Source organism: Myxine glutinosa, chromosome 9 (genome assembly GCF_964187855.1).
Source record: "Myxine glutinosa chromosome 9, kmMyxGlut1.1, whole genome shotgun sequence".
Lineage (NCBI taxonomy): Eukaryota > Metazoa > Chordata > Myxini > Myxiniformes > Myxinidae > Myxine > Myxine glutinosa.
The window spans coordinates 130,430,843-130,575,021 of NC_136269.1; the positions used below are offsets into that span (position 1 = coordinate 130,430,843).

The following is a 144,179-nucleotide window of genomic DNA, read 5'->3' on the forward strand; positions in this document are numbered from 1 at the left end:
ATGTAATTATTTTTTGGATTTCATGCTCTGTTTTATGCCCTTGGGGTGGGGACAGTCACAGGGATGAAAATGGCGAAATAAATTTCAAGTCAAAATTTGATATTCAGTCATTCATGATGGATCCTGGTGTTGGTGTAGCGGCTAGGGTGACAGCTTAGGATCCCAGGATCCTAGGTTCGAATCCCGGTCGATCGCTGAATTAACGCCAGGGGGGTTGACTCAGCCTGTCATCCTTCTGAGGTCGGCTAATTGAGTACCAGTTCACTGGTAATTCCCTGTGTGTCGTAAAAAGGCGACAAACAGGGTTGGCGGCAGGAAGGGCATCCGGCCGTAAAACATTGCTTCAAAAAGGGGACCAACAAAAACAACAACAACCACGGTGCCCGAAAAAGGCCAACCCCCGCTTTGCGGGGTAAAATGGCCTCTAAAGGTTTTTTTTTTTTTAGTCATTCATGATGGAACGTTTAAACCATCTACTATAAATTTTACTATAATTCACCAAATGTCCGTCCGTCCATTCCCAGGTACCGCAAAAACAGCTGAACCGATCGCAACAAAATTTTGGGTGGGTAATCCTGGAACCCCCTGGAGTAAAATAGGCGATATTGTTTTTCCAATTTCAGCTTTGGCCTCCAGCATTTTCAGGTTTGGACTCCCGCCTAATGTTATTGTCCCGGGTACCGCAAAAACGGCTGCACCGATCGCAACGATACACCTCCATACCCGTGGGATTCCCTCGGGTGACCCCACTAGTCTTTCAAATTTGCTTTCAGTGGCATCCATGGGGATTTGCGATGGCGCTCCACTCCAGCTTAATTTAATTTGCCGCATTCCAGGTGTTAGAAGTGCATTTTACCAGATCATTTGGAGCCATGAGAGAAGCGTTTTAGCCCCAACGGCACATCCGCACGAGAGGGTGCTTGGATAGTTCCACAAGAATCCCTCTATCGAGGATAATAGGGTTTTCACAACGGTGGTGCAATGTAAATACACCAAAGGGCAGTGGATTAAAGCAGCGAGTATTGGGAATAGAAGGGGACTGTAATATAATGAGAGGGGCTCACTGCAGCCCACAGCTCCTTTTCACAGAACGACATGAAACTCAAACCTTGATTTCTTGTATCTGTGCATCCAGCCCACCAACATCAGCATAAGACTCTTGTGGCGCTTTCTCCAGTTTCATCACAGTGACCAATGGGTCTGTGTCGTCACTTAGCACACCGACCACAGCGTGCACCTGCCGTTCAGGAACATCGCAGCCACAGTGTGCACCTTCTGCAAACTTTGTTTCAAGCCTCACTCTGACAAAACAAAACCAATTTGATGACACGTGGGGGTGAGTTTACCTTGTGATTAAGCAGCACGGAGCAGCCTGGCTCGAGCAGATCCTTGTCGACAAAGGACAGGATGCTCACGTAATGCTCGGAGCCCACGGAGGTGGACACAATGGCATGGTTGTCATCAATTATCTCTTCCAGTGTCCCCACGGACATGGGCGAGCCTCGTAGATCATCCACCTTTGAGCGCTCCTCCTGTCAGATGTGGACACAGTGTTGGTCACATGACGGAGTGGACCGCACCATTAAAAGATTGCCAAACCGCTTTGCTGCCATCATAACGATGATCTTATGTTACAGACCGAAACAATCTTTTCAAATTTTCCATCTTTTGTAATTTTCCATCCATATGACCTCCTGTTAATGACACACATTTTAAAAGGCTCCTGCTATTGGCAATTTTGCACTCTGTAAGCAACAACCCACCAATGGCACTCACACACACATCAACTCTCATTCAACTAGGCAAGCGGTTCAAGGGATGTCCAAACAGACCTCGTGCTTTTCTTCTTGGGGTTTAAGTCTCTCCTGGTTCCTGATGAATTCCTCCTCCATCAACAGGTAATCCTTAATCCTCTCCATCTTCAAGAGCTTAAGTCGACAGTAAGTGTGTGGAGTCACTGGGAGAAAGTTCGCTCAACGGTCAACAACCCTTGCACCTCCTCAAACACCATGAGTGTGAATTATTTATTCTCACAAAAGTTACAGCTGCATCGTTAATCCATTGCATGACCAACTCGAGATGCGTTTCACCAACTCGAGATGCGACAACATGACGCTTCAGGTTTAAATGGGTTAAGGGTTGAGGATGGTGTTTGTGTGGGTTGGGAAGAAGAAACGTTTGTTTTTGTTCTCAGGAAACCTATACTTTACCCATTGGCAGCTTGTTCGCAGCATCGGGGCCCTTAACCTTCTTCTTCTTCTTTCCGACACGTGTAGGTACGGGAGGTTCATACTTTTTCTTCTTTTCCTGAAGAACAGTTCGCTTGTCAGAAGGAAATGAACTCAATATCAAGTCAGCAACCTGAACTCACGGAAGCAAAATAGAATTGCGCATACTTAGGGTCTCGACAGATCACGTTACGGTCTCTCAATGGAGAATAAAATGCCGTCATCAAGGACCCTCGATACAATCCGAAAACGTAACGTTTCGAAATAATAAAAAGTCACGTTCTTTAGTCACACGGCTACAGGTACGCAATTCGTGTGCACAAGAGGAAGTTAAAGATATCCGGAGAATGCTTAACTCGTACCTTGTCATCCTTCTTTGAACCTCCAGCACCGGAACCTCCCGACTGGCTCTGCCCCTAAAAAACAGTGAACCATTGGTGTTTATATTGTCCGCAAGGAGGAAAGGGGTCGAGGTTAAATGCACAAGTCAGAAACATAGTTTGAAAAAGCCTAATGAATAATAAAAAAACAAAGGTGAAATATTTATTTTTGCTCGTCAAGCTTGTGCCACATCCTGGTCCTCACATTCCCACAATCACAAACCTCAGCAATGCTGAGAGATCCTGCAAAAGCCAATTGTATAAAAATTATGTGTACAAGGTAATGGAAAAAGAAAAAGAAATAAATATATATATATATCCACTGTGGCCGCTCGCTTGTAGCAACAGGAAATAAACACCTCTCAGTCTCATCCACGGATATCTCTCGTATTTCCTATGTTGTATTTCCGTGAGTCCGATTTGCATCCAGAAATGTGGTTATGGTTGACCATTTTGAAATTGCCACTCTTTTGTCTAAATGCTGAAAATTATATTGAAAAGATTATGTGAATTACAGATTTTGGGCAACATCTGGTTAAAAGTGCCCGTGAGCAGAACTGAGTCACATGTTTACGCGCATGTGCGAGAGAGTGGCCTCGTCAAGATTAATACGTCATTTCAAAAGTCACGAATTGATCAATCCGATGAAACCATCCTTAAACTAGGACATCACTCGGTAGAGAGCATACCTCCACCAGGCTGAACCGTTTACGCTTTGTATCCCATTGATAGGCCTCATCTGGATTCGGACCTGAACCAAAATCGAATTAGCTTGTTCTTGTCACCAAACCAACTCTTCCACCATGTTTTGTCATAACTCGTCCATAACTTTTGTCATAACTCGTCCATAACTTTTGTCATAACTCGTCCATAACGTTTTGAAATATCTTGCTATATGTCAGTTTTAGCCTAATCACACAATGGTGAAGAATCACTTAAATAATTATCCGATCCGGATTACAATCTTCATCAAAATTGAATCAATTCTTCCTCATGACACAACCTACGTGTCCACCAAGTTTCGTCCGAATATGTTCGCAACTTTTTGAGATATCGTAGCATTTTTAGCCTCATCTCTCAATGGCGAAGAATGACTTTTAAAATACTCAGATTCTGATCTGGATCTTCACCAAGATCGAGATCTGGATCTTCACCAACATCTAAATCAGGATATTCACCAAGATCTAGAGCTGGATATTCACCAAGATCTAGATCTGGATTTTCACCAAGATCTAGATCTGGATCTTCACCAATATCTAGATCATCACCAAGATCTAGACATGGATCTTCACCAAGATCTAGATCTGGATCATCACCAAGATCTAGATATGGATCTTCACCAAGATCTAGAGCTGGATATTCACCAAGATCTAGATCTGGATTTTCACCAAGATCTAGATCTGGATCTTCACCAAGATCTAGATCTGGATCTTCACCAAGATCTAGATCTGGATCTTCACCAAGATCTAATCATTTAGTCCGTGTCACAGATCCAACCTCGCCACCAAATATTGGCGGAATCCGTCCACAACCTTTTCAGATATCCTATTCACAGACAAACGGACAAACAGACAAAGGTGAAAACACAACCTCCATCCACCTTCGGTGGCACAGGTAACACACAACCACAGGTGATTGTGGAGATTTCCATCATAAGAGGGTTCTGTGCTCGCACGTGTATGGACTGTAAATGACTTTTCCTTCATTCTTCCACCACGACAGGTAACTCCCACCCTTCATTGCATTGGGTTCTTCCTGAACATTTCCCAGTTTTCTTCTCTCTCGAGTTTCCCTCAGGCTCATGGGTCCCTTTTCTACCAACCACGTTTTGATTCCCCCCGCCAACACCATAAGCTCCTCTACAAACCCTGAGAGGATCATCTTTTACTCAAACCATCGTGAGGCGCCAAAGGTAACTAAAGGGCTGACTCACGCTGCGGCCTTGTCCGATTCGTGACTGAATAAAAATCTCATTCACTCTCCACAACTACGTGCAGCATTCTCCCTGGAGGCCATCGGCAGTTAAAAGTCTTGTTTTATTAATCAAACGGACTCCAGTGGGCCAAATAAAGACCTCCAAACCATTGGAACAACTCACCATCGCGGCGTTTCCTCAACCTTTCTGTGCTGAATGACGTCACAGCCAAATCAACTTTTAATATTCACGACCAATGCTCATGTCATGTCAGCATTATAACACACTTTATAGTGCAATTATTTTTCATTTAATTCAAATTTAATTAGTCGCAAATGCAAATAGTGAGGGAACGATACAGAGAAGATAAACTCAGCCAATCGCGTAGAAGGAGAATGCCAGCCACGCTTGGCTTTTCCGTAACTATACACCTCAATAAATGAATGAAAAAGTAAATTTTTTGAGAATATTGGATATTATTTATTATTATTCAGATAAAAACATGGAATTTTTCCTTCCACCAGCCATTCGATTCAGTTCAAATAAAATGGTGCATCTCACCCTTTCCGCACTCGCATTAAACATGTGAATTTGGTGCAGAAGATATCGGCGAAAGCGGCACGAGAGGTAAGTGGTAAACAACGACTAATGCAAAAAGAACGGTGAAGTGGGTGTGATGGATGATGGATCTTGCATTATTCTGGAGACCTTCAACATGGCGCGCTTCTTGGACAAGGTACAAACTGACGGACGATCTGTTCGTATCACACGCTGGGAAATCTTCATGGGTCTTTCAGGTTTCTTCACATTTTCTTCAAACAAATTACCAAATGCACAAATTAAATTTAAACGAAGAATACTTTGTACCAAGGACTCATAAAAAATAATTAAAATGGTTTTATCGACATGAAACTCTTGAGGTTTCCTTTAAAAGTACAATCTTTGGTCAATGGGCAACACTCGGGAATTCAGACCATCGGCCCACACTTGGGAATTCAGACCATCGGCCCACACTTGGGAATTCGGGCAACACTCGGGAATTCAGACCATCGGCCCACACTTGGGAATTCGGGCAACACTCGGGAATTCAGACCATCGGCCCACACTTGGTAATTCGGGCAACACTTGGGAATTCAGACCATCGGCCCACACTTGGGAATTCGGGCAACACTTGGGAATTCAGACCATCGGCCCACACTTGGGAATTCGGGCAACACTTGGGAATTCAGACCATCGGCCCACACTTGGGAATTCGGACAACACTTGGGAATTCGGGCAACACTCGGGAATTCAGACCATCGGCCCACACTTGGGAATTCGGGCAACACTTGGGAATTCGGGCAACACTCGGGAATTCAGACCATCGGCCCACACTTGGGAATTCGGGCAACACTTGGGAATTCGGGCAACACTCGGGAATTCAGACCATCGGCCCACACTTGGGAATTCGGGCAACACTTGGGAATTCAGACCATTGGCCCACACTTGGGAATTCGGGCAACACTTGGGAATTCAGACCATCGGCCCACACTTGGGAATTCGGGCAACACTTGGGAATTCAGACCATCGGCCCACACTTGGGAATTCGGACAACACTTGGGAATTCGGGCAACACTCGGGAATTCAGACCATCGGCCCACACTTGGGAATTCGGGCAACACTTGGGAATTCAGACCATCGGCCCACACTTGGGAATTCGGACAACACTTGGGAATTCGGGCAACACTCGGGAATTCAGACCATCGGCCAACACTCGGGAATTCAGACCATCGGCCCACACTTGGGAATTCGGGCAACACTCGGGAATTCGGCCAACACTCGGGAATTCAGACCATCGGCCCACACTTGGGAATTCGGGCAACACTTGGGAATTCGGGCAACACTCGGGAATTCAGACCATCGGCCAACACTCGGGAATTCAGACCATCGGCCAACACTCGGGAATTCAGACCATCGGCCCACACTTGGGAATTCGGGCAACACTCGGGAATTCGGCCAACACTCGGGAATTCAGACCATCAGCCCACACTTGGGAATTCGGGCAACACTTGGGAATTCGGGCAACACTTGGGAATCCAGACCATTGGCCCACACTTGGGAATTCGGCCAACACTCGGGAATTCAGACCATCGGCCCACACTTGGGAATTCGGGCAACACTCGGGAATTCGGCCAACACTCGGGAATTCAGACCATCGGCCCATACTTGGGAATTCGGGCAACACTCGAGAATTCAGACCATCGGCCCACACTTGGGAATTCGGACAACACTTGGGAATTCGGGCAACACTCGGGAATTCAGACCATCGGCCCACACTTGGGAATTCGGGCAACACTTGGGAATTCAGACCATCGGCCCACACTTGGGAATTCAGACCATCGGCCCACACTTGGTAATTCGGGCAACACTTGGGAATTCAGACCATTGGCCCACACTTGTGAATTCGGGCAACACTCGGGAATTCGAAGTATATTCGGGAATTCAGACCTTTGGCCACACTTGGTAATTCGGGCAACACTTGGGAATTCAGACCATTGGCCCACACTTGTGAATTCAGGCAACACTCGGGAATTCGAAGTATATTCGGGAATTCAGACCTTTGGCCACACTTGGTAATTCGGGCAACACTTGGGAATTCGGCCCACACTTGTGAATTCGGGCAACACGACGTGATTCGGACTACACTTGGGAATTCGGCCTATCTTCGGCAATTCAGACCATTGGCCCACACTTGGTAATTCGGGCAACACTTGGGAATTCAGACCATTGGCCGACACTTGGGAATTCGGCCCACTTGTGAATTCAGGCAACACGACGTGATTCGGACTACACTTGGGAATTCGGCCAACACTCGGGAATTCGGCCTATATTCGGGAATTCAGACCATTGGCCCACACTTGGTAATTCGGGCAACACTTGGGAATTCAGACCATTGGCCGACACTTGGGAATTCGGGCAACACTCGGAAATTCGGCCTATATTCGGGATTTCAGACCATTGGCCCACACTTGGTAATTCGGGCAACACTTGGGAATTCAGACCATTGGCCCACACTTGGTAATTCGGGCAACACTCGGGAATTCGGCCTATATTCGGGAATTCAGACCATTGGCCCACACTTGGTAATCGAGCAACATTAGGTAATCCGGCCAACACTTGGGAATTTGGCGGTGTATGTTTGCCCTCCTTCAACTCACCCCAAAATATTTTTTTTGGGAGTCGATGCTCTGGGAAATGACTGATGTGACCCATCCATCTAAGTTGAGCAAATGTAATTAATGGTTCAACACGGTAGCCCAGCTCTCCTTTGGAATGTGGTATTAGGGACTCAGTCTTGCCCTTTGCTTCCCAGAAGCTGCCGCAGGTGTCTCAATTGCATGCTTGTGAGTTTCTTTATGTTGCTCCTGTAAGAATCATAGCTTCCACCAAGTACAGAAGCACGATCATCACCACGGGCTCAGACAACCCTAACGGCGATTACGTTTGTTTACACTAACCTCACGTGGTTTCTCAAACACACCGCTCAAGCTTCGCACACCACATTTTGAGCATTTAATTTTTAATGCCAAGCAAAGCCACCATAGCTTAATGTTTCTGGGACGAGATTTGGGGTGGTGGAGGAGTAAGGAAGGGACGAGAGGAGCAGCAGGAGAGGCAAAATCATATATGAATCTTGGATAAGTCATACAAAAGATGAAATATGTTACGTGCTATTTTCTCGCTTCATGCTCGGCACTTAAAAGGATAGAGCACAAAAACGAAATCAGGAAAAATCTTATCCATTGAAATCTCCACGCATGGCTGGCGGACTTCCTCTCTGGTCATAGACAACGTGTGGCCCTGAATGGGTTTCTCTCATCTCCTCTTCCTGTTCAGGCTGGAGTTCCCCAAGGTAGTGTTCTGGGCCCTGTGCTTTTTCTGGTCTTCATCAATGATCTCTCCGACTCTCTTGAAAATCCTCTCTATCTCTTTGCTGATGACCACTCTCTGCCGCTCCATTCCTCATCCCTCAGATCGGCAGTCTGCAGCCTCCTCACTCTACAGACTGGGCAAACAAGTGGAACACGTCTTTCCATCCTGACAAATCTCACACTCTTACAATGTCTCTCCGAAAAGACCGACTGGACAACCCTCTCATCTACTTTCTCAACAATCCTCTCCAAGAAGTTCTGTCATTCAAGCTTTTGGGTCTCACTATCTGCCATGATCTTTTTTGGGAAAATCACATTTCCAAGCTGGCCTCCAAAGCCAGTCGCCAATTGGGCATCCTCCGTCGTGCGAAGTCCTTCCTTGGCACACCTGAGCTCCTCACCACGTACAAGGCTTTCATCCGCAGCTCAATGGAATACTGCTCTCCCCTCTGGGATGGTGGTCCTGGCTTCACGCTGTTGAAACCAAAGCTTTCAGAATCATTGTAATCTCCCGCGATGAAGTTAACTCCGAGGGCCTTTCACTCACTCACCGCAGGCAGGTTGGTGGTCTTTGTCTTCTCCCGACTCCTCTCCTGCCTTGCTCCCCCAGCTCTCTCTGGGCTCTGTCCCCCAAGATCTGCCTGCAACCCTCTTATGGTGAAACTGCCAAAATCAACTCTCTGCTCACCTCCACTCGTTCATTCCTCTTTTCTTCTGCCTCTGCAACAAACTCCCTCACTCTCTTCAATCCCACTCCTCCCTCCAGGTCTTTAAAACAGCTGTTCACAACCATCTCTTATCTTCCCCCATCCAAAACCTTGATCTTTTCTACCCCCGCTAATTCACCCCAGATACACTTTTTTTGAAATACCGACTTCTTTCCTGGAAGTCCCTGCAGTGTCCATGTGTTTTATACCTCTCCCACCCTCCCACTCCTCCCCCCAAGCCCTCTCCCTCACATAGATCTCCTGATGTCCCTGCTCTCAAATGTTGTACTTGTGTGCTTCCCTCTGTCTCCCCATCTTGTCTCCCGCTCCCTTTATTACATGTTTTATGTGTCCGTTTGTTTTTTTGTGATTAATGTTAGCTCTTACACGAGCCTCGATCTTGCATACAAAAAACACAACAATAGCTTGGCAAGCATTGTGGAGGCTTGATGGGCCTATGGGACTCTTCCTGCATTGAAATTCCTTGTAAGTTAACTCATGTTATTAGAAGAATGTATGGTCCCTTGGCCAGGTAAAAGGCATTCAGTGCTGAAGCACGAAAGGATTGTCAATCATGAGCAGGGAAACTAACTGTGCTCCCTTGAGAGTGCACAGCAAGAAATTGAGGAAGGAGATCATGACCAACACTGCAGGATCCAGCGCATCTTCCAATGCTGTATCCCAGTGCAACCATATTGACGAGAATGGCACACGGTGGAGAGCATACCTCCGCCAGGCTGACCAGTATATGTTTTGCATCCCATTGATGAGCCGGATCTGGATTCGGACCTGAACCAAAATCTAATCAATTCGTCCTCGTCACACACCCAACCTGTCCACCGAATATCATCTGAATCCGTCCACAACTTTGAGATATCCTGCACACAAACAGACATCAGAGCTTGCTTAATGCGTTATACTTCCAAAAGTATTAGTTCAACATAAAATGTCTAATATCCGACTGACAAGACCTACTCGTGTGACAGACGTGTTCCAACACCGAGATGTAGATAACTTGTGAACAACGATTGGCAAAAGGCATGACGGGCACAGCTCGAGGAGCTACCAAATGCAGGAGTATTTAAATAAGGTCTTTATTAGAAACAATCCATAAACATTAAATCACATATTCTGGTAATATATTTGGGAGGGTAGGAAGGTTTGACAAACAGAGTTTAAAACAAAAACTTTCATAGGTCACATGACAATGCGATGTAAAGCACACAACATGATCAGTCATGTTACATCATCACGGAGGGAAAACCCAAGTGACGACAAACTCAATCATTTCGATTCAGAACCTGCATTTTTGCAGTCAATAAAACGTTAACACATGAATTTTATATACACAATGAACACAGATATACCATCTCCATGTTTATGAAGACAGCCATTGATGGGAGTGGAAGAAACCCAAAAATGTCACACATGTAATGAAAGGTGTCAAATGTATCAACAAGCTCAATTGCTGGTCGGATGGCAGGAGGGGCGAAAGGGAGGAGGGAAAAAATTATTGTGGGAGAGGGGACATTCCCACGGCACATTCTAACAACATCTGCAGCATGGACTGTGCCATGTATGACGTCATCATGAAGGCACCCACATGTTTCCATGAGAGTCAGGTGCGTGCATGTATGGTATGTTCCATATCCATGGGCGATCTGTTTGAGACATGAGTTTACTTTAAATATGCAAACTTCATAAAGCCTTAAAGGTTTGTTTCACCTACGACTAACCTGCAGCGTACCAATAATGATACACGGCAACAGCATGTGATGAAATCGCTCGTTAGGAAGGAATAATTATGCATAAACAACAAAAGGAATGCGATTTTAGGAGAACTAGTACACCCACTCCCTACGGGAGAGGCCGGAAGGTCATGTTATTATCCTCTCAGGGATACACAGATTACAGTAGATCTAGACTCAGGACCGTTAGTCTGTGGGGGACGCGATATGCTTGTAATGCCTCAAGAACAGTCAGGTTTCATCCCTTTCAGTTTAGAATTAAACAGCAGTAGCAACTGTTTCGAAACGTCAAACGTGTTTGTAGTTGTACACCGCACCTTTCGGCATCTCCAGGCTCTGCATGACGTCACTGCCGGGCACCTAGGAGGCCCGGCAATGACGCGTGCTGAAAGGGAGTACTCAGTTTTCACTCCGGTTTCTTGTTACTTGCCGGAAAAGATTTCGGCAAGTATGTTGGTTGGTTTGTCTGTCTGTCTGTCTGTCTGTCTGTCTGTCTGTCTGTCTGTGCGCAGTACTACGTCTCCACCGTTGCACATGGCATCGCCATAATTTACACACATATTTGTCTTGCCCTGGAATAGACTGTGCCCAATTTTTAACTCTCGGCCCAAGGCCTCCATTATGATGTCATAATTTGATAATTCGACAAGTACAAAACTTCATCCAATCAAGATGCAATTTCTTGAGTGACATGACGGCATAAACTGGTGGAGGGAAAAAAATAATGATTACGTCATTGGTCACGTGGTCCGGCCGCCATATTTGTCCAAAATGGCCGATAAAAAGAAAAAAGTACATTCTGGCAAGTCCTCGGTCTCTGAACGATTTTTCATTTGTTTGTTTGTTTGGGCGATATCTCGGCCATCTTTTCAGCACAATGGTGAGCAACTGCTTTGGCAAAAACGGTATTTTTTGTTTTTTGATTAATCAATTAATTCGTTAATTAATCGATAATAATTAAGTAACTAAGTACATTTTCTTTCTCATCTGGGCAATATCTCAGGCACCTTTTGAGCTAGGAAGTTGCTATTTGGACACAATAGTGACCAAGTGATTTGGCTATAAAGGCTATTTTTGATTTATTGATCGATCAATTAATCGATCAATTATGTAATTATTTGATTAATGCGTCAATTAATTTTTTTTTTTTAAGTTACAGATTCGGACGAAACGGTGGTGGTTTAGGTATTCTATTAGCAAATTGATTATTTTATGATGATTATTTATTTATTTTCATTATTAATCATTTATTTATTTTCTTTCTCATCTGGGCAATATCAAGCACCTTTTCAGCTCGGAAGCTGATATTTGGACATGGCAATGACCAAGCGATGTGGCTATAAAGGATATTAATCAAAAATAATTGATTAATCAATAAAAGATTAATTGATTAATCAATGATTTTTTTCCATTAATGACTTATTTAATTATTTTTCAAAAGGTTACAGCTTCGGATGAAGCACTGGTGGATTAGGTGTGCTATTAGCTATAATTGATTAAGAACATATTTTATGATCATTCTTTATCGATTTTAATTATGCAATTAATCAATTATTGTACATCTCTCCCTCCTAATGCAGTCTCGATGAGCCGCACTGGAGGATATTTATTTATTTGGCATGGTGCGGTGTACTTTGAATTTATCTGTACTTGTTTGTAATTTTTTTTACCCCCCTTGGGGAGAGGGGCAAATTAAGTCACTGCAACCTTCATCATGCGACCCTTAGTCCTCCTATCAACTTTGGTTGAGATTGAACAAGTAACGACTGAATGTATTACGGTCAGCCAGACACCAAATTGCACATCTTAGGATGAGGAGAATTAAACCTGTTCATATTTGTTGGCATGATGAATAATGTTGGCTGGTTATCAAACAACAACAGGCATTTTAAGGCCATTTTCCTTGTTAGAGCGGGGGTTAGCCTTGTGGGCCCCCCTGACAATCTTCTCCATTTTGCCCTATTTTCTGCAATCTATCTTTAAAAATTCAAATTTTCAAATTTACAATTCAGAAATTTCTTTCTGCAATGGTCATCAAACAATTGGCCTTTAAAAGATGAAACTAGCTTTAAGTAATTAATCATACGAGAAACCGCTGCTCCTTTCAGGAGCAGCCTGGGAAAAGGGTGGGTGGGCTCGTGGAAAGGGTGGGGCAAATATATTTTGTGCTGTGGCAAATAATCCCTCGTCTGCAGCAGGGGTCAGTAAACCACCTGCACTATATTATGGCAGGTGTAAAGGCATAAATTGTAAGTCGTCTCCCTGTTGCGACTATATTGTAATTTGATTAAATTTTGGTGACTATCTGAATCAGAATTTTGATGACTATAATAAAAAATTTTTTTTGTGATTATTCATCAATGAGAAATGGGGCCAAAAACGATGTACAGCACCAAACAGATGGGGCTAAAATGGGCAAAAACGTTATGGACAGATTATGACAATTAGATTTTGGTTCAGGTCCAGATCCAGTTCCGTCCTATCAGTGGGATACAAAATGTAAACTGTTCAGGCTGTCGGAGGTATGCACTCTACCAAGTGCCATTCCAGTTTGAGAGAAGTCATCAGAGATGGGAGAGCTGACCAAAGCTTTTGCTTCAGAGCAAAATGACCATGATAAAAAACTAGATGGTATTCATAGAATACTAACCCTGCACAGTCAACTTGGTGCGAGCCAACTCTTCTGTTTTTGAACGTTTTTTTCTTCTTCTTTGATCCAATATGGCTGCCAGACCATGTGAGCGATTACATCATAAATTTATATTCTCCAATATAATTGTTATGTAGATCACGCTCAATAAATTTCAAACTGATCAGACTAAGCATTGGCCCTGTCGAATGACATCATAATTAAGGCACGAATAACGTCATCGTTAGCACTTATTCCCCATGCGGAGTTCTTTACAATGAGCCACGTTTCAATATATTCCATGGAGCAGTTTTGGAGATTTAGAGGTGCAACGTTTTTCGGTTTTTCCAAGATGGCACCTGTACCACGTGACCTATGATGTCATAATTATTAAAATATTCTATAGGAGGAGGCACTCCTATGGTGAAAATTTCGAGCCCATCAGACCAACAGTTGCAGAGAAATAAAATTCAAACTGATCGGATGAAGTGTTATACTTGTCGAATTATGATGTCATAACAAAGGCACTGATGACATAATCATTAACATATCCTATTCCACATGGGGAGAACTTCACAATGGGCCTCGTTTCATTTTTCTCCTTTGAGCTGTTTTGGAGATATAGAGGTGTAACGTTTTTCCAAGATGGCATCCGTACCACATGATCTCTGACATCATAATTATCATTAAAATATTCCACAGGAGCAGGTGCTCCAATGGTGAAAATTTTGTGTCCATCAAACTAAATTTGCAGAGAAACTGTTTTTTTTCATACCGATTAGATGAAGCGTTATACTTGTCGAATTATGATGTCATAATGAAGGCACCGATGACATCATGACTACAACAACAACAACAACATGCATTTTAAGGCCATTTTCCCTGCTAGAGCGGGGGTTAGCCTTGCGGTCCCCATGACAATCTTCTCCATTTTGCCCTATTTTCTGCATCTCTCCTTGTTAACCCCCTTGCCCGCATTTCTTCTTCCACCATCTTTAGGCAAGTCTTTCTCGGTCTTCCCCGTCCTCGACTTCCTTCTACATTCATTTCCATCACTCTTCTCAACCAGTCACTTTCATCCTTCCTCAACACATGACCAAACCATCTCAACCTGTTCCTCTTCACAGCATCAATCACAGGCTCTATTCCCATCATCTTTCGCAATTCATCATTTGTCTTCCTCTCTCTCAACGATACTCCGCACATCCACCGAACCATTCACATTTCCACCCTTTCCAGCCTTCGTTGCTGCTCTACATTCATTACCCATGTCTCGCTTCCATAAATCATAACACTTCTCACACATGCAGCATACACCTTTCCCTTCAGCTTCAACGACACTCCCCTCCTCATCAGCACGCCACTCAGTTCCCGAAACTTCTTCCATGCACACCTCACTTGAGCAACCGTTGCCGAGTCTGATCCACCTTCTCCATTCAGCATGTCTCCGAGGTAGCAAAATATTTTCACACCTTCCAGCTTCACGCCGTCTCCAAGATCCAACTCAACATTTCCTCCATCTGCAGCTCCCTCTGTGCACGCCTTACATTTGAATGTAGCTGCCACACTGGTTAATGACCCTCTCAGACCACTACATTTTTGATGAACCCACTCAGCGCACATTGTACATTGAATGGAATTCACTCCGACACCCTTCCTGCACACAGCACATGGCCACGTCCCAGTTCTTTGCACCTCAGCACATGCTTTACCACTTGCCATCACTTTCGTCTTTCCGATATTCACCTTCAGACCTTTTGTCTCCATACATTCCTTCCACTTGTTCATCTTTTCCTTCAGTCCATCCATACTTTCCACAATCAACACCAGATCATCTGCATACAACAACTCCCATGGTAAACCCTCCTTTACGTTCTGAGCCAGCACCTCCATCACAGCCACAAATAGTAGTTGACTTAGTAACGACCCCTGATGCACTCCCACCTTCACCTCAAACTCACCACTGTTCCCGTCCTTCGTCCTTACAGCTGTGCGCGCTCTTTTGTACATTGCCATCACTACACTACTCTGATCAACCATTCCTAACTTCCTCAATGCCCATGTCAATACTTCGCGTGGAACCCTATCGAATGCTTTCTCCAGATCAACAAACCCAAGAAACAACTTCTTCCTCTTCTCCATGTACGTCTCCTGCAACTGCCTCACAATAAAGAGCATGTCTGTCGTTCCTCTTCCTGGCATAAATCCAAACTGCATTTCGTCAATCTTCACCTTCTTCCTTATCCTCCTCTCCAACACCCTTTCCAATACCTTCATTCCATGCGCCAATAACTTTATAGCTCGGTACGAGCCACACTCCAGAGGGTCACCTTTCCCCTTGTATAGAGAGAAGAGGGTACTCAGTTCCCAATCCACTGGAATGCAGCCTTCTTTCACCACCAGATTACAGATCTCTGTCATTCTCTTCACACCCCAACTTCCTGCTGCCTTCAACATATCTCCCACAACTCCCGTCGGCCCTCCCGCTTTTCGACTCTTCATTGCTTTTATCGCTTCCTCAACTTCCTTCTCAGTTATCTTCTCTGTCGGTCCTAAAACTGGGTTACTCTCTATGTTGCCATCCCATTCATTCTCTGTATTCAACAGCATTTCCATATATCTTTTCCATCTTCCTTTAATTCCATTTGGGTCCACAACGATTTGTCCCACTTCATCCTTCAAGCAACTCACCCCCATCACATCACACCTCTCTTTCGCTATCTGCTTTGCAATCCTGAATACCGCTCTCTGACCCTCTTCCAAATCCAAGCGTTCTCCGAACATCTTCCTACATGCCTCCTGCGCCTTTGCTACCTCTTTCTTTGCAGCCTTCTTGGCTGCCTCATAACTTTCATGCTCTGCTTTTTCTGCTCCCGTACCCTTCGCCTTCTGCCACTCCTTGAACTTCTTCCTCTTCTCGTCAATCATCTTTCCAACTTCATCATCCCACCACCATGATTCCGAGTGCCTCGGTGGTCCTTTTGTCCATCCACATACCTCACCAACGGCTGCCAACAGACTATCTTTCATTGACATCCAACCACTTTCAACCTCAACCACATCATCCTCTACCCTACTCAGCCTCTCTTTTAATGCCTCCCTTACTGTCACCTCTTTCAACCTCCACACCTTCATTCTCGGTTGGTACTTCACCCGCCGAGCTCACCTCGCACCTTTCACCCTTATGTCGCAGACAACCAAGAGGTGCTGTGAAACAGCCTCCTCCCCCGGGATCACCTTTGTGTCCCGGAGGTGCCCCCTATCTCGCCTACGCACCATCAGGTAGTCAACGGTTGTCGTCGACCCACCTGATGTGTATGTAACAAGCTTATTATCCCCTTTCTGGAACTGAGTGTTACAAATCAACAAATCAGCTCCATCAGCAAACTCCAAAGTCCTTTCATCTTCTTCATTTCTCACACCATATCCGTAACCCCCATGAACTCCCTCAAAACCGTCCATACTCCTTCCCACATGTCCATTTAGGTCTCCTCCTACCACAACAACTTCCTCATCTTTCACGTTTTCCATCAGCTTCTCTATCGCACACCAGAACTTGTCCTTCTCTTCATCGCTCCGACCAACCTGCGGAGCATATCCCAAGATGACGTTCACCAAGAGCTTTCCAATCATCATTTTCACCATCATCAACCTATCACTCACTCTAGTCACACTCACCACACTGTCTACAAACTCCTCAAAAAACAGGACACCAACACCATTCACGCCCTCCGGGCACCCTTGCCACACAAACTTGTATTTCTGTCCCTGCCTACCCTTCACCATTCTCACACCACTTCCCTTCCATCTCGTCTCTTGCACACAACATATGTCCACTCTTCTTCTGACCAATACTTCCACCACTTCTCCTGATCTCCCTGTGATTGTCCCTACATTCCATGTCCCAAACCTCAGAAACCGATCTCCACTTCGGGCTGTACCCTGCCCATATGTAGTTGTAATTGTCATGGTTCTCTTTTTGAGGCAATGTTTTTATGGCCGGATGCCCTTCCTGACGCCAACCCTCTTAGTCGCCTCTTCTGACACGCAGGGATACGGAGTACCTATTCTAAACCAGGGTACACACCGGGAGTTAGTGTGAACATAGGAAAAAATAAAAATAATAGGGACGCACAAGAGCCTTCAAGGAGACGAACCCTAAAAGCACACACTGGAGAGTTTTTTAACATTCTGGCAAAAAATGCACTTTTAAACACGTGATAAAATCTCAATTTTCTTCCACACTCAACCATCCCCCAGCCCCTCCATCCACCCACTCCCACCCCAGATCCCCACACAGTGCTAAAGTAAAATTATTCTCTCCCAACATCACTTAGAACTCATTAAAGTTATGATGAGCAACCATACTGTAATGAGTGACCCAAAGATTAAATGACATTATTACCTTTTTCCCAGTAACAATGGACAGGGATATCAAAGGGCACAGGAAATGCAAGGTTTTCGTTCACATGTGATGGTGCGTTTGAAGATCTGACGCAAAAGAAATGAGAGTGCTTTATCTGCACGCGAAGCAGGAAACAATTACAGGTGATGAGACACTGGTTTAGACCTGCTCGAGTCAAGGTGGAAACAAGATGTCAAGGTTCATGCAAAAAGTTAGCAAGTTTCATGCCAGGTAGCCAGAAAGTACCATGATTGCCTGTGTCGCATGAATATGCTTCCACCACCTTTGAAACAAGTGCGAGCCTGGTGCATTCTGGGGGTTTTGAGGGTTGTGCTCAATGTACAGTTACTTACAAACATTCGAGGCACAAACAAGACTCCGAGCTCGTATGATCGGATCATCAACTGAGTCCCATTCTTCTCCAGAGCACCCCAAGCGGCTTTGGACAGGTTAGCACTGCAAAAATAGAGGTGTATGCAAGGGCAGAAAGCACACGGGGGGGACAAGCACAGTTAGAAATAAAATGGCGAAATACAAGGACAAGAAAAGTTAACAAAGCGAGGAAACAAAAGTGTTCCATGTTCAGAGCAATGCCATGCACGGTGTGTGCTGATCTACCCAATCAAATAACGCCACAAATCATTATACTTGGAACTACAAGATGAAAATTAATTAATAAGCCAGGAAAAGGTTCACAAACGTGCTCCTGAGTCAAAGCATCGACGTTGTGCGTGAATGAAAAAAGGGAAACGATTTTGGCGACAAGTCTGCACAGTGTCTGAGCAATCTTTTCACTTTGGTGGAGCCATAACATTCCAAGCCTCCACCAATGTGACGACACACGTGTTCTCCTCCTCTTCCTTTTATAAGGGGTGAGGTGAGGTCCGATGACACCAAGATGGCATCGCATCGCACAGAATGATTGGTGGTTACGCTTCCTGGTGTGGGCATGATTGTGGAATCACACATTAGTGTTCATGTGGAATGTTCGTGTGGGTCTGGACACTGGACACGTATCTGCGAACCACTTTTCCAATGAAAGACACAATCCAGGTGGTCCGGTGCAGCGCTACCGTATCGACAAATAGATCTGAAGAAGAGTTTAGGGGACTTTCCAGTCATCAGGATTGCTCACTTGCATCCGATTTGCACAAACATCAATGTCATAAACAAATATAATTTGGGGACAGTCTCATTGCTCAGTTTCACAGCTTCGTGCCCCAAAGGAGGTAGTTAATGTAATGTAATGGTAGTTAATGTAATGGCAAAGCTGATTCGTAATCATCTTCAAAGGAACTTTGGGGGAACGGCATCATGAAGAACTACAGTAAGCCCTTAAGTATCGCGGTTTTTGGGCTTCGTTGTGACGTTTACCTCACACCACGAGGCTTTTGTTGTTTCTCGCACACCATTAATAATGGTGACGGAGCATAAAACGATGGACAATAGTAACTCTTATTACTTGCAAAATCGAAGATTTTTCAAGTATGTTGGTCGGTTGCGTTTGTTATTGTCTGTCTGTCTGTCTGTCACTCGCCTATAGGTCACAATTCTAAACTGATCGTCATGAAACCAAGTTGTAGAGGTCGTCACAATTGAGAAGCCTATCGATTTTGAGGTCAAATGTCATCTGGAGGTCTAATTTCTAAAATTGCCATTTTTCATCCGATTGACTTGAAAATTGAACAGCATTTGTATATCGAGTCACTAAATTGGGTGTGATGCTCATGAAGAAGAAGATGATTTTTATTTGACGCCATCTGTGCTTGGCTTGGAGGTGTATTTAAGGCACGCCTGCTTGGCTGCAGTGAGGGATTCTAGATGCTGTGAGCAACAGCTTAGAGTTAGACGATGGCTCATTAATGGGTAAGGAGGGTCCTTTTGGTGTAATATTATATCATACGTATAATCTCACATATGAAATGTAATCGATTCGTAACAAGATATATTCATGATTGTATTTGCATGTATGCGTGTTTTTCTTGGATAAGTGCAGTATCAGTTTGAGTGAAATAAAGCCTACCTTTGATCACAAGAGGCATCTATCAATTCATTACATTGGTAAAGCAACTATTTTTGAGTTCAAAAGATCAAAGTTCAACTCAAGGTCAAACTTTAAAAAACCATCAATTTTCCTCTGACAAACCGTCAATTTTCATCCGATTTACTTGAAAAGTGAACACATTTGCACATTGCGTCACTAAATAGGGAACCCAACTGTCGTTGAGGTCAAAAGGTCAACTCAAGGTCAAACTTCCAAAAAACATCAATTTTCATCTGAAAAATCATCAATTTTCATCCGATCGACTTTGAAAATTTAACAGCATTTCCATAGTGCCTCACTGAATGGGGAAACCAAATATTTGAGATCAACGGTCAACTCTAGGTCAAACTTCTGAAATCATCAATTTTCATCTGAAAAATCGTGACTTTTCATCCAATTGACCCGAGTTTGATCAAGATCGTCAATTTTAATCTTGATGAAATGGACAATTTGATGGATTAATTACAACCTTTTTCTTTGGGGTGGGGGTGGATTTTGCCAAGTATCATGCTCTGCATGACATCTTGTTTTATTTATTGGCTGGTTTAGGAGCGGATGATTTATAAAGTAAATGCATTAACAGGTTACAAAGGAAAACGATGTAAGAGATTAATAGGACACAATAGGAGACTTCATCATAAACAACAACAACAACATGCATTTTAAGGCCATGTTCCCTGCTAGAGCGGGGGTTAGCCTTGCGGTCCCCATGACAATCTTCTCCATTTTACCCTATTTTCTGCATCTCCCCTTGTTAACCCCCTTGCCCGCATTTCTTCTTCCTCCATCTTTAGCCAAGTCTTTCTCGGTCTTCCCCGTCCTCTACTTCCTTCTACATTAACTTCCATCACTCTTCTCAACCAGTCACTTTCATCCTTCCTCAATACATGACCAATATGACCTCAATACAAGACTTCATCATAAAGCCGATTTATATTTATTTTACATGTTCATTTCAATATTAACATACTTTATATAATTATTATTCTCCTGCCGGTATCACTGCAGGTGGGACTATAGGTTTGCTCTCTGTCTGTCCATCCGTCCCACCTGTGGCGTTCCAGACTTTCCACCCTTACCTTTTGACATATTCAACTGAAACTTCGTACATGGCTTCATTATAAGTTACAGAACAAGAAGTTCGAGCTTCAGGGCGTTTCCCCAATTTTTCACAAGAGTTGTACTCTTTTTGGACTTGTGAAAAAAAAAAAAGGTCTCGCTGAACTCACACCACATACAAGGTTTGATGTCATATTCTGTTAGAGCAACCCTTCTGGGGCATTTCTAGGGTGGGTGTAACTCCAGATTGTGGTAGAACCTTTTTTTCTATAGTCAATGTCTGTAGTGGGGGTTGGCTCTCAAAAAGAGTCAGAAATAGGGGGCGATGACATCATAAAGGTGCGATTTAATACATTATTTGCAATATTGCTGGCAAGTCAGATTGTGGGCTCTCACTCCACGATTATAGGATTTTCCATGATGGATACAAGTTGTAGTACTGCTACCATAGACACCACATTCCATCAGAACATCTTCCATGGCCAAGTTCTGATACTCTTTACCAAGAAGAGCAAGGAAATACTCCCATGCAAATGAAAATATCTGAGAACTCGTCTGGCATTCTCCACTACATTTCCTTGGCCTTTATCTTGGTGGCAAGGTCAAATGTAAGGCAATAACCCACCAGTGTTGCATGGCCTGGGCAAATGAAACCATTGCATGGAAACCACTCCAACCAGGCACGCTTTGTTGGCTGGAATCTATCAGCTGGTTTGGCGAGATGTTTAACGTTTAATAATTCAGTGGGACTGCCTGATTATTTCTAAGTGCTCTAAACACTGTAACCAGACTTTACATGCCTTGCCACCAAAATTTGTAATGCTGGGTCTTCTGCCATGGTTGCTGAACTCGAGGAAAGAGGTCCTCACAATAATTTATTACATGCAAGAGATGTCTCCATCACAATGAACCTGCATTGTGTGACTGAATCGTATGGGGGGAGGGCGGGAAGGAGAGGGGGCGGGGATCATTGGGATGCCAGGTAAGCAGCAGTAGCATTGCATGGGGGCATCATTGGGATGCCAGCTAAGCAGCAGTATGGTTCATCGAGTCCTGCATACTAAAAGAATACCAGGGAGAATCAGCTGTACACGGGAATTCCCCAGTGCAGTCATTGCATGGTACAGCTATTCGTTTTAGCGAATGTGGTTGAAGGTAACGGAAGTGCAACACATTTCCGAGCTGTGATGAGACAGAATGAGACGCTCATCACCATCAGGAATGAATCGTACTCTCTATAGAGTGGTTGTGTTGCCAAATACGTTCCTGGGCAAGGGGTAGCAGGGTTATGGTTATGTTGGGTGCTTTGTTACTGCCTTCACAGAAGTCAGTCAAAGCAGGAACTCGTATTTTGTTCAAGTTTCTGGTGATAACTCGCCTACACTTCGATAAGGACACCATGGAATCTTTAACATCCACCAACTACTGCTAGAACATGGGATACCTAGTTTGACGTCCATCCGCGGGACGACACACACATTGATGCCTGTGATCCCGCTGCCTGCGAAACACCAGGATGACAGTTTATAGCTTGCCTGAGATTTGAATATATCTAGGCTATCATGCCAGCTCTAACGAGACTCTACAGCAAAATCTAAGATCGTCCTCACCTGGTCACCATGAACCAGGCGATCTCGCTGCTGTCAGGCCTCATGCGCAAGTACGTCTTGATGTGAGGCATAGCGCGGGTTCGGCCACTCACATCAGCCTGCCACCGGCTGCAGGACAAATGAAAGGACAAACCAAGGACAGATGTTCCAGGTGCGCGGGATCGGAATGCAGAACCAATGTACAACTGAAAATGATGCAACGTGATAACGAGTCTAGGAGAACGTGTATAAAATAAGAAAAACAAAATAAAACCAATAACCGATTTGTACATTACTTTTAACAACTTGTAGGATTGTCCATGTAATTAGTTGGTGAGAAAATGAGGCCTATCGTAAATATATGAGCAAAACCAGATTGGCTCTCATTTGAAAGTGCCCTTAGCAGGACAGTTGATGCGATCAAAACAATTGATAATCCCTCAAAAGACACTTTGTAAATACAAATTAATCTCACAGGGAACAAGTCAAAGTTCAAGGCCTTTCATATTTGGGAATGTGTGCACACACACTTCCTCAATAATTTTCCTTTTCTCCCATTAATGCAACTATAAGCACCCGCTCCCGAAGAGAGTGCCTAGTGGGATCATGTTATCATCTTTATGAATACTAGGACGTGCCCGTACGTGGGTGCCCGTACGTGCGTGCAAAAAAACATGCGTGCAAACAACAACAACAAAAAAAAAAACTTTGAAACCACGTGGCAGTAACGACCACAGAACCCCCCCCTCTATTTACATGAAATGGTTTGGTCCATTCGCAACGACCACAGACCCCCCCCCCCCCCTCTATTTACATGAAATGGTTTGGTCCATTCGCAAACCCAAAGCGAACGGCGAACGGCTAAATCGCCATAGCTCGGTAACTACTTCTCCGATTAATATGAAACCTTGAAAAGGCACATCCTCGGGTCCCCAGCAATATACCTGGCAAGTTTCAAGTATATCGGACCCGTGGTTGTCGAGAAACAGCGGTCACAGACAGACATACAGAGATTACTGGAATTATAGATAGATTAATAGCATGGCAGAGTACATGCTCGACGGGCGATCATGTTCCAAGCGTGCAACATGTTCTTCTGACACACCCCTTTATTTGGCTGGTGTATAGGCAACAGGCCGTTGCCTCGATCGCTCCCCAAAAAATAAAAATAACGACTTGTGTAGATGAAGCAAAAACACGTGGACGGCTTATGTGCATATATAATACATCGTGATTATATACCTGGGATAATTCCAATTGCACCCCCTCTCCCCATTGAAAGAAAATGGCAAGTTGGGGAAAAAGTTTTTTTTTTTGGTTTACAAAACTTAAAACTTAATGGAATCGAACAAAACTTGCACAGGCACAAAACTTCAGAGCGTTTGGATGATAACGATCACGTGCAAGAAGCTTCTGGAACGAAGACACGGGCTAAAATGATCCGCACAAACACGGGATTGTGCGATTGGCTCCCATTTCTGTGATGTCATCGCAGAAATCCATTGGTATCGACTCAAAATGGAAGTCTGAATTTAACTCCCGGTGGTTATTGCAACCGGAGGCACAGGGACTCTTGGGCAAAGGTTGTGCATTGAATCAATTTGAGGCTTTTGTGCAACCTGCTAGGATCTGAAAACAGAGTCTACCACTGGCTACCAGTGCCTACCAATGCCAACCCTAAAACAGTGTCAAGTGACAGTGATGATACCTTATGACCTTGGCCTATATGTCATGTGTGTATGAGCTAGCTCCACGAGGCCTTTCATTTGAACAGAATCCATGTAACACATTGCAAGCAAGAACAACTTGTGGTACGAATTCTCACGGATAACTTCAGGATGGGATTATTCACAGAGGCACGGGCAAACAAGCCATGTCGTGAGAATATAATATGAAGCCGATTACAAATGTCGAGAGAAAACGTTTCGATGAAACAGGACACTTACTGGAGGTAAGACCGGAGCCACGGCTGCTTTTGAGCTGTCTGTTGACCATAAGGAAAAGACCCTCCAGCTGGACAGCCAAAAGGTGAAAAGCAGCATTAATGTCAAAAGTGAGGACGTTAAGTATCTGTTTAGGAGAAAATGACTTCACAAACATCCTCCATTGCTGCAGAAAACAAACCACACACTTCGTGTTCGATTTTGGAAAAATTTCAGTTACTCTGCCTCCTTTGGCACACTTACCTGGATAGCCCTCCAGGCTCGTCCTGACATTGTCCACCGATGGGTACACCTGGAACCGGGAGGGTGGGAAATGCACAACAGACATTTCACTATGAATAGGAGACGAGAAATTAAACATGAATCCGTCACCAATGACCAAAATCGACACGCAGTTGTTAAAAAGCGCTCCATCATGGAATCATTGCAAAGACAGATGAGATTTATACGAAAGATGGAACAATAGTTAAAAATAAAAAGCCAGATTATGGACAAGACGTTTCAGGAAAATGGATTACGTACAAGACGAGGAAGGAAAAGGCCAATCACCATTCACCTAAATGGCCACGAGCATGACTCTGCCTTCGATGACACAGATTACGGAGGTTATTAAAGTAACAAAGACTGACAAATTGTGGACGAAGTTAAACCAATTAGCATCGAGGAAAATGGCTGCAATCACAATAGAGGTCACGCACAACATGGTTGGAGAGGATCATTGTTCAGGGCAATTCCACGTCGGATCCAAAACCCAAGCGAACGTACCAAATGCAGATGCGGCCGCTCAAGCAAGGCCTCATGTCTAGATATGTATATGGCCGACAGACTGTCAAGCAGTTCGCCGGTCAACCATTTCCCACTCTCAGCACCCAGAGAGCCAATGCTGGAAAACTGGGCCACGACAGGCCAGGTTGAGGGGTTGATCACAGGGCCGGTACATTCACGCAGAATCTGAAATTACGAGCACACAAAGCAAAATCAGGCTAAGCGAAGGCCTAGGAATGCGCATGAGTATTCAATGGAACATTTCCACCACACAAAGTTACAACGATGCATGGTTATTGGATTGTTCCCACGACAAACTCACCTTCTTGGGACGATGGAAATAAGAGGCGTCCACCATCCAATAACGATCGATCGTCTCCGATACTATAACCCCTTAATGGCCATTAATGGCGTGCATTTTAAACATCGAGTATAGATTTTCCTCAGTCACATCACCTCCAAAACTACACAGAATTTCCTTCTTACACTGATCAATGATCACACTAAACTATGCAGCTATTTCTTCATCATGATTGACAACTAGAATGGCAACAACTATCAGGGATGCATCTTTGCAGTGGTTGTACCCCCCTCCCCCCCCACCCCCTCCCCCCCAGCCCCCCCTCCCCCCCACCCCCCAGCCCCCCCTCCCCCCCCCCCCAACGCAGGTCGTGGGCCAAATCTTCCCTATTTTTCCCCGCTGCCCCGTTTTGTCAGGGAGGTTATTGTAAGAATTACAGTATTTTGGGATTGTTCATGTCCAGAATAATTGATCGAACATTGATCATTTTCAAACCTCCTTTGTGGCTCGTTAAACTCAATCACAACAGATCAACAATAAAGTTCATTGGATTTTTTTCCCCTCTACGAGAGCACCATAGATATCATGGACAAACATCCTGTGAAACTGCTAAAGTGGTTGTGCAGGTGGCACACACTGACCTTCCTGAGATGTAGATGTCCCCATCTGTGTTTGCTGCTCCCAATATGCCTACCAGGAACAGAGGCCACCAAGAACACCCTGGATAAGATTAGGAACCAGAGAAGAAAAGATCAGGTGACTCATTACAAACTCAGAATGTCAACTATCCAGCAAATAATGGTAGGGTGTGGCGAAATGTGGGAACAAACCGCATAATCTGTATATCCACTAGTGTTTTTTTTTTTTTTTTTTGTATACAAGATCGAGGCTCGTGAAAGAGCTAACATTAATCACACAAAAAGACAAACCGACACACAAAACAAAAAAAACAAGGGGAGCGGTAGACAAGATGGGGAGAGAGGGGGAAGGACACAAAAGAGAGGGGGAAGGACACAAAAGAGAGGGGGAAGGACACAAACACAACATTTGAGAGCAGGGACATCGGGAGGACTTGGGGGGAGGTGGGAGAGGATTAAAACATATGAACACTGCAAGGACTCTGGGGTGAATTACCGGGGGTAGAAAAGATAAAGGTTTTCGATGGGGGAAGATAAGAGATGGTGGTGAACAGCTGTTTTAAAGACCTGGAGGGAGGAGTGGGATTGAAGGGAGTGGGGGAGTTTGTTCCAGAGGCGGGAGAAAAGGGGAATGACAGAGTGAAGGTGAGCAGAGAGCCTAGAATTTGGCAGTTTAACCAGAAGAGGGTTGCAGGCAGATCTTGTGCGACCTGAAGGAATATTGGGGGGACAGAGCACAGAGAGAGCTGGGGGAGCAAGGCCGGAGAGGAGTCAGTAGAAGACAGAAAGACCACCAACCTGCCTGCGGTGAGTGAGTGAAAGGCCCTCGGCGTTGACTACATCGCAGGAGATTCGTTGACTACATCGTTGTAAGAAAAAGCTAAAATACAACACCACAATAATAATCTATCTATAATTCCAGTAATCTCTGTGTGTATGTATGTATGTATGTATGTATGTATGTATGTATGTATGTATGTATGTTTGTATGTTTGTCTGTGACCGCTGTTTCTCGACAACCACGGGTCCGATATACTTGAAACTTGCCAGGTATATTGCTGGGGACCCGAGGATGTGCCTTTTCAAGGTTTTAAATTAATCGCAGAAGTAGTTACCGAGCTATGTCCAAAAAACGATTCAACCAATCAGAGAGCAGCGAGCTATCACGTGTGCCGAACGTGGCGAACAGACTCTGCCTCGGACGGCACATTTGAGAGCGTATTCATTTATTTCCCGTCGGCAAACTATGTTGGCGCTATGTTGGCGTTAAACTATGTTTTAAAACTAATTAAAACTAATTTGCGAATTCTTTCGGTTTGCGATGCGATTTGCGATTGCGTTAAACTCGCTCGGGCGTTAAACTATGTTTTAAAACTAATTAAAACTAATTTGCGATTCTTTCGCTTTCCTGCGCGTTTGTGCACGATATGGCGATTTCTTAATTCTTTACCAAACTCCGCAAGCCGTTCGCTTTGGACCAAACCATTTCATGTAAATAGAGGGGGGGGGGGGGGGGGGGGATTGTCACCGTACTCGCAAGCCGTTCGCTTTGGCTTTGCGAATGGACCAAACCATTTCATGGACCAAACCATTTCATGTAAATAGAGGGGGGGGGGGGGATTGTCACCGTACTCGCACCCACGTACCCACGTACGGGCATTGCACCCACGTACGGGCATGCCCTAGTAATAATAATAATAATACATATGCGCATTTACACAGCAAGGCAAATGTTTAAAATAAAAAATTCAAAAACATTTTTAGCAAAAAAAAAGAAACATCGTTCGATTACGGTAACGACAACCACGGCAAGACATCACATATCATCACAAAAGGCAAGATTGAACAGAAACAATTCAAGGGAAGTTCTGAGAAGGTCCTCTACTTGCCTGGCCTCTGACAAGTCGTGTTCCTCAATAATTGTAGCCCATGCGGTCACAGACGAAAAGTGATAGGCGAACAAGTATGCGAGGAGATCTGCCTTGAAGCCCGTGGGGGACTCGCCTTCACTGGTTTTGGAGTCAGGTTGTAGACGGGGAAACAGTGGACTGATCCAGATACTACCAAGGAGGAAGGGTTGACAAGGAGCGGAAAATCAAGTAGAATAAACTAAATAAATAAAAGCCATGCCTTACTTGACAAGTACATTGTTACCCTCACAAGGACAGCAGTGTCCTGAGCTGGTTTGCACTACACAGAGAGGTGCCAACGTCAGTGCATCTACAATAATTCGGGGTTCTCACCATCAGACCGGCAGACATGAGCGGGACGTGGTGAACAGCTCTTTAAAGAAGGGAAATTTATATAATTAGAGATGGAGTTTGCGTGGTGAAGCAGCACATAGAGCTTGCTGCCGAAAGATCGAGTTCGGCAAGACTAAGAATGTCCGTGGACCTTTATTCTGCGATATGTCAAACGTCACTTTCCTCACGTTTGTAAGGAAAACAAATAAAATAAATAAATAAATAAGAAATATGTCGTGCACAGCACATTACTTGCGAAATCTCAAAAATAAGTTGTTGACCTTTGGCCCATGTTGACCTTTTGGCCTATGTTGACCTCAAAAAGAATTGGTGGTTGAATTCAGTGATCTGACATGCAAATCCTCCTCAAATCCCCAGTCAATTGCATGAAAATTGAGGATTTTAGAAATTTCACCTAGGTTTTTGACCTATGGCCTATGTTGACCTTTTGGCCTATGTTGACCCAAACATATATTTGTGGTTGAATTCAATGATCAAGTATGCATATCCTCTTCAAATTTCAAGTCGATCAGAAAAAATTTACGATTTTATAAATTTGGCCCATGTTGACCTTTTCACCTTTAGACCACAAAACTATAATATAATTTTTGGTTTAATTAAGTGACTGGATATGCAAATCCTTTCAAATTTCAAGTCAATCTGACGAAAATTGAGGATTTTAGAAACTTCACCTAAGTTGTTTGATTTCGGCCGATGTTGGCCGTTTGGCCCAAGGTGACCTCAAAAATAATTGGTGGTTGAATCCAGTGACCTGATGTGCAAATCCTCTTCAAACTTCAAGTAAATCGGATGAAAGTTGAAGATTTTAGAAATTTGACATGGTTGTTGAACTTTGGCCTATATGTTGACCTTTTGACCTCGAAATCAAAAGGGTTCTTCCTTATGACCAATTTGGTGAAGTTTAGTAAAGATTGGTTTAAAATTGTGACCTGTAGGTGATTGACACAGACAAACAGACAGAATCGCACAAGATCAACCAACATTCTTGAACAACCGTCAATTTTCGCAAGTAATAAAATCATAAAAACGTTCAAGGCAGATTTTTCTATAAATGAGGCTAAAATAAGGTGACTTTAATGATAAACCCAAACTTCAGAAGCAAATCAAACAACTAAATTGAGAAATGTCCTCGGAGCAGTAAGTTGGACACGCTTTGTCAACATAACAACAACACAACATGCATTTTAAGGCCATGTTCCCTGCCAGAGCGGGGGTTAGCCTTGCGGTCCCCATAACAATCTTCTCCATTTTGCCCTATTTTCTGCATCTCTCCTTGTTAATCCCCTTGCCCGCATTTATTCTTCCACCATCTTTGGCCAAGTCTTTCTCGGTCTTCCCCGTCCTCGACTTCCTTCTACATTCATTTCCATCACTCTTCTCAACCAGTCACATTTCATTTCACTTTCACAACAAATTGATTTGCACTTGGTGGATGATGAGCGAGAAAACCTTCACTGTGAACCCCGATAAGAAGGCCTGACTTGGCTGAATGCCACTGCATGGACATGTCTCTCTATCTTTGGTGGGTTTACGACCTCGTGTTGTCAACTTTCCATTGGTGCATCCAACACCAGCCACCTGTTGGCAACAAGAGCGCAATAACTCAACGTACCCCTGAGTTTTCTGATGCCAATCTGCGGAAATGAGGTTCGCAGTGTGGATGACGACACGCAACCCTTCTTCATACAACAGCAACATCATTTTCCTACGGGACCACCCGGGGTGGAGAAGAAACGGTAACTTAGTCAACAGACTTGTCATTTTTGCAAACAAACACAGAAATAAATAAATAAAACATTTCAAGGACCAATCCCGTTTCCACTAATAATCACCGATTACAAGGGCAAGTGAATAAATAAAGACAATTATTGTATTGTGCCGAATAATTAATCCATGCTTATAATACAAATGCATTACGTCTGATGTGGCAGGAAGCAAGCAAGTCATTTGTTGACCGCTCAGTACCCGATTTGCCCTTGTGCGAGGCTAGTAATCGTGCTGCAAAGATGGCTGCCCGCCTACAAGAGTGACATTACGGAGCAGCAAAGAATCATCACGTTTCCGCTTTGTGAAGGGGTCAAACCTCGTGACCTTTTTTGGAGAACTCAATATGGTACGAATTGAATAGTGTGAACGGTTTGGAAAAGGAGGGACGAGTGTGTGCGAAGAACAACGGGCTGGGCGACTAGTGTCTTTGAAATGCATCTACTGAGGGACCGCACAAGGGTCATCGTAAATCCGTGTCGTGGTACGGTATACATCGTAATACACAATCGGTGGCGCAGGAATGGCTCCGGTACCAACCAATATCCTCGTGCTTCACGGTGGCAGAAGCGTGTGGATGTGCAGGAGGACAACGCTGAGAAATAAAAGTCTTCCCTACCGATGAAGGGTATTTGGTGGGCAATTCACCAATTCACTTTGCTTATTGACATACTCTGTCTCAAGCTTCACTAATTCACGAAACCAATGTTAAGCTTAAACAATTTCGAGTATGCTCTCCATTTTGAAAATGAAACATCTCTCCCACAGCAAATCTTTCCCGGTGAACGGAAACACTCCACGTACGTGTGATGTGTTCCAAAAGCGATGTCCAGCTTCGCCTGTGGTGCAAATAAATAAATAGGGAACATATCTGATCACTCAAAACCAAAAAGTGCACAAGTAATAGTTTAATGCAAATGTTAGAAAAGACAATGCCAAGGACAAGAACTCATTCATCACATTGTAGACAAAGCATATCGGCACAAACTCAACTTACACAACATTAACTAGAACGGCACTCAGTCGAGAGCAGACCTCCGCCAGGCTGAACAGTTTATGTTTTGTATCCGAATGATAGGCCGGATCTGGATTCGGACCTGAACCAAAACCTAATCGACTTGTTCTCGTCACCTAACAAACTCATCCACCAAGTTTAGTCATAAATCGTCCATAATTTTTTTATATATCATGTTGTATATCGCTTTTCACCTGATCTCTCAATGGTGAAGAATTACTTAAAAATTAAATAATCATCGTATGAATGAATGAATGAATGATCGTTTTAAAGGCCATTTTCCCCGCTAGAGCGGGGGGTTAGCCTTGCGGGCCCCATGACAATCATGGTTCCCTGTTTGAGGCAATGTTTTTATGGCCGGATGCCCTTCCTGACGCCAACCCTTAGTTGCCTCTTACGATGCGCAGGGATACGGTGTACCTATTCTAAACTGGGGTACACACCGGGATAAACTATCCCGGTTTCCGAAATGTTAGAATTCCCCACTATAACCGGTTTCCCCACCGGTTTCCCCACCGGTTTCCACACTATAAATAATCATCGTATCCGAATCCATATTCCAATCTTTACCAAAATCGAATCGATTTGTCTTTGTCACACACCCAACCTCTCCAACAAGTTTCGTCCAAATCCGTCCATAACGTTGAGATATCCTGCTGTTTATAGTGTTCCGGATCCGGGGGACAGCACTCCCGTTAGCAAGGGGGGGTTAATCCCCTTGTCCTGTTAAGCTGGCCATCCGACCGGCCCTGGGGGTATGACGTCACTTCCGGTCGATGGTAAGTAGGGTTGCAAGCCCAATTTGTCTTAATACCTAAGTACTACCACCTGCTGTAAGCGAGGAAATACTCCAACCCAGGCCGCAGCGTGATTGGATTGCGCCGAGCAAATTGAGCTGCGACTCCGGCCGTTACCAAGAGACTAAACCCGATTATAAAGCGGTTGACCAAATCGTGCCACGTATATTCAAATGAAAGAAGGGACGAAAACGATCGAATGAGAAAGAAACCAAAGGTAAGAAGGAACACGGGTTTATTACTATCTATAAGAGGAAAACGAAAGGGCGAGAATATACAGAAGTGGAAGAAGCAGACACAGCGCAAGCCTTAAAACAGTCTTAATTATTGAACCCCAGACAACAAAAAGGACAGACGACAGACTTACACGACAAAGGGAATTGCAGGCAGGAATGGCTGGACGGAGGTTCGGAGGAAAAGCTCAGGGAGGAGGTCCGCTTCAAATCCATGCTCTGGGCTGGAAAACGAGCAGCCGGCGGCGGCCCCACGTATACGATTTCAGCGGCGAAAACCCGGCAGGCAGCGCGGTTTATGTTGCCGCTGCATTGGCGACCCGAACGCACCGACTCTTGCACCCCAACGATGCTCGTGCTCAAACAGGTTGCTCGGTGCTCCTCTCTCCCTCCTCTCTCGGTTCTTCCTCCTCGGTCCTCTCTCATGAACCTCCTCACGCGTCTCTCTCTAAGCAGTCCCTCGCAGTTGCTTTTATTGCTGTCGGCCGTATCAAGCCGCCAGCCCTGAGAACACGCCTACCGGTTCGCTCACCGCGGTGCTGGTTGGCCGGTAAGGGCTTGCTGACTCCACCTCTGACGACGTGCCACGCCCGTTCTGGTGGCTCCTCCCCCTTCTCCGAGATGGAGCACATGGCAATGGCGTCTTGTGGGGATAGCAAACCACTCGCACCGCTTTTGAAGGGAACGAAACGGACCTATCTTATTTGATTAATGCAACGCAGATTCAACTATTGGAAACACAGCCTTACCTGAAACACATAATAATGAAATAACTACGAAGAGGGCCTATGGTTCGCTACGTGTTGTTCATGGACTAACTAGGGGACGACCTTTGACCTTAATGAAATGGAGGTATTTACACAGATAATTATTTACAAAGGGTATATTTACAACAATTTACTAAGTGCAGGGTTCTCAAAACCCCAACAATAGTTTTTGGTCCCATCACCCAAAGATGAAGAATCACTGAAAAAATTCTAATAGCCAGATCTGGATCTTCACCAATATTTTATCATTTCGTCCTCGTCACATACCCAACCTCTCCACAAAATTGCCTGAATCCGTCCACAACTTTTTTAAACATCTTTTTCACAGACAGACAAACAAACAGACAGATAGGGGCGAAAACATAACCTCCATCCACCTTTGGTGGCGGAGGTAACAAAAGTTCCTGGTAATGTCTAAATAAAATTGTTTGTGAGAGTATATGCGAGTGGACCCGATACATTATCCAAAATGCTTATTTCCTGGTGGCAGCTTTTAATGTCTCCCGTACAGTGCCTGAGACCGGTCAAATGATTCCAAATTGGTATTTTTACACAATCGCAGAAAAACCTCAATTTGGATCCGCCAGATTTAAACAGCTGGCCAAAGCAATTTCCACTCAAACAATGAAGATGGGCTTCCGTGGGATTTTATTTATTTGTTTATTTTTGAACAGGGATCGAAGCTCATGGAAGATCCGAAATGCACGCTAAGGGTTTGGAAAAGTGGGGAAGCACCTGACACAAGGTGATGTGCGGGAACGGACTTGTCTGCTTGACCAGCCGTAGGTTGTTCTCCCGATGCTCGCCGTGAACCAGCAGGACAGGCAAAGAACTGTAAAGGGTGAAAAGCTCGTTACGACTCTCCAAAAAAGGTAATAAACAATCAGGTATTTCACCGCAACATTGTAGCCGGGACTTGGGAATCTGATTTTGCATTTTGTTGCCCAAACCTTGATCTCTCAGATTAGCAAAAGTGTTAACAATGGACGTGAATTTGGTCAATTCACAATAAGCTCAAAATTCTCAAAAAGATTCATATCCACTAAACTTTGTATGCATTAGACAGAGTGAAACAGTCTTGGGGAATACAGGCTGCGGAATTTGTAAAGGTGTTCCAAAGATACGATGTCAATCAAAGAGGGTGGAAGAATAGCACGAGGGGCCGTCCACATAATACCTTACACATAGGCATAGTGATGGAGTGGATGGGAAGAGTGGGCGGGGAGTTTGCGGGGAGCCGGCGGACGGAGATCGGCCATAGGCACAAGAGGTGGCGGACGGACGGACGGACTTAATGTTGTGAGAGGTCAACAAGGGCATCAAATGTCAACTTCAAAATATGCCAAACTATAACGGCACTCGGTAGCGAGCATACCTCCACAAGTCTGAAGTTTGTTTTGTATCCCACTGATAGGCCGGATCTGGATTCGGACCTGAACCAAAATCTAATCGGCTTGTTCTCGTCACCAAACCAACTCGTCCACTAAATTTGGCCAGAACTCGTCCACAAAGTTTTGAAATGTCGTGCTATATATCGTTTTTGGCCTCATCTCTCAATGGCAAAGAATCACTTTCACAATTTAAAAAAATGCTCGGATTCAGATCTTCACCGAAATCGAATCATTTTGTCCTCGACACATGCACACACCAAATTTTGTCCGAATCCGTCCACTTTTGTGATATCCTGTTCACAGACAGACAGGCAGAGGTGAAAACAACCGCCATCCACCTTCGGTGGCCGAGGTAACAATATGCCCAACCAAGGCATGATGGGCAGACGTCCCCTCCTTGATGGTCAATCAGGAGCCAGTTGGGCTTTGAAAAAAAAGAAAAAAGAAAAAAAAAACCCAACAGTAGCATCGTGATTCTTCTGAGACCAGATCTTTCCCAATAGCCTTGGAATCAAATTCCTTAACTACCGTCTGCAATCGAGTTTCAACCAACAATCTTGGGGACGCTCACCAATAGGCCACCAATGACTACGTATGGGGCGAAAAAGAGGGAATTCCATAATCCCGCAATATTTACATATGGCCCCCCAAGAGGAAAATAAAAACAAGTGGAATAACTTGCATTCTCAACACCCAGAGGCTTACCGAAATTCGTGTGGGTATTGCCCCACAAACCACGGGACGTCGAAGCAATAGTTGAACTGAAAAATAAAAAGGACGGAGAAAAACGGAATGAAACTTTGATGGAGTTTGATCGTCGTAAGTTTGTTACATTTATAAACAGCACTGTCAATATCAATGAGACGGAATTCCATATATCAACAACACAACAACTGGGAGAATGACGTCACATGGGTGCACAGTCCTGGAAGGCCTCATCGAGGTCTCAAGCAAGAATTTGGTTTGTAATGGGCGTCTTTCCTCAGCGCAAGTCAACCATGCAGATCTTTACCAAAACGAGGAGAATTGCTTTGCAATACACGTCCCCTTCCGGTCCCAATGAATGTTCTTGTTCCAAGCAAAAAGGCCACAACTCCGTGAAAAATTGGTGAAACGGCCTCAAACTCAAACTTGTTCTGTAACTCATCATAATAAAGCCGGGTATCAAGTTTCGGTTCAATATGTTAATAGGTATGGAAAAAAGTGTAGAAAACCACAGGTGCGGATGGGCAGACGGAAGAGCAAACCTACAGTCCCCTCTGGGTGGCGGAATCATAAGAAGAGCTACAGCACACGTGCCCGAGGGAGAACAATGCACATACTGTATCTATTTAATCCGAAGGCCATGACACGTGCTGTAAAGAATTATTCAGGTTCTATCCATATATTACATATGCAAAGATGGTAATCGTTTTGACCCTTTTCTCAGGTTACAGTGACACCTCGACATTGCTGTATCACATCCTCCCAAACTCATGCTCTCCGTTTTCTCAAATCTCTTCCCTTTTTATCTTTTCAAATCATCATATTACCTTCATTTGCTTACATAATAGGTAAACTGCCTCCAATGTAAACCTCACCTGTGCAGACTGCCTCAAAGTCCCAAGTAAAGGAGAGAGAATATCTGAAAGACAGGTGCCAAACATAGTTATCGCGATTTTCACGTTACCTCAACATGGTCACACAAAGACCGTCAAAGGCGGCAAACACACACGGCTTCCTGGTATAACAGGAAGGCCTTTTTCAGAGTCATACCCAAAGGCTGCACCACCTTCTCCTAGACATTTGGCAAAATCTGGATCAGGTTGTCAATCAAAACGTCATCGATTAAACACCTTGAGGTTTCACAAGTTCACGCACCCCATGATACCAAAGGACATGCTACCAGATATTATAGCATGAAGTTTTTTTTTTGGTTTTTTTTGTATACAAGATCGAGGCTCGTGAAAGAGCCAACATTAATCACACAAAAAGTCAAACCGACACACAAAACACAAAAACAACAAGGGGAGCGGCAGACAAGATGGGGAGAGAGGGGGAAGGACACAAACACAACATTTGAGAGCAGGGACATCGGGAGAAATGTGGGAGGGGGAGGGCTTTGGGGGAGGTGGGAGAGGTATAAAACATATGAACAGTGAACACTGCAAGGACTTCCAGGAAAGAGGTTGGAATTTCAAAAAAAAAGTGTATCTGGGGTGAATTAGCGGGGGTAGAAAAGATCAAAGTTTTGGATGGGGGAAGATAAGAGATGGTGGTGAACACCTGTTTTAAAGACCTGGAGGGAGGAGTGGAATTGAAGGGAGTGGGGAGTTTGTTCCAGAGGCGGGAGAAAAGGGGAATGAAAGAGTGAAGGTGAGCAGAGCCTAGATTTTGGCAGTTTAACCATAAGAGGGTTGCAGGCAGATCTTGTGCGACCTGAAGGAATATTGGGGGGGACAGAGCACAGAGAGAGCTGGGGGAGCAAGGCCGGAGAGGAGTCGGGAGAAGACAGAAAGACCACCAACCTGCCTGCGGTGAGTGAGTGAAAGGCCCTCGGAGTTAACTTCATCGTAGGAGATTCCAATGATTCTGAAAGCTTTGGTTTCAACAGCATGAAGCCGAGCTAGGTGTGAGGCAGGAGCACCAGCCTAGAGGGGGGAACAGTATTCCATTGAGCTGCGGATGAAAGCCTTGTATGCGGTGAGGAGCTCAGGTGTGCCAAGGAAGGACTCCGCACGACGGAGGATGCCCAATCGGCGACTGGCTTTGGAGGCCAGCTTGGAAATGTGGTTTTCCCAAGAAAGATCATGGCAGATAGTGAGACCCAAAAGCTTGAGTGACAGAACTTCTTGGAGAGGATTGTTGAGGAAGTAGATGGGAGGGTTTTCCAGTCGGTCCTTTCGGAGAGACATTGTAAGAGTGTGCGATTTGTCAGGATTGAAAGACATGTTCCACTTGTTTGACCAGTCTGTGATTTTTTCCAGGTCTGCAGAGAGTGAGGAGGCTGCTGACTGCCGATCTGAGGGATGAGGAATGGAGCGGCAGATAGTTGAGTCATCAGCAAAGAGATAGAGAGGATTTTCCAGAGTGGAGAGATCATTGATGAAGACCAGAAATAGCACAGGGCCCAGAACACTACCTTGGGGAAGTCCAGCTAGAACAGGAAGGGGAGATGAGAGAAATCCATTCAGGGCCACACGTTGCCTTTGACCAGAGGGGAAGTCCGCAAGCCATGAGTGGAGATTTCCATTGATACCATAGGAGGAGAGTTTGGTGAGCAGAGCGTGGTGCCAGACCGTATCGAATGCACGTGATATGTCAAGTGAGACAGCTCTGATTTCCTGTTTGGCATTGAGGACCTCCATCCATTGTTGAGACAGCAGAAGCAGCATGTCCAGAGTAGAATGACCTGGTCTGAATCCAAATTGATGATCAGAGATCAAGCCATTGGAGAAGAGGAAGGATTTGATATCCGAAGCAATGATGGATTCCATGACTTTGCTGATAATTGGAAGCAGGCTCATTGGTCTGTAGTTGCAAGGATCTGTCTTTGCACCTTTTTTGTGTAAAGCGGTAATGTTTACTGATTTCCACGATGCTGGCAGATGACCTTGAGCAAAAGAGAGGGTGAAAAGAACAGCGAGAGGGTGAGATAGAGCGGCAGAGCATGATTTTAGGACCCGTGGGCTGATGCCGTCTGGTCCAGTTGCAGAATCAGAGTCGAGGTTTGACAAAAAGTTCTCCACCTTGTCAGAAGAGAAGGACACAGAGTCCAGGAGCATTTGGGTTCGACTGGGAAAGGTGGGAACAGAGAGAGATGGGTTTGGGACACAAGATTTTGAGGCCAACACAGAGTTGAGGCATTCCGCTTTGTCACGTGCGGTGTCAACTGTGTAGCCATTTGAGGTAAGGGAGGGGATGGAGGGAGAACAAACACCAGAAACGGATTTGACCAGACGCCACCAGGATTTGGAGGAAGGACACAGGTTTGAGAGTTCAATCTTGAGTGTGGCGAGATAGTGCTTCCTGGCACTCCTGAGGATAGACACACACTTGTTCCGAGCTTGGTGGAAGGAACAGAGATCGCCTTCAGTTGGATTAGCCTTCCAAGAGGCAAAGGCAAGTTGTTTCAGGGCAACTGCCTCACCACAAGATTCAGTGTACCAATGTACCATGGACGGGAGGAAGGGTAAGACAACTGAAGACGAGATGGGATAAATCTGTGCATGAGAGAGAGCAGTTTGCTTTGGAAGAATTCCCAGGAAGAATTTATGTCAGAGGCAGTGGAGATGGGAGACCAGTCCAGATGATTGAAGGCTGCTTGCAGACCATGCCAGTCAGCCTGAGTGAAATGCCAGACTCGTCGGCGCTGAGGAGGCTCTCTGAGAATGACCAGAGAGATGTCCACTTTAACAAGCACATGATCAGAAGAACCGATTGGAGCAGAAGAAGAGCAGCACACATTTGCAGGGAAGTTAGTCATAACCAAGTCCAGAAGAGAAGATACTCCATTGACTGAGATCTGGGTCGGGAAATTGACAGATTGTGTCAGTCCCAATGAGTCGCAGAAGTCCTTTGCTGAGGTGCCATGGCTGGTGAGAGAGGAACCCACACCCAGCCAGCTGGCATGATGACAGTTGAAGTCACCACATATGAGGAAGAGAGAGTTTGGATGAGTTGATAGAAGTTGGTCCATGTTGTCCGACAGCGAAATGTAAATAGAGTCGTCACTGTTTGGAGGACGGTACAGAACACATATGAACAAAAGGTGGGAGCGGAGAGGAAGCCGTAGCCAGAGGTACTCCTGGGGGTGGGGTGGAGAGAGGGCAGTGCAAGGACAGTGAGGAAGAGAGTTTTTGATAAAGATAGCCACCCCACCACCAGGACGAGGCTCAGGTCTATCATACCGGAGGAGGGAGTAACCAGGAAGAGATATTAAGGAATCAGAGACATGTTGAAGGAGGAAAGTTTCTGCTAAGTAGATCAAGTCTGGATTGTCAGAAGCAACCTGTATGGAGAGATCAATCAGGTTTGAGCGAAGGCCCCGGATGTTTGAGGTCCATACCGTTAATGAGGAGAGAGGGGGAGCATCGGGTGCAGGACAGGGGAGGGGTAGGGTCAGATGAAGGATGAGAGGGGGAGGTAGGAAGAGCAGTTGATAGTGTGGCAGAGATTACAGAAGAGTTACAAGAAAGGGAAGGATGAGGAGGACAAAAGGTTTGATGGTGATGGGATGAGGCACAGTGAGGGGTTGTTTGAGGGGGGGGGGGGGCAGAGGAAGGTCGAAGGTTGGGGGAGGTGGAGGTATGAGATAGAAGGGAGACGAAGTGGGGAGGAGGCAGCTTTGAGAGGGAGGTGGGAGGAGGGAGAATTTGGGAGGGGTGGTTGGGGGGTAGATTTGAAGGGGAGGGGCAAGGGGGGAGTTTAGGAGGGAAGGGGCAAGGGGGAAGATTTGAAAGGGATGGGTGATGGGGAAGATTTGGAGGGGAGGGGTGATGGGGAAGATTTGGAGGGGAGGGGTGATGGGGGAAGATTTGGAGGGGAGGGGTGATGGGGAAGATTTGGAGGGGAGGGGTGAGATTGGATTTTGGAAAGTGTACGATTAATGGGAAACGAACATTTATTGCAAAATGAGTTTCTTATGACCTACGAGTCAAAAATACGTTTGAGGATGCTGGAGGGGGGGTGGAGAGCAGGAGAGTTTAGGGAATGTATAAAAGAGGCACTGTAAGAGAAGGAATTTTTTTTTGGAATGAATAGATTTGGTGAGCAATTCGAAAGCAACCTTTTAAAGAAGAAGAAGAAAAAGGTGTTATAATACACGATAGAATACAGTTCTTCAGGGGAAAGTTTAAACATTTTAAAGTTTAACAGTGAAAACTATCTGGGGAAATGTGGGTGAAACACGTGGTTGAAGAACGAACGAACGAATAAGAAAAACGAATAAACGAATAAGAACAACGAATAAGAACAGAGAAGGAAATGTTTTTGTTTTTTGTTTTTTTTTGAGTTGAGATTTTAAATGTTAAACGGGTGTGTACCCCGATTTAGAATAGGTACACCGTATCCCTGCGCATCTTAAGAGCGTGACCAAGGGTTGGCGTCAGGAAGGGCATCCGGCCATAAAAACATTGCTTCAAACAGGGAACCATGATTGTCATGGGGCCCGCAAAGCTAACCCCCGCTTTAGCGGGGAAAATGGCCTCAAAACGATCATTCATTTATTATTTTAAACAGGGACGTATGGGGTGAAAAGACTGGGAAAAACAGAGAAACGAAAGTAGTTGGAGCACAATAGACGGACCGCTGAGAGAAAAACAAAGCCTCAAGGTCGGACACTGTACTAGGCCTCAAAAGACACGACACGAGTTAGCCGACGATATTTTATACAGGTATGAAAGATTAACACCGAGAATCTTCCCAGGGACACACTATACGTACACACACCATAAAATAAATAGTTTTGACGAAAATACAAATGGAAACAATTACTTAACTTCGATAGAGTGGAGAGCGTGCACAGCTTCGAAAAAACGAAAACCTCGCCGGCAAGACCGGAAGTGGAAGTGGATCTCTGATTGTGTTTGGATCATGGATCAATGAAATAAAGTTTGCTTACAATCGGAGGTGTTCCATTTTACTCCACCAAGAGGGCCCTGCCATAGCAACCTATTCACCTGCTACAAAATAACTCAACCTTGAGCTGCAAGTAATCTTCTTCTTCTTTCTTCAATGGCCACAATTATTCCACATTGATGAATCACCCTGCCTGTGAAACCGGGCCAAGATTCGAACTGGGATGGAATTGGGATGACAGATTAGATCTGGGCCGAGAATCAAGCCCAGGCTCGACCTCTAAGCAAACCTATCAAGCGTCAACCTCAGTTCGTTATCATGCTGAAATATGCAATTTGGTGTCTGTCTGCGGCCGATGCATTCAGTCCATACCCATCGAATCTCAACTTGCCAGGGTGGCTAAGGGTCATGAGGTAAAGGGGTTAAGCCCCACCCTCCTCCAGGGTTCCAAAGGTGGGGCCAATGGAATTTATCGATGTAAGCGTGTGACACGAGTCACACGAGTGACAATTCAGAGGCCTTAATTGTATCACTCGCAGGAAGCCTTGGCCATATCTTCACAGTCGCTCAGCCTACATCGCTTTAGACTTCACTGCAAAAAATCCGGAAGAATTCCCAGGTTTATTTCCTTTTTCCGCCTTGAGCGTCGTTCCACATTTTTGTGGCGTTGTTCCAAGGCCGCTTCCAAAAACAAAAGCAACAACACCAACTAGAACGCCACTCAGTAGAGCGCATACTCCCGCCGTGGGTTTAGTTGGAATAATACGTTTTGTTTAACATCCTCTCTCCCCAAAACAATAAATGAAAAAGAAAGTAAGCTCTAACTGTCAAATAATATATTTTGATATATCTCGGAATTAGAGGAGAAAAACATCATTTAAGAATAAGAATAAAAGCTTTAATTCAGCAAAACAGAAAAAATCTTTCCCAAAAAAATTCCCCAAAAAATTTCCTGGATCCAGAATAATATCCCGAGCTTCACCAAAAACTAATCAATTCTTCCTTTTCCCAAGGGCAATCATCCCACCAACTTTCATCCAAATCCGTTCAGAACTTTTCCAGATATCTTGTTCACAAACACATGAACACACACACACATGGACAGACACGATCGAATGCGTTACTCGTAATAAACCTGAAAATCGCAGAGCCAGATCCAGAATTATTTATTTGGTCTGGGAAGCCCATGCGAGGTTTCTTCTTCTTCAGCCTCTCACAACCCTGGGTGAATATGCGATCTTTATTTTAAAAAGTTGGAATTTTGCCAAATCTGTTTTATTCGTTTGTTAATATACCTCAGCCATTGACAAATCTGGAACTAAGTCTTTATAAGTTCATCAAATACTGACACCGCAAATGACATTCGCTGAGCTAAATGTTGATATCTCTTCTGAGGTTAAAAAAGAAAAAAGTTTTAAAGCATTATACGTATCAAACGATACATTTTATGAAATGGAGAAACCTAATACACACTTTGGTGGTTTTAAAATGACAGAATATGTCTTTTTTAGAAAAAAAAATGAACATTGGAGACGACACTGCTAACAAAATACACCGCTCTAACGCATAACCACGAGTTTAAACTATATTTACAACAAATATGAAAACTATTTTCATATCACAATGTTAAATATAGAATATATAGAAGATAATGTTAAAAAAAATAAGCGCTATCTTCCAATGGTAAAAATATCCTTCAAAAAATTCCTGGATCCGGAATAATATCCTGAGCTTCACCAAAAACTAATCAATTCTTCCTTATCCCAAGCGAAATCATCCCACCAACTTTCATCCAAATCCGTTCAGAACTTTTCCAGATATCTTGTTCATGAACACACACACACACACACACACACACACACACACACACACACACACACACACACACACACACACACACACACACACACACACACACACACACACACACACACACACACACACACACACACACACACACACACACACACACACACACACACACACACACACACACACACACACACACACACACACCTGGCGGGAGTAACAATAGCACAATAAGATAAACAATCATATTTTTAACAATAATAAGGATAATAACACGCCTCCGCCCTGGCCGCAGGTGTTTTTAGTTTTAGCAAAAGCAAGTAAAAGAAAACGTCAGTAAAGGTAAACATCCAATGCAGACAAAACGCTCATAGATCATCCTGATACGCCGAGTAAACGGACAAATGCACAAAAGAGTGTGCCCGTACCTGTGAGGTGCAACGCTTGTGAGTTGAAGAACCCTGCGATTCCCTCTACCCTGGTGAGGAAGAAGTTGAACGGTGCACCACGTTGTAAAACGCCACAAACGTCCTCGCAGGGGGGATGCAGAAAAGAGTCTTCGTGTCGACGTTTCACAGAATCCATCCTCGTTGCCTTGGGCTCCTTTTGTTTTTCCCTGCTCTGCTGCGAGTTTCCTACCGTCACGGGAGGCTCCACGTCAGACTCGTCGCTGGCACACAGGCTCCACTGGGAGTCTGCCCGTCGATGCCGCTTGCGTGACCCCCTCGTTTGAGCAGATCCCGACTTGCCATCCTTCTCTTTTATCGCACCAGACGCAGTCTTGGACGCCGTGGCAGGGTCCGTCTCATCTTCATCAACGAGCGTTTCGTCCGAATCTGAGACTTCAGACTTCATTTTGGGCCTCTCAAGTCTGCAAAAAAAACAAACAAGCAGACAACGACCTCTTCACCTGAACGAGGAGGAAAAGCAGACACGTTTTCTTGGACACATTTCGTTCATTACCACCTTTAAAACTCAACACTTTCTTGAGGAAATAGGAAATGTTCAAGGGGGTAACGCTTGTGAAGCCACGTACAAGCTTCGGATCTTTGAGCTAGAGTTTTTGTCCCACAGAGGGTAACAAGGACATGCAGGTAAGACCCCGCTTCGAGGACAATTACTTACTTGTCAATGGGAGGTCGTTTACTGGAGGTCAATGAGACATCTGCTTCATCTTCACTGCTCGAGACGGACCACTTGGCTTGGGCAGAAGCCATTTCTCATCACAGATCACACGTCCCCTGCAGGGGCAGCAGATTTAATAAGAAATGTTAAATGAAGTGGGGGGTGGGGGTGGGGGTGGGGGTGAAGGGCTTCTAATGAGGGTGAGACATGTAAAGTTTGGGACAGGGTGTGTGGGAGGGGGGGGGGGGGGGGGGTTAGTGATGGTGAGACATGCAAAGTTCGGGACGGGTTGGGGAGGGGGGTGTAGTGAGGGTGGGACATGTAAAGTTTGGGACAGGGTGGGGGGGGGGGGGTAGCGAGGGCGAGACATGTAAAGTTCGAGGGGGTGTAGTGAGGGTGAGACATGTAAAGTTCGGGATGGGTTGGGACGGGGGGGGGTGGTGTCATGAGGAGAGACATGTAAAGTTTGAGACAGGGTTGGGGAGGGGGGGGGGGGTGTAGTGAGGGTGAGACATGTAAAGTTCGGGACCGGTTTGGGGGGGGGAAGGGGGTGTAGTGAGGGTGAGACATGTAAAGTTTGGGACAGGGTGGGGGGGGGGGGGGTGTAGTGAGGGTTAGACATGTAAAGTTCAGGATGGGTTGGGGGGGGTGGGGGGGGGGGTGTAGTGAGGGTGAGGCATGTAAAGTTCGGGACGGGTTGGGGGGGGAAGGGGGTGTAGTGAGGGTTAGACATGTAAAGTTCAGGATGGGTTGGGGGGGTTGGGGGTGGGGGGTGTAGTGAGGGTGAGACATGTAAAGTTTGGGACAGGGTGGGGGGGGGGGGGTGTAGTGAGGGTTAGACATGTAGAATTGGGGACGGGGTGTGTTTAGACTTTAGTATTTGTGAGATATTATGGGTCGGGAGTAGGCTATAAAGGGGTATGCTACTGTGGGTTCGATACATTGAGTCTGGCGTGGATGGGGGCAACGGGGGTTACATATGTTGGGGTGGGGTTTAAGGGGGTGAGTGCGTGTTACATTTAACATATGTTTGGGGGTGGGAGGGGGTGTTAGGGGGAGAGTGTGGGTTACATATCTTGAATCTGGGGTGGGGTGGGGAAGAGGTGTCTGCACGAGAATGTGGAAATATAAGCAAGATGTGCCGATGTGCAATAGGAATGTAAAGAATGTGGGAAACTGCAGAGGTGCATGCAGTTGGCGGGACCACCACGGGGAATTACCATGGATCACTATGGCACCAAAAAAAGAGCAGCAAAGCCTCAGCGAGAAAAACGAAACTGTTTACACGAGGGGTGGGTAATGCATAGGGAAGAAGAAGAAGAGGAAAATGCACAGCGGGGGTGGTTGGGGCTAAAGTAGTAAAGGGGGTAACAATGTTTGTATCATGTACACGTGTGGTGTGGGGATTGGGGAACGTAGTGGGAATTGCAACACAGTGGTCAATAAGGAAGAGGTTGTACTTGTAGAAGAGTTGTATTGTACTGTACTGTACTGTACAACATGTACCTGAACGAACTCCTCCTTCGAGCTGAAGACGACACACGTGACACTGGATCGAGGATACCGAGTTGTTCGGTACTTATATAACTCTCACTTGGCGTTGGCCATCTTTCTCTGTCTCACAGTCACACGCTTCGTAACTTCCACACCACACTTTCGACGTGCGATACCTCCCCCCCAATTAAAGGAAAGACAAATGTTCCCTTTTCTTTTCTCCCAACGTGTTGACTCTTATTTATAACAAACTCGGCTCCACTCTCCGATATTTAAAAAAAATAAAAATTACCAGGTACACCATTTCGGGCGGTGTATTGGTTGCGCACCACGTTAAACCAAGTGTTCTCTTCCAGCACGTGATTCGCCGAAACGCTGTCACGTGCTTCTCCAAATGTGGAACGAAAATAACATGTTTGTTTTTTTCACTGTATCTCCATGTTTACTTCACCTTGTATTTTCCGGACCTCGAGTGTTTTATCACAACAAAATGCCGAAACTTCGTTTTTCCCGCCTTTACGGCCACAGCTTTACCCTCCCCCTACGTACGTAATAAATAGATGACTTACAACTTACAAGCCGTATTCCTGATAAATACACTGCTAATGAATGGTGATGGCAGTGATGGTTCCAAAGGTTTTCACACTCGACACGTGTTCAGGTAACTCCTCTTTATAGGATTATGGCGGGTATTATATTTATACTTACGTTCTTATTATTTCCAAATGATACCACTATTTTTTATTATTGGTGTTAATATTGTTAGTATTAATTAATATATGCTTTGTCACAATGTTATCATTATTTTTGTTATTTATTTTGCAATTATAATGTCGTGCCGGGGAAAGGACCTATTAAGCTTCTCTATACACCTTAACATTGCGCGCGTTTAAAAACATACGTATTTATATTCCAGATCATTTATAGGATATTCATTTATATTTATATTCAGCCAAATCAACTCGGGAGATCATAACGATCATTATCATGAATCACATTCCACATTAGAAAGTTTCAATAGAACATTAGAACTCCACAAAAAACATCTCTCGCACACACTGACACAACTCATCCATTTATAGTAGATACGCATCTTTTCATATAGTACGTCATTTATAGACGTACTCGAATTTTCGTTGTACATGGTGTTTACAAAGTCCCGTGTACGGCCGAGTGAGGCCTGTTTGCCTGGAATAAAGATGGTGATTGATGCTCTCCACGCGTCCGCATCTGTCTAACTAAAGACACCACGATTGGCGACGAGGAGTTGGCGGACAATGGCTACGTCGCATGGGAAGGTTCCGGAGGATTCCGGGGACAACTTTGAACTTTTTTTCACAGCGACTGTGAAACTGTGAAACAACTGAAGTTTTGAAACTGCGAACGCCGAACGTCACGGGTGCAAACCCTCATCATTTCTTCAATTGCACAATGAGCATCTACAAGTTCTGTACCGTCCTCTTCGGCAGAGGTTTCATCTGAGGGATATATTACCAGCAACAGCTGTGAAGGTCCCTCCTCAAACAAAGTGTTGTACATTAACTGCACCCAATATGTGCACATGAATCCTCTCATCACTTTACCTACGGTTGTGTTTTCACCCGTTTGTCTGTGAACAAAATATCTCAAAATGCTGAGAACGGATTCCGACGCAACTTGGTGGAGAGGTTGGATGTGTGACAACGACGAATCGATTCGATTTTGGTGAAGATCTGAATATGGATTCGGATATGAGAATTATTTATTTTCTAAAATGATTCTTCACCATTGAGTGACATGGCTAAAAACGATACATAGCAGGATATCTCAAAAAGTTATGGACGGAGTTGGACGAAACTTGGTGGACGAAATTGTTCGGTGACAAGAACAAGCAGATCGATTTTGGTTCAGGTCCTAATCCAGATCCAGCCTATCTTTGAGATATCAAATGTAAACTTTTGCATCACGTAAAGTGGCAAAGTTAATACCGTTAACAAGGTGTCTGGTGGAACAAATGTGTACATAATAAGTTGAGTGTTATCACCCTGAACCGTCATTGTCTGCCCAACCGTTCCGAGGTTCACCCGAACTCAACGTTTAATCTATTCATGTTTCTTAAATGTTACATTTGTCCATCGTTAAAAAATATAAATAAACAAATAAATAAGACTTTTATGAGATCCGACCTGTTTGAATGATCCTTATAGTTTCTGAAACTTCGGAGAAAGAACATGCCAGGTTGTTCAGATCAATTTGAACCCAGATTGCACAGTTGATGGTGGCAGTGGATTGAAGATGTGCAAACCCAGGTTTGAGTAGCAAGAGCTTTACATATTCCATACTAAACAACGACTTGGGAGACTGTTGATTTTTAATTGGTGCAGGTGCTCCTGGAAGGTACTTCAAGCCTGAGAAATCTGCACTGGGCAAAACATTAGACTGGCTTATTGATGAAGATTTGGACATTGTTGTTGCTGAAACTGATAGACATTGTCAGTGTTAGGCCACCGATGAATAAAGGGCATGGACCCATTAATCAGCAGGTTTTTTTTGTTGTATACAAGATCGAGGCTCGTGTAAGACCTAAGATTAATAACAAAAAGACAAACTGACACATAAAACATAAGATAAAGGGAGCGGGAAACAAGATGGGGAGAGAGAGGGAAGCACACAAGTACAACATTGGAGAGCAGGGACATCGGGAGACCTGTGGGAAGGAGAGGTATAAAACATATGGACACTGACTGCTAGGACTTCCAGGAAAGAAGTTGGAATTTCAAAAAAGTGTATCTGGGGTGAATTAGCAGGGGTAGAAGAGATCAAGGTTTTGGATGGGGGAAGATAAGAGATGGTGGTGAACAGCCGTTTTAAAGACCTGGAAGGAGGAGTGGGATTGAAGAGAGTGAGGGAGTTTGTTCCAGAGGCGGGAGTAAAGACGAATGAAAGAGTGAAGGTGAGCAGAGAGTCTTGATTTTGGCAGTTGAAACATAAGAGGGTTGCAGGCGGATCTTGTGCGACCTGTAGGAATATTTGGGGGACAGAGCCCAGAGAGAGCTGGGGGGAGCAAGGCCGGAGAGGAGTCGGTAGAAGACCGAAAGACCACCAACCTGCCTGCGGTGAGTGAGTGAAAGGCCCTCGGAGTTAGCTTCATCGCGGGAGGTTTCAATGATTCTGAAAGCTTTGGTTTCAACAGCGTGAAGCCGAGCTAGGTGTGAGGCAGGAGCACCAGCCCAGAGGGGAGAGCAGTATTCCATTGAGCTGCGGATGAAAGCCTTGTATGTGGTGAGGAGCTCAGGTGTGTCGAGGAAGGACTTCGCACGACGGAGGATGCCCAGTCGGCGACTGGCTTTGGAGGCCAGCTTGGAAATGTGGTTTTCCCAAGAAAGATCATGGCAGATAGTGAGACCCAAAAGGTTGAGTGACAGAACTTCTTGGAGAGGATTGTTGAGAAAGTAGATGGGAGGGTTGTCCAGACGGTCTTTTCGGAGAGACACATTCAGAGTGTGAGATTTGTCAGGATTGAAAGACATGTTCCACTTGTTTGACCAGTCTGTGATTTTGTCCAGGTCTGCAGAGAGTGAGGAGGCTGCAGGCTGCTGATCTGAGGGATGAGGTATGGAGCGGCAGAGAGTGGAGTCATCAGCAAAGAGATAGAGAGGATTTTCCAGAGAGTCGGAGAGATCATTGATGAAGACCAGAAAAACCACAGGGCCCAGAACACTACCTTGGGGAACTCCAGCCTGAACATGAAGGGGAGAATTATAGTTCAGGAATGTTCACTATTATAGAAATAAACCTCAGATGAGAACACAGAATCGATTCAGTCTGCAGAATTAAACGAGTGAATAATTAATTATTTCCCTTCCCACTATTGTAGTTTGCCTGGGGGAAAAGCGGGGGAGGAGTCATTATCTGCATCATTTGCACTTTTAAAGTTTTTAATGCGGGAATATTTTGACACGGATAATTACACTGTGCTGTATTTATTCGTGCATGAGAAAATTGGGGCTCATCACTCCTCCACTTTTATTCCAAACTTTAAAACCAAGTCCTAAGACGGTGGCAGTGTAATATTCGACGAAGATGGTTCACATAAAAATTACCATCTTTCATCAAAGCATTCACCAACGACCACCTTGGAAATCGTTTCAACGATGGGAAAATTCAAATGCTAATGTCACATTGGGTTAAAAGTCATGGAAATGCTCATTGAGGACCAATTGCTGGACCGACATTGGATGTCGAAATGGCACCACCATCCCTGACGAGTCAGAAAACATCACAATCCATTTTTTACATTCAACATTGTTTAACACTTTCGAAAGAAACTTTACATACATTACATGAACAACATGAGGAGGTATCAACTTAAAGAATTACATAAGCAAATAAGACAAAACTTTGTCTCGCTCCCCTTATTTCCCTGCCCGCGCTTCTCCATTAATCTGCCTCCTCTTTCCTCTCAACCTTGCCAACACCCCCACAACCCTACAACTCTTCCCAAACTCCCTACCCGTTGTCACAACTTTTTTTTATAAGAGTGACTTAGGTGTTGTATCGTGCTCAGTGCAATGTTAACGCCTGTGTATGTACGATTTAATACGGAACTAATTGTTTATTACATATGACGGTGTAACGTTTGTTGAGGTGAGACGGTTATTCTAAAAGTTGAGTCGAGTAAAGAGCTGACTCGTAATAATATTGTAGTTGGACTTCAATTTGTGTGGGAAGATTGGGAAATCTCTGGTTCTCCATCCTGTGTTGATGAGCAATTTCTCCCAGAGTCTGGTTGTAGCACCAACTACAGTAATTACCTGCGCCACCGAGGATGGACTGAGGTTATGTTTTCACCCCTGTTTGTTGTGCACCGCTCCTTTCCTATGCCATCTCCAGGCGCTGCATGACGTCATTGCCGGGCACCGAAGGGGACTCGGCAATGACGCACGCTGAAAGGGAGTACTCAGTTTTCACTCTGGTTGTTTGTTTTTGTTTTCTTGTTACTTGCAAAATCGAAGATTTTTCAAGTATATTGGTCGGTTGTGTCTGTGGTTCTGTCTGTTTGTCTGTCTGTCTGTCTGTCTGTCTGTCTATCTGTCTATCTGTCTATCTGTCACCAGCCTACAGGTCACAATTTTCAACCGATCTTCACCAAATGGTAGAGTTGGTCAAAAGCAAGAAGCCTATTGTTTTTGGGGTCAATAGGTCAAAAGGTCAACATAGGCCAAAGGTCACCAACTTTGCTAAATTTCTAAAATCCTCAATTTTCATCCGATTGACTTGAAATTTGAAGAGGACTTGCACATCTGGTCACTGAATTCAACCACAAATTATATTTTAGGTGAACATAGGCCAAATGGTCAACATAGGCCAAATTCCTAAAATCCTCAATTTTCATCCGATTGACTTGAAATTTGAAGAGGACTTGCATATCTGGTCACTGAATTCAACCACAAATTATATTTTTGGTGAACATAGGCCAAATGGTCAACATAGGCCAAATTTCTAAAATCCTCAATTTTCATCCGATTGACTTGAAATTTGAAGAGGACTTGCATATCTGGTCACTGAATTCAACCACAAATTATATTTTAGGTGAACATAGGTCAAAAGGTCAACATAGGCCAAATTTCTAAAATCCTCAATTTTCATCCAATTGACTTGAAATTTGAAGAGGACTTGCATATCTGGTCACTGAATTCAACCACCAAGTATTTTTGAGGTCAACATAGGCCAAATGGTCAACATAGGCCACATTTCTAAAATCCTCAATTTTCATCCAATTGACTTGAAATTTGAAGAGGACTTGCATATCTGGTCACTGAATTCAACCACCAAGTATACTTGAGGTCAACATAGGCCAAAAGGTCAACATAGGCCAAATTTCTAAAATCCTCAATTTTCATCCAATTGACTTGAAATTTGAAGAGGACTTGCATATCTGGTCACTGAATTCAACCATGTATTATATTTTAGGTAAACACAGGCCAAAAGGTCAACATAGGCCAAATTTCTAAAATCACCAATTTTCATTTGATTTACGAACTTCTAAGAGGACCTATATATATGGTCACTGAATTCAACCACCATCTATTTTTGAGGTCAACATAGGCCAAATTTTTAAAATCCTCAATTTACATCCAATTGACTTGAAATTTGAAGAGGACTTGCATATCTGGTCACTGAATTCAACCACCAAGTATACTTGAGGTCAACATAGGCCAAAAGGTCAACATAGGCCAAATTTCTAAAATCCTCAATTTTCATCCAATTGACTTGAAATTTGAAGAGGACTTGCATGTCTGGTCACTGAATTCAACCATGTATTATATTTTAGGTAAACACAGGCCAAAAGGTCAACATAGGCCGAATTTCTAAAATCACCAATTTTCATTTGATTGACTTGAACTTCTAAGAGGACTTATATATATGGTCACTGAATTCAACCACCATATATTTTTGAGGTCAACATAGGCCAAATTTTTAATATCCTCAATTTTCGTCCGATTGACTTGAAAATTGAACAGCATTTGCACATTGAGTCACTAAATAGGGGAACTAACTATTTTTGAGGTCAAAAGGTCAAAGGTCAACTCAAGGTCAACCTTCCAAAATCATCATTTTCCATCTGAAAAATCGTCACTTTTCATCCTGTTGACCCGAGCTTTGAACAAGATTGTAAATTTTAATCTTCATGAAATGGACAATTTGCTGTATCTATGGAAAACTTTGGGCGGTGGGGGGAGGGTGGATTTTGCAAGTATCATGCTACGCATGACGTCTTCTTGTTTGTTTGTTTGTCCGGGCGATATCTCAGCCATCCTTTGAGCGAGGAAGCTGAAATTTCGGCACAATCGTGAGCAAGTACTTTGTCAAAAATATTATTTTTTGTTTTTTGATTAATCAATTAATTGATTAGTTATTTAATTATTAGCGATTAATTAAGTACTTATATATTTCCTTTCTTTTCTTTCCATTATCTCAGGCACCTTTTGAGCTAGGAAGCTGATATTTGGACATGACAATGACAAAGTGATTTGTCTGTGCAGGGTATTTTTTTATTTATTGATTCATCAATTAATCGATTAATTATTTATTGTTTCATCAATGAATTAATTTTTTTTATTAATGACTTATTTAATTAAATTTCTAAAAGTTACATCTTCGGATGAAGCACGAATGCTTTCGTTATGCTGTTAGCCAATTGATTAAGAAAATATTTTATTGATTTTAATTATGCAATTAATCAATCAAATATTGTGCAGCTCTCCCTCCAAATACAGTCTCTATGAGCTGCACTGCGGTATTGCCGGGTGCCGGAGGCGCCCCAGCAATGCCGCGCTGGAGGATATTTAATTATTTGGCATGGGGGTGGTGTAGTTTGAATGTATCTGTACTTGTTTCCTTCCTTTCTCTTCTGGCCATTATCTCAGGCATATTTTGAGTTAAACCACCGTTTAGAGGCCATTCTTCCCCGCAAAGCGGGGGTTGGCCTTTTCGGGGACCGTGGTTGTTGTTGTTTTTTGGTCCCCTTTTTGAAGCAATGTTTTACGGCCGGATGCCCTTCCTGACGCCAACCCTTTTTGTCGCCTTTTTACGACAAGCAGGGAACATATTTTGAGTTAGGAAGCTGATATTTAGACACGCCAATGACCAAGTGATTTAGCTGTAAAGGATATTTTTGATTTATTGATTAATCAATTAATTGATGAGTTATTTAATTATTAGCGATTAATTAAGCACTTATACATTTCCTTTCTTTTCTGTCCATTATCTCAGGCACCTTTTGAGTTAGGAAGCTGATATTTGGACATGACAATGACCAAGTGATTTGGCTGTAAAGGATATTTTTTGATTTATTGATTAATCAATTAATTGATTCGTTATTTAATTATCAGCGATTAATTAAGTACTTATATATTTCCTTTCTTTTCTGGCCATTATCTGAGGCACCTTTTGAGCTCGGAAGCTGTTATTTGGACATGACAATGACAAAGTGATTTGTCTGTATAGGGTATTTTTCTATTTATTGATTCATCAATTAATCGATTAATTTATTTATTGATCAATCAAATTTTTTTTTTTTTAAATTAATGACTTATTTAATTAAATTTCTTAAAGTTACATCTTCGGATGAAGCACGAGTGGTTGAGTTATGCTGTTAGCCAATTGATTAAGAAAATATTTTATTGATTTTAATGATGCAATTAATCAATCAAATATTGTGCACCTCTCCCTCCAAATACAGTCTCTATGAGCTGCAATGCGGTATTGCCGGGTGCCGGAGGCGCCCCGGCAATGCCGCGCTGGAGGATATTTAATTATTTGGCATGGGGGCGGTGTAGTTTGAATGTATCTGTACTTGTTTCTTTCCTTTCTCTTCTGGCCATTATCTCAGGCATATTTTGAGTTAGGAAGCTGATATTTGGACACGTCAATGACCAAGTGATTTGGCTGTAGAGGATATTTTTGATTTATTGATTAATCAATTAATTGATGAGTTATTTAATTATTAGCGATTAATTCAGCACTTACACATTTCCTTTCTTTTCTGGCAATTATCTCAGGCACCTTTTGAGTTAGGAAGCTGATATTTGGATATGACAATGACCAAGTGATTTGGCTGTAAAGGCTATTTTTGATTTATTGATTAATCAATAAATCGATTATTTAATTATTCGATTAATGACTAAATATATATTTTTTTTAAGTTACAAATTCGGATGAAATGGTGGTGGTTTATGTGTTCTATTAGGCAATTGATTGATTATATAATTTTTTTAACGATTATTATTTATTTATTTTAATTATTAATCATTTCTTTATATTCTTTCTCATCCGGCCATTATCTCAGGCACCTTTTGAGCTAGGAAGCTGATATTTGGACATGACAATGACCAAGTGATTTATCTGTAAAGGGTATTTTTGATTTCTTGATTAATCAATTAATCGATTAATTATTTATTGATTAATAAATTAAATATTTAAATTTTTAATTATGGACTTATTTAATTAAATTTCTGAAAGTTACATCTTCGGATGAAGCACGAGTGGTTTAGTTATGCTATTAGCCAATTGATTAAATTCTCATTTTAATTATGTAATTAATCAATCAAATATTGTGCACCTCTCCCTCCCAATACAGTCTAGTCTCTATGAGTTGCACAGCGGTATTGCCGTGCCGTGCAATGCCGCGCCGGAGGATATTTAATTATTTGGCATGGGGGCAGTGTACTTTGAATGTATCTATACTTGTTTGTGATTTAGTAAACTTTTTGGTGGATTCGGACGACATTTGGTGGGCAGGTTGGGTGTTTGACAAGGACGAAATGATTAGATTTTGGTGAAGATCCAGATCTGAGAATTTTATGATTCTTCACCATTGTGAGATAGGGCCAAAAACAATATGTAGCATGATATCTCAAAACGTTGTGGATTGATTCAAATGAAACGTGGACAGGTTGGGTATGTGATGAGGACGAATTGATTCGATTTTGGTGACGATCCGGATACGATAATTTTTTTTTTTTTTAAAGTGATTCTTCACCAATGAGAGATGGGGTCAAAAATGATATATAGCACGATATTTAAAAGTGTTGTGGACAAGTTATGACAAAACTAGGTGGATGAGTTGGGTAGGTGACGAGAACAAGCCAATTCGTGTTTGGTTCAGGTCCAGAACCACATCTGGCCTATCAGTAGGATACAAAACATATCCTGAAAGTGAAGAAGAAGAGCCTGTCACCTTTTGCTTTGCTGTGTGCAGTGCCATGCTCTTCGTGTATTGCTTGCCCTCGATTTCATCAATAAATGGAACCTGCAGGTTGGGCATTGACCAATCAAAGAATCTTGGATTTTGTGATACCTTCCCTCATATTTTATATTATCCATCCTTCCTTTCTTTCTTTCTTTCTTTTCCCCCTAAAATTCTCATTTTTCTCCCCCTGAATGTGTGGTAAAACACACCCCTTATTTAAGAAGACATTATTGGACAGCAGGCAAATCAATACAGCACATGGGGTTTCTAAGTCAGGCAAGTGCTCAGATGGGAACAAACAGGCCGAGGCTTAACACAACAAAAGAAGAAAGTACCGAGACAATTTTTTAAGTAAATTGACCTTTCGTAACCCTGACAAGTGGCTCAATGCATACTATGCTACTTCTAAAGCAAACGTTTTGTGCATTGGAACGTTCCTCAGGCACTTGTCCTTAACACTACATTTAACAAAAGTTTATTCCAATTTTTGTGATTGGCCCAATTGCGTCTCTACACATTACAACGGACTAATTGCGAGCAATTATCAAACTGTACCTTCAGGCACATTCGAAGTGCAACAAATACAAGTAAAAAAATAAAATATAAAAACGAACAACTTGGGATATCTAAACCGTCCAATCATGTGAGGAATGTAGTGGAAGTCATAATGTGAGCAGAAAGAAGGGGCCGATCAAATTATAGGTCGTCAGACTAGGTGTCGCATTCACAGCTTACTGGAAGGATTTCTACAACGTGACGTGGAACGAAAGTCATATTAGTTATGTGTTTGAAATTGTACTGCTTATAAATTTGTAAAAATATCATGTTCACCAGGATGGATGCCATTAAAACAGAACAAGGAGAGGATCCCGCCTAAACTTGCCGTGGGTTCGTCAGTGTTCAAAGGCATAACGGCGCATGCGCCATGCCGAATCGAGCGCACCGGGGATCGCTCGTCTAATTGTGCTGCAGGGTGCTGGACTCGATCGGCGGTGCGGAGTCGTAGAGCGTGTCGGTGTCGTGGGTGGGCTCTCCGGACAAGGTGCAAGGATTCGAAAGCGTCCCTGCTCCGCAGTCACAGAAAAACCTGCGCACGGCGAGAGGGAAGCGAGCGATGTTCAAGCACAATATAACTTCGGGACCTTCTTTGTGCAATCTGGCGACACACCAACGAGCAGGAACAAAACCAACAACTCAACAAAATGGTGAAATTAAGCACAGTTCTTTCAGGTTACACCTGCCATCACCTGCATGTTCAAAGCCCAGATATTTTGAATCATTAAAAATAAATCTAGACGCAGGAGAAGGCCATTTGGTCTATCAGGCCTACACGACATCAACACCACAATACCAGCGATTAAAAAAAACAAAAAAAACACCGTATATATTGTAACGAATAGTGATGTCTTAAACAACTGCATCGCAGGCCGGTATGGGTCAAAAATATCCCCCACGTCCACCTGTTAAAGCGGTCACGTCTATTACCTCATAGCAAAACCAAGAGGACACAGTTTTGCGGTTGGGGGAAAAAGATGATGAAAAACCGCTCTCCAACCCACAGAAACACCGCAACGTCAACATCACGATGTGCTATACTGTGACCCCTGTTGGGGAATTAATTAATTTTGCCTTGAATGATTGACAAGACTCAAGAATTAATTATCCAAACATGTTTCAGAAGTACCATCAGCTGATTTAATAACACGTGGGAGTCCTCAATTCACTGATACCAAAGGTACTACAAAAACACGCTTCAATTCAGAGTAACACATACACGAATAAAATGAAATCACCACGCCGGCTCAGTACTCTACATTCAAACATGCAATTGAACCGAGAGCCTCTCAATCATCAAATCAGGGCATCTCGCAGCGTGAACCAAGCCGTAAGGGCAAGAGTTCAACATGGCACATTCAGAGAAAATAGCAGCTGCAGAGCGTTAAACGCGGGGGATGTAAAATATCTCACAGTGCCCTTTGAAAAGGGTAAGCTACTTGTCTGCCAGCATCCTGGAGAAATGCCTCCCCTAATGTGCCGGGCACTGCAGCAACAGCACACCAACGTCTCAACGGTGATGCAACCAGCAGGACAAATTTGCAATAGAATCCCAGCTTAATATGCTTTCGCAACAAGAGGGCATATTGTGAAGGAAAAAGTAAATTCAGTCCAAACAAAGGAAAATTTCCAAAGATTGACATACCTGTCATGCCTAATGAACTCTACTTCGTGCTCGTGATGACACTTCTTGATGCAGTTGGTGCAGATGGCATTCCTCTCCGTCGTGTTACATGTGTGACACCTGTCAGAAGCCAAAGGTAAAGTTAAACGTAGCAGATCAGATCAAATCCACAAGAGCTGTGAACTTAATCTTTAAGAACACTTCACACCGACTTGGTTGCTTTGTGAGTCGAGCATCCGCTGAGTGTGGGAGGGGGGGGGAGGGGGGTCGGTTGTTCAAAACGGACCCCGACAGGGTCAAACGAAAGACTTTAGAAACGGTACGTGCTGCTTACTTGCTTGCCGCTCAGTATATAGAACATAGAATATGAGTAAACCCCGTGAATTGCCACCCTCTCGGGTAATTTCCAGTAGGGGTGGTATTGAAGATTATTCCCTAATTGCGTCGTTGACTGAATGCAGAGAGACTGTAGAGACAGACAGAGAGAAAAGCAACGTCGCAAGAGCGATCTGGGAAGCTGGATCACTTCACCCATGGTGATTGGCTGTATTTGTCTGAAGTCAAATCCACTGTTGTCTAAAGTTTGTCTGCATGTAACAACTCCCCCATGAGCCTTAGAACCTGCAAAGAAGGTTTTTACTGTGCAAAACACTTTCGTAGATAGATTGTGCAGACATGGCATACAAATACCAGATATGACAGTGCGATTTGAAGAACAACAACAACATGCATTTTAAGGCCATTTTCCCTGCTAGAGCGGGGGTTAGCCTTGCGGGCCCCATGACAATCTTCTCCATTTTGCCCTATTTTCTGCGTCTCCCCTTGTCAACCCCCTTGCCCGCATTTCTTCTTCCACCGCCTTTAGCCAAGTCTTTCTCGGTCTTCCCCATCCTCTACTTCCTTCTCCATTCATTTGAAATTTTTTTTTTTTTTTATTGATTTGATCATTTGAAATTTTTCTCCTTCCATTTGATTGGAAGAATGAATGAATGAATATGAATGATCGTTTTAAGGCCATTTTCCCCGCTAGAGCGGGGGTTAGCCTTGCGGGCCCCATGACAATCATGGTTCGCTGTTTGAGGCAATGTTTTTATGGCCGGATGCCCTTCCTGACGCCAACCCTTGGTCACGCTCTTACGATGCGCAGGGATACGGTGTACCTATTCTAAATCGGGGTACACACCGTGATCATTCATCCCAGCAAGCTGGTACTCAATTTGCCGACCTCGGAAGGATGACAGGCTGAGTCAACCCCCCTGGCGTTAATTCAGCGATCGATCAGGATTCGAACCCAGGATCCTAGGATCCCAAGCCGGCACCCGAACCGCTAAGCCAACACCAGGCTATATTCCATTCGATTGGAAGGAGAAAACAAATTGTACAATTCCAGAAGATAAATTGAATCAGCGATGACTAAACGCGAGCGTAGGTGTGTGAGCATACCTGTAGAAGTCGTGCATCGGGTAGCTGGTATAGCTCGATATTTTGTACAAACACTGCCCCCTGCTCACAGCCTTCTCAATGGCATCCTGGTTGCTGGAAAACTTATTGTCTGAAAGGAGCAAAGCGATTCAGATGCTTGTAAACTGTACAAAAGTAAGGTATGAAATTAGAGAATAAAATTAAAATTCCAGTTTGAGTCTGGGAAAGTAAAATCTTATTACAATGGAGCAAATGTGGACATCAGCAAAACTCCAAAATTGACATGTGGTGGAAATAGCGCCACCTTTGGTGGTGGCCAGTATTACAAATCATCTTCCTTTATCTTACGATATGGAGTATACGTTGCGATCAATAAAATTTCTTTCAACAATGACAAAAATTGTAAAGTGCGTTTCCAAGAATGTGATGCAGCACATTGCCCACAGTAGGTGGGCCAAGAAGGGTACTCACACCCAGAGGGTGGGTGTCCCCACTAGTACAACCATTTTACACAAGAAGCTAGAAGACATACAAGACCAGACCAAAACTGCTGAATAAAAATGGAAAGTAGGGAAACACCAAAAGCAGGGTATAGGGACACTTGGAGAAAGAATGAGAGAGCAAGGGGAGGGGATGAGGTGAACAAGCTGCATACAAGCTCAAGCACAAAAAGAAAGGGCTGAAAGAACAGGAAGGGGAAACCAGAAATGAAACAGCAATGGGACAAATAAGCAGGAAGGTGGGTGGAGGGCAAGGAGAGAAAACACTAACCTGGAAAGAAAAAGGTAGGCTTTGGGAGGATTAATGGGGGTAGAAAAGATGAGTGTGGATGGCAGAGGTGACCATAGGAGGAGGATACTGAAGTGAACAGCCATATTTAAGCCCTGGAGAAAACGCTGAGGAAGTTGGTTCCACAGGCAGGATAAATGAGGAAGGTGAACAGTGAGCCTGGATGTTTGGATTTTCATAACTGTCCATCATGACTGATTGTGAGGCCGAAAGGTTTAAGGGTATGATCTTCAAGAGCTTTGATAAGGGTTTGCCAGACTGTCCTTTTGGAAAGAAAGGGTGAGTGTGTGAGATTGATATTCCGAGTGTAGGACCAGCTCATTAGTCTATCAAGGTCTGTAAAGAGGGAAGAGGCCGTTGCCTGCCTATCTAAAGGATGAGGGATAATACGGCAGAGGGTGAAGTAATCAGCGAAAAGACAAGGAGGGCTTTTTCAAAGAATCAGATTGTTGATGAAGATGAAAAACAGGACTAGGCCCAAAACACTGGTCACATAGGTTTGGTAAATTGAAAGAGGATGTGTAAGAGTGGCAGAGCAAGTTTTTATGACGTGGGTGCTGATGTCGTCCAGGCAGAGTCTGAGTTGATTGTCAGGAACCTCCTGATGAGAAAAACAGCACCCAGCAGCTGGTAGGTACAAGATGGTAGGGTAGGTACATGGAGTGTCAAGTTGGGTATGTAAGATTTGGAAGTAAACAAAGTTGAGACAGTCAGCCCTCTCACAAGCAGAGTTGACTGTGCTGCAATTAGAGGTAAGGGGAAGAATGGAGGGGGGGGGGGGGGGCGCAAACCAGAGACGGATTTGACAAGGTAACACCAGGACTGAGGAAGGAGACAGGTTCAGGAGTTTAGCCATGAGGTTGGCCAGATTATGTTTTCAGGAAATCCTTACAGTGAACACACACTCGTCATAAGCTTTGTGGAATAACCTCAGATTGACTTCGGCCTGATAGGCCTTTCATGAAGAGAAGGCAAGTTGTTTGAAGGCGTTATCTGCCGTACCACAAGATTCAGTGTACAGGCATCAGAGGATGGGTAGGATAGTTCAGACGTCATAGGATAAACATGTGCATGAGAGAGAACAGACTTTGGTGGAAGAAGTCCCAGGTGGCATTAACATTTTGTGGAAGAAGTCTCCAGAATCACTACTCACCTCCACTAATCTGTTCCTCTTTTTCCCCACACGTGGCACCAACTTCCACATTCTATTCATTCTCATTATTCCCTCCAGGTCTTCAAGGCAGCTGTTCACGACCATCTCAGATCATCCCCAATCCAAAACCATGATCTTTTCGACACCCGTTAACCTCCCTCCACCCCAAAGCCCACGTCGTCCCTAAGAATTTGCTTCTGTGTCCATCTTTTCCACTCCATGTATCCTCCACTACCCCTCATTTGTTCTAGTCTCCTTCTATTTTGTCCTTCAACCCTGCTGTTTGTGTCCCCTCTCTCTCTACCGTACTTTTTGTTCTGCTGCATCCTGATCCGTTCCGTGTTCTCGCTCTTCCATGAGCCTTGACCTTTTGCACAAATAAAATAAATATCAGGGGCAGCGGAGATGAAACACCAATCCCAAATTCAGAGGGCAGCTTGCATTTCCTGTGTTGGCCTGAGTAAACTGCCAGACTCTGTGGTGCTGAGGAGGCTCTCTGAGAAGAACCAGAGATGTTTACTCTCACAACAACATGATCAAATAAACTAAGTGGAGCAGTGGCGGGAACAGCAGATGTTAGAAGGAAAGGGGATTATTGACAGAAGAAGGAAGGCTGTGCCATTGGCAGAAATCCGGGATGGAACATTCACAGATCGAGTCAGGCCGATGGAGTCGTGCAAGTCCTTTTCTACAATGCTGCACCTGGTTGAAGAGGTAGCAACTCTCAGCTAATTGGCATGGTGACACTTGAAATTGCCACAAGTGGAGAAGAGGGTTAGAATAGGTGGTTATAATGTGGGGGGGGGTGGGGGGGGGGGAAATGGACCTGTAGCTCTGGCAAGGGAGACATGGGTAGGCACACGGTATGAAGGAAGGTCCTGATATGCAAGGAGTTGAACCACTATCAGGGGAATATCAGGTTTAACTCCCTTCGTCCTCTCGATTTACATACATGAGCTTGATTAATTGTACGCAAGACCCATCTAAAGTACTGTGGTATGCAGTGTCCAAGGGCATCCAAAAACCGCACTAGAATTTACCTTTCATGTTCACAATAACACCAGATGCCAGAAAAAGTCCACCAAACTTGTTGTTGAAGATTTGATTGGATTCCAGTGTTGCTGTCGCATGGTTGGTAATCTCAATCCCTGTGGAACAGCACAATAAAAAAAAAGTGTGCTTACACACTGGGATCGTGCGATGCACAACACAGCACCGAGCTCCTTGCCCCACCCAGGTGAGGCCTCACCTGCTGCAAAGCCGTCGAAGATGCGATTTTTGTGAAGCATCGGGTGGCTATTCGTACTGATAAGAACTCCAGCCTGAGCGTTTCGGAAGATGTCGTTTTCTTCGAGGTTTCCTGAAACAAAAATTCAAAATGACTTCAACAAATCAACGAATAGGGGCAAACACTCCACCATTGGTACTCTCGGAAACAAACCAAAAATTTCAACTCGTGATTATATTTTACTTTCTTCGTCATAAAATCAATTATGGCGAAGTCGATGGCGCTTCCTCGCAAATACCCACGCTTCCCACCTAAAGGAAGGTTGAAAGATGGCAAAACGTTCCATAAGGAATGACCCAATATCAAATATAGAGTTTAAGATGCTTCCTGGTTTTGACACGTGACCCAAAGTCGCCACCCCTGGGGGCAGGGCCAAAAATGACACTGCTCTTGCACCTTCGTGCCATGTGGTGATCATAACTAGTGAGTTTGCTGAATTTCTGGCCAACGGTTTAGCAGGAGATAGCGTGACGGACAGAGACGGACAGAGACAGACAGACAGACAGACAGAGAGACAGAGAGAGACACAACCATCACCTCTCCCTCCATTAAAGATACAAATCCCGCCATCTCGCCCGTCATGAATCTTGTTTCGACGCAACGTAGGATTGCTGTCGGTTTTGATCCAGACTCCAGCCATTGCATTGTCAAATATTTCATTGTCTTCAACAATACCCAAACCTGAAGAGAAAAAAAGAGGCAGGAATCAAAAATAACACCCCATAAAAAAAACCCCCAGGTGTACGCAAGTGTACTCGAGTCGTGGATAATTACCTGCGTTATACACCAATATCCCGCCGTTCTGGCCTCCCCAGATCTTATTCCTTTTGATTTTAGGATTGCTTCCTGTCCTGGAGATGGAAAAATAATATAACTAGACATAATTCGACGTTGCGACGTCGACTGATATGCCTCCGGTCACATTAATACTTTTCCAACGTTGACATAAAACCTCAAGACCATTTGACCTCAGTATCTAATCTGAACATATGTATCATGGTACATGTATTTAGTTTAGTCCAAATGCCATTGACTTTTAAGTGACCTCTGACACTTGACCTTTTATAAACAAATAATCTATCATGGATGGACGCACTGATGGAGGTTTATACATATTTGCACCAAGTTTGACTTCAATCTCCAGCTGTTCTCAAGTGTCAAATTTTTACCTAACATGACACCTGACCTTTGACCTCCTGACCACACAATCTAATCAGTTTATCTTTACATCATAATGCATACTTGTACCAGGTTTGACATAGATCTCTTCAGCTGTTTTTAAGTTATCGCAGTAACGAAAAAGTATCGTATCGTAAAAAGTAAGTATCGCATTTTGCTACCTCGGAGACATGCTGAATGGTGAAGGTGGATCAGACTCGGCAACGGTTGCTTGAGTGAGATGTAGATGGAAGAAGTTTCGGGAACTGTGTGGCGTGCTGATGAGGAGGGGAGTGTCGTTGAAGCTGAAGGGAAAGGTGTATGCTGCATATGTGAGAAGTGTTATGATTTATGGGAGCGAGACATGGGTAATGAACGTAGAGCAGCAACGAAGGCTGGAAAGGGTGGAAATGCGAATGGTTCGGTGGATGTGCGGAGTATCGTTGAGAGAGAGGAAGACAAATGATGAATTGCGAAAGATGATGGGAAGTGATGGATGCTGTGAAGAGAAACGGGTTGAGATGGTTTGGTCATGTGTTGAGGAAGGATGAAAGTGACTGGTTGAGAAGAGTGATGGAAATGAATGTAGAAGGAAGTAGAGGACGGGGAAGACCGAGAAAGACTTGGCCAAAGATGGTGGAAGAAGAAATGCGGGCAAGGGGGTTAACAAGAAGAGATGCAGAAAATAGGGCAAAATGGAGAAGATTGTCATGGGGACCGCAAGGCTAACCCCCGCTCTAGTAGGGAAAATGGCCTTTAAAATGCATGTTGTTGTTGTTGTTGCAGTAACGAAAAACGATCACGGATGGAAGGATGGACGGATGGATGGAGAACCCAAAAACATAATGTCTCCAGAAACTTTGTCGCGGAGGAATAAAGATTCACATCAGGTCTCGCAATGATAAGATTTAACTGGCATTTCAAAATAAAGAGCAGCATGTCTGTGACATCACGTGTAGGTTTTGAATTGTGGGACATGCACTACCGGTCAAAAGTTTTAGAACACCTCCATTTTTGCAGTTTTTATTGAAATTTATGCAGTTTAATGTCTCAATGTACTCTGAAATTAAACAAAGAACAATTAAACAATTGGAGATAATAAAGAAATCATAGAATCATTTTGTTTAACAAAATTTAATTTACATTTTTGACTCAGCAAAGTAGCCTTTTGCAGATATAACCGCCGAACACACTTGTGGCATTCATTCTTTCTACAATGGAAATCAAATATTGTTCGGGAAGTTCTTCCCAACACTGTTGCAGAAGTTCCCACAAATGTGTTGCACTTGTAGGTTGCTTTGCTTTAACCCTTCTGTCCAGTTCATCCCAAACCAGCTCAATGGGGTATAAGTCTGGAGACTGTGCTGGCCATTCCATGATTTGAAGCCTATCGTCTTGTTCTTTTCCTCGAAGGTAGTTTTGACATCGCCTGGAGGTGTGTTTAGGGTCATTATCTTGCTGTAGGATGAACCCCATACCAACTAGGCATATACCAGAGGGTATTGCATGGCGCCGCAAAATGCTGTGGTAGCCATTTTGGTTCAGGGTGCCAGTCACTCTGTGCAAGTCGCCGACTCTGGATCCAGCAAAAGAGCCCCAGACCATCACGCTTCCTCCTCCATGTTTGACAGTTGGTGCCACACACTGAGGAACCATCCTTTTGCCTACTCGACGGCGTACAAAAACCCTATGTGATGAACCAAAGATTTCAAATTTTGATTCATCGGTCCATAAGACCTTCTTCCAGTCTGCAGTCGTCGACTGGCGGTGCTTCATGGCCCAGGCAAGCCTCTTTTTCTTATTTTGCCATCTTAGCAATGGCTTTCTTACTGCCACTCGAACTGTCAAACCTGCAGCTCGAAGTCTTCTCTTCACAGTTGAAACTGAAACTTGCTTACTTCGACCAGTGTTAAGCTGTGCTTGAAGCTGTTGTCCTGTGAGCCGCCTGTCACGCAAGCTGTTGACTCTCAGAAACTTGTCTTCTGATTCTGTTGTGGCTTTGAGTCTGCCAGAACTCTTCCTGTCAGAGTTTCCTCCAGTTTCCAATATACTACCTGCAGTGCAATACTGTCCAAATAATGCTTCAGAGGGTGTAATAACAGTCTGTTCCAATACTTCTTTTATACAGACAGGGGGTTTGTAATCAAGTAATCAGCAGAGGTTGGGACACCTGTCGGAATTGTTTGCATCAACTTTCAAGGCTTAATTTACTTACATTGCTGCAGAACAGCTGTAAGTTGTTAACCCATTTCTTGTACCCTGAAGACGGGCTTTTTTTTTTTACAATATAACTGTGCAATTTACATTATTTCCCCTTTTTTTTTTTACCTGGAGCAGTTTACTGCTTACCTTTGTACCATTTCAGGTTATTCACTGGACATTAAACTGCGTAAATTTCAATAAAAACTGGAAAAATTGAGGTGTTCTAAAATTTTTGACCGGTAGTGTAGGTAAGGGACAGCCAAACAAGATGTACTGTTGGTCCCTATTTTGTATTGAATGACCCCGATCTGTAAGATTCAAAAGCGATTATGATACGTATCATTGGCCTGTTATTATGGGAAGAAAGATGCAGACTTACACTTTATAGAAACAAGTAAATAAGTCAACGTACAAAAGTCAATTTGCGCACAGTGTCAATTGACCTTTGACACGTTTATGATCTCGGTGTGACTGGGTCTTAAGAATTGACCGGCATCAAGAAAATAGGGAGCTTATAGAACGGATCAAACTTCCTCTTGCAGCGAGTCGGAAGAGACACTCAATGTGAAGTATCGGAACGGTTCCGAGATAATCGAGTGACATGTTGAAAAATAAAGTCTCAAGATGCCAGGGGTCAAGACCCAGAGAGATGCACTGGAGAGTGGAGCCCCAAGACCAAGGCTCTGTTCTATATCTTGGGCCTCACGTCTGAGCTGGGCCGACTTTTGCAAATTACATGACAAGAAATCCCTGTTGATTTTGTCTATCTGCAAAGCAGCATATTGCTGCCTGCTTCAACCAGACAATACATTACCCACAATGCAATGCCAAAACAAATAGGCCCATGAACCCTATGTTGTTCAAATCTTCAATGAGCCTTCACTTGACCTCTGTGTTATATTTTGAAATAATAAGAAATGGAGTTTGGAGTAAGTTGTAGAAATTGAGATAATTAGGAATCCTGTTTCTTATAGACCTGCTGAAGCATAAAGCCTCCATTTTCTTGAACACAAGAAAAAAAGTAACGAGATGGGGGCAGAAGACGAAATAAATAAATAAATAAATAAAGAGCCAAAGTCGAAATCGTCATGGATATTCCTAATCCAGACTTCTGGAACATATCATTAAAACACGTGTAGATGAATGAAATAGATTGCTCTGTTTGCACAGCGAGTTATTTCCTTATTATAAAGGGAATAGGTTGTCTTCGTAACACAGTGGGGATGCAGTAATGGGGTGTAGGGGTGGGGTGGTGGGGGGGATGGGGGAGGAACATGCTTGCGCTTGGCTTATTTTACACGAAAGGTACAAATTACCTGATTTGCACTCCAGAGTACATGTGGTTGTAGATGTCATTGTCTTCAAGCATTCCATGTCCATTGTCATAGAAGTACACGCCAACCTGACAATACGAGAGAGACGGCTGTTGCATTTCCGCTTTAAAATGTAATTCCTGGAAATCAGCAAAGTCAGAGAAGGCTAGATATAATACGGGACACATACGTCACATACGGACAGATCTGTGAATACTAATTGTCATTTGCACCCAGTGAGATGCAACTTCATGAGCACTTTGAGAAACCCTCAGGAGAGGTATCTATAGGAATGTGTGGCACTGTTTAATTTCTGCATTGATCTGTGGCTCATGGAAGCAGAGTATACACAAGCCACTTCAAGGAAAAAGGCATTTGGAGACTTCAGTGTACATTTACACGAGTTACAAGGACACGTGGTATATGGGATTAAAATATGGGTTCAGGCCAATCCACGAGGTTTACCTGCTGGATAGGCAAGGCCAGGACGTGGGCACGCAGTGCGGAAATACAGACGACGTCCTACCAAGTATTTGTGGCATTGTTCTTCACCATTTAACGTTCACGGAAGGCATTGTGCATGTAGAAAAGGACATCAAAGGATATCAATGTACTTTTCAGCCGTGTCAATTGGAATTGAAAAAAAATAAAAAAATAATGCGGAAAACAAGAAGTAAAAATTGGGGCAATACCCCATGGCGCTCACCTGGTAGAATAAATCAGTATACTACACTGACTAAAACGTAATTTAAACAGGATCACAGTATTTTAAACCAATTTCAATGGTTGCTAGAAGACAGGGCAGCATGTACAATCATACTAACGTAATCATAAGACTTTAAATAAACAAACAAACAAAAAAATACCTATTTTGGGGGGCAACCCCTACCCCCCCTCCCACTCTGTGTACCTTCTCAGACCCCAATGTTTCCACAGCTAATCCAGACTTCTGGAACATATCATCCCCAAAGTAGATCCCCAAAGGGGCAGATTTTTTATTTTATTCCATGAACGAACTTTGGTACATCACGTATGGTGAAGGTTGTGGTGTAGGTTCATCAAAATCATGTGTGTAGTTTCAGAGAAGAAAGCAAACATCTATTTTGAGGAGGGGGAGGGGGGGGGGGGGTCAAACCTGGACCTACTTTGACCGCCCGTTAACCCCCAAAAGGGCAGATTTCTTTTAATGCCGTGAACAAACTTTGGTACATCGTGAGTGATGAAGGGTGTGGTGAGGTTTAATCGAAATAGTGTGGGTAGTTTCAGACGAAAAGGCAAATTCCTATTTTGGGGGGGGGGGAGGGGGGGGGGGGTCAAACCTGGGTCCATTTTTTTTAATGCCGTGAACAAACTTGAGTTGCAACATACCAAATATAATTTGTGCCAAGCTCGGTCACAATCCCGTCAGCGGTTTCGGCAAAGAAGTTCAAAGTGTTTACGGCCTGACGACGCACCATCTCATAAGCTCCCTGGAACTACGTTCTCGGTGAGCTAAAAACTGAGTAAATTTTCTAAATTATGTACCTTCCTTTCTGTCAATGCAGGATATGTACCTTCCCCCCTCCCCCCACCCCAATTAATAAAGGGCCATCTATTTATTACATATACAACCATGGCAGATTGTCATGACACCCCCACACCAAACTTCACCGATCCCTAAAGTGTACTCATTCCCACCCCCTCCTTACTCCTCACAAAACTTTCCCTCCTGTTCCCATGCTTCCCACACACCTCTGACCGTACTTTCCTCAATTTTCTCATTTTAAAAACTTTCTCAATTTAACCCCAACTCTTTCCCATAATAATATATGATTAACACAGTCTCATCATACGTCAATGTAAATCGACCAAATGGACACAAGTCCTGTATTTCTGAATTTTTCATGAATATCAATAACATGAACAAGAAAAAGGCAAATAACCAGGTTGAATGAATGAATGAATGATCGTTTTAAGGCCATTTTCCCCGCTAGAGCGGGGGTTAGCCTTGCGGGTCCCATGACAATCATGGTTCCCTGTTTGAGGCAATGTTTTTATGGCCGGATGCCCTTCCTGACGCCAACCAGGGAAATAACCAGGTTATCAAGTTGAATTACAAAAGCAATTATCTTTGCATAATACGGAAGGCTTTGCCGACCATCGTTCCCTGTCTCCCCACACTATATCCCACAACAAATCTGACCCAGTGGTCATGCTTGTGCAAGAGGGAGTAACCAACCATGCGCACCTGTTTCCCGCTGTGTATCCGGTTTCTCCGTAAAACAGGAGTGCTTCCCGTGGTTACCCAGACACCTGCTAGTGTGTTGCTGTAGACCTCGTTCTCCTCAATCACACCCTGTCCTTTCTCGTGCTGAGTGGAGTTGAGAAGACGGTGTGGGAAATGGGCGATAAAACACCAAAACACAAATAAAGAACATGTGACAAACCTCAAGCTCAAGCGTGAGTCTTTTCAACGAATATTTGGAATATGGTTGAAATGGCATCGGAATAGAGTGGCAGCAAGAGTGGCAGCAAGCAACCTTCGTGAAAAGTACAGGTGGTGAAGAAGAAGCTATTAAGCCATTAACAAGTGTTCATGCTGTACCTGCTTACCACATAAATGCCTCCATGTTGTCCGTCATGGATCTTGTTATGACGGACGATAGGACAACTGTTTGTCCTGATCTGAATGCCGGCCAGAGCGTTTCCTGAGTATTCGGGAAACGACAAGGTGGGGGCGGGGGACTTATGAGAATCACCACCAACTTTCACCCACCAAGAGCGTAAGAAGAACAGAGAAACAAGAACTGTACTTCACTGCGCTGCAATACCATAAATGTCATTTCCTTCAATCAGGCCTCTGCCATCTCCAAAGATGTACACACCACCCTGATGTCCATTAAAGATGGCGTTTCCCCTGGGGTGATCACACGCCGTTCATTGGTGGTTAACGTGACTGTAAAGTCTTTTGAAAACAGTTTGCTCGTAACCCAAAGCACACAAAATAAATCACACGTAATTAAACGAAGTACTGCGACACAAGACGCCATCTTGGCTCACGGAGCACCTGATAGTGGGGTCACTGTTAGAAGTAACCCAAACTCCGGCAAAGTTATTGGCGTAGATCTTGTTGTCGATGAACTGGCCCCGTCCCTTCTCGTGCACGTAGATCCCGCCGGTGTGCCCGTGGTGTATTTCACAGCGCACGACCGTAGGGTTTGCGTACGCCTTCACCTCGAACCCTGCTATGCGATTCCGGTGGATGTTACAACTCTCAAAATATCCCTGTCATACACACAACCGGAGAGACACAATAGACAGGTCTAAATCAATCATGTGCAAGGTCCACAAGACTGAATGAGGTATCATTTAAAGAACTTTCACGCAATCAGTCCAAGTTCGACAAAACATTGCAGATCTAAACTGGTTTACACCTGTGAAATCGATTCCACTGGAGTTCTCAAACTGGCCTGGCGTACTCTTTACTCGGGTATACGTCAAACTCGGGGCCTCTGACAATCGAAAGCAGTGCTTTAAAATTGCCGTGCGGTTCGAAGAAACTCGGAACGAATGAAAAAAAAGAAATAAACAAAGAGAAGAGCAGGGCGGGACATAATGAATACACCGAGATAGAATGATATACAGTACATACAAAAAGAAAATTGATATTTCTTTCTCCGGAGCATCATTTGCGTTACCATGGATGTGGGGTCCTTTTTTTGCAAAACATCAAGGAGATGGATCAAAATTGGGTTTAGTTCACCATTTGTGTTTGTTGATGAGGCAAGCATCAAATTCTATAATCCAGCACTGTAAGCGGAGCAACTAACGGGGATGCCTCTTCGCGGTGGTTGTACCTCCCTACCCCCTCTCAACACAAGTTGCGGGCTAAATCGTCCCCATTCTTCCCTGCTGCCCGGATTTGTCAGGGCAGCGCGGTCACGGTCAGAGTGCCGATCAACCCCCATGGACCGACCCTTTCCCTCTTGTCTCTTCCCTCTAACTCTGTCTTGGCCCTGACTTCGCGAAGTCGGGGAGAGAGGGGGGGTGAGGGGCGGGGGGAAGACACCATCCGATATGTGGGGGATCTCTGGGTCACTCCTGGGAGACCGGTCAGCTGTCTCCGTGCCGCGGGCTTGTTCGAGAGAACTGTCTGGAGCTATAAAACAACAACAACCACCACCACCGTAACATGTATGAGTGCGAATATACGGAAATGTAGACATAAAACAGAATGAAGAACGAGTCCTTGTGAAGACCACTGTCGATGACTATGTGTGATGGTGGACAGGTAGACGTAGAACAATGGATAAATCAACAGGATGCTAACCACGGTGGGAAGCAAGAAGAAGTTGACTTTTCAGATGTTAACCCTTTGTTGTAGCAAAAGTGTGCTTGGGTGGTAATTGAACTAAGGTGAGAGAACGATTCTAGGCTGAGTAGAGAAAATAGCACACACCTCCCACACCATCCACCTCCCCCACCTTACCCTACCTCTACTACACCCCAACCACCCCAAGCTTTTTATTCCACCACACTTTTTACATAACAAAGCGTGATCAATCAAAACCGTGCTACACACCATGCCATGGTCAAAAGTGAACACTCCGACATCACGACCGCGGTGGATGTGGTTGCGCCGCACGATAGGGTTGGCGTGGTTCTTCACCCAAATGCCAGCGAGCGCGTTGTTGGAGATGTCATTGTCCTCATAAGTTCCCTGAGAAAAAAAGGAAAAAAAAAAAGAAGAGAAAACAGATGAACACCTACTTCACTTGTAGAACAACCAAACTGAAACATCCGCTCTCAAAACCATTGCCGAAGGACGCATGTGCGAGGCAAACGTCACAGAATGCTTCTCAGCGGTAGAAATCAACAATGATGAGCAAATGAAAAACACATTGTGATATACGAGTATGTACGACACAGGATCTTAGCCTTACCTGAGCATGGTCCGTGATGTACAAGCCCACGTTTTCACAGTCGCTGATGGTACAGTGCCTGATTGTTGGGCAAGCTCCGTGACCACTTACGCAAACCGCAGAGCCCACTGGGGGGAGAAAAAAGATGCGAGAATCGTTGCACCGCAGATCAAACCGGAATCCTAGTAAACAACCGCCCATGAACAAAGAACTCCTCGGCGAGGGGCAAAATGAAAACTTTCGCCGTACACACCTGTGCATGTACTGCTGATGATGCAATGATCCACCGTGGGGCAGCAGTTGACTGTGATTTCCAAACAATGGTGTGTATTGTGATGGTTGCTCGACTTGTCCTCAGGATTAAACTGCATGAACAGAAATCGTGGGGATAGAAAGGAAGGTAAACAGCCCTGGATAGAAAGGAAGGTAAACAGCCATGGATAGAAAGGAAGGTAAACAGCCCTGGATAGAAAGGAAGGTAAACAGCCTTGGATAGAAAGGAAGGTAAACAGCCATGGATAGAAAGGAAGGTAAACAGCCATGGATAGAAAGGAAGGTAAACAGCCATGGATAGAAAGGAAGGTAAACAGCCATGGATAGAAAGGAAGGTAAACAGCCTTGGATAGAAAGGAAGGCAAACAGCCATGGATAGAAAGGAAGGTAAACAGCCATGGATAGAAAGGAAGGTAAACAACCCTGGATAGAAAGGAAGGTAAACAGCCATGGATAGAAAGGAAGGTAAACAACCCTGGATATAAAGGAAGGTAAACAGCCATGGATAGAAAGGAAGGTAAACAGCCCTGGATAGAAAGGAAGGTAAACAGCCATGGATAGAAAGGAAGGTAAACAGCCCTGGATAGAAAGGAAGGTAAACAGCCATGGATAGAAATGAAGGTAAACAACCCTGGATAGAAAGGAAGGTAAACAGCCATGGGTAGAAAGGAAGGTAAACAGCCATGGATATAAAGGAAGGTAAACAGCCATGGATAGAAAGGAAGGTAAACAGGCATGGATGCAAGGGATATGAAGTATCGTTTATGGACACGAGGGACAGACGAGGGTGGATGTTTGAAACATGGAGACTTTTGCTAAACAACCTTTTGATTAAAACCACATAGTAACACAAACAGTCACGTGAAAAAGTAAGTACACCCCATGTAAAGTTTTGACTTTTTCAACATATTTCAACATACAGCTATTTGATCTTCATTTCAACAACATTGACAGATAAAGGTGATATAATATAACAAATATCATGAAACATTTACATTTTGTAGTCCATTGTATAATTTAAATAAACATACGTAGTGTGTTCAAAAAGTATCCGACCTTTATTTTTCGTGCGTAAAAAAAAAAGAAGCTAGGGAGGCGTTGATTGGTGCACGTATGTAGGCGATCCTAATGCACACGCGTGAATTTTTTCACACCTGCAGAAGCTGTCATTCGACGGCAGACCGCCGATGAGTGAGGAAATGTAAGTGAGCGCCGTCGGATTTTCGTTTTTGACAAAATGATGGAAAAACTTGAACAACGCTACTGCATCAAATTTTGTGTTTCATCAAACTTGCATCAAAACTGCAACTTGGTTTCTGGGTCGTACCCATAAACCCAGGACTCATTGCCAGTGATCACTGTGTTGAGGAAGCTGGGATCGCTGTTCACAGTCTCCAGCATGTCCTGTGCGATCTCCAAACGGAGTTGCTTCAGCTCAATCGTCAGCAGCTTTGGTATGAACTTCGCTGAGATTCTCCTGAAGCCCAAATCCTCCTTCATAATGGAATGAACGGTGTTGAATCTTGCGGATCGTTTCCACTTGGGAATCGCCAAGCTTTACACAAAATTTGATGCAGTAGCGTTGTTCAAGTTTTCCGTCATTTTGTCAAAAACGAAAATCCGACGGCGCTCACTTACATGTCCTCACTCATTGGCGGTCTGCCGTCGAATGACAGCTTCTGCAGGTGTGAAAAAATTCACGCGTGTGCATTAGGATCGCCTACATACGTGCACCAATCAACGCCTCCCTAGCTTCTTTTTTTTTACGCACAAAAAATAAAGGTCGGATACTTTTTGAACACAGTAGTAAATGCAAATTTCGCATGCAGAAAAAGTAAGTACACCCCGACATTTATCACTACTTCAAATACCTAAAATTAGAATCAGGTGCACCAGCTCAGGTGCAAATGATTAGAACATCGTTAGAGGGGATCTTGGAGGAACCTGTCTTATTTAAACCTCAGACATTTAGTTTGGTTTGCTCTTTGTTGTTGAGGTGTGCGGCGTCACCATGCCGAGATCAAAAGAGCTCTCTGAGGCCTTCAGAAAGAAGGTTATAGATGCCCACGAGTCTGGGAAGGGATTTAAAAAGATCTCCAAACAATTTGAAATCAATCATTCGACTGTCCGGAAGATCATCTACAAGTGGAGAAGATTCCAAACAACTGCCAACTTGTTCAGGCCAGGCCGCCCCAGCAAGTTCAGCCCGAGGGCAGACCGCAAGATGCAGAAAGAAGTCTAAGAACCCCAGAATGTCATCACGGGATCTACAGGTAGCTCTTGCCACTGTTGATGTCAAAGTGCACGAATCTAAAGAGGCTGCACAAATTTGATCTACATGGGAGGTGTGCCAGGAGGAAACCTTTGCTGTCCAGTCCAGAAAGAACATCAGGGCAAGACTAAAGTTTGCCAATGAAACCTCGGCAAAGACCAGCACTTCTGGAACAATGTGCTCTGGACAGGAGTCAAAGGTAGAGCTATTTGGCCACAGTACCAGAAGACATGTTTGGCGAAAACGAAAGACAGCATTTGACCACAAGAACCTGATAGCAACTGTAAAGCATGGTGGTGGAAATATTATGGTTTGGGGCAGCTTTGCTGCATCAGCGCCTGGGCAGCTCACCATCGTAGAATCCACTATGAATTCTTCATTGTACCAGAGGGTGCTTGAGGATAATGTGAGGCCATCTGTCGGAAAGCTGAAGCTCAACCGAAGGTGGACCTTGCAACATGACAATGACCCTAAACATACCAGTAAATCCACCAAGGAATGGCTGAAAAGAAAGAAATGGAGGGTTCTGGAATGGCCAAGTCAAAGCCCGGATCTAAATCCCATCGAGATGTTGTGGGGGAATTTGAAATGAGCTGTGCATGCAAGAAACCCCTCGAACATCGCACAGCTGAAAGAATTCTGCATGGAGGAGTGGGCAAAAATTCCTCCCAGTCGATGTCAGAGACTGGTAGACAGTTATAAGAAACGCCTACTTGAGGTTGTTTCTGCCAAAGGGGGCAATACCACCTATTAGAGCCAAGGGTGTACTTACTTTTTTCACATGTGAAATTTGCATTTATGTTTATTTAAATTATACAATGGACTACAAAATGTAAATGTTTCATGATATTTGTTATGTTATATCACCTTTATCTGTCAATATTGTTGAAATGAAGATCAAATAGCTGAATGTTGAAATATGTTGAAAAAGTCAAAACTTTACATGGGGTGTACTTACTTTTTCACGTGACTGTATAACACAAAATTCTACTAAAACAACCACAAAGGACAACCTCGCAGTCTTTTCACTCTCCACCACCACACAAGGCTCTTCACTCCCCACCACCACACAAGGCTCTTCACTCCCCACCACCACACAAGGCTCTTCACTCCCCACCACCACACAAGGCTCTTCACTCCCCACCACCACACAAGGCTCTTCACTCCCCACCACCACACAAGGCTCTTCACTCCCCACCACCACACAAGGCTCTTCACTCCCCACCACCACACAAGGCTCTTCACTCCCCACCACCACACAAGGCTCTTCACTCCCAACCACCACACAAGGCTCTTCACTCCCCACCACCACACAAGGCTCTTCACTCCCCACCACCACACAAGGCTCTTCACTCCCCACCACCAAACAAGGCTCTTCACTCCCCACCACCAAACAAGGCTTTTCACTCACCACTTCTTAAATGCCGAGTCAAGCAAGGAAGCAGCAACGTGTCATTATTAAAGTTTTTGGCATGACTCGATCGGGGTTCAAACTGCCAACCTCACAGACTCAGAGCGGATGCCCCAACTCTTACACCACCATGTCTGTACATTGTTTGAGACGTCGCTCCAAAGTTGAGTTTCTCTCTTCAAAATCTTCCGGATTTGAGTTTTCCTGACCCCGAGATCATCCACTATTTTAGAGAAATACATAAAAGTGCTCGCAACGGTTCAATAACTTCCAGTTGCTTGTCGAGTTTAAAGGAAGACGTCATTTTGGTCGTCAGGAAGATAAATTTAATCTGTTAATTTTTAAAATTGCATTGTGGAAAATTAACAACCTGGGTCAACGTTTTTCAGGGGTTTCCTCACTTCCACCTTTTACACGGATGCATCCATTTACCTAAAGGGATCAAAAGGGTAAAGTTTAATCGAGTACAGTTCCTTTGCAGGATCTTATGATTCGGCATAATGTAAAGAAAAGGAGGGGGGGGAGGGGGGGGGGGGGAACAACCTTTTTTCCCCAATTCATAATCAAAATGTAGAAACGACACTCGGTACAGCGCATACCTCTGCCAGGCCAAACAGTTTGAGTTTTGTATTCACTGATAGACCGGATCTGCATTTGGACCTGAACCAAAATTTAATCTGCTTGTTCTTGTCACCAACCCAACTCATCCACCCAGTTTTGTCATTTTTGTCCACAACTTTTTGAAATATCATGCTAAATATAGTTTTTGGCCCGATCTCTCAATTATGGAGAATCACATTTAAAAACTAGAACGACACTCACGACACACGATCATACCTCCGCCTGGTTGGCCATGTCACTCAATAGTGAAGCATCTCTTAACAAATTAAATAATTCTCATATCCGAATCCATATTCAGATCTTCACCAAAATCGAATCGATTCTTCCTCGTCACACACCCAACCTCTCCACCAAGTTTCGTCCAAATCCATCCTTAGCTTTTTGAGATATCCTGCTTTGTATCGTTTTTGGCCCGATCTCCCAATGGTGAAGAATCACTTTAAAAATTAAATAATTCTCATATCCGAATTCATACTCGGTTCTTCACCAAAATCTAATCTATTTGTCCTTGTCAGACACCCAACCGGTCCACCAAGTTTCGTCCAAATCCGTCCACAACGTTTTGAGATACCCTGCTCTGTATCGTTTTTGGCCCTATCTCCCAATGTTGAAGAATCACTTAAAAAATTCTCGTAGCCGGATCCGAATCTGGATCGTCACCAAAATCGAATCAAATCCTCCTTGTGACATATGCTACATCTTTGTCAAATTTCGTCCGAATCCGTCCACAACTTTTTGAGATATTTTGTTCACAAACAAACACACAGGGGTGAAAACATAACCTCCACCAAACCTTTGGTGGCGGAGGTAATTTAAAAATCCAGGTAATTTAATTCGGTTTCGTCCGAATCTGTCCATATACAGTGTGGCCCCGTTATAACGCAATCATTGAGGTCCATAAAATGTCATCGCGAAAAAGCGGGGTCACGCTAAATCGGGGTTCAAGAAAATCGGCGTTCAAACTGACCCAATGTTACCCTAATATCCTAAAACATCCTAAAACAACAAATAAATTATGTCACCCACAGGGTGAACCGTATCTTGCCAAAATGTGAAAATTCCGTTTTTTCGTCATGACGTCATCAAATGACGTCATAGCGTCAAACTGTTTACAGATCTGGGAAGCACTCATCAAGGGCATTCATATGAGGTATTACTCGATATGGTACCTACGATTTCAAAATTTGACCTTGGGGTCAATAATTTTCGACCTCCAGTGCTAACCATGAAGGTCAAGGCCGATCGCCACCAAAAACTAATCAGCTGAGCGCCGGACCATATACTAGATTCCCATGAAGTTTGGAGACGATCCGATCAAAGTTACTCAAAAAATTAGTGTTTCGTCGACCTCCATGATTGACCACAAAGTGACCTTGACCTTTGACCTTGACCTTCAAAATTGTGTGTGCTGAAGGGTATCTCTATAGGACTCTGATATGCGAAGTTACAGGAGTTTCCAATAATAACTGTGGTCTACAGAGTGATCTAAACGTGAAAAAAAATGATTAACCACAAACAAAAAAACAAACAAACATACAAGCTGACTAATACATCTTGCAAAAACTTCGTTTTGGCAAGATAAAAACAAACAAACATACAAGCTGACTAATACATCTTGCAAAAACTTCGTTTTGGCAAGATAATAAAAACATTCAAGAATATTAGCAATCATTTAGAGTTTATTTCTTGAAAAAGTGATCAAGTGTTCCTTGCTTGAACGTAGCATGTCGCTGGCTGTGAGCGAAATCTAGAATGCTTCCGAGTTGGAGGATTTTCATGTGGTCCACCTCCTGGGTCTCCAGCCAACGGAGGCTAGCCTCGAGGTGTTCAATGGCTTCAGACACTTTTGGGGGTAGGGGCTCTTCATTATCATCTTCTTGTGGCTCGAGAACCGGTACACCTGCCTCCGCCGGTGCTATAGTTTATACATTACGGACGATCTCGGCGTCCGTCAGGTGCTCATATGTTGGGCATTCGTCGTCGGCAGAGTGCCTCTGGTGAAGCTCTTCTTTGCTCCATTCAGACATTGGAAGGCCTTCTGAGTGAGCTTGAACAAACCACTCGTACAGGGAGTCATCGAGGCTGACATCCTTGGCTGTCTTCAGGCGTTTGGCTTTTAGTCCTGCTTCTTCTTCAACTTTGCAAAGTGACGCACGTAACTTTTCTTCTCGAGATTTCCAGCCACAAAGTGTTTCATTCCGGTATACCGAGGTCTCATGCAACTTGAGCTTGACTTTTCGTCTCGATCGCGTCAAGTGCGTGAAGCTTATCTTTCACAGAAAAATATTTTCTTTTTCTAGCAGTTTGTTCCATTTCCGGAAGAAGTTCCGGAAAGAGCAAAAAAAAAAAAAAAGGTCCAGTGACTCATCGCCTTATATCCGAATTCGCGTTAAATCGGGGCGCGTAAAATCGGGGTTTCACTATTTTTGTGATATCCTGCTTACAGACAAACAAACCAATAGACAGACAGGTGAAAACATCATGTCAATCGACCTTAGGTGGTGGAGGTAATAGGAGGCCACTGGTTGCGTCAAGCAGGTGGTCTTTCAATTAAAGTTTGAAAGTCTCGAGAGCAGGTTTGAATGCAATAATAATGAACGCCAGAAACAACTGTAGGTTTTCCAGCCATACTGACTTGGAAGAAATTAGAAGGGGCGATTTTTTTGGGGTGGAGGGATGGTGATCCGAGACAATGACCAATCCATACAATGTACCTGTTCTGTACGATACGACTCTACGGTCATACTCTCCATCACACACACAATACAATACAACAATTGTACATCCACAATAATGCAATTGTTCAACCGTCCATTTCACGTACCCTGATGGTCATGAAGCCCACATACGCATCCTCAGAGCCTTCCATGAACACGAATGTAGAATCTCGAGTGTTTTCAATCACCACATTGTCCGACACCTTTCCGGGACCTGATTGAGGGTTCACGCAACATGATTTGAAATGGTAGGATGGCACAATGCAAGTTTGGTTTTGCTAATTTTTCTGTTTGGTTTTGAGTAAGGCAAAAGTGGGGTCGGGTGGGCTAGGGGTGCATGGGGTGGGGGTGATGTGGGGCTGGAGTGCTCTCCCACAGCCATGTGGCACTTGATTGTGCCTGTCTACCTTTGGTTTGGGCCTCAGAGGTGTCATTACAAATTTTTTTAAAAAAGAAACAAAAAACTGCTCAAAATTTTACAATTTCTCCTTCTCCAAACCTCTCATTGTAAGATGCAAAGAACGACGTATTTGCTCACTTGTCTAAACAGGGTACGAGGTCCACCACGCTCGGTGGAAAAAGAAAGACACCAAACACCTCCCCGAAGTTGGGTCATTAAACGTACAGAGACAGGCAGAGTGGAGTGAACATTCGTACAAATACTCAGGTGTTCCGAATGAATAACAAACAAAAAAAGAAAGATCAAGACTTGTATTAACGCTGCGTACATTAACATAAATAAATAAATGATTTCACAAGTCCTTCAAAAATCGTTTTCCATCATTAATACGGTTTATTAATGGATATAAATGCTGTAGGTTCACAGCAAGCAACACGGTATTATTTATTTAAATACACAAACGAGAGCAAAGCTGAAGGTGGGCCATCGCAAATGCCCATGCTTCCCACGGAAAACAAAGTTGAAAGATGGCATAAAGTTCAACCAGAAATGGACCATTATAAACTTTTGAGTTAAAAAACAAAAATCTTCTGTTTTGACCCCTGTGACTCCAAGTCCACACCACCTGGGGCATGAACCGGGGGTCAAATCCCCAAAAATGTTATGTATTCAATGCATCCCCCAATGATGATTGCATATACAAAATTTCATTCTAAAATGTTTTAAAATGGGCCCGTAAATGCATTTTGGAGGATTTAATATTTTGACCCTGCCCCAGGGACTGAGGAGTGGGGCCAAACGTAATACTTCTCTCACACCTGCTTGCCACCGTGATGTCCTGCACCATTTAGTGTACAGTAATGAACGGAGCTTTAAAAACGAGACCATAAAAGGCCACACAAGTTTTTTTTCTTTTCTTTGTCTACGAGATCGAGGCTTGTGTAAGAGCCAACAAAGAATATATATATGTATATATACATATATACATATATACATATATATATATATATATATATATATATATATATATATATATATATACACATACACACACACATACATATATATATACACATACACACACACACACACACACACACAGACTTGGCATTTAATATGGAATATTTTTTTTTTCTTGACGGGTTTACTTTCTGAACTCAGTATATCAATCTGGTGAGTTTCTTTTACGCTTCGGTGATTTCTTTGATAAAAGAACCATGTCACTGATTGTCTGCCGCAGCAAGAAGTCAATAACAGGATTATATCACAGGTGGCGTGACAAAATGTACGGACAGGTACATTTGACAATTGGCTTCACAATCGGGTATATAAGGGTTGTTGCATTCTGTATTCGTGGAAAACAACTGCTGCGCGTCTACAAAAGTTATTGCCGCTTCCCCTGGAGATGGTCCGTCAACTCGACAATGCTGTTTGTCATTTAGTGGTGGCTTTACGAAATTCCAGCATGAAGCAGCGTGCTATTGCTCGGCAGTATGGCATCACTCAAGGTCAGGTGTCAAAGATCCTGAAACGAAATGCTCAGAGGAGTGTCCCTACTCCAATACCGAGGTCAGGACGTCACTGCAGAACCACAAGGAGGGATGATCGCCAGCTGCACCGGTTAGTCCGCAATGGCCGTACCAAGTCAGCTAATCGGCTTAGGGCTGAGTGGCAGCAACTGACAAATGTGCCTGCATCCAGAAGGCTAGTCAACCAACGACTGGTTCAAGCAGGTTATCATGCCAGGCGTCCCCTGAGAAAGCCACGTCTGACCAGACAACACCGCCAGCGCCGATTGCAGTGGGCCAGAGAGCACCGTCAATGGCAGCTAGGACACTGGAATCACGTGATCTTCAGTGACAAGTCTAGATTTCTGGCCTATCGTCAATATGGCCGCGTCCGAGTGCGCAGACAAGTGCATGAAGCCTTCAACGAAGATTGTATAGTGCCAAGAATCCAGGCTGGAGGTGGTGGGGTGACCGTTTGCGCTGCTTTTCATGCAGGGGGCAAAACTGACCTGGTTGTTCTGAATGGAAACCTGAACCAGTTCAAGCACAGGGCCATTCTGGAAAAAACATTGCTTCCATTTGTTCGTGCAGCCTTTCGAGGAAACTTTGTCTTCCAAGATGACAATGCACGGCCTCATCGTGCTCGCATGATCCAACACTTTCTTGCTGACCGTGGTGTGGAGCATATGGAGTGGCCTGCCATGTCCCCGGATATGAATCCGATAGAGAACTTGTGGGCAGAATTAACGCGTCAAATCGACAACTTGGACCAGCAGCCTGCCTCGATGCGTGAATTGCAGCAGGCAGTGTTCTGGGCCCTATGCTTTTTCTGGTCTTCATCAATGATCTCTCTGACTCTCTTGAAAATCCTCTGTATCTCTTTGCTGATGACTCTACTCTCTGTCGCTCCATTCTTCATCCCTCAGATCGGCAGTCTGCAGCCTCCTCACTCTCTGCAGACCTGGACAAAATCACAGACTGGGCAAACAAGTGGAACATGTCTTTCAATCCTGACAAATCTCACACTCTTACGATGTCTCTCCGAAAAGACCGACTGGACAACCCTCCCATCCACTTTCTGAATAATCCTCTCCAAGAAGTTCTGTCACTCAAGCTTTTGGGTCTCACTATCTGCCATGATCTTTCCTGGGAAAACCACATTTCAAATCTGGCCTCCAAAGCCAGTCACCGACTGGGCATCCTCCGCCGTGCGAAGTCCTTCCTTGGCACACCTGAGCTCCTCACCACATACAAGGCTTTCATCCGCAGCTCAATGGAATACTGCTCTCCCCTCTGGGCTGGTGCTCCTGCCTCACACCTAGCTCGTCTTCACGCTGTTGAAACCAAAGCATTCAGAATCATTGGAATCTCCCGCGATGAAGCTAACTCCAAGGGCCTCTCACTCACTCACCGCAGGCAGGTTGGTGGTCTTTCCGTCTTCTACCGACTCCTCTCTGGCCTTGCCCCCCCAGCTCTCTCTGGGCTCTGTCCCGCAAATATTCCTACAGGTCGCACAAGATCTGCCTGCAACCCTCTTATGGTCAAACTGCCAAAATCAAGACTCTCTGCTCACCTTCACTCCTTCATTCCTCTTTTCTCCCGCCTCTGGAACAAACTCCCTCACTCTCTTCAATCCCACTCCACCCCCCAGGTCTTTAAAACAGCTGTTCACCACCATCTCTTATCTTCCCCATCCAAAACCTTGATCTTTTCTACCCCCACTAATTTCACCCCAATTCCACTTTTTTGAAATACCAACTTCTGTCCTGGAAGTCCTTGGTGTCCTTGTGTTTTATACTTCTCCCTCCCCCCCCCCCCCCCAGGCCCTCTCCCTTCCACACATCTCCCTGCTCTCAAATGTTGTGTTTGTGTGCTTCCCCTTCTCTCCCCATCTTGTTTTCCGCTCCCTCTTTTTATATATTTTGTTTGTCTGGTTGATTTGTTTGTGAAGTAAATGTTAGCTCTTTCACGAGCCTCGATTCAGTATACAACAACAAAAAAAAGAAAAAAAAAAAAAAAAAAAGGCTATTGTAACTGCATGGCAGGCGATTCCTGTCCAAACCTTGGCAAATCTCGTGAACAGCATGCCTAAACGTGTACGTGCTCTCCGGAATGCTCGTGGGGGTTACACGAAGTACTGAACTGTAATTTTACTGTCCGTAATCCCAGTTGTAATTTAACTTTTGTTTTTGTTAAAAAAAAATTTTGGCTAATGTGCAAAATAAAGAGATACTTCTGGAAAACGCACAGAAGTTTAACACAGTACTGTCCGTCAATTGAGTTCGATATCAGTTTACATCACTTTCAAGGATCAATTTATTTGCTTCGAAATGTCAAATGTGGTTTTTGTTTCTTTTAAAGGTCACATTAACAAAATCTAGAATAATTTCAACATAATTCCAATGAACTTTTGGTTCTATGTCATCTTGAAAAGTAAGTTCACCCCCACAAAAAAAATATTCCATATTAAATGCCAAGTCTGTGTGTGTGTATATATATATATATATATATATATATATATATATACACACACATATATATATATATATATATATATATATATATATATATATATATATATATATATATATATATATATATATATATATATATATATATATATATATATATATATGTGCATGTAAGAGCCAACATTGATCACAAAAAGACAATGTCTTTTAGCAGGGACTGCAATAAAACATAAAACATATGATAAAGGGAGCGGGAGAACAAGATGGAGAGCAGGGATATCGGGAGATCTGTGGGAGGGAGAGGGCTTGGGGGGAGCAGGCATGGGAAAGGGGGGTGGGGGGGGGGGGGTTCAAAGTTCAAACAGTTCAAACAAACCGGTTAAGCAATCGTTGAGTGTTCGTCAGATGTTAGCATTGATCATTGGTGCATGGAATGGCCACTCTCACCTGCACCCAACATAGTGATAGGTGACTCGACATAAATCCATTCGTCCGTGTAGATACCGGAATGGACAAACACAAGTCCATCAAAATGGCATTCCTGTACTCCGCCCAGGGCATCCTCAATGGTGTCGTAATACTGGAGAGGAAACGGTCTCGATAAGCACCCGATGTTTACAAAGAGTAACAATCGCTTGTTAAACAACCGACACGATGTCCTCATTCCATCCGCCACCAAAGGTGGAATAAATGAATAAAACGAGCCTCTGACTTTGCCCGACCTTCCAGATGAACTTACCAGCATGTTCTCTCTGCCCTTGTACCGTGTCACGTTATTGTAGAAGTGCTCTGCGTAGCCTGGATTCACATGTGCTCCTTTGTACTGAAATACAACCACAAAAATCTCAATCTGAAAAAGACTAAAAACTTTGCCCAGTTGACAATAACCTGTAGCACCACCTGCTAGGTAGAAAAAGGAATCTCCAACGATCTCACTTTGGCAGGGGACAAAAGCTTCCCCATCGAGACAACATCATGGCTGACGAGCATATTGTGGAAATTTCCATTGTATTAACATTATCACCTTATCTTCCCCCATCCAAAACCTTGATCTTTTCTACCCCAGCTAATTTCACCCCAAATCCACTTTTTTGAAAAATACCAACTTCTGTCCTGGAAGTCCTTGGTGTCCTTGTGTTTTATACTTCTCCCACCTCCCCCCCCCCCTTCCCACACCTCCTCCCCCCAAGCCCTCTCCCTCCCATACATCTACCGATGTCCCTGCTCTCAAATGTTGTGTTTGTGTGCTTCCTCTTCTCTCCCCATCTTGTCTACCGCTCCCTCTTTTTATATATTTTGTTTGTCTGTTTGATTTGTTTGTGAAATAAATGTTAGCTCTTTCACGATTCTGTATACAAAAAAAATAAAAAAATAAAAAATCAACATTGTCCCAAAGGCAAATGCTCCCTTCTGAACATGATGACAAACTTCTTCACAAATGTCTCTTGGTCTTCCTCTACTCCAAATTTTAAGAGTCAATACCTCCCTGGCTATTCTCAGAGCTGCCTCAATGCCGGCAAATCTGGAAGCTCACTCAAGCAGATTAGCAGTGACTGCAAGTAGTCATCTCTCTTCAGGACTGGTCTCCCATATCTACTGCCCTGATGTTAACTCACCCTGGGAATTATTCCACAGTAACCTGCTCTCTCTCTCTCTCTCTCTCTCTCTCTCATGCAAAGATTCATCCCATCTCATCTTCAATTATCCTACCCTTCTTCCCACCCATGGAACACAAAATCCTGTGGTGAGGCAGTCGCTCTGAAGCAGCTTGCTTTCTCTTCCTGGAAGACTAATCCGACCAAAGGCAATCTCGGTGCATTCCAAAAAGTCCGCAACAAGTTTGTGTCTACTCTCAGGAGAGCTGGAAACAACATCTGTCCGAACCTCAAGAATGAACTTTCAAACTTGTCTCCCTCCTCTAAAACCTGGTGGGGCCTTGTCAAGTCTGTCTCTGGAGTATGCTCACCTTCCTTCCATTCCCGCTCATTCAAATGGCACCACAGCCGACTTTGCTTGTGAGAAGGCCGAACACCTCAATTCTGTGTTTACTTCCAAATCTTCACTCTTGGGACCCATCTTTCCATGTAATACTCCATGTCTTTTGCACCTGAGTAGGTGGAGAAGGTTATTTCAACCCTCGACTTTGACTCTGCTATTGGACTGGACAGCATCAGTTCACGTGCCCACAAACCTCCTCTGCTGCTCTTGCACATCCTCTCTTTGCCCGTTTCACCCTGTCATTGTGCTCCGTCATCTTCCATTTGTTTGGAAATCAGCAAACATCACTACATTACGTAAACAAGGTGCAAAAACCCATCATCGCAGTTGACATGAAATCCTTCCTTTTCTCCAAAAAGGGGACCAAAAAAACAACAACAACCACGGTCCCCGAAAAGGCCAACCCCCACTTTGCGGGGAAAAATGGCCTCTAAACGGTGTTTTTTTTTTTTTCTCCAACAACCTCATCTCAGATCATTAATTTGGTTTCAGACCAAGTTACTCCACCTTGGACATGCTGCTCCCACTCGCCCAACAATGGATGGAGGCCCTCAATGTCAAACATGAGATCAGGGCCATCTCTATTGACATATCTCATGTTTTTGATACAGTCTAACATCCCGCCTTGCTCTCCAAACTTTCAGCCTATGGCATCCAATGATAGCTCCACAAATGGCTCACTGACTTCCTCTAATGTTGTAGCCAACGCACGTCTCTCAATGGAATCCTTTAATCTCCTCTCCCCGTCAAGGCTGGAGTGTCTTTAAAACTCTTGGGTCTCACCATCAGCCATGATCTTTCTTGGGGAAACCACATTTCAAAGTTGGCCTCCAAAGCCAGCCGCCGACTGGGCATCCTCAGTCATACAAAGTCCTCCTGGGCATGCCTGAAGGTCTATCCACTTATAAGGCCATCAGCAGCTTGATGGAGTACTGCTCACCTCTCTGGGTTGACTCCCCTGCCTCACATCTTGCTCAGCTTGAGCTTGACGCCATGGAAACCAAGGCATTCAAAATGATTGGAATCTCTCATGGTGCAGCTGAATCGATGGGCATATCACTTTCTCATCGCAGACAGGTCGGTGGTCTCTCTCTCTTCTTCCGCCTCCTTCTGTTCTTGCACACTCTGCTCTTTCCGTGCTTTGTCCCCCTTGCTACCCAGGTTTTTGCAGGGTGTACGCGTTCCACCATCAACCCCCTTCTGGTGACACTCCTAAAATCCAGAATCCTTGTTTACCTTTACTCGTGCATTCCTCTTTTTTTCCTGCCTGTGGAACCAACTTCCACATTCTCTTGAAGGACATTCCTCCCTCCAGGTCTTCAAAACAGCTGTTCACCACCATCTCTGATCATCCTCCAAACAAAACCATGATCTTTTCTGCTCTTGTTAACCTCCCACCACCCCAACCTTCTTCGAAATTTCAGAGTTTGCTTCAGTACTCATCTTGTCCACCCCGTGCATCCTCCCTTTCCCCTCACTCCTCTTCCCACCCGTTATTTGTTGGTCTCCCTCGATTTTTGGCCTTCAACCCTGCTGTTGGTGTCCCCTCCTATCTCGATTGTTACTTTTGTTCCATTCAGTGTCCTCATTCATTCATTGTTCTAGCTCTTCCATGAGCCGAGACTCTGTACACAAATAATAATAATAAAGGGACTTGTTTTCCAGTCAATTCCTTGGGTCCATAATGAGAATTACCGACACCAAAAGCAGGCTGCTGCAGAGCTAACCATTCCCCATGAAAACAAGACAGCTCACCAGTTGCCGAAAACTCTCTCTCCACGGATTTGGATGATCGTGGTCATCGGGATGGATCTGGAAGAACTTTCCAGGTTCGGGGTGCATCATCGGTAAAGTGTATTCAAACACCTCCATGTACAACTCCTTCCTGCAACACGAGCCAAATGAAAGATCGGCCGTTAACAAATGCCCAAAACAAAAGCAATCTCATCCTTCGGGAGCCGGAACCAAGAAAACCTGCAGTAAAGTAAAACATCAACTTATTAGACAAAATGGGGGTGAAGGGCAGGTGCTTGACAGAAGATGACCAATAGGGAGAATTGTTTTGCAACACATGTTCCCTACAAAGCTTCAGTTCAATATGTTAAAGGATAAGGGGAAAAGTCTGGAAAACTGACCCATGTATAATGTGATATTTTCTAACATCAAAAAGGGCATAACTTCATAAAACGGCATAATAAATTGGTGAAACGTCCCAAAATCAAACTTGTTCTGTAACTTATAATAAAGCCATGTACCAAGTTTCAGTTGAATATGTTAAAAGGAATGGAAAAAGTGAGGAAACCACAGGTGGGACGGACAGACAGACATAGAGCAAACCTATAGCCCCCTCTGGGTAGGGGACGAACACCACTCACAAACCGGCAAAAGGGACAAGTAGAGATGCGGAAAACAAGATCCTTGGAAGAGAAAAGGTGCATTTGAACCACTAAGGGTGCACTTGCAGTAACATTGCATTCCCAGGTGTAGGCCCTTTGTGAGCAAAGCATATGGTCATGATCACGTCAGGCACAATGTCACTGCAACACATTCTGCCAGTTTCTCTTCATCCGCAAGTGCTTTTATTAGTCCCCTACCGGTGTACACCGGAGGGGACTTTGGGTTTGCAGGCCCGTCCCTCCGTCTGTCAGACTATCAGTCCATCACGCAAGGAACAGTTTTCCGGACTTTTTTTTCTAAACTCTTAATGCTAATGATTTCAAACTTGGCACATGGTTTCCTCATGATAAGTTACAGATCAAGTTCGAACTTCACGACGTTTCAATCATTTTTGACAAAGTTATGGCACTTTGAACTTTGGTAATAATTACAGTCACGTGAAAAATTAAGTACACCCCATGTAAAGTTTTGACTTTTTCAAAATATTTCAACATACAGCTATTTGATCTTCATTTCAACAATATTGATAGACAAAGGTGATATAATATAACAAATATCATGAAACATTTACATTTTGTAGTCCATTGTATAATTTAAATAAACATAAATGCAAATTTCGCATGTGGAAAAAGTAAGTACACCCCGACATTTATCACTACTTCAAATACTTAAAATTACAATCAGGTGCACCAGCTCAGGTGCAAATGATTAGAACATCGTCAGAGAGGATCGAGGAGGAACCTGTCTTATTTAAACCTCAGACATTTAGTTTGGTTTACTCTTTGTTGTTGAAGTGTGCGGCGTCACCATGCCTAGATCAAAAGAGATCTCTGAGGCCTTCAGAAAGAAGGTTATAGATGCCGACGAGTCTGGGAAGGGATTTAAAAAGATCTCCAAACAATTTGAAATCAATCATTCGACTGTCCGGAAGATCATCTACAAGTGGAGAAGATTCCAAACAACTGCCAACTTGTTCAGGCCAGGCCGCTCCAGCAAGTTCAGCCCGAGAGCAGACGGCAAGATACTGAAAGAAGTCTCTAAGAACCCCAGAATGTCATCACGGGACCTACAGGTAGCTCTTGCCACTGTTGATGTCAAAGTGCACAAGTCTACCATTAGAAAGAGGCTGCACAAATTTGATCTACTTGGGACGTGTGCCAGGAGGAAACCTTTGCTGTCCAGAAAGAACATCAGGGCAAGACTAAAGTTTGCCAATGAACACCTAGGCAAAGACCAGCACTTCTGGAACAATGTGCTCTGGACAGATGAGTCAACGGTAGAGCTATTTGGCCACAGTACCAGAAGACATGTTTGGCGAAAACCAAAGACAGCATTTGACCACAAGAACCTGATACCAACTGTAAAGGATGGTGGTGGAAATATTATGGTTTGGGGCAGCTTTGCTGCATCAGGGCCTGGGCAGCTCACCATCATAGAATCCACTATGAATTCTTCATTGCACCAGAGGGTGCTTGAGGATAATGTGAGGCCATCTGTCGGAAAGTTGAAGCTCAACCGAAGATGGACCTTGCAACATGACAATGACCCTAAACATAACAGTAAATCCACCAAGGAATGGCTGAAAAGAAAGAAATGGAGGGTTCTGGAATGGCCAAGTCAAAGCCCGGATCTAAATCCCATCGAGATGTTGTGGGGGGATTTGAAACGAGTTGTGCATACAAGAAACCCCTCAAACATCGCACAGCTGAAAGAATTCTGCATGGAGGAGTGGGCAAAAATTTCTCCCAGTCGATGTCAGAGACTGGTAGACAGTTATAAGAAACGCCTACTTGAGGTTGTTTCTACCAAAGGGGGCAATACCACCTATTAGAGCCAAGGGTGTACTTACTTTTTCCACATGTGAAATTTGCATTTATGTTTATTTAAATTATACCATGGACTACAAAATGTAAATGTTTCATGATATTTGTTATATTATATCACCTTTATCTATCAATATTGTTGAAATGAAGATCAAATAGCTGTATGTTGAAATATGTTGAAAAAGTCAAAACTTTACATGGGGTGTACTTACTTTTTCACGTGACTGTATATAATTCACACAGTGCAATACGTGCAGGCTGCTCCACGGAGCGACCTTGCGGGCTTATTTTAACTCCGATTTACATTCTGTTTCCACTTTTAATAAGAAGTAGGGGTCTGTGCAACCATTCATGAACTTTATTTGGTGCACAGCGGATAATGTTTAGCCGAGTTCCCTCAGACCGTGAGTTGGTAATTATATAATTCACACAGTGCAATACGTGCAGGCTGCTCCACGGAGCGACCTTGCGGGCTTATTTTAACTCCGATTTACTTTCTGTTTCCACTTTTAGTGAGAAGTAGGGTTCTTTGCAACCATTCATGAACTTTATTTGGTGCAAATCGGATAAAGTTTGGCCGAGTTACCTCAGACCGTGCGTTGGTAATTATATAATTCACACTGCCAGTAGGGGACATGCATTGCAGCGCAATACTCAGAATGCTTGTTAGTCCCCTACTGGTATACACCGGAGGGGACTAGGTTTGCACTCCGTCCCTCCATCCATCACGCAAAGACCCGTTTTCCGGACTTTTTTTTCTAAACTCTTAATGCTAATGATTTCAAACTTGGTACATGGTTTCCTCATGATAAGTTACAGATCAAGTTCTAACTTCACGACGTTTCGATCATTATTGACAAAGTTATGGCACTTTGTTTATTCTAGAGTTCTCCTCAAGCCGCACTGCGCGCCCTCAGCCTCATCTCGCAAACATCAAAAGCACGACACAGCGCGCGCTTTTGAGGGGAAGGGGGGTGGGGGGAGGTGCGGAGCCAAGCCGAGCAACATATATATACACATCGATCATTGATCGTGAACCGGAAAATATAATAAATTACTGATATTTAGCGACTCGAAAGGTTCTTTATCAACAACGTATTTTCTCGTGCTTCTGCTGACCTGTCTACAAGGTGTATAAATCGAAGTCCCGAGTGTGAATCACAGGTGAGCCCGTCCTGAGGTAATTAGCGATTGGGAACGATTCAGAACCTGTGGATAAATAAACCACCGTTTAGAGGCCATTTTTCCCCCGCAAAGCGGGGGTTGGCCTTTTCGGGGACCGTGGTAGTTGTTGTTTTTTGGGCCCCTTTTTGAAGCAATGTTTTACGGCCGGATGCCCTTCCTGACGCCAACCCTTTTTGCCGCCTTCAACGACAAACAGGGAATTACCAGTGAACTGGTACTCAATTAGCCGACCTCGGAAGGATGACAGGCTGAGTCAACCCCCCTGGCATTAATTCGGCTATCGACCGAGATTCGAACCCAGGATCCTAGGATCCTAAGCCGGCACCCTAGCCGCTAGCCCAACACCAGGGATGGATACTGAACCTGTGGATAAATAACCCTTGGTAATTTCCCCAACAGTTTTCCGGACGACAGACTGCCGGTAGGGGACATGTATTGCAGCGCAATACTCAGAATGCTTGTTTATCTTTGCATTCATCAGGCTCATAAAGGAACTTGGACATAAATCACATGTACAAATACCAGGAGCGTCGAGAGCCAGCCCGGGCCCTGAGGCAAACAACCTCAGGGCCCCACGCCCACCCTGCAAGGAAAGCCGGCAAGGAAAGCGAAATCAGCTTCTGGGTTTAAACGCAACGATGAGGAAAATGAGGATGAGCCTATGAGGGGTATCACTGTACTGTTTAAAATAAATTACAGGAGAAGCTCGGGCCCAACGGACCCCAGGCCCCGAGGCAGTGACCCCCCCTCCTCCCCCCCCGACAAAGACACATGAGGGGACATCCATGTACGATGTACGTTTAGCACCAGATTTGGGACTTGGCACGTAATGGTTTAAAGATATTACATTTCATCAGAAAATGTGTAGTCACCTTCAACGGCGTCCTTGGGGGGGATACAAAGGAGTTAAGGGACAGGAGGTGGGGAAGAGAGGTAGACACAAAGCAGGTCTCTATTCGAAGACAGGACAATAAGGCTTTGGGCTCACAGGCAGCCAGTTGAGAAGCATGCTCAAAAATTTCTGAGATTGTCAATATGAGCTTCATCAAGACCTTGTTGATTGCAAAACCAAAATAATAAAATTAATGCATATTAACACTAACACTCCACATGCCTAAAGGGACTGCTTTGGAGCCTTAGGCCTTTGTATTTGCGTTTTACAATGAAGGCCCTGTCCCAAGGATCAAGGAGGACCTTCTACCATATTAAAAAGGACAACAGAAGACACCTGCGGCCCTTCACATAAAACACAAGAACTTCTTACACAATACCCAACCCAACACACCTACATTGCAATTTGAACCTGGAACCCAACATCGTGATCTAAAATGCTCAGATCTGTGCACCAAACAGGTGAACACTTCTCGCTGTTAAGAGCTTGGGAAGGTACTGCCTTGTGACTAGGTTTAGTCCATGGAAAGGTAGCTGCCCGTCCACCCCGTGTGTTCAATGGTGGTCAGCATCAGAGACGTTAGCAAAAGGCAATGCTGGGCCGTGACAGAGCGATCAAACTCGGGAAATAGCGGTTCACAGGTGATGATCGCGGTGATGAGCCAAGCATTGAACGGTAACACTATTGGTTAAAAAGGAATCTATGGTGTTTTCAACCACAAGCGGATTTTTTTTTTGTTTTTGTATACTGAATCGAGGCTCGTGAAAGAGATAACATTTATTTCACTAACAAAACAACCAGACAAACAAAATATACAAAAAGAGGGAGCGGAAGACAAGATGGGGAGAGAAGGGGAAGCACACAACCACAACATTTGAGAGCAGGGAGAAGTGTGGGAGGGAGAGGGCTTGGGGGGAGGAGGCGTGGGAAGGGGGGGGATTCAGAGCGAAACGAAGTCAACGCATGTTCATCCATGTTTGCCGTTTAGTCGGAAACCAATGAGCATCCCAACGTTGGCGCAAGGTCAAAACAAACACCGATGGTGCAGGTCTTGTCACAATGCTGACCCAATAAATACATGCAACATGAAATGCAGGTAACCCATTAATACCTCAGCCACCGAAGGTGGATGGAGGTTACGTTTTCACCCGTTTGTTTATTTGTGTGTTTGTTTGTCTGTCTGTTTGTTTGTGAACAAAATATCCCACAAAGTTGCGGACAGATCCACACAAAATTTGGTGGAGAGGTTGGGTATGTGACGCCGACGAATGATTAGATGTTGGTGAAGATCCGGATCCGGATCAGATAATTTTTTTAAAGTGATTCTTCACCATTGAGTGATACGGCAAAAAGCAATATGTAACATCATATTTCAAAAAGTTGTGGACGGATGATGACAAAACTTGGTGGACGAGTTGGTAAGGTGACAAGAACAAGCGATTAGATTGGTTCAGGTCCGAATCCAGATCCGGCTTATCAATGGATGCAAAACGTAAACTGTTCAGCTTGGCGGAGGTATGCTCTCTACCACGTGACGTTATAGTAGTGGCTGAAACAATCAACGTCTGACAATCAACGCAGTGAGTTTAATCAAACGTAATCAACATAAATTAATTTCAACTCCAGAAAGTGTGGGAGGTGTAGGGGCGTGGATGGACAATATAGTTTAAGTCCAGACAGTCGTTCAGCCCGCAATCAATAATTTCAAGCCGCCGGAAAGTAGAATTTCCCATCAAACAGACAGGGTGATGGGTCTCTTTTCCGTTTGTATGAGATACAAGGCTATGAGGAAGCATCATTGGCTAAGGGTGCGGCCGTGCCATTGATGCGATGCCCTCTGCTGGTTAGAGCAGGAATTTGCAAATTGTTCAGGGTGCCGGCAACAGCTTGCCTACTCTTCACGAAAGACACCGTGGGATCTTTAATGTCCACCAATGAATGCTGGTAGACGGGACACCCGCTTAACATCCATCTGAAGGACGAAACATACATTGGTGAATCGTCCTGCCTGTGAAACACCAGGATGACATTTTATGGTTGGATCGGGATTTTAACCCAGGCTAGATAGCTTAGAGGTGAGTTTGTGTACCTCTAGGCCATTCTGTCAGCCCTGATGGGTCTTTCACTTGCTGTAATACCTTAAATGATAAAATGTTTTACAAAGATGAAAAAAAATTTACCCACAGGGGTTCAGCTTACCACAGAATGGGGTCGTTGGCAAGGGCGGCAAGGCGTTTGCACACACATGCGACGCGGCAAAGGTCCTGCTCCAACAAGTAAGACAGCACCTTGAGAACCACCTCATCCGGCAGTTTGTCCTGAAGGTAACGCTCAGCAGGAGCTGTATATACACAACAAATTGTACCTTTATATCAATTGCACGTACACACGCACACATTACCACCACTCTCACCCGCGCAAAATGTTTTGGCCCGGGTTTTGGAAAATCCCGGGAGATATAAAGTGGTAAAGTGAATTAGCTTTACGAGACGGGTGGGATTTTGATATTGACAGGGGAACCCATTCGAACACGATTCCTTTAGATTTGGCCAATCGTGAGGCACATTGCTTTGGCGTGGTGGGTTTAGGATAACAGACCCCTTCAATGTGAAAACGCATGCACGCACACACAATGCTTTAGATTCGGCCAATCGCGAGGCACATTGCTTTGGCGTAGTGGGTTCAGGCTAACAGACCCCGTCAATGTGAAAATGCGCACACAGACACACAGACGATGCTTGTGGAGGAGCTACAACATAGACCGGATCAAGACATAATGGAACAACAGGAACAGTAGAAAGAGAGCTGGAAACACACCAACAGCAGGGTTGAGGGACAAAATAAAGGGAGACCTGGACAAATAAGGGATGTGGGGAAGAATGAGGGGTTAGGGAGGTCACACAGGGTGAACAAGATGGATCCAGAAGCAAACTCTCAGGAAGGAAAAACTATGGGGTTGGAAAAGATAATGGTTTTGGATTAGGCAGGATCTGAGATGGTGGTGATCATCTGTTTTGAAGACCTGCAGGGAAGAATGAGATCGAAGAGACAGAAGAAGTTGGTTCCACAGGTGGAAAAAGGTATGAACGCATGAGTGTAAGGGAGCAGTTTTTATATTGTCTTAAATTAAAAAGGGAATAAAAACGACTAAATACACAAAACATAATTGTCATAATTGGAATTGGGATTCAAAAAAAAACAAAGGACTGAAGAGTCACTCTCACAAGAATCGGACTCGCTCCCTGCCCCCCTCACCCCATCTCATTTTTGCAAATGTGATCACCAGAAACAAAGAAGCTTACGTGAAGAATCGTGGGCTTTGCCAAACATGCGAGCGCGCTTGGGACGGCAATTCGTATAATCAGAGCCAATAGGAGGACTGCCCTGTGGGAAGTACAAAGGAAACAAGCACCTTAAGTAAATATGGTAGAGGAGGATCTACACATCCAAGCAGGCTCGGTGTATTGGCACCAAATCTATTATATAAGAGAGCCGTTGGTCTATGCATGTGTCGCCATTTTTCTCAGAGATGGCTGAACAGATCTTCGTCAAATTTTCAAAAGTTCATCAGTGAGTGCTTGCGAGTGTTTTAGCCAAAAAAGAAAAAAAAAATCGTTTTTTTGGATTAAAAGAAAAAATCGTTCTATAGTGCCTATGCCTTTTTGATTAATGATGGTTATATACAAGTACACATTCGCATAAATAAATACAAAACAATCACCAGACATTTGAACACAAATAATAAAACAATTCCAGAAGCGGTCGAAGTTGGTGGTAGGGCTTCTTCTTCTTCCTGAACGTCATCATACTTAACTCAGAAACGTGATGAATGGTACATTCACCAGCAGATATTCAACAAAAAGGTAAAATTATGATTTGACATTTGTGATGGATTCTGATTTGGATGCAATTGCTTTTCCATTAAACGAGTACTTGCCCTCATTTCAAATATGTTAATGTTTCTTTTTCACTTGAGCAACGCCGGGTACTCCAGCTATAAATGCTTTTATACTTCACTCGGGGTACAAATACAAATACAACTTTGTCTGGGGGTTACATTGCCTATGTGGCCGCGGCCTCATTCGGGAGTGTGGGGGACTGGGAGAGGGACGTAAGTTCTCTATGTAAATGTGTACCATGTAGGGCCACCTGGTGATGGTGGCAGAGGGTATTACAATTTCCTTTTTTACCTGGGAAACACTGAGGGTATGAAGCACTCTTTGCATTGGAAAAAATTTCCTCCTTCCTTTACCCTCCTTCCCACCCCCACCCCCCCAAACGGAGGGGTCTAACAAAGCCACTCCCCCAAAAGATGTATATGTAGTATATCTTGCCCCTTCCTCACCCCTCCCTCTCCCACTTCTTCCTCCCCCCCCCCCCCCCCCCCGCCCTCCCTCGCAACACCGGGTACTCCTGCTAGTATCCTAGAAGGGCTCGGTGTATTGGCACCAAATATCCAGGAAAGCCTCGGTGTATTGGCACCAAATATCCTCAAAGGTCTCGGTGTATTGGCACCAAATATCCTAGAAGGCCTCGGTGTATTGGCACCGAATATCCCAGAAGGCCTCGGTGTATTGGTACCAAATATCCTAGAAGGGCTCGGTGTATTGGCACCAAATATCCTAGAAGGGCTCGGTGTATTGGCACCAAATATCCTAGAAGGTCTCGGTGTATTGGCACCAAATATCCTAGAAGGGCTCGGTGTATTGGCGCAAATATCCAGAAAGGCCTCAGTGTATTGGCACCAAATATCCGAGAAGGGCTCGGTGTATTGGCACCAAATATCCTGGAAGGCCTCGGTGTATTGGTACCAATTATCTTAGAAGGGCTCGGTGTATTGGCGCAAATATCCAGAAAGGCCTCAGTGTATTGGCACCAAATATCTGAGAAGGGCTCGGTATATTGGCACCAAATATGCAGGAAGGCCTCGGTGTTGAACCACCTTTAGCCAACTTCCTGATGCCGGCACCTAACTCGAAGCCGGCACCCTAACCGATAACCCAACACCAGGCTCCAGGAAGGCCTCGGTGTATTGGCACCAAATATCCGAGAAGGGCATGGTGTATTGGCACCAAATATCCTAGAAGGGCTCGGCATATTGGCACCAAATATCTGTTTTTACCTGCTCTCATCTGGTTTATCACCCTCTACTATCTTAACCCTCCGGCCCTCTCCAACAATCCAAAATCCAGGCTGACCACACCTCAACTCCTTTACTCCTCGTTTCTCCCATCTATGGGAATCACCGTCTGGAGGACGTTCTGTCTCACTCTTCCCTCCAGGGCTTCATGCACGCAGTGCAACTCTATCTCATGTCATACCCCCACCATTACTCACAATCATTTTTACCCCCATTGATACTGCCTGGCCCAACCCTCTTACTTTCAGGTGGGAAAGTTTCCTCCCGTTTCAGTGGAAAATTAAATTAATGCCACGCTCAAATTATTCATTCACTTTAGATATCAAAAAACAAGTTCTGAATCAAAAATAAAAATAAAAGGAAAAGCCAATCGCTCCCAGGTCATGGCGAGAGCAGACATGGGTGAAAGCACTCGGCCAATAGACCCTAATGACGCAAAATAGATTCCCTAAATCAGTTTAAACTCTGGGTAGATTCCAAGTATCAAGTGGGGGAAGGGGGGTGGGGTTTAACGTGCTACGCCCCCACAGCTCTCCAGACAACAATTACAACTAACCTCAACCTCCTTCCCAAAACTTCCCTCGCCTACTCCCCTATTCTACTCACCATGGGCCCCGCAGTATGCAAGCCACATTCGGTAGGACTATGGCAATACGGGCCGATATGAAAAGCCGCACCCCGATATAGAGAACCCCCCCTCTCTTTGACCTCAGCCCCCCTAAAATTACTATCCCTTATTTTACTCCCCATTGCCCCGCATCATCTATCTATAATTCCAGTAATCTCTGTCTGTCTGTCTGTACGTCTGTACGTTTGTTTGTTTGTCTGTGACCGCTGTTTCTCGACAACTACCGGTCCGATATACTTGAAACTTGCCAGGTATATTGCTGGGGACCCGAGGATGTGCCTTTTCAAGGTTTCATATTAATCGGACAATTACTTACCGAGCTATGTCCAAAAAACGATTCAACCAATCAGAGAGCAGCGAACGATCGCGTGTGCCGAACGTGGAGGACACACTCTGCCTCGGATGGCACATTTGAGAGCGTATTCATTTATTTCACGTTTGCAAACTATGTTGGCGTTAAACTATGTTTTAATAAAGTTTTAAAACTAATAAAAACGAATTTGCGATTCATTCGCTTTCCTGCGCGTTTGTGCACGCGATGGCGATTGCTTTACCTAACTCCGGAAGCCGTTCGCTTTGGACCAAACCATTGCATGTAAATAGAGGGGGGGGTTCTGTGGTCGTTGCGAATGGACCAAACCATTCATGTAAATAGAGGGGGGGGATTGTCACTGTACTCGCAAGCCGTTCGCCGTTCGCTTTGGCGTTGCGAATGAACCAAACCATTTCATGTAAATAGAGGGGGGGGGATATAATTTTAGATAGATATATAGTACGGGCATATATATAGTACGGGCATGCCCTAGTCTATCTATAATTCCAGTAATCTCTGTCTGTCTGTCTGTACGTTTGTTTGTTTGTCTGTGACCGCTGTTTCTCGACAACTACCGGTCCGATATACTTGAAACTTGCCAGGTATATTGCTGGGGACCCGAGGATGTGCCTTTTCAAGGTTTCATATTAATCGGACAATTACTTACCGAGCTATGTCCAAAAAACGATTCAACCAATCAGAGAGCAGCGAACGATCGCGTGTGCCGAACGTGGAGGACACACTCTGCCTCGGATGGCACATTTGAGAGCGTATTCATTTATTTCACGTTTGCAAACTATGTTGGCGTTAAACTATGTTTTAAAACTAATAAAACCGAATTTGCAATTCATTCGCTTTCCTGCGCGTTTGTGCACGCGATGGCGATTTCTTTACCAAACTCCGGAAGCCGTTCGCTTTGGACCAAACCATTGCATGTAAATAGAGGGGGGGGGATTGTCACCGTACTCGCAAGCCGTTCGCTTTGGACCAAACCATTTCATGTAAATAGAGGGGGGGGATATAATTTTAGATATAGATATAGTACGGGCAATGCCCTAGTGTTTACTAAATCTGGTTGTGATAACGCAAACCATTTTTTTTTTTTTGTATACAAGATCGAGGCTCATGAAAGAGCTAACATTAATCACAAAAAAAACCAAAAAAAAACCGACACAAAACATACAATAAAGGGAGTGGGAGACAAGATGGGGAGAGAGAGGGAAGCACAAAAGCACAACAGCAAGGAACAGGGACATCGGGATATCTGTGGGAGGGAGAGGGCTTGGGGGGAGTAGGCATGGGAAAGAAGGGGGAGGGGGGGATATTCATGAATTATTCCATTACAAATATCTAACACCTCACCCTCTCACCCACGCCATTATGTCTGACAGGTTTGATGGTGCAACAATGTTCCGTTCTCAAAATATACAGGATACAATGGAACAGAACATTTAGACAATCAGTAAAATGGAATCAGTAAAAACAAGACCGATAGAGTCTAACAATGTCATAGCCGGGCTTGGATCTGCTGAGTGGAGGACCTACTGTTCCAACACCATGTGGCCAGATCATCAACTCTGATTGGTGGACGTTTGTGAGGGACATACATACATACTCCAGAATCCAGATGGACAGACAAAAGCTGTTCCAGATGGCATTGCCCCTATGGGCTTCGCCGTAAAAGGCTGGTACAAACACAAAGGGAGGCATTGTGTTTGTACCAACTTCGTCTGATGCGAGATAGGTTAGCAAACGCGCCGCATGTGGACAAAAATTGTTAGAGCCAAGCAGAACAATCATTCGCGGCTAACATTCACGGATGTGGACCGACACGTTCATGGAGCGAAGGGACGAAACGACCGACACGGTCATGGAGCGAAGGGACGAAACGACCGACACGGTCATGGAGCGAAGGGACGAAACGACCGACACGGTCATGGAGCGAAGGGACGAAACGACCGACACTGTCATGGAGCGAAGGGACGAAACGACCGACACTGTCATGGAGCGAAGGGACGAAACGACCGACACGGTCATGGAGCGAAGGGACGAAACGACCGACACGGTCATGGAGCGAAGGGACGAAACGACCGACACGGTCATGGAGCGAAGGGACGAAACGACCGACACGGTCATGGAGCGAAGGGACGAAACGACCGACACGGTCATGGAGCGAAGGGACGAAACGACCGACACGGTCATGGAGCGAAGGGACGAAACGACCGACACGGTCATGGAGCGAAGGGACGAAACGACCGACACGGTCATGGAGCGAAGGGACGAAACGACCGACACGGTCATGGAGCGAAGGGACGAAACGACCGACACGGTCATGGAGCGAAGGGACGAAACGACCGACACGGTCATGGAGCGAAGGGACGAAACGACCGACACGGTCATGGAGCGAAGGGACGAAACGACCGACACGGTCATGGAGCGAAGGGACGAAACGACCGACACGGTCATGGAGCGAAGGGACGAAACGACCGACACGGTCATGGAGCGAAGGGACGAAACGACCGACACGGTCATGGAGCGAAGGGACGAAACGACCGACACGGTCATGGAGCGAAGGGACGAAACGACCGACACGGTCATGGAGCGAAGGGACGAAACGACCGACACGGTCATGGAGCGAAGGGACGAAACGACCGACACGGTCATGGAGCGAAGGGACGAAACGACCGACACGGTCATGGAGCGAAGGGACGAAACGACCGACACGGTCATGGAGCGAAGGGACGAAACGACCGACACGGTCATGGAGCGAAGGGACGAAACGACCGACACGGTCATGGAGCGAAGGGACGAAACGACCGACACGGTCATGGAGCGAAGGGACGAAACGACCGACACGGTCATGGAGCGAAGGGACGAAACGACCGACACGGTCATGGAGCGAAGGGACGAAACGACCGACACGGTCATGGAGCGAAGGGACGAAACGACCGACACGGTCATGGAGCGAAGGGACGAAACGACCGACACGGTCATGGAGCGAAGGGACGAAACGACCGACACGGTCATGGAGCGAAGGGACGAAACGACCGACACGGTCATGGAGCGAAGGGACGAAACGACCGACACGGTCATGGAGCGAAGGGACGAAACGACCGACACGGTCATGGAGCGAAGGGACGAAACGACCGACACGGTCATGGAGCGAAGGGACGAAACGACCGACACGGTCATGGAGCGAAGGGACGAAACGACCGACACGGTCATGGAGCGAAGGGACGAAACGACCGACACGGTCATGGAGCGAAGGGACGAAACGACCGACACGGTCATGGAGCGAAGGGACGAAACGACCGACACGGTCATGGAGCGAAGGGACGAAACGACCGACACTGTCATGGAGCGAAGGGACGAAACGACCGACACGGTCATGGAGCGAAGGGACGAAACGACCGACACGGTCATGGAGCGAAGGGAAGAAACGACTGACATGGTCATGGAGTGAAGGGACGGAACGACTGACATGGTCATGGAGTGAAGGGACGGAACAACTGACATGGTCATGGAATATAACAACAACAACAGGCATTTTAAGGCCATTTTCCCTGCAAGAGCAGGGGTTAGCCTTGCGGTCCCCATGACAATCTTCTCCATTTTGCCCTATTTTCTGCATCTCCCCTTGTTAACCCCCTTGCCCGCATTTCTTCTTCGACCATCTTTAGCCAAGTCTTTCTCGGTCTTCCCCGTCCTCTACTTCCTTCTACATTCATTTCCATCACTCTTCTCAACCAGTCACTTTCATCCTTCCTCAACACATGACCAAACCATCTCAAATTGTTTCTCTTCACAGCATCCATCACAGGCTCAATTCCCATCATCTTTCACAATTCATCATTTGTCTTCCTCTCTCTCAACGATACTCCACACATCCAGCGAACCATTCGCATTTCCACCCTTTCCAGCCTTCGTTGCTGCTTTTACGTTCATTACCCATGTCTCGCTCCCATAAATCATAACACTTCTCACACATGCAGCATACACCTTTCCCTTCAGCTTCAACGACACTCCCCTCCTCGTCAGCACGCCACTCAGTTCCCAAAACTTCTTCCATTCACATCTCACTCGAACAACCGTTGCCGAGTCTGATCCACCTTCTCCATTCAGCATGTCTCCTAGGTAACAAAATGTTTTCACACCTTCCAGCTTCACGCCTTCTCCAAGATCCAACTTAACATTTCCTCCATCTGCAGCTCCCTCTGTGCACACCTTACACTTGAATGTATCTGCCACACTGGTTAATGACCCTCTCAAACCACTACATTTTTGATGAACCCACTCAGCGCACATTGTACATTGAATGGAATTCACTCCGACACCCTTCCTGCACACAACACACGGCCACTTCCCAGTTCTTTCCACCTCACCACATGCTTTACCACTTGCCATCACCTTCGTTTTTCCGATATTCACCTTCAGACCTTTTGTCTCCATACATTCCTTCCGCTTGTTCATCTTCTCCTTCAGTCCATCCATACTTTCTGCAATCAACACCAGATTATCTGCATACAACAACTCCCACGGTAACCCTCCTTTACATTCCGAGCCAACACCTCCATCACAGCTACAAATATTAGTGGACTTAGTACCGACCCCTGATGCACTCCCACCTTCACCTCAAACTCACCACTGTTCCTGTCCTTCGTCCTTACAGCTGTGCGCGCTCTTTTGTACATTGCCATCACTACACTGATCAACCATTCCTCCACTCCTAACTTCCTCAATGCCCATGTCACTACTTCACGTGGAACCCTATCGAATGCTTTCTCCAAATCAACAAACCCAAGAAACAACTTCTTCCTCTTCTCCATGTACTTCTCCTGCAACTGCCTCCACTTCATGGAGTGAAGGGAAGGGAAGAAACGACTGACATGGTCATGGAGTGAAGGGAAGAAACGACTGACATGGTCATGGAGTGAAGGGAAGGGAAGAAACGACTGACATGGTCATGGAGTGAAGGGTAGGGAAGAAACGGCTGTCATGGTCATGGGGTAAAGGGAAGAAACGACTGACATTGTCCTGGAGTGAAGGGACGAAACGACCGACACGGTCATGGAGCGAAGGGACGAAACGACCGACACGGTCATGGAGCGAAGGGACGAAACGACCGACACGGTCATGGAGTGAAGGGACGAAACGACCGACACGGTCATGGAGCGAAGGGACGAAACGACCGACACGGTCATGGAGCGAAGGGACGAAACGACCGACACGGTCATGGAGCGAAGGGACGAAACGACCGACACGGTCATGGAGCGAAGGGACGAAACGACCGACACGGTCATGGAGCGAAGGGACGAAACGACCGACACGGTCATGGAGCGAAGGGACGAAACGACCGACACGGTCATGGAGCGAAGGGACGAAACGACCGACACGGTCATGGAGCGAAGGGACGAAACGACCGACACGGTCATGGAGCGAAGGGACGAAACGCCCGATATTGTCATGGAGCGAAGGGACTAAGCGACCGACTGTCATGGAGCGAAGGGACGAAACGACCGACACCGTCATGGAGCGAAGGGACGAAGCGACCGACACCGTCATGGAGCGAAGGGACGAAGCGACCGACACCGTCATGGAGCGAAGGGACGAAACGACCGACACCGTCATGGAGCGAAGGGACGAAACGACCGACACCGTCATGGAGCGAAGGGACGAAACGACCGACACTGTCATGGAGCGAAGGGACGAAACGACCGACACTGTCATGGAGCGAAGGGACGAAACGACCGACACTGTCATGGAGCGAAGGGACGAAACGACCGACACTGTCATGGAGCGAAGGGACGAAACGACCGACACTGTCATGGAGCGAAGGGACGAAACGACCGACACTGTCATGGAGCGAAGGGACGAAACGACCGACACTGTCATGGAGCGAAGGGACGAAACGACCGACACTGTCATGGAGCGAAGGGACGAAACGACCGACACTGTCATGGAGCGAAGGGACGAAACGACCGACACTGTCATGGAGCGAAGGGACGAAACGACCGACACTGTCATGGAGCGAAGGGACGAAACGACCGACACTGTCATGGAGCGAAGGGACGAAACGACCGACACTGTCATGGAGCGAAGGGACGAAACGACCGACACTGTCATGGAGCGAAGGGACGAAACGACCGACACTGTCATGGAGCGAAGGGACGAAACGACCGACACTGTCATGGAGCGAAGGGACGAAACGACCGACACTGTCATGGAGCGAAGGGACGAAACGACCGACACTGTCATGGAGCGAAGGGACGAAACGACCGACACTGTCATGGAGCGAAGGGACGAAACGACCGACACTGTCATGGAGCGAAGGGACGAAACGACCGACACTGTCATGGAGCGAAGGGACGAAACGACCGACACTGTCATGGAGCGAAGGGACGAAACGACCGACACTGTCATGGAGCGAAGGGACGAAACGACCGACACTGTCATGGAGCGAAGGGACGAAACGACCGACACTGTCATGGAGCGAAGGGACGAAACGACCGACACTGTCATGGAGCGAAGGGACGAAACGACCGACACTGTCATGGAGCGAAGGGACGAAGCGACCGACACTGTCATGGAGCGAAGGGACGAAACGACCGACACTGTCATGGAGTGAAATGTTGCAGCAAAGCTCACTTCAGGTTCACTCCTGGTGTAGACGTGAGGTCGTTTAAGTAGATGCGCTTTGCGGCGGAGCTGGTAAGGGTTGTTCTGTTCTCCTGCCTCTCCAGACTCATTCACAATGAGCTGTGCGACTGCCATTGGCTGCATTGCTTCTGCTGGACACAAACGAGATAAAACAGAACCACAGCCATTACAAAAAGCATTACCCAGAACATCAGGAATAAGCAAATTCCATTCTTAATAGAATTGTTGCTGTTGCTGCTTTATGGCCCAAACATCCTATCAAACACTTTACCATCCCATTACACTCCTTTGGTAGTATATTAGCAAGGTCGATGGTGATTTTGGCACCATTCAGTCATAGGATTGTTGTTGCTGTTGTTCTGTAGCCCCCTCCTGTCCTTCTGTGTCCCCCTATTAAATCCCTTACCATCCGATCACCAACCCCAGCCAGGCATATCCGTGAGTTGTTAATATTCCGTAAAACTCAAATTGGGCAACTTTGAGCAATTTGAGTTTGAGCAACTTTGAGCAAGTGGACAACATGTGAAAATGCTGTTTGCAAATTGTGATCCCAGCCGGCCTTGCCCTCATCCTTGGCTTCCTAAAAATGTGATGCAGCCTTCCAAAGGTTCTTCCACTGCCTGGACCTAACTCCAAATGAAAAGTAAAGAGCAGGGAAAACCCCCCGTGGGTTGTGCATCCCATGGGAAGAGGAAATTAATTTTCACCTCAAATTGCCCCGCTGAGTGTGGAGAGAAGAGTGAGGTCATAGAGGACGTCGCCGATACCAAAAATGCCCCAGGAAGTTACATCACTTCCCCCAAACTAGGTGTTGTTTGTGTTTGACTGTGTTTGTTTAAGGCCATGTCCGATGTTATCTCATGTATTTGTAGGCACGTGTGTTTCAGGATGGCTCAGAGGTATGCACAATCACCTCTGAGCTGTCTAGCCTGGGTTTGAATCCCGACCTAGGTACAAAATGTCATCCTGGTGTTTCACAGGCAGCGTGATTCATCAGTATGTGTGCCGTCTCTTGGATACATGTTAAACTGCGGGCATTAGTTGGTGGATGTTAAAGATCACACGGTGTGCTTTGTCACAAGCATTGACTTCCTGTCACAGGAACTCTGGACAAATTCAAAATTCTTACCCTGACTTCCTGTGCCAGAGTGGCGATCTGTCTAGGTTTGCAACTCTAGGTAAGAAACTGTTTCGGCAGAACGTTCTGTATAGAGCATGAAACGTGATGTGTGCATCGCTTGTGTCGCAGCCGCACCGTAAATGTTTTAGACAAGGGAGAAAAAGGAAAAATAACCCCCAAAAAAAGGAAGCACAAAAAAAATAAAAATAACTTTGAACATGAATAAAATACAGTAGCCTGCACAATCGCTCACGCTTCGATTTTTTAATTTCAAATAATGGGGCTGCCATGTGAAGGATGGGGGTGGTGGGGGTGGGGGGGCAGTTACCCCTCAAACTTCGGATACCTAATCGTCCCTTATTTACCAACCAATTGTTCCGAAACCCAATACAGATCTTCTACTCACTGGTCCGCAGGATCGCTCGGTCTTAGATTTTTCGATTTCGGATCAGGGAGGGAGGCTCCCAGGTGATCGAGGGAAATCCCAGGGAGAGTTCACCAAAATCAGCAGAGGACTGAACTAGGACCTCGATATACAGACGTGTTTGTGTGCTTCCCCTTCTCTTGTCTTCCGCTCCCTCTTTTTATACAGACTTGGCATTTAATATGGAATATTCTTTTGTGGGGGTGAACTTACTTTTAAAGATGTCTTAGAACCAAAAGTTCATTGGAATTATGTTGAAATTATTCTAGATTTTGTTAATGTGACCTTTAAAAGAAACAAAAACCACATTTGACATTTCGAAACAAATAAATTGATCCTTGAGAGTGATGTAAACTGATATTGAACTCAATTCATGGACAGTATTGTGTAAACTTCTGTGCGTTTTCCAGAAGTATCTCTTTATTTTGCACATTAGCCAAATTTTTTTTTAACAAAAACAAAAGTTAAATTACGACTGGGATTACGGACAGTAAAATTACAGTTCAGTACTTCGTGTAACCCCCACGAGCATTCAGGAGAGCACGTACACGTTGAGGCATGCTGTTCACGAGATTTGCCAAGGTTTGGACAGGAATCGCTTGCCATGCAGTGACAATAGCCTCCTGCAATTCACGCACAGAGGTCGGCTGCTGGTCCAAGTGGTCGATTTGACGCGTTAATTCTGCCCACAAGTTCTCTATCGGGTTCATATCCGGGGACATGGTAGGCCACTCCATATGCTCTACACCACGGTCAGCAAGAAAGTGTTGGATCATGCGAGCACGATGAGGCCGTGCATTGTCATCTTGGAAGACAAAGTTTCCGCAAATGGCTACACAAGCAAATGGAAGCAATGTTTCTTCCAGAATGGCCCTGTACTTGAACTGGTTCAGGTTTCCATTCAGAACAACCAGGTCAGTTTTGCCCCCTGCATGAAAAGCAGCCCAAACGGTCACCCCACCACCTCCAGCTTGAACTCTCGGCACTATACAATCTTTGTTGTAGGCTTCATGCACTTGTCTGCGCACTCGGACGCGTCCATCTTGACGATAGACCAGAAATCTAGACTTGTCACTGAAGATCACATGATTCCAGTGTCCTGGCTGCCATTGACGGTGCTCTCTAGCCCACTGCAATCGGCGCTGGTGGTGTTGTCTGGTCAGGCGTGGCTTTCTCAGGGGACGCCTGGCACGATAGCCTGCTTGAACCAGTCGTTGGTTGACTAGCCTTCTGGATACAGGCACATTTGTCAGTTGCTGCCACTCAGCTCTAAGCCGATTAGCTGACTTGGTACGGCCATTGCGGACTAACCGGTGCATCTGGCGATCATCCCGCCTTGTGGTTCTGTGGGGACGTCCTGGCCTCGGTGTTGGAGTAGGGACACCCTTCTGAGCATTTCGTTTCAGGATCTTTGACACCTGACCTTGAGTGATGCCATACTGCCAAGCAATAGCACGCTGTTTCATGCCGGAATTTCGTAAAGCCACCACTAAATGACAAACAGCATTGTCGAGTTGACGGACCATCTCCAGAGGAAGCGGCAATAACTTTTGGAGAATAACTTTTGACTTCTTTCCTGGAAGTCCTTGGTGTCCTTGTGTTTTATACCTATCCTGCCTCCCCCCAGGCCCTCCCCCTCCAAAAATATCTCCCGATGTCCCTGCTCTCAAATGTTGTGTTTGTGTGCTTCCTCCCCTTCTCTCCCCATCTTGTCGACCACTCCCCTTTTTATATACTTTGTTTGCTTGTTTGTTTGATTGGTTTGTTTGATAAATGTTAGCTCTTTCACGAGCCTCGACTCTGTATACAAAAAAAGAAAAGAAAAAAAAAGAAAAAGAAAAAAAAAAGACGTGCAGCAGTTGTTTTCCACTAATACAGAATGCAACAACTCTTGTATACCCGACTGTGAAGGCAATCATCAAATGCACCTGTCCGTACATTTTGCCACGCCACCTGTGATATAATCCTGTTGTTGACTTCTTGCTGCGACAGACAATCAGTGACATGGTTCTTTTCACAAATAAATCACCAAAGTGTAAAAGAAACTCACCAGATTGATATACTGAGTTAAGAAAGTAAACCAAAGTCAAGGAAAAAAAAAAAATTCCATATTAAATGCCAAGTCTGTATGTCGTCAGCCCACTTGGGGTTCTTGTTTTTAATACAAAATGTCTAAAACTCATCATGCAGATGACACTCACACGTGGACATATTGAGGAGACAAACACTTAACACATTCACTGAGCTTGGAGGAAGAGCACTCACTTCCCGGGATGCTCTAGCAACCAACGACGTCACAACAACGGTGCCGCATTTCTCACTGCACTCATCGGGACATTTCCTGAGGAGGAATTTCCATGGATGCCAACCTATGGCGATTGTCCCTGCTCCATCCTTTTAAATGTTGAACATAAAGCAAGTAAGCAGCACATACCATTCTTGAAGTCTTTGGTGTGACTCAGCCAGGGTTTGAAACACCGACCTTCCAGACTCGGAGCGGACGCTTTAACCATTTCCCCAGAGTCTGGTCTTGTGCTCAATTAAAAGGTGTGTTTAAAAGTCATGTGATCAAGGATTAAGAGAATGGTTTGTAGTTTTAATCTCCATGAAAGACTACAAAGTCACGTTACTGTCAGCCATGAAAATACGGGCCCAGACCACGTACTGCAGGGTATCAAATAATGTGAATGAGTGTTTCACTGATTAGATGGAGACGATCAAATAATCAATAGATTTATTAATAAATATCCCTATATGACGTTATTAAACAACACAACCCCATTAATGGCCATATTAATGAACAAATGGCCCGGCCCGATTAAAAAAAAACATTATATCTTCTTCTTCTTCTTCTCCTCCTTTCCCCTTTATAAGGGGCGAGGTCCAATGGCACCAAGCTCCTGCCCTGTCTTGCCCACGATACTCCACTCTCCAACCACCCCAACTTTCAGATATCCCTCCTCACACAATCCTCTCATCTCCACCACGGTATAACTCTTGGTCATAATATCGTCCCCCATCCACACCTAATGTCCAGCCCATCTCAGCCGTCATTTCACCAATCTCCCCATCAAGCTCATCAAGCTCCAATCTCATCCCTCAGTTCATCCATTCTCCTTCTATCCACCCTCTTCACTCCCACAATCCTCCTGACCCACCCAGGTGTTCTCACTAACCTGCAACCTGGGTTGTTGTCTCTCTGTCAGTGTCAACATATTCAGATCGTAAAGATAGGCCGACATTATACACAACATCAGAACCTTTCCTTTCAATCTCCTTGAAATCTTTCTATCTGCCATTATACCCTCCACCCTCCTCCACGCACTCGCACACGCCTGAATCCTCCACCCACCACACCTCTGCCTCTGACTTACCATCCCCGATCACTGTTCCATCCAGGTAATCAAACCTATTTCCTTGGCTGATCCCCTTCCCCTCTAACCTGATATCCATTCGTTTTCTCTGGTGCCCGACCCACATCACCTCCATCTTCTCCATGCTCATTTTCAGCCTATGCTCCCAAATGCCTCCTTCCACTCCTCCAGTATTTCTGCTCTTCTCCGATCTCCTTCTCCATATTCTTCCTTGACCTCTCAGCCAGAACCCTCTCCAGCACCTTCATCACATCCCACATCACCTCCATGCTCATTGTCAGCCTATGGTCCCAAATGCCTCCTTCCACTCCTCCAGTATTTCTGCTCTTCTCCGATCTCCTTCTCCATATTCTTCCTTGACCTCTCAGCCAGAACCCTCTCCAGCACCTTCATCACATCCCACATCACCTCCATGCTCATTGTCAGCCTATGCTCCCAAATGCCTCCTTCCACTCCTCCAGTATTTCCGCTCTCCTCCGATCTCCTTCTCTACATTCTTCCTTGAACTCTCATCCGGAACAAACTCCAGCACCTTCATCACATCCCACATCACCTCCATGCTCATTGTCAGCCTATGCTCCCAAATGCCTCCTTCCACTCCTCCAGTATTTCCGCTCTCCTCCGATCTTCTCTACATTCTTCCTTGAACTCTCATCCAGAACAAACTCCAGCACCTTAATCACATCCCACATCACCTCCATCTTCTCCATGCTCATTTTCAGCCTATGCTCCCAAATGCCTCCTTCCACTCCTCCAGTATTTCCGCTCTCCTCCGATCTCCTTCTCTACATTCTTCCTTGAACTCTCATCTGGAACAAACTCCAGCACCTTCATCACATCCCACATCACCTCCATGCTCATTGTCAGCCTATGGTCCCAAATACCTCCTGCCACTCCTCCAGTATTTCCACTCTCCTCCGATCTCCTTCTCCACATTATTCCTTGTCCTCTCATCCAGAACCCTCTCCAGCACCTTCATCACATCCCACACCACCTCCATCTTCTCCATGCTCATTGTCAGCCTATGGTCCCAAATACCTCCTGCCACTCCTCCAGTATTTCCGCTCTCCTCCGATCTCCTTCTCCACATTCTTCCTTGTCCTCTCATCCAGAACCCTCTCCAGCACCTTCATCACATCCCACACCACCTCCATCTTCTCCATGCTCATTTTCAGCCAATGCTCCCAAATGCCTCCTTCCACTCCTCCAGTATTTCTGCTCTTCTCCGATCTCCTTCTCCACATTCGTCCTTGTCCTCTCATCCAGAACCCTCTCCAACACCTTCATCACATCCCACATCACCTCCATGCTCATTGTCAGCCTATGGTCCCAAATGCCTCCTTCCACTCCTCCAGTATTTCTGCTCTCCTCCGATCTCCTTCTCCACATTCTTCCTTGACCTCTCAGACAGAACCCTCTCCAGCACCTTCATCACATCCCACATCACCTCCATGCTCATTGTCAGCCTATGGTCCCAAATGCCTCCTTCCACTCCTCCAGTATTTCCGCTCTCCTCCGATCTCCTTCTCCACATTCTTCCTTGTCCTCTCATCCAGAACCCTCTCCAGCACCTTCATCACAACCCACACCACCTCCATCTTCTCCATGCTCATTTTCAGCCTATGCTCCCAAATGCCTCCTTCCACTCCTCCAGTATTTCTGCTCTTCTCCGATCTCCTTTTCCACATTCTTCCTTGTCCTCTCATCCAGAACTCTCTCCAGCACCTTCCTCACACCACTAAGGAGTGTAATGTGTGTACTTCCCCGTGAACCTGCTGAGACAGAACTATAAAGCACAGGGACATAATCTATTTATTACGTACGCACGGCGGGGACGCCGCGTCACGTTTCGGTTCCTCGTCACAGGCTGGACCCGGAGTGGACACGCAAGGCGAATGGTTGTGTCGCTGTCAGAGAGATCAACTCGTACTCTGGTACCTTCAGAAATCTGTCCACAAAACAATCACATCGACAAAAACAAACCACGGAGAACATCAGCGAGTCGGTCCCCCTCGGACCTACCTGCCGGAATGTCCTGCTCGAGCCCGGGTCGTGGTCTAGTCGCTCGCCGCCGATTCGATCTCGCTGCGCTCAGGGGTCGCTCCGGGCGGGACATGGCAAGCAGGAGAGAAAGGAAAAGCGAGGCCGAGCGAGCGAAGGCGCCCAGAGAGCGCCGGAAGCACGGAACAGCGCACGGCCCGCCTAACAATAGCTCTCGCCGCCTCCGAGCTTCACTCCCGAGACATCTTGGTAAGCCGAGACGCCCAACCGATATTGTTATAATGCCGGCTTATTCAGCTATACTAATCACTCTCAGAAGGTATACTTGTCATACGTCATACGTGTTCGTTTTAAACCTTCGCATTACATAACCTCCTAAAATAGACTCAGCGGGAGACGTGGATCGTCTGAGCTTACATATACACCCCAAGATTTACCTCATCAGTACAGTATTTTGTATCAGTACAGTAAATGGTACCCCCCCCCCCCCTTCCCATGCTTCTCCCCCCCCCTTCCCATGCTTCTCCCCCCCCCCCTTCCCATGCTTCTCCCCCCCCCCTTCCCCATGCTTCTCCCCCCCCCCCCTTCCCATGCTTCTCCCCCCCCCCCCTTCCCATGCTTCTCCCCCCCCCCTTCCCATGCTTCTCCCCCCCCCCCCTTCCCATGCTTCTCCCCCCCCCCCCTTCCATGCTTCTCCCCCCCCCCTTCCCATGCTTCTCCCCCCCCCCCCCTTCCCATGCTTCTCCCCCCCCTTCCCATGCCTCCCCCCCCTTCCCATGCCTCCCCCCCCAAAGCCCTCTCCTTCCCACAGATCTCTCGATGTCTCCATGTGTCTCGGTCCCTGCTCTCAAATGTTGTGCTTGTGTCCTTCCCCCTCTCTCCCCCATCTTATCTACCGCTCCCGATGTTATTTGTTTTATGTGTCTGTTTGTCTTTCTGTGTGATTAATGTTCGCTCTTTCACGAGCCTCGATCTTGTATACAAAAAAAAAAAAAAAAAAAAAATCCTCAGGTTAGGAAATGATAAATGACAAATTGTTTATTTTTGGACGTGAAAACAAGACATAAAAACTGATTCCCACCGAAAACCCGAACCCGGCCGAATTGTACCAACGACCTTTAAACATGCTGATTTCTTGCTTCACGCTCTACGTTTAAAGGCGACCCAACAACCACAGGTTGGCACCAATGGCCTCCTCCTGCACTGAACTTCTTGAAAGGGGCTCATATTACCAAACGGACAGAGGTCAAAGAAGAAGATTTAGATTTAGATTAATAGTAATAAGAAGAAGAAGCACGCACTGACTGATTGCAATATCCGAATCTTCTTCTTTGTGCATAGGTGCACGTCGATTATATGAACGTTTTAAATAGAAACTTTAATAAGAACATTCGTTTTTTAAATACCGATAGTCTAATTAAACGGTGTCAAGACAACGGATTATACATTTGTGAAAAACAATATTTAGAAAACTCCCCGGAAGTTCCTCTGACGCCATCTTACCAAGCCCCAAAAAAACATTGATGTGGGGAGGTGTCATTTCCACAGACGACGTCATCAAATGTTTGCCTTAGGTATTTGAACAACCTAAAGATGCGCTATTCTCACCCCTTCCGAAGAACCATTCGTATCATATATTTATTTGCGTTGCGATCCAAAGACGCGCTTCCGGGTACATCTGAAGGAGCAGCTTCCGTCAGCATAGGAAGTACGTCAGCAGTGTACGTCATTACGTCCAGAACCAAAGTACTAGTACCCGACTGCAAAGCCGCAATGAGCCGGCGGAGCCAAAGCCTCTTGCCACTGTTTTACCCATTACTATGGCATCAGTGGTTAGGTAGTTGGTAGTAGGTAGGTGTAGTAGGTACTATACCTGGTAAGACTTGGCAAGAGAGAAGAGCAGACAGTCCCTCCCCAATACCTACATACAATAAATGTCACAAGAAGCTTAAGGAAGTAACTATACGATGTGCTAGCTTAAGGCCTATTTTAAGAAATTTTAACTGGGCTAATATACGTTTTCACAGTATGTGTGTAGTCTTCTAACTTCAGTCGCTGTCAGGGCTGGTTCTCTCCGGGCACTGCGGCTTCCCCCACCAGAAGAAGTTCGCTTGCAGTATGATCAGTGCCGACAGATCAGACGATAGCGCCGTTTCAACGGCAATGTGTGACTGTCGTTAATCAAACCGTGTCGATGGCGCTGATTGGCTGACCTAAGCTGATCGCTGATTGGTCAGCTCACAAAATTTCGCAAATTCAGACCTAAAATGACACCATTTGCATTCTGGATGAGCTTAAAATTGGTAAAATTTACTTCTTGATTAATTCGGTGAATTCCGTCTCAACTTCGGATATTCCCGACCGTGAAAAACTATCCCCTACGGCCGCGAGATTTCTAAAAAATAATTCGTCAATTTTAGAATATTTGATGCCGTTTTCACCCTCCAAAACGCGTAATAAGCTTTTTTGAAGTATTTTTTTCAAATGCTCGAATCTCATTGGTTCCGGTGTTTGGTGACGATTTTCGTTGAAGATAACGAGGTTGGTCTTGAAGTATTTTAATTACAAATCAGAGGTGCATCAGATTGTGAATCAAACAAAGACGGGTGAAACAAACTCCTATTGAACTTTTTCAAATTTGTTATGCACACTTCCGCATACGCAAGATGGCGGCCTCCATTGAGCGATTTGGGTGCGTCAAAGCTTCGAAATTCTCAAGCCAAAGGATCCAGCATAATCTGTTTTTTCAACATAATACGTATGCGTTCATTGACAACACCGGCTTCGCTGGCTACGAGTACCTGACTGCAAAGCCGCAATGAGCCGGCGAAGCCAAAGCCCCTTGCCACTATTTTACCCATCACTATGGCATCAGTAGGTTAGGTAGTTGGTAGTAGGTAGGTGCAGTAGGTACCGTCGGTGTAGTAGGTACCATTTGCATTCTGGATGAGATTAAAATTGATAAAATTTACTTCTTGATTAATTTGGTGAATTCCGTCTCAACTTCGGATATTTCTGGCCGTGAAAAACTATCCCCTACGGCCGCGAGATTTCTAAAAAAAATAATTCTTCGTCAATTTTAGAATATTTGACGCCGTTTTCACCCTCCGAAACGCGTAATAAGCTTTAAAAAAATATTTTTCAAATGCTCAAATCTCATTGGTTCCGGTGTTTGGTGACGATTTTCGTTGAAGATAACGAGGTTGGTCTTCACGCATTTTAATTACAAATTAGAGGTGCATCAGATTGTGAATCAAACAAAGACGGGTGAAACAAACTCCTATTGAACTTTTTCGCAATTGTTTTATGCAAACTTCCGCATCCGGTCGATGGCGGCCCTCCATTGCGTGATTTGGTTTTCGAAATATTTTTTCAAATGCTCGAATCTCATTGGTTCCGGTGTTTGGTGACGCTTTTCGTTGAAGATAACCAGGCCCGTGCGGGCCGAGGTTGGTCTTAAAGTATTTTAATTATCAATTAGAGGTGCATAAGATTGTGAATCAAACAAAGACGGGTGAAACAAACTCCTATTGAACGTTTTTTCAATTGTTATGCATACTTCCGCATCCGCAAGATGGCGGCCTCCATTACGCTTTGGAATTCTCAAGCCAAGGGATACAGCATAATCTGGTTTTCGACATAATACGTACGCGTTTATTGACTTCGCCGGCTACAACAAAGCGCCGTTAAATTGTTTGTCGTGAAGCCGCTTCAATATCTGACTATCAAAAGGAGGCGCAAAGCGCCGCTCCCTTTATACAGCCTATAAGGGGTCGTTCTCTGTGTTTGCAGATTTAACATCAAATTTGATTCAAACAGAAGATACATGAAGAAGTAAATGTATTTTCAATGCAGGTAAAGTCTCTTGGTTTAAAAGGGACCTCTTCGCAATCCTTTATTTTTCTGTAAAAAAATTAAGATGCCAAACTTAATATTTGTTTTCTATTCTATTCTATTGCAGAAGTAGGTGTCGGGCCTACATGTACAATGCATCCATCATCTCTAATTATCATCAGCATTCATCATGTGCATATCACGTTTGTCCAATATGTCTGCAATGTCAACACTTGCAAGTCCATGTAATGTGCAATTATGGTCCATGAGGGAGGGACTGGTAAAATAGGCTGCACTGCACATGTGTACAATTCCTTCATCTAATCCAATTGTTGCCTCTAATGTGTACACACGTCGCGCTTGTCCTGAAGAATACATCACACCCAACATGTCTGCAATTGGTTGGTACATAGTACATACAGACTTTCTTTTAAAAAAAACTAGCGGAGGGCAACGGGGGGGGGGGGGGGGGAAGGGGAACGGGGGGGGGAAGGGGAACGGGGGGGGGGAAGGGGAACGGGGGGCGAGAAGGGGAACAGGGGGAGGGAGGGAGGAGAGGGGAACGGGGGGGGGGGGAGGGGAACGGGGGGGGGAGGGGAACGGGGGGGAGGGGAACGGGGGGGGGGGAGGGGAACGGGGGGGAGGGAGGGAGGAGAGGGGAACGGGGGGAGGGAGGGAGGAGAGGGGAACGGGGGAGGAGAGGGAGGGGAACGGGGGGGGAGGGAGGGGAACGGGGGGGGGAGGGGAACGGGGGGGGAGGGAGGGGGAGGGGAGCGGGGGGAGGGAGGGGGAGGGGAACGGGGGGAGGGGAACGGGGGGGGGGAGGGGAACGGGGGGGGAGGGAGGGGAACGGGGGGGAGGGAGGGGAACACGGAGGAGGAGAGGGGAACACGGGGGTGGGAGGGGAACACGGGGGAGGGAGGGGAACACGGAGGAGGAGAGGGGAACACGGAGGAGGGGAGGGGAACACGGAGGAGGGGAGGGGAACACAGAGGAGGGAGGGGAATGCGGAGGAGGGGAGGGGAACGGGGGGAGGGGAGGAGGAGAGGGAGGGGGAGGAGAGGGTGGAATGGGAAGGAGAGGGGGGAAGGGAAGGGGAGGGGAGGGGGGGAAGGGGAGCAGTCAGAAGTGGAAGCTCTTTTAAGGAGAATTTATATCTTAAAGGGGTGGGGGTTGAGGGGGAGGGTGAAGGGAGGGAAGGGGTGGGTGAGGGAAGGGGAGGGGGGAAGAGTGGGGAGAGGGGGAAGGGGAGCAGTCAGAAGTGGAAGCTCTTTTACAGTGAATTTATGTCTTAAAGGGGAGGGAAGGGGGGGGAGGAGGGAGGCAGGAGAGGAAGGGGAGTGGCTCACGTTTGAGTGAATGTGGCTCACGTTTCTGAGTTAAGTGTGATGCCGATCAGGAAGAAGAAGAAGCCATACCACCAAATTCGTACACCTCCGGAATTTTGATTTATTTGTATTCAAATGTCTGGTAATTGTTTTGTATTTATTTGTGCGAATGTGCACTTGTATATAACTGTCATTTATTTTAAAAGCCTTATCGAGCGATTTTTTAAAAGTATTTTTAAACTCCAAAAAAACGTACCTTTTTTTTCCAATTTTTTTTTGGCCTACAACACTCCCAGGCACTCACTGATGAACCTCTGAAAGTTTGATGAAGATCCGTTCAGCCATCTCTGAATTAAACGCGGACACATAGACAACTCGCATTTATATATATATATATATATATACTAGCAAAAGTACCTGGCATTGCCGGGCGGGGGAGGGGAGGGGGAAGGGGAGGGGAGGGGAATGGGGGGAGAGCGAGCCCCTTGGTAAAGCGAGCGATTTTTTTTTCATAGCGTCATAGCGTTCATAACGTCATAGCGATTTTTTTTTTTATAGCGTCATAGCGTCATAGCGTTCATAGCGTCATCGCGTTCATATCGCTCATCGCGTCCATAGCGTTTCATAGCGATTTTTTTTTCATAGCGTCATATCGTTCATAGCGTTCATAGCGTCAATAGCGTTTCATAGCGTCATTGCGTCATAGCGTCATAGCGTCACATCGTTCATAGCGTTCCATAGCGATTTTTTTTTTCATAGCGTCATAGCGTTCATAGCGTCATAGCGTTCATAGCGTCATCACGTGATCGCTCTGGGCGAATCAGCGCCCACCTGCTCTGATTCCGTTGATTCCGTGCGCTGAAATGCACTGAGGTAAATATGAATAAAAAATATGGATCGTCAAATATTTTGAGTTCGGCCATGTTCGTCCCAGGCTCAATGGCCATGTCTATGCCAAATATCAAGCACGTAAGCCTCTCCGTTTAGGAGTCTATCGGTAACATTACACACACACACACACACAAACTGTGTTTTTATATATATTGTTATGAATTTGGTAATGCAACATCTAGAGCTAGGTAGATCTGAATAGGTAGGTATTCGGCTGTCGTGACAGGGACTCTACATGTAATAAGTTATTGATGTCTAGGCGTTTGTCGGGGTAAGATGTATGGTTGTGGACCTACCTGGAGGTTCGAGTGTTAAATAGTGAGGGATTAAAGGTAACGCCCCTGTGAGTCTCACCTAGTAGTCAAACCTTTGTCCATTATGGCACTGCAAACCACATAAACATTAGTTAGGTCCTTAGCGCAACATTAAATAATCCCCTTTCCCTGACAAGGACTTCGTATTAAATTGGCAGGAAACCAGGTCAAAAACACCGCCATAATTGGCCGCCACCGTGTACACCTCAAAAAGGCCTACAAACCTGGCCGGCACGTGTTATGCCAGGACCGCGGGGTCACGGACGGGAGATGTCAGGAGTCGCATGCCGCAGAGGGCGTGACCTGGGCGAGTTGGGAGGCTTTGATTGGCTGAGGAGTGCGCCAATGTGACGTCATCGGCCACCAATATAGGCGACGGTCGGACGCCATTTCAACACACACGGACACACACGTCGATGAGCGATCAAGTCGGAAGTTCGAGTTGAGTCCAGAGTGAGTTCGAGTGGAGTCCAGAGTTGAGAGAGTTGAGTCGCAGAGTTCGTTGTTACAGTTCCGTACCAGAGTTCGTGGCAGTTGGCACAGGACACGGTTCGTTGCACAGTTCGTCGGAGTTGGCACAGGACACGGTTCGTTGAACATTCGTGACCACAGCTCGTTGCAGTTGGCAGTTGGCACTTGGTTTTGGTTGCTTCGTGCAGCCCTGCGGTGGACCGTTGGAGCAAAGGAGCTCGTGGTGTGTGTGGGCCGTTGGACCGACGAGGCCTGGTGGCGCTTGGAGGCGGACGCAGAGGGCCGTGGAACTTGGAGCGAGGTGTGCGATTGGGCCGAAAGGAGCGGTGTTGGACGGCAGCCACAAAGACGACGAAAGACCAGATAAGCCCGAATCCGCGTACATTTTGAACGACGTGACGTGTTCTTTTCGTAATTAATCTCCCTCGTTTTGTGTTTGATATCAGTCGTGTGGGGACGTCCCGATTTAGTTATTAGTATTACCGGCGCGTGTTTTTTTCACTGTTATTACTTTAAAATAATAAATCCTTATATTATTTTCTGTACATATTTGAACGCAGTTTCCTGGGTGTTTCATTTTAATAGATAAGGCTGTGGAGCTCGTTGCGTCTGGCCTCCCGCGCGTTTAACTTTGTGTTGAGCTTGAATCCGCCATTGAGTTTTCGCCTCGGGAGTGTAAAGTCTCGCAATCGGTCATCCGTAACTGTGGTGTTAATCACGGTTACGCGACAATATATATATATATATATATATATATATATATATATATATAACTGTAAGAAATAGTAGAAACTCCAAAGTACGAGCAGGGCGTCTCATTTGTATTGAATAAATAATCGTTAGATTAAATAAGACGCGGACGTAGCTTCAGGACGTCGATCTTTAATTGTCGACAAGCTTTCGACCAACAAAGGTCTTCTTCTGAGTCGGCCCCAAGTTCAACGGAAGATATATATATATATATATATATATATATATATATATATATATATATATATATATATATATATATATAAATAAATCCGGATTTAAATTTAATTCAAAAATTCATCCAAATTTCTCAATGGAATACTGCTCTCCCCTCTGGGCCGGTGCTCCTGCCTCACACCTAGCTCGACTTCACGCTGTTGAAACCAAAGCTTTCAGAATCATTGGAATCTTCTGCGATGAAGCTAACTCCGAGGGCCTTTCACTCACTCACCGCAGGCAGGTTGGTGGTCTTTGTCTTCCACCAACTCCTCTCCGACCTTGCTTCCCCAGCTCTCTCTATGCTCTGTCCCCCTAATATTCCTACAGGTCGCACAAGATCTGCCTGCAACCCTCTTATGGTTAAACTGCCAAAATCTAGGCTCTCTGCTCACCTTCACTCCTTCATTCCCCTTTTCTCCCGCCTCTGGAACAAACTCCCCCAACTCCCTTCAATCCCACTCCTCCCTCCAGGTCTTTAAAACAGCTGTTCACCACCATCTTTTATCTTCCCCCATCCAAAACCTTGATCTTTTCTACCCCCGCCAATTCACCCCAGATACACTTTTTTGGAAATTCCAACTTCTTTCCTGGAAGTCCTTGCAGTGTTCATGTTTTATACCTCTACCACCTCCCCCCAAGCCCTCCCCCTCCTACCTTTCTCTCGATGTCCCTGCTCTCAAATGTTGTGTTTGTGTCCTTCCCCCTCTCTCCCCATCTTGTCTACCGCTCCCCTTATTTTTGTGTTTTATGTGTCGGTTTGACTTTTTGTGTGATTAATGTTCGCTCTTTCACGAGCCTCGATCTTGTATACAAAGAAGAAAAAAAAAGAAAAAAAAGGTCTATTCTCTTTCAAACCGGCAGAGGTAGTTATTTATCACAGCATCTGTAGAATTTTCTCCCTTTTACTCAACTCCGTTTCACTGTTATTTGGTGGAGCAAAAAGTCAACTGAGCTTTATAGATACTAGCAACGGTACCCGCCCTATGGGCGGGGCTTCAATTGGGAGGCCCAAATGAAAAGGCAAAATATCAGAAATTGAAGGCTTTTTTTCTTTTAAACGATTTATATAAACATCCGTTAAATCTCGATCGGTGCGCCCATTTGTGCGGCATGCGGGATCAAGTATCAGCAGGATGTGGCACTGTGTGAGTCAACGTTTCTGATCCTCCTTCATGCCGAAGTAGCCCACTACTTCTCCAAGCATTCCGCTCTTCAGATCCACCATGACAGATTTAAGCTTGATACTGAAGACACGTGCAGTTAGTACTCCCGATGTTGTATGTACTCCCGTGTCCTCTAACAACCCGTGTCCTTATAAAAGGTCTTTGTCCGAGGTCACCGAGTTCAATCGGTGCAGCCGTGCAGTGATCGGTGCAGCCGTTTGTGCGGCACCCGGGAAAACAACATTGTCACAATGAGAACATCGTCACCATGAATGTTATGCGAACGCGAATGTTAGCAACGGTACCCGCCCTACGGGCGAGGCTTCAATTGGGAAGCCCAAATGAAAAGGTAAAATATCAGAAATTGAAGGCTTTTTAAATTTTAAACGATTCATATAAACATCCGTTAAATCATATCACACGCAAATCATCAAAATCTAAACAGTATCTTACTATAATTCACCAAATGTCCCACAGTGATCGATACACTATGATCGTGATGATCGTGGTCGTGAATCGTGATCGATAATATCGTGTTCACAATCGCTATGTCGTATGTAATCCCGATATGTGTTTCCTTCAGTTGAAATGGGTTAGAATTCTTTCAAGCAGGGATTCAACCCGTGTCATGATCGTGGCAGGTGCAGCTGTGCAGCGATCGGTGCAGCCGTTTGTGCGCACACCCAGGAAAACAACATCGTCACAATGAGAACAATGAACGTCATGCGAACGCGAATGTTATGCGGGAGTCCAAACCTGAGAATGCTGGCGACTAAAGCTGAAATTGGCGAAACTCGATAGCCTATTTTACTCCTGGAGATCCCAGGATTATCCACACAAAATATCTTTGCGATCGATTCAGCAGTTTTTACGGTACCTTCGAACAGAGACAGACAGACATTTGGTGAATTATAGTAAGATTTAGATTTAACAAATTAGATTTCACACACATGCACATTATTACCCTGCGCTCGCGAAGAGAAAAGTGAGGTTAAGTATTCAGTTACGTACATAGGTGTCAGCATTTTAAAAACAAGACGACAAACAGATAAGAACATTCCACATTTCCCCAAACATAACGGACGTTTTATTTTCCTTAAGTCATTTTCCCTTGTCTGTTTCTGAAATCTGTGAGCGGGGACGTCCCGATTAGGACATTTATTACCGGCGCGTGATTTTCGTGTCCCGGTATTCCATGTAAAATAAACCCTTGTATTATTTTCCTGTATATATCTGAGCGCAGTTTTCCCGTGTGGTTGATTTAACAGGTAAGACTGCAGGGCTCTTGTGCCGCCCCTCCATCCTGCGTAATTCATTGTAGCTTTCTGGCTTTGAGTCCGCCATTGAGTTTTTGCCTCGAGAGCTAAGGCCTTCACAATCGGCTTCCGTGACCGTCTGATTTTAATCAAAGGCAGCCACACGACAATATCTTTGCGATCGGTTCAGCAGTTCTTACAGTACCTTCGAACAGACAGACAGACAGACATTTGGTGAATTATAGTAAGATCGTCACAATGAGAACTTCGTCACAATGAACGTTATGCGAACGCGAATGTTATGCGGGAGTCCAAACCTGAGAAAGCTGGAGACCAAAGCTGAAATTGGGGAAACTAAATAGCCTATTTTACTCCCAGGGGTCCCAGGATTACCCACCCAAAATATTGTTGTGGATATGAGAATTGTGTTTTTTTATTGTGTAGTAAATGGTAAAATATCACCCTCCTTCCTCCAGTTGTGTATAAAGGTCAAAAGGGCGTCCCTTAGTTAGGTCATATACAATCACGTTAGCCAATCATAGATTTCCTCCTTGTTGGTAGTTTATTTCCTTATTCTGTGTATTAGGTTAAGGCTTTGTCCTCCATTAATCAATACTCCATTGCACCGAATTCAAATAGATAGATCCCCTTTCATTCCCATTCCCAAAGCCTCTACTGCCAACTGCATTTGCCGCCATTACGGCGTGGTCAGCTCGGGGAAGAAGGGCGTGCCCGCCCATCGTCATCAAGGGTGGAGCCAGAGAGCCCGTGCCCACCAATCGGCACTGCGGAGAGCGACCCGATGGGCGTTTCCAAAATGTCGGCGGCTTGATTGCCACGCGCCTCATAAAAGGGAGTTGGGAGGGACTGCTTAGGCAGATGAGTGAGGAAGCCCCACGAGCAGTTCTGCAGAGGGAGATATAAGCACGCGCGGAAGCCTTTGGGTAGTTGTTGCGTCAGAGATACGAAAAGCCTTTGACAAGAAAGAGTTGCGTCAGAGATACGAAAAGCCTTTGACAAAGAGCCACTTCAACCAGCCCCGGTTCAACCAGCCGCGTGAAGCCCTGACGGGGCAGCGAGTGACCCTGCCGGTGTGCGGTGTAAAGCCGAATACAAGGAGCTGCCGGCTCCTCGCTTCCCGCACGGAGTGGACCTGCTCGCTGTGCCCTGTGATTCCACCTGCTCATCCCTCCAAACGATTCCTGTCCTTCCATCCTTTTGTGTACGTGAGTTTGTCTTTGTTTGTTCTGTCTTGGGGTATAAGTTAAGCCTGTTTAGATAAGCTAGCATTTTCACTGTGTCCGCTTCTTCTTCTTCTGTTTTTATTTTATTATTCTTCCTCCTCCTTGGTTTCTTTTGGTTGTAAATAATAGTAATAAATATAGTTGTATTTCAAACCCTTTTTGTCTTCTTCTTCTTCACATCCGTTGTCTTTGTCTTTTCCCCATTGAATACCTGTGGCACGATTTGGCCAACGTTTGAGAATCGGGTCTAGTCTTTGAACGGTTCGGGCCGCGGCTGACATCCGCTCGGCAAATTAACATCTTATCCGCGGTCGCGAACGAAGCTGCTCACCGGCCTTTCCGGAGGTCGCGGTGCAGCTTCAGGGACAAAGTCGGTCAGTAACAAACAAGGGGACTAATCCCCCCCCTCAAAGGGGAACCATAGGCCGACGTTGGGTTCCGTAACAATATCTTTGCGATCGGTTCAGCAGTTTTTACGGTACCTTCGAACAGACAGACGGACATTTGGTGAATTATAGTAAGATTCATTTTCTCGGCAACCGTTGGTACAATTTACATGAAATTTTCACCATAGGAGCACCTCCTCCTGTAGACTATTTTAATGATTATTATGACGTCATAGGTCACGTGGTACAGGCGCCATCTTGAAAAACTTTGCACCTCTATCTCTGAAACCACTCCATGGAAAAAAATTCAGACCTGGCTCATTGTCAACTACTCCCCATGGGGAATAAGATATGTTAATGATGATGTCATCGGTGCCTTCGTTATGATGTCATAATTCGACAAATACAACACTTATCCATCCGATCATTATTTTAAAAATTTCAGCAACTGTTGGTCTGATGGACACTAAATTTTCACCATCGGAGCATCTCCTCCTTTGGAATATTTTAATGATAATCATGACGTCAAAGGTTGTGTGTTACAGGCGCCATCTTGGAAAAACCAAAAAATGTTGTACCTCTATATCTCCAAAACCACTGCATGGAAAAAATAGAAACATGGCTCATTGTAAAGAACTCCATATGGGGAATAGGTGTTGTTAACGATGACGCCATTGGTACCAAAATTATGATGTCATAGTTCGACAGGGACAATGCTGTCTGATCAGTTTGAAATGTATCGAGCATGATCTATGCAACAATTATATTAGAGAATAAAAATTTATGATGTCATCGCTCACGTGGTCTGGAAGCCATATTGGATCAAAGAAAAAAAAATGTTCAAAAACAGAAGAGTTGGCTCGCAATAAGTTGACTGTGCAGGGTTAGTATTCTATGAATACCATCTAGTCTTACAAGTTTTCGTTTTCAAGGTAAACAGAAAACTTTACGTCCTGATGGGTTTTAACCCATATATGTAGGGCACCCCTTTATATGAACTTTTAAAGAGCACTAGCCGAAAGCACCCGGCATTGCCCGGGTTTTTTTTGAATTAATTTACTACTATAATTCAGCTTTTACTCGTGGCCGTAGAAGATTGACTACTATAATTCAGCTCAGCTTTTAATTGCGAAATTGGCCCAGCCCGGCCGAGGCGGCCTCGACCAGCCTCGCCACCTAGCCTATAACCCTCTCGGGGCCCGTCCCGACATTTTTAGTTCTTTTTGAATTAATTTACTACTATAATTCAGCTTTTACTCGTGGCCGTAGAAGATCAACTACTATAATTCAGCTCAGCTTTTAATTGCGAAATGGGCCTAGCCCGGCCGAAGCGGCCTCGACCAGCCTCACCACTAACCTCCCCGGGGCCCGTCCCGACATTTTTAGTTCTTTTTGAATGAATTTACTACGATAATTCAGCTTTTACTCGCGGCCGTAGAAGATTCACTGCTGTCATTCAGCTCAGCTTTTAATTGCAAAATGGGCCCAGCCCGGCCGAGGCGGCCTCGACCGGCCTCGCCACTGAGCCTATAACCTTCCCGGGGCCCGTCCCAACATTTTTTGTTTCAGAGGTTTCCTCCTATCTTTCACCGTTCAGGAGATTAGCGCGTGCAGACAAACAAACAAAAACTTTATTTTAGATATATAGATAGATTACTTGGTTCCTCCTAAGAACACAAGGGTAATCCAGCATGCACACAAGATTTTTTTGAATGTCCCTTCTTTTCTATACTTTGTCACATGGCACCCACCCTTATGGAAAAGCGGCATTTTACCCAAGAATGTCCTTCCTTCCTTCCTAAAATGAAGAAGTACCTTTCCCAACGTGTTCAATTCTAAATGGCAATTCTAATCGGTTCCAAAGGGTAATTGTGATGGGTTCTAAATGATCATTCTAATGCGTTCTAAAGGGTAATTGTGACAGGTTCCAAAGGGTAATTGTAAAGGGTTCTAAAGGGTAATTGTAAAGGTTTCTAAATGGTAATTGTGAGGGGTTCTAAAGGGTAATTGTAAAGGGTTCTAAAGGGTCATTGTAAAGGGTTCTAAAGGGTCATTGTAAAGGGTCTAAAGGGTCATTGTAAAGGGTTCTGAAGGGTCATTGTAAAGGGTTCTAGAGGGAAATTGTAAAGGGTTCTAAAGGATAATTGTAAAGGGTTCTAATGGGTAATTGTAAAGGGTTCTAAAGGGTCATTGTAAAGGGTTCTAAAGGGTAATTGTAAAGGGTTCAAAATGGTCATTGTAAAGGGTTCAAAAGGGTCATTGTAAAGGGTTCAAAAGGGTCATTGTGATGGGTTATAAAGGGTCATTGTAAAGGGTTCAAAAGGGCCATTGTGATGGGTTCTAAATGGTCATTGTAAAGGGTTCTAAATGGTCATTGTAAATGGTTCTAAAGGGAAATTGCAAAGGGTTCAAAAGGGTCATTGCAAAGGTTTCTAAAGGGTCATTGTAAAGGGTTCTAAAGGGTAATTGTAAAGGGTTCAAAAGGGTCATTGTAAAGGGTTCAAAAGGGTCATTGTAAAGGGTTCAAAAGGGTCATTGTAAAGGGTTCAAAAGGGTCATTGTGATGGGTTCTAAAGGGTCATTGTAAAGAAGGGTTCAAAAGGGTAACTGTAAAGGGTTCTAAAGGGTCATTGTAAAGGGTTCTAAAGGATAATTGTAAAGGGTTCTAATGGGTAATTATAAAGGGTTCAAAAGGGTCATTGTAAAGGGTTCTAAAGGGTCATTGCAAAGGGTTCTAAAGGGTCATTGTAAAGGGTTCAAAAGGGTCATTGTAATGGGTTCCAAAGGGTAATTGTAAAGGGTTCTAAAGGGTCATTGTAAAGGGTTCGAAAGGGTCATTGTAAAGGGTAATTTTAGTTTTAAAGGGTTCTAAAGAGTAATTCTAAAGGGTAATTTTAAAGGGTAATTCTGAAGGGCACTTTCAATGGGTTCTCAAGGGTTATTCTAAAGGGTAATTCTAATGGGTTCTAAGGGGTAATTCTAATGGGTTCTAAAAGGTTATTCTAAATCTAAAGGGTAATTTTAAAGGGTAATTCTGAAGGGTTCTAAAGTGTGATTCTAATGGATTCTAATGCGTAATTCTAAGGGGTTCTAGAGGTCAATTCTAAACGGCTCTAAAAGGTAATAATTCTCAAGGGCAATTCTAATGGGTTCTAATGGGTAATTCTAATGGGTTCTAAAGGGTAATTCTCAAGGGTAATTCTAAAGGGGTAATTCTAATGGGTTCTAAAGGGTAATTTTAAAGGGTAATTCTAATGGGTTCTAAAAGGTTATTCTAAATCTAAAGGGTAATTTTAAAGGGTTATTCTAAAGGGTTCTAAAGTGTAATTCTAATGGATTCTAAGCGGTTCTAGAGGTCAATTCTAAACGGTTCTAAAAGGTAATAATTCTCAAGGGCAATTCTAATAGGTTCTAAGGGGTAATTCTAATGGGTTATAAAGGGTAATTTTAAAGGGTAATTCTAATGGGTTCTAAAAGGTTATTCTAAATCTAAAGGGTAATTTTAAAGGGTAATTCTCAAGGGTAATTTTAAATGGTTATTCTAAAGGGTTATTCTAAAGGGTTATTCTAAAGGGTTCTAAAGTGTAATTCTAATGGATTCTAATGCGTAATTCTAAGGGGTTCTAAAGGTCAATTCTAAACGGTTCTAAAAGGTAATAATTCTCAAGGGCAATTCTAATGGGTTATTCTAAAGGGTAATTCTAATGGGTTTGCAATGAGTCCAGATCAAAATCCCATTGAACACCTGTGGGGAGATCTGAAAACAGCAGTTGGGAGAAGGCACCCTTCAAACCTGGGAGAACTGGAGCAGATTTCACAAGAAGAGTGGAACAAACTGCCAGTGGAGAGGTGTAGGAAGCTCATTCATGGCTACAGGAAGCGCTTGACTGCAGTTATTTTGTCCAAAGGCTGTGCTACCAAATATTAAGTCTTGGATGTGCTGGCGACATTGTTCGGGCGCTTCGACGCACGGTCCTCTCGTCGACCGACCCTACCAAAGTGCTCGTCGAGACATAAAGCTGAGTACCAGCGGACTTAAAACTTTTATTTTCTTGAATCATTCCCCTGTTTGTTTTCTTGTCTGAGTGGAGACGTCTCAAGTTGGGATTATAGTTTTACCTCACCTTTCATTTCACCATTTCCGTATTGCATTTATTTTTATTAAACCATTATTGCATTGCATTTCATTTGTTGTGTTTCTGTGCTCGTGGGTTTCGGATATAAGCCCCGTGAAGGTAAGCACCCCGTTGCCTTTTGTCCCGCACATACCAAAAAGTACCGCCAATTTTCGGCTTTACCGCCTCAGAGTAAGCCCGACCGGCTATCCATCCAAGGCTGGTCTTCATTGGCCACGGACCAGACAATATCTCAAAAGCCTCTGACAGAGTTTGGCACCTGGGTCTGATATCCAAGCTTCCCTCTTTCGGCTTTCCTCCTTCACTCTGCTCTCTCATATCGAGCTCTCTCCGACCGCTCTATCTCTGTAATTGATGATGGTTCAACAACTCCCTCCTTCCCCATCAACAGCGATGTCCTTCAGGGTTCTGTCCTGTCTCCAACACTCTTCCTTCTTTTTATCAATGACCTATTTCTTCTACAAATAACCAAATGCACTCGTATGCTAATGACTCGACATTACATTCCTCCATGTTTTCCCCAACTGCCCCATCTTCCCTCACTCGATCTACATCTCATTTGATCACAGCCACCTCTTTAAATTCAGATTTGGACAAGATTCCCCAGTGGGGCAAATGTAATCAGGTTAAGTTTAATGCTTCTAAAACTCAATTACTTCCCATCTCTCTCTCTAAAACCCTTCTAAACTCTCCAATCTCATTGAAAGCTCCACAATTACACCATGTGATACAATAAACATACTAGGTATTACCCTAACATCAAAGTTATCCTGGAATCCACACATTACACAAACAGCTACGTCTGAATCGAAGAAACTCAACGAGTCCTGTTCAGATATGGAAGATTCTTCTCCTCTCAACAGTTGCTTCAACTATATAAAGGATTGATTTCTCCTTGTATAGAGTACTGCTCTCACATCTGGGGAGGTTCTAGCTCCACATACTTACAGGACACAATTGAATCCAAAGTAATCCGACTTATCAACTCTCTCAATCTGACAAAACTTGACCCGCTCAAATTACATCGCAAAGTTGGCTCAATTTCTCTTTTCTACAGATATTTCTTCAGTTTCTGCTCCCAAGAACTTGCTGCTTATGTACCTCCGCCATTAGCGAGACCACGGAATACTCGACAAGCCACTGCATCACATGATTATTGTGTGGCCATTGGCAACTCAAGGGTGGGCTGTTATGTTTCATTCTTCCCCTCTACTGTCAAACTTTTGAAATCTGTACCTTCCCATGTATTTCCAAACACTTACGACCTTTGCCTTTTCAAAAAGCAGATTTTTTACTTCCTCAGAAACTCTCAGACTATTCTGCCTTTCTTCACTTTTCTATCAATGCAGCTCTTTTATTTAAGGCCTGGCCTCGATGAGGACTATATAGTCCATGATTGGAGGCTACAACATTAAAAAGACTGGGCTCAACACTGTTTTGGGGAACCCCAGACTCCACTGGGAGAAGGTTCCATTGACAGCAACACTAACTGTGTGAGTGGAGGGAGTCAGAAATCCAGGAATTATGGCAACCTTGAAATCTACAGGCAGATGCCTTGGCAAGCAAACCAGGATGCGAGACCGTGTTGAATGCCCGATATATGTTCAACGAGACAATGTTGAGATTCAAGGCCTTCAACCATTGCTGAGAGAGAACCAGCAGCATATCCAGAGTTGAGTGACCAGGACATAACCCAAACTAATGGTCAGAGATTAGGCCATTTCAAAACAGGAAAGACTTGATTGACATCAGCAGCGGTGATGGATTCCATGGCTTTGCTTGTAATTGGAAGTGAGCTCACGGGTCTCTAGTTGATAGGATTTGTTTTTGTACAACCTTTGTAGGAAGGAGTGATGTTTACTGACTTCCAGGCCGATGTGAGGTGGCTAAAAGAGGACAGACCTAATAGGGCAGCCAGAGGAGGAAAGGAAGAACGGCAGAGCAGGATTTGGGAACATGTCATTGCGGCCCATTACCGAAGCACGGCCAAGGCTGGACAGAACTTGCTCTACCTTCTCAAGTGAGAAGGATAAAGTCCAGTAGACAGTGGGTACGAGTGGTAATATGGAGACAGAGCGGGACAGGTTAGATCGTAGGTACACGAGATTTGAAGGCAAACCCATTTTAGACATTGTCTTATCTCACGCAGAGTCTACAGTCATGCTGTTTGAACTGAGGCAGGGGGTAGAAGGGAGCATACACCAGAGATAAACTTGACAGGACACCACCATGAGGAAGACTGGTTGGAGAGTTCACACCCAACGTGATGTTTTCTGGCTTGCCTCAGGATGGACACATACTTGTTGCGAGCCTTACAGAAGCAAGCTGTTTGACCACATCCATCTTTCAACTGGATTCAGTGTACTTGGGGTTTGAGGATGGATAAGATAGCCGCATATGGGATGAGATAAACAGGTGCAGAAGAGGAAGTCGACTTTTACGAAAGTGTTCCTAAGTGGAATCAATATCGGGTGCTGTGGAGATGGTGGCCTAATTCTTTTATAAGAGGGCAGATGGCAATCCTTTCCTGTTGGTCTGTGCAAACACCCATATGTATCAGAGGTTGCTCCTTTACAAAATCCAGAGATATATGGGTATGAAAGTGATCAGAAGAGCCAATGGGGGTAGAAAAGGAAAAAGAGAGATTGGATGCAAAGTTAGTCATTACTAGTTCAGGAGGGAGGATGTACGAGTTGCAGAAATCCAGGTTGGGAAGTTTATCAATTCGGTTGAACCCAAAGAGTCGCAGAAGGTCTTTGCTGCAATGCCATGGCTGGTTGTTGCAGAGCTGTCACCCAGCCAGCTGGCATGGTGACAGACCAAAGCACCGCAGATGAGTAAGGGAGTTTGTATGGACAGCTACGAGTTAATCCGTATTGGAAAAAATAGGTGTATAATAGTCATAATTATTGTGTGCACAGTATACCACACAGACAAATATTAGGTGGTTGTGGAGAAGTATACATAGCTAGAGGTATTCCAAAGAGCTTGGAGGAATTCGTGTGCACAATGGACAATGAGTAATGGAGTTCTTGGCGTACACGGCAACACCGCCTCTGGAACGGGGGCGAGGCCTGTCAACGAGTAACACAGAATAACCACAAGGAGAGAGCAACAGGAATCGGAAACATCCTGTGAGAGAAACGTTTCTGTTTAACATACAATGTTTGTAGCTGATGTAGTAACTTGAACTAAGGTCAAGGATATTAGAACGGAGACCACAAATATTGGTAGACCACACTTGATGAGGGAGAGGGAGCGGTGTTCTTGGTGTGTGGGGTTGGGTGCACCGAGTGCAAACTTGTGAGGATGTCAGATTTGAAACAGAAGTTGTGTTAAGAAGAAGGAAGGAAGAGGAAGAGGTGGGAGAGGTTCGTTACAAATCAAGCATGAGATATTTGTGAAGAGAAAAAAGGAGATTAATCTTTTATTAAATTAATGTCATTCAGAAGCATTTCAAGAAAAAGGCAAATTCATTATTTTCAGTAGCATTAAGAACAAATATGAAGAATAATGAAGGAAGTAATAATAAGAATGAGACGAATTTTTAAATGTAAATTTTTTTTTCGCTCTTTGAAAAGATTTGAGAAGAAGTGGAAGTATATAAAAGAAAAGGATGAGAGGAGGACACCCAGGATAAAAGACTGCATGACAGACCCGAGGCCTCGGTGCTATGTTACTGAGGCCAAGACAGACACACTCACAAATTTGACACGACAGAGTGGAGATAGACAAGGATAAGACACAGGAATTGATACAACGCAAGTGACAACACAGACGAAACAACAACGGAAGACAGGATTTGAAATCTTAGCTGTTGGCAAAGTTTTCAAAGAACAGGTAAAACCACGTCCACACAAAAATGGTGCCAATGTCACCAGCCTTGTCCCAATCCAGTGCAAATGCTGAGAGGTGCCATTGCATAGGTGATGCATGTTTGACGTATTCTCTTTTTCAAACTTCAAATTTTGTGGGCACCGGGTTTACATCTAGAGGTTTTTGTGGCACACCAGTTTGAAGGTGAGGGATGAATGCAGGAAGTTTCTGCATCCTCATGGGTGGGGGAGGATGGAAGTTTCAATACAACGCAGCACAGCAACATCCACAGAACCTGCATTTCGTGCAATATTGACTTATTTACAGAACATGACAATGGCTTCACACATCCAGCCTGTTCAGCCCCATTTCCAGAGACTCAATCCCATCAGAGCACTCACCAAAAACAAAAACCATGGATGGAATCAACAAAGTGCCGATTGATCCTTGAGCAAAACGATTCTTGCTTGACAGGGCAGTAACCTGCTTAGATCAACATTGGACTCCATCCGTAGTTCGACCTGTCCGCCGATGCAGACAGACACCAGCCTTCACGAGCAAGACTCGTTTCCCAACAAACCATCAGTCAATCATCCAAAGCAGTCATGAGGAAGCAAGATAACTTTATTAGAATAGGTTTGTAAAGGAAAGAAAGAATATTTCTTTGGCAAAGGATTGAAATTTTAACATCCTCGTGCATTTTACAAACACTGCAGTCGAGTTGGCGGAGACAGAGGTTCCATAGTAAAGTGAGGTTGGCAGGTACAGCCTGTTGCAGCAAGGATCAACAGTGGTATGACTGAGAAATGGCCAAAATTATCATAAAACACAAATAAAATAAAAAGGCAAGGCAAACGGAAGTACAAACAACTTGTACATAATTGGCAGCAATTCAAATGGGAAAATTATGGCAGGTTAGGAAAGCGCGGGCCAAGAAGGCCTCGACCATATCCTTCAGCCCTTTTGTTGATTTGTACTTATTGTGGACGCAAAACAGGGAAAGGAATAAAATTGCTGCCCGTCAACACCTTGCGGTCAAAAGCGATTATTACAATTGGAAGACAAAGCAGGTTCAGCCAAAAGAGGAGAAAAAAAAAATAAACCAAAAGAATCCTCAGAATCATTAAGAACCCCATGGCCTGTCGGACAAGGTGCATCGTTACAGAATTGTACAAACAAATTTCTGAACCAGACGGATTCCAACGCAATCGGTGGATTGCAACGGCCATTTGTGGAGATGTTCTCTCTCTCTCTGAGCCTGGATAACGATTTACATCCCTCTTCAAGAGAGTCAAGTTCAATACAATCGTTAAGGAAACAAAAACAAGTCACAAAACAGACCCTGATTCACCCCCCCCCCCCCACCCCCACCAAACCTCCCTCTAAATATCACAACGGCAAGCACAAATCAAATCATTCACACCATTCACCACATTTCATCGTAATGCAATAAAAATGCAAAGATTCGTCCAAGGAGTGTGCGGTTTTGTGGATTGCTTTCGCTCTCAAAAGGTGGAAAATAACAAAAACACATGGCACATGGAATCAACAAAATGACAGCAAACGGAAACTTCGGCACGTTCCAAGCCTCAGGTCAAATCTTGAGAAGTAAGAAGACCAATCGGTATGAGATCGACAATGCACTGTAAACAACCGACTTAAGAGGGAGGATCACACTTTGGAACAATTGACGTTCCGCCGTGCGGCCGGCGTGTCCGCTCGAGTTCCCAGTTCAGTGGAATAAACTTGTGATGTTGAGTCTGAAGCAAGGCCATAGTTAGTTATAACGTGATAGACTAATTAACGTCACTCTTATAAACATCCCTCGCCATAATACCTGCCCTCCGACATTAACGCATTAAAGCGCAAAGCAATCGTTTCTCTCACCATAGCAAAGCAATTGACGAACAAACAAACATTTTTCACTTCATTCAAACGTAGAGAGAAAAAAAGCGCATGTACAAAAAAAAGAAAGCATTATTGAGCTTCCACTCCCTGCACTACTCAATAATGCCCAACACAATAGATGAGGTAAAGCGAGATCGAGCGAAGCACAAACTTAAACGGTCACGCAATGTGTACAAATGATTCGCACTCGCCTGGCATACCGAGGTGAGTGCAATGAAGAAAAAGAAACACAATCTCCCACAACACCAGATGACAACAGAGCGAGGGAATGGGAACAAAAGGAAGGAAACCCTCAAAACTCCAAGAAGTGACAACAGCGTTAAACTGTATGGCTTTGGCAGCCTTTGAGTGCTATTGAGAGGCTGCATCTGAAAGACTAAGGTTTCAGATGTAAATGCTTGTTGCCAAGTTATCAAGAAGGAGATTAGGATTGGGGGGGGGGGGGGGGGGGGATTGCGGAAGGGCGAATTTACAAGGCAGACTATTACAATTAAGAGAAAAGCAAAACCCAAAGATAGCCCAAAAGAAAAACATTAGCACTTTTAGAACCCCATACCCATATTAATTGCCATATGCTACATCAGCGCTACAAAAACAGTGCAAATAAAACAAGAGGCCAAGATTAAATGTCGTAAATCTATGTAAATCAATTACATTCGATTAGGAAGAATGTCACGCAACTGAGCGAGAAAAAACGTGTGCGATTTGAAGCAATCTTATGCCGCACCCTCTGGGTTGGTTTTTCCTGTTGTTGTCGTTGTTTTAGCGGGTTTAAGTGCATATTTTTGGTTTCACAGTAACTCGGTAACTCCAAAGTGCACACACCGTGGTACTGTGTCTCAAACGGCAAAGAAACTAACTGACCTGAGATCAAGTATGGCCCGGCGATCCAACCTCATTTCACAAAGGCCATTCCATACGATAACCAACCTCTGGGCCAATCTGCTGGGCCATGTTGCTTGGCAACCCGAGGCGACGTTTTCGGGATGACGTTAATCATTCAGTCCGAACACAATCACAGGTTACTTTATGTGGCAAAGCAGCAGTGTTGGCCATGGCTTAATTTTTTTTAAAGGTTTTCTCGTCCACTTTATCCTGTACAGAGCACAAACGACAACGGCAGCATGCGGAGGGCAAAAAAAATCTACGTCGACAACTCCGGAGTAGTCGACCAACCCAAAAAAATGGCGTCGAACCTTCCATGGCAAACAATGCATGTGAAAACGACTCACATTCCGTGCTCAGCTGCCTCCAAATATCTTCCAAAAGAGTATTATGAAGAGATCACAAATCTGACAAAAGGAAGCCGTTAACCTTTCAGTGTAAATTGGCAAAAAAGAATCTTAAAATACTTGAACTGTATCTGCATGTTAACATAAATATTGTGACTCCAATCTCAGAAGACCACATGGAAATAAATGTTCAGATAAAGTAAGCTTTGACACAAAGGCCCGACTATGGCACCAAGGAACACAAAAATGGCAGAGATGCGCTCCCCACGCCAGGCATGAACAGGGCGGGCCTGGGAACGGGCCCGCCCCTCCTCATAATACCCCCTTCCCCAGCAACATATGAATCACAGGTACACTTTGCCGATTGTACACCATGGTGCGGACCGTGAGGCATTGTGAGGATGGATATCCTGCTCTCCTCGCTGATTGCAAAGCCGCACACAATTCATTTTGATAGATGTCTCCAAAGCTTGCAAGGCCCCTACCTGTCACGTCCAAAAAAACAAAATTATAATAATGATATCGATAATTGAGCAACGAGCCCAGGAACACACATACTTGAGTTACCACTCACAGTCGGAAGACAAAATCATTAGACCAGGAGTGCCGACAGCAGCAAGTGCCTGCTTCGAGAACGCTTATGGCTTTCATCCCCTGGGTTGCAACTCGATGATGCAAAATCATAGAAAGCAAAATATAAAGATCATGTTCGTAGAAATAAGCATCTCATCACTGGTTCCAGTTACGAAATAAATCTTATCATGCAGAGACACGAATGGCAAGGCCTTTGTGCAGGCCAGGAAACTATAAACAAGAGGGGAGGGACAGTACATGATGTTCTGGATAGAACCTACTACTTTCTCCGCCGCCTCTTCTCAGAGCTCGGCCGAGCTTGGCTTCGTGAAACAACAGTCTCAAGGCACTCCTTCACACCAGCAAGATTGAGAAGGTATCCAGCAGCTTCTTTCAGCTCCTCATCATCCTCCTCAGTTGCCACAGCCGCCACAGCAGCTGCTGCTGCCACTGCCTTGTTAGACCTCCAGTACCCCACACGCTTTCTCTTTGTCTGTCCCTTGCAAGATTTTCTATTGTCTGTCCCTTGCTCTGCAGATGCGTTTCTTCGTCGACCAACCTTCCTGGTTGTTCGAGAGCTGACCATCGTGGTGATTTTCCGTGCCATGTTTCCTTTAGCTGTTGGCGCTCTGCCTTTATCATCTTGAGATTTTCCTGTGTAGCATTCAGCACGAGTATTCTCTACTTGCTGGGTACTCTTCAAGGAGAGGTCAAAAGGCTCGTCATTTTGAGAGGAGGTGGAGGATATAGAATGGGAGGTGTGAGAAGAGTGGGAGGAACATGACCGTTGGGAAGAAGAACCTGACACAAGAGATTGAAAGCCACGAGCTTGCACCTCCTGGCCCTGTTCTGACATGCCGTAGTTGTGGTCTTCATTAGGATCGTTGCTTACGAGTGGTGATCCGCAAGAGCATTCACTGTCATGCCTCACGTGTCGCCTTTTCGTACCATCCCTGTAAAATTGCAGAGAGAACGTCAAGTTCTGAATTAGAAAGTGAGAGAGCAAGTTATTCATTGCAATTATGCAATTCACTAGGAAAATTGAATTCAAGATTGTACGAAATCAAGCCTCAATTCTCAGCGAGTAAAGGTTTTTTGTTTTTTTTCTCTACAAAAACAAAATAATTCATAAACCACTTATTCATGACAAACAGTTTCACTTTCACATATACTTTTCTATGCTAACGTAAGCCAACACCTCAAAATGTCCATAAAATAATCAATAATCAAGAATAAGAGAAATTAATTTAAATAATACAAATTTTCCCTCCCAATCTGAAGCTGATGCCCCTACCTGCAATTGGAGCAGTCCAACCTTTGGGCTATTTATAGCATGTGCATAGCACACAACAATGCATACAGTACATGTGCTTTGTCTATGTGGAAATTGTGCACAGTGCATCGCCAAATTGTGAACAATCAAAAATCATGATTAACATGTTTCTTTTGGAACCGAGCAAAATATTAAATGAGATTATCTTAGAATTTATTTAATTTTTTTTTTTTCATCATACATTTTGAAGCAAAAGAGCAGTGTACTTTAAATTTGGCACAGTTCTCTTTTTGGCCTATCAAATGTGTTACGGATTCGTCACTTCCGTCTTTGTGGTTGTCATCCACTTGAAGCATTTTTAGTTTCATGTACTATTGTTGTTACAGTTTGAGTGTGAAATGGACATAACTGTCTTCAAAGGTAAAAAATAATGTCTCAGAAGGAAAACGAGATGGGTGAGGGAGAAAAACGGAAGAAGAAGAAGAAGAGGCGGGCGAGCGGATCGAGTGAGATCGGGAAAGGAAGGCCTATCTGCTTTGAGAGGTCGAGCGGACGCTGGTGGACATTGGTCACGAGCGAATATTAGTTTCCCCGGGAAAGGGATTCCTGTGACAGTGCCGTTATTGCTTGGATAATAAACCTCCGTGACTGGTTTTGCTTTTGGTTGCGAAAGTGAATCATCACTGGAGAGCAGGTACGCCTCCATTACGGGACCGTCCGCCATTTCACCTCGCACCAGCCCTTCGCCTGGTTCTCGTGTGTGTCGTGGATTTCGCTTGGGAACTCGCGGTTCTTCGCGGTTCTCCGCTTGGGAGCCGCTGATCGTTCATGTCAGCGTCATTGTCTGGTGAACCGAAGAGGTGAATTCCCAGTCGCCTTTTGGGTGAACTTTTACCGGACGGACGTCGGCCCGCCACCTCACCAAGCGGCTCTTCTGCAGCGTCGACTGTTAGCCGTTCTGGGTTCAGGTCTCAGTACGACCTTTTCTTGTGATCGCGAGAGCCAAGGGGATCGACTTCGGCCTGGTATCGTGACACAGTGATTTTGGGGGATGTTACCGATTGCTCACGTGGGAATACCGTGAGTTAATTATTCAGGAAATTGGTGGTACCATCATATAAATTATATGGTGTTTGCTGTGCAAGTAAGGTTTTCTTGTACGTGCGTTACTTGTTATTATTGTGTGGTTTTAATACAATACTTGGTTTTTGTAACAACTGATTGATGTGGTTTCACCATTGGTCATTGGCACACATAATAGCACATCTTTCTGCCGTGACTCCTTTCGGGGCTCGGAGGTACACCGTGGCCGGGGTTTGGGGAGGAGCACGTAACAAATGTCCTGAACTATAAAGAACGAGATCCAGTACCTAACTTTGTTTTGATAATTTTTTTTCTGATGAGGTAAAGATAATTTTACAAAATGTTGAATGTATTTTTTTAATATGGTACCTCTATACATGCTGGTTAGTTCATATTTAGGTCTTTTAAATACATACATCTATCTATAATTCCAGTAATCTCTGTGTGTGTGTGTGTGTGTGTGTGTGTGTGTGTGTGTGTGTGTGTGTGTGTGTTTGTCTGTGACCGCTGTTTCTCGACAACCACGGGTCCGATCTAATTGAAACTTGCCAGGTATATTGCTGGGGACCCGAGGATGTGCCTTTTCAAGGTTTGAAATTAATCGGACAAGTGGTTCCCAAGGTATGGTCACCGTACTCGCAAGCCGTTCGCTTTGGCTTTGCGAATGGACCAAACCATTTCATGTAAATAGAGGGGGGGGATTGTCACCGTACTCGCAAGCCGTTCGCTTTGGCTTTGCGAATGGACCAAACCATTTCATGTAAATAGAGGGGGGGGGGGGGGGGAATTGTCACCGTACTCGCAAGCCGTTCGCTTTGGCTTTGCGAATGGACCAAACCATTTCATGTAAATAGAGGGGGGGGGGGGGATTGTCACCGTACTCGCAAGCCGTTCGCTTTGGCTTTGCGAATGGACCAAACCATTTCATGTAAATAGAGGGGGGGGGATATAATTTTAGATATATATATAGTACGGGCACGCCCTAGTTTATCTATAATACCAGTAATCTCTGTGTGTATGTGTGTTTGTCTGTGACCGCTGTTTCTCGACAACCACGGGTCCGATATACTTGAAACTTGCCAGGTATATTGCTGGGGACCCGAGGATGTGCCTTTTCAAGGTTTGAAATTAATCGGACAAGTGGTTCCCAAGGTATGGTCACCGTACTCGCAAGCCGTTCGCTTTGGCTTTGCGAATGGACCAAACCATTTCATGTAAATAGAGGGGGGGGATTGTCACCGTACTCGCAAGCCGTTCGCTTTGGCTTTGCGAATGGACCAAACCATTTCATGTAAATAGAGGGGGGGGGGTTCTGTGGTCGTTACTGCCACGTGGTTTCAAAGTTGTTTTTTTTGTTGTTGTTTGCACGCATGTTTTTTTGCACCCACGTACGGGCACGCCCTAGTACTCTAAATCTGAACAAATTTAAATATTGCTTCAAAAGTTAGGACTAAAACTAGGAAATTGTGAGCCATGTGATATGACAAAGATAACTAGAACAGCACTCAGTATAGAGCATACCTCCCTCCACCTGGTTGGCCATATCACTCAATGGTGAAGAATCACTGAAAAAATTATACGAGCTGGATCCGGATCCGGATCTTCTTTCTTGTCACAGACACAACTGGTCCATCAAGTTTCGTCCAAATCCGTCCACAACTTTTGAGATATCCTGCTATGTACAGTATAATTTTTGGCCCAATCTCCCAATGATGAAGAATCACTTAAAAAATTAAATAATCATCATATCCGAATCCATATTCAGATCTTCACCAAAATCTAATCTAATCGTTCTTGTCAGACGGCACCCAACCTCTCCACCAAGTTTCGTCCAAATCCGTCCACAACTATTTGAGATATCCTGCTTAAAAAATAAATAAATTTGTATACAGAATCGAGGCTCGTGTAAGAGCTAACACATTGAACATGAAAACATGCAAAGACACATAGAACATACAATGAAGGGAGCGGGAGACGAGAGGGGTAGAGAGAGGGAGGCACACAAGCACAACAGTAGAGAACAGGGACGTCGGTAGATCTGTGGGAGGGAGAGGGCTGGGGGAGGGGTGAGGGGTACACGGTTTAAAGCAAATGAAACGCTATCTATCGTTTTTGGCCCTATCTCCCAATGGTGAAGAATCACCTAAAAAATTCCAGTGCCGAATCCGGATCTTCACCAAATACTAATCATTTTGTCCTTGTCGCATATGCTACATCTCTGCCAAATTTCATCCGAATCCGTCCACAACTTTGAGATATTTTGTTCACAAACGGACAGAATAACCGACAAACAGACAGATATGGGTGAAAACATAACCTCCATCCACCTTTGGTGGCAGAGGTAATAAGAGAGAAAAATAAAAGTTTGAAAGCAAATAAGAAAATTTTCGATTATATTTCCCTCCTGTATATTTATGTAACAAGTCACTCGTACCCAGAAGAGCACGAATTACAATTATCCTCGGATGGCTGCACACATTATAAAGAGGGTGAAATTATAGGAAAATGCGGATTCCAATCCAACACCTCGAAAGGAAAAGAGAGAGAGGGCCAAGGAAGTTAAAAAACTAACTCGACACGTGATCCTGGCCGTCGCTAATTGGGCGCATACAGCGCGCGAGACATCTGGATATGATGGAGATGTAATTACATCATTACGAAATATCTGTCCTACAATTATAACCCCTCCATCCTTTCAGCCTATCATGGACGATCTCCGGTATTACAGAATGCATAATAACCTCGTCTGTTCGAAGATTGACAAAACAATTAGAAAATATATTTAGTTACCCAGCCAGCAGTCCCATAATTACGAATACAGATTTGTTTACAGTGTGGAGGTGATTAGTAATTACAAAAAACGTTAAACCGGATGGAAAGAGTTTGTAAATATCGAAACTTACCACTGAGTTTAAAATGTAAAGCGTGGTTCTGAAAGTTACGTCTTGTCTTGTGATCTCATGAGTCCGTTGTATTATAGATTATACACAATACAACCAAATGGAGCATGAAAATGTGCTTTGAGGGTGTCATTTGGCACCCCATCCACTTTATGCCCAAGGCGGTCGCCCTGGCCACCCTGCCATCACTACGCCTATGTATATACAGTATATACTGTGTCTTCAGAAAGTATTCACACCCCTGGACGTCATTCACATTTTGTTGTTACAACCTGAATTTAAAATGGATTTAATTGAGATTTTTTTGTCACTGATCTACACATACCGGTAATACCCCATAATGTCAAAGTGGCAATTTTTAAAAAAGTTTCACAAAATAATTAAAAAATGAAACACAGAAATATCTAATTTAAATAAGTATTCAACATCCTGAGTCAATTTTTTGAATCAATGAATTTTGAATCAATCAATCAATCAATCAAAAATTTCCTCCTATACAAGGGGAAAGGTGACCCTCTGGACTGTGGCTCATATCGAGGGATAAAGTTATTGGAGCATGAAATGAAGGTATTGGAAAGGGTGTTGGAGAGGAGGATAAGGAAGAAAGTGAAGATTGACGACATGCAGTTTGGATTTATGCCAGGAAGAGGAACGACAGACGCGCTTTTTATTGTGAGGCAGTTGCAGGAGAAGTACATGGAGAAGAGGAAGAAGTTGTTTCTTGGGTTTGTTGATCTGGAGAAAGCATTCGATAGGGTTCCACGCGAAGTATTGACATGGGCATTGAGGAAGTTAGAAGTGGAGGAATGGTTGATCAGAGTAGTGATGGCAATGTACAAAAGAGCACGCACAGCTGTAAGGACGAAGGACGGCAACAGTGGTGAGTTTGAGGTGAAGGTGGGAGTGCATCAGGGGTCGGTACTAAGTCCACTACTATTTGTAGCCGTGATGGAGGTGCTGGCTCGGAACGTAAAGGAGGGTTTACCGTGGGAGTTGTTGTATGCAGATGATCTGGTGTTGATTGCAGAATGTATGGATGGACTGAAGGAGAAGATGAACAAGTGGAAGGAATGTATGGAGACAAAAGGTCTGAAGGGGAATATCGGAAAAACGAAGGTGATGGCAAGTGGTAAAGCATGTGGTGAGGTGGAAAGAACTGGGAACTGGCCGTGTGCTGTGTGCAGGAAGGGTGTCGGAGTGAATTCCATTCAATGTACAATGTGCGCTGAGTGGGTTCATCAAAAATACAGTGGTTTGAGAGGGTCATTAACCGGTGTGGCAGCTACATTCAAGTGTAAGGTGTGCACAGAGGGAGCTGCAGATGGAGGACATGTTGAGTTGGATCTTGGAGACGGCGTGAAGCTGGAAGATGTGAAAACATTTTATTACCTCGGAGACATGCTGAATGGAGAAGGTGGATCAGACTCGGCAACGGTTGCTGGAGTGAGATGTGCATGGAAGAAGTTTCGGGAACTGAGTGGCATGCTGACGAGGAGAGGAGTGTCGTTGAAGCTGAAGGGAAAGGTGTATGCTGCATGTGTGAGAAGTGTTATGATTTATGGGAGCGAGACATGGGTAATGAACGTAGAGCAGCAACGAAGGCTGGAAACGGTGGAAATGCGAATGGTTCGGTGGATGTGTGGAGTATCGCTGAGAGAGAGGAAGACAAATGATGAATTGTGAAAGATGATGGGAATAGAGCCTGTGATTGATGCTGTGAAGAGAAACAGTTTGAGATGGTTTGGTCATGTGTTGAGGAAGGATGAAAGTGACTGGTTGAGAAGAGTGATGGAAATGAATGTAGAAGGAAGTAGAGGACGGGGAAGACCGAGAAAGACTTTGCTAAAGATGGTCGAAGAAGAAATGCGGGCAAGGGGGTTAACAAAGGGAGATGCAGAAAATAGGGCAAAATGGAGAAGATTGTCATGGGGACCGCAAGGCTAACCCCCGCTCTTGCAGGGAAATGAATGAATGAATGAATGATCATTTTAAGGCCATTTTCCCCGCTAGAGCAGGAGTTAGCCTTACGGTCCCCATGACAATCATGGCTCCCTGTTTGAGGCAATGTTTTTTTTATGGCCAGATGCCCTTCCTGACGCCAACCCTTGGTCGCCTCTTACGATGTGCAGGGATACGGTGTACCTATTCTAAACCGGGGTACACACCGGGATCATTCATCCCAGCAAGCTGGTACTCAATTTGCCGACCTCGGAAGGATGACAGGCTGAGTCAACCCCCCAGGTGTTAATTCAGCGATCGATCGGGATTCGAACCCAGGATCCTAGGATCCCAAGCCGGCACCCTAACCGCTAAGCCAACACCAGGGATTCTTGCAGGGAAAATGGCCTTAAAATGCCTGTTGTTGTTTGTGGTCAACCTTTAGAGGCCATTATTCCCCGCAGAGCAGGGTTGGCCTTTTTTGTTACCCTGAAACAATACTTCATAGAAAAGTCTTTGGCAGCAATTACAACTTCGAGTCTTCTTGGTTATGTCTGTATCAGCTTTGCACATCTGGAATTGTGGAGTTTCTCCCATTCTTCCTTGCAGATTTACTCAAGCTTTGTCAAGTTGAATAAGGAGTGTTGGTTGGTGCACAGCAATCTTCAAGTCTTTCCACAGATTCTTAATGGAATTCAAGTCTGGACTTTGGGTGGGACAGTCACGGACTTTCACATTCTTGTCCTGAAGCCATTCCAGTGTTTTTTAGTTGTATCCTAGGGGTCATTGTCCTGTTGGAACATAAATCTTAACCACAGTCCAAGGTCTTTTGCACTCCGAAGCAGGTTCTCCTCAATGATTTGCCTGTATTTGGCTCCATTCATTGTTCACTCTAGCCTGGTGTTGGCTTAGCGGTTAGGGTGCCGGCTTGGGATCCTAGGATCCTGGGTTCGAATCCCGGTCGATCGCTGAATTAACGCCAAGTTGACTCAGCCTGTCATCCTTCTGAGGTCGGCAAATTGAGTACCAGCTTGCTGGGATGAATGATCCCGGTGTGTACCCCGGTTTAGAATAGGTACACCGTATCCCTATCGAAGAGCGTGACCAAGGGTTGGCGTCAGGAAGGGCATCCGGCCATAAAAACATTGCCTCAAACAGGGAACCATGATTGTCATGGGGCCCGCAAGGCTAACCCCCGCTCTAGCGGGGAAAATGGCCTTAAAACGATCATTCATTCATTGTTCACTATATCCTTACAAGTCTCCCAGTCTCTGAAAAGCATCCCCATAGCATGATGCTGCCACCATCATGCTTCACAGTAGAGATGGTGTTCTTTGGGTGATGTGATGTGTTGGGTTTGTGCCAAACGTAAAGTTTTGCATTTAGGCCAAAAGGTTTAGTCAGACCACAAAACCTTTTGCATTTAGGCCAAAAGGTTTAGTCAGACCACAAAACCTTTTGCAACATGGCTTCAGAATCTCCAGTGTTTTTTTTGCATAACTCAAACGGGACTCAAGGTGGGCATCTTTGAGTAATGGCTTCCTTTTTTCCACCTTACCGTACAGGCCAGACTTGTGGAGTGCTTGGGATATTGTTGTCACACGCACACAGTGACCAGTCTTTGCCAAAAAGGCCTGTAGCTTTTTCAAAGTTGCCATTGACCTCTTGGTGGCCTCGTAGTGAAAATGTATCATGTGCTGTATTGTATCAAAGTTGAAACCAGGTGTGATGCTCACTTAAACCGCTGAGAGGCGTCTATAAGACCTCGGACGTCCGCGACTCGGGGCCACTCCTGCGACATTATACTATGACATGTAGACTTGAATGGTACGTACTCGCACATATTCTAGGCTTGCTTGCATTGACTAATATAATCGATCCTTCCTATTTGATGCCAAGATCCTGATATATATATATGGCATGATCGTATTTTACAGGATGATGCCAGAGATCTGATTGATATTAAACCTACCTATGGGACAAAGTTGTGGACTTGGTTCATTTTCACAACACTTAATATCAATCAAGATCTGCGGAAATGGCAGGACACTGGCCGGGTGATCCCAGATCCCAGATGAGCGTTTCCCGACTTTCTCCACGCTCCGCGATGCCCACCTCGGAGAAGAATGCCCAGCGGAGGATCCGTCGAGCTAGCTCCAGCCACGGAGCTCCGACTACTCTCGCTGCCAGTCTGCCACGAAGGGACCGGATGCATCGGAACC

General features: G+C 44.8%; 4 protein-coding genes across 16 annotated transcripts in view; all 4 read right to left on the minus strand.

The window, feature by feature from the left end:
• Positions 1 to 4,818, minus strand: part of PSMC1 (proteasome 26S subunit, ATPase 1) — an 18,469-nt gene extending 13,651 nt beyond the window's left edge. The window contains exons 1-6 of the mRNA XM_068128167.2: positions 4,707 to 4,818; positions 2,591 to 2,644; positions 2,211 to 2,307; positions 1,833 to 1,957; positions 1,347 to 1,532; positions 1,109 to 1,237 (exon numbers count right to left, since the gene is read on the minus strand). Coding sequence (XP_067984268.1) covers positions 1,109 to 1,237; positions 1,347 to 1,532; positions 1,833 to 1,957; positions 2,211 to 2,307; positions 2,591 to 2,644; positions 4,707 to 4,709 — 594 coding nt within the window. The 5' untranslated portion in view covers positions 4,710 to 4,818. The remainder of the gene's footprint in view (positions 1 to 1,108; positions 1,238 to 1,346; positions 1,533 to 1,832; positions 1,958 to 2,210; positions 2,308 to 2,590; positions 2,645 to 4,706) is intronic.
• Positions 4,819 to 9,652: 4,834 nt separating this feature from the next.
• On the minus strand, positions 9,653 to 56,228 carry TDP1 (tyrosyl-DNA phosphodiesterase 1). 7 transcript variants are annotated; one of them, XM_078784941.1, is made up of 18 exons: positions 45,492 to 45,664; positions 43,986 to 44,101; positions 43,610 to 43,731; positions 43,289 to 43,495; positions 36,074 to 36,117; positions 35,199 to 35,254; positions 33,838 to 33,934; positions 31,095 to 31,129; positions 30,139 to 30,231; positions 28,152 to 28,322; positions 26,266 to 26,344; positions 25,324 to 25,509; positions 24,802 to 24,850; positions 24,562 to 24,628; positions 22,637 to 22,744; positions 18,277 to 18,379; positions 17,924 to 18,038; positions 10,220 to 10,802 (listed from the first exon to the last, which is right to left on the minus strand). In XM_078784941.1, exons 2-18 carry the CDS (start codon positions 44,075 to 44,077, stop codon positions 10,729 to 10,731), a joined length of 1,698 nt encoding a protein of 565 aa, XP_078641067.1. In that variant the 5' UTR covers positions 44,078 to 44,101; positions 45,492 to 45,664; the 3' UTR covers positions 10,220 to 10,728. The 7 variants fall into 7 exon arrangements, with proteins under 7 accessions (XP_067984257.2, XP_078641067.1, XP_067984258.2 ...); XM_068128157.2 differs by having other exon boundaries at positions 43,289 to 43,731; positions 45,492 to 45,840; XM_068128156.2 differs by lacking the exons at positions 10,220 to 10,802; positions 17,924 to 18,038 and adding an exon at positions 9,653 to 10,019 and having other exon boundaries at positions 43,289 to 43,731; positions 45,492 to 45,679.
• Positions 54,988 to 111,607, minus strand: LOC137434921 (F-box only protein 11). Of its 3 annotated transcripts, none has more exons than XM_078784933.1 (23): positions 111,264 to 111,607; positions 104,312 to 104,454; positions 94,888 to 94,969; positions 93,785 to 93,926; positions 87,044 to 87,173; positions 84,030 to 84,113; positions 83,738 to 83,870; positions 79,019 to 79,125; positions 71,871 to 71,982; positions 71,639 to 71,745; positions 71,278 to 71,415; positions 69,763 to 69,980; positions 69,527 to 69,612; positions 69,309 to 69,403; positions 68,944 to 69,066; positions 66,720 to 66,805; positions 62,818 to 62,894; positions 62,581 to 62,724; positions 62,005 to 62,115; positions 61,796 to 61,903; positions 58,835 to 58,943; positions 57,413 to 57,511; positions 54,988 to 56,299 (listed from the first exon to the last, which is right to left on the minus strand). In XM_078784933.1, the coding sequence occupies exons 1-23, from the start codon at positions 111,355 to 111,357 to the stop codon at positions 56,170 to 56,172; spliced, it is 2,658 nt and encodes an 885-aa protein (XP_078641059.1). In that variant the 5' UTR covers positions 111,358 to 111,607; the 3' UTR covers positions 54,988 to 56,169. The 3 variants fall into 3 exon arrangements, with proteins under 3 accessions (XP_078641059.1, XP_078641060.1, XP_078641061.1); XM_078784934.1 differs by having other exon boundaries at positions 104,312 to 104,451; positions 111,264 to 111,510; XM_078784935.1 differs by lacking the exon at positions 111,264 to 111,607 and adding an exon at positions 111,065 to 111,186.
• Positions 111,608 to 131,656: 20,049 nt separating this feature from the next.
• FOXN3 (forkhead box N3) overlaps positions 131,657 to 144,179 on the minus strand; it is a 183,109-nt gene continuing 170,586 nt past the window's right edge. For 3 of the 5 annotated variants that reach the window (XM_078784938.1, XM_078784939.1, XM_078784940.1), the window contains one exon: positions 134,907 to 135,716. In XM_078784938.1, coding sequence (XP_078641064.1) covers positions 135,044 to 135,716 — 673 coding nt within the window. In that variant the 3' untranslated portion in view covers positions 134,907 to 135,043. Of the gene's footprint in view, positions 134,676 to 134,906; positions 135,717 to 144,179 lie in introns of those variants that run through there. The other 2 variants (XM_078784937.1, XM_078784936.1) reach the window with 2 other exon arrangements.

Excerpts from the sequence above, each read along its gene's own strand:
- LOC137434921 (XM_078784933.1), bottom strand. The coding sequence starts at position 111,357 with ATGTCCCGCCCGGAGCGACCCCTGAGCGCAGCGAGATCGAATCGGCGG. Across the intron at positions 83,871-84,029 it reads AGGGCAGAGAGAACATGCTG|TATTACGACACCATTGAGGA; the intron begins GTAAGTTCATCT and ends TTTCCTCTCCAG. Across the intron at positions 57,512-58,834 it reads CCGATGCACGACTTCTACAG|GTGTCACACATGTAACACGA; the intron begins GTATGCTCACAC and ends GGCTTCTGACAG.
- TDP1 (XM_068128155.2), bottom strand. The coding sequence starts at position 44,077 with ATGGCTTCTGCCCAAGCCAAGTGGTCCGTCTCGAGCAGTGAAGATGAA. Across the intron at positions 35,255-36,073 it reads CTTTGAGGCAGTCTGCACAG|TTCAACTATTGCTTCGACGT; the intron begins GTGAGGTTTACA and ends TTTATTTTTCAG. Across the intron at positions 24,851-25,323 it reads AGCGGCCGCATCTGCATTTG|GTGTACCCATCGGTGGACAA; the intron begins GTACGTTCGCTT and ends TCCCGGTTCCAG.